At 40.2% G+C, this 144,179-nt stretch overlaps 9 protein-coding genes across 11 annotated transcripts in view; 4 read left to right on the forward strand and 5 right to left on the reverse strand.

Moving 5' to 3' along the window:
- Positions 1 to 1,822, reverse strand: part of nrn1a (neuritin 1a) — a 5,004-nt gene extending 3,182 nt beyond the window's left edge. Inside the window, exon 1 of the mRNA XM_084399228.1 lies at positions 1,436 to 1,822. Within this exon, the coding sequence (XP_084255354.1) occupies positions 1,436 to 1,490 (55 nt within the window). The 5' untranslated portion in view covers positions 1,491 to 1,822. The remainder of the gene's footprint in view (positions 1 to 1,435) is intronic.
- A 5,132-nt stretch (positions 1,823 to 6,954) lies between these two features.
- On the reverse strand, positions 6,955 to 19,922 carry LOC311284300 (coagulation factor XIII A chain-like). The gene is made up of 15 exons (XM_084399284.1): positions 19,874 to 19,922; positions 17,865 to 18,016; positions 16,784 to 16,969; positions 14,924 to 15,175; positions 14,696 to 14,814; positions 14,507 to 14,614; positions 14,004 to 14,181; positions 13,747 to 13,885; positions 10,828 to 10,931; positions 10,156 to 10,244; positions 9,868 to 10,021; positions 9,511 to 9,789; positions 8,943 to 9,103; positions 8,713 to 8,849; positions 6,955 to 7,671 (listed from the first exon to the last, which is right to left on the reverse strand). Exons 2-15 carry the CDS (start codon positions 17,986 to 17,988, stop codon positions 7,533 to 7,535), a joined length of 2,169 nt encoding a protein of 722 aa, XP_084255410.1. The 5' UTR covers positions 17,989 to 18,016; positions 19,874 to 19,922; the 3' UTR covers positions 6,955 to 7,532.
- Positions 19,923 to 32,328: 12,406 nt separating this feature from the next.
- Positions 32,329 to 45,344, reverse strand: LOC311283915 (coagulation factor XIII A chain-like). Its single transcript, XM_084398686.1, has 15 exons — positions 45,294 to 45,344; positions 44,963 to 45,126; positions 44,679 to 44,870; positions 44,289 to 44,540; positions 42,769 to 42,887; positions 41,057 to 41,164; positions 40,770 to 40,947; positions 38,771 to 38,909; positions 38,475 to 38,578; positions 38,306 to 38,394; positions 37,337 to 37,490; positions 34,488 to 34,766; positions 34,239 to 34,399; positions 33,274 to 33,410; positions 32,329 to 32,977 (listed from the first exon to the last, which is right to left on the reverse strand). The coding sequence occupies exons 2-15, from the start codon at positions 45,096 to 45,098 to the stop codon at positions 32,827 to 32,829; spliced, it is 2,199 nt and encodes a 732-aa protein (XP_084254812.1). The 5' UTR covers positions 45,099 to 45,126; positions 45,294 to 45,344; the 3' UTR covers positions 32,329 to 32,826.
- Positions 45,345 to 52,067: 6,723 nt separating this feature from the next.
- On the forward strand, positions 52,068 to 59,445 carry LOC311283918 (lymphocyte antigen 86-like). The gene is made up of 4 exons (XM_084398689.1): positions 52,068 to 52,234; positions 52,885 to 52,971; positions 53,055 to 53,183; positions 59,314 to 59,445. The coding sequence occupies exons 1-4, from the start codon at positions 52,090 to 52,092 to the stop codon at positions 59,337 to 59,339; spliced, it is 387 nt and encodes a 128-aa protein (XP_084254815.1). The 5' UTR covers positions 52,068 to 52,089; the 3' UTR covers positions 59,340 to 59,445.
- LOC311283916 (coagulation factor XIII A chain-like) lies at positions 58,906 to 77,598 on the reverse strand. Its single transcript, XM_084398687.1, has 15 exons — positions 77,550 to 77,598; positions 77,220 to 77,383; positions 76,936 to 77,127; positions 76,549 to 76,800; positions 75,642 to 75,760; positions 74,055 to 74,162; positions 73,768 to 73,945; positions 72,939 to 73,077; positions 64,552 to 64,655; positions 64,383 to 64,471; positions 62,881 to 63,034; positions 60,967 to 61,245; positions 60,718 to 60,878; positions 59,750 to 59,886; positions 58,906 to 59,453 (listed from the first exon to the last, which is right to left on the reverse strand). Exons 2-15 carry the CDS (start codon positions 77,353 to 77,355, stop codon positions 59,303 to 59,305), a joined length of 2,199 nt encoding a protein of 732 aa, XP_084254813.1. The 5' UTR covers positions 77,356 to 77,383; positions 77,550 to 77,598; the 3' UTR covers positions 58,906 to 59,302.
- A 3,158-nt stretch (positions 77,599 to 80,756) lies between these two features.
- LOC311283917 (lymphocyte antigen 86-like) lies at positions 80,757 to 83,072 on the forward strand. Its single transcript, XM_084398688.1, has 5 exons — positions 80,757 to 81,095; positions 81,751 to 81,837; positions 81,921 to 82,049; positions 82,151 to 82,203; positions 82,297 to 83,072. Exons 1-5 carry the CDS (start codon positions 80,951 to 80,953, stop codon positions 82,378 to 82,380), a joined length of 498 nt encoding a protein of 165 aa, XP_084254814.1. The 5' UTR covers positions 80,757 to 80,950; the 3' UTR covers positions 82,381 to 83,072.
- Positions 83,073 to 98,724: 15,652 nt separating this feature from the next.
- LOC311283958 (coagulation factor XIII A chain-like) lies at positions 98,725 to 109,122 on the reverse strand. The gene is made up of 15 exons (XM_084398773.1): positions 109,000 to 109,122; positions 108,703 to 108,857; positions 108,420 to 108,611; positions 108,030 to 108,281; positions 107,280 to 107,398; positions 105,624 to 105,731; positions 105,355 to 105,532; positions 105,076 to 105,214; positions 104,778 to 104,881; positions 104,609 to 104,697; positions 102,099 to 102,252; positions 101,179 to 101,457; positions 100,899 to 101,059; positions 99,915 to 100,051; positions 98,725 to 99,629 (listed from the first exon to the last, which is right to left on the reverse strand). The coding sequence occupies exons 2-15, from the start codon at positions 108,836 to 108,838 to the stop codon at positions 99,482 to 99,484; spliced, it is 2,196 nt and encodes a 731-aa protein (XP_084254899.1). The 5' UTR covers positions 108,839 to 108,857; positions 109,000 to 109,122; the 3' UTR covers positions 98,725 to 99,481.
- Positions 109,123 to 114,852: 5,730 nt separating this feature from the next.
- On the forward strand, positions 114,853 to 117,804 carry LOC311283964 (lymphocyte antigen 86-like). Its single transcript, XM_084398780.1, has 5 exons — positions 114,853 to 115,095; positions 116,896 to 116,982; positions 117,066 to 117,194; positions 117,287 to 117,339; positions 117,433 to 117,804. The coding sequence occupies exons 1-5, from the start codon at positions 114,951 to 114,953 to the stop codon at positions 117,514 to 117,516; spliced, it is 498 nt and encodes a 165-aa protein (XP_084254906.1). The 5' UTR covers positions 114,853 to 114,950; the 3' UTR covers positions 117,517 to 117,804.
- Positions 117,805 to 130,628: 12,824 nt separating this feature from the next.
- rreb1a (ras responsive element binding protein 1a) overlaps positions 130,629 to 144,179 on the forward strand; it is a 56,860-nt gene continuing 43,309 nt past the window's right edge. Inside the window, exons 1-2 of one of the 3 annotated variants that reach the window (XM_084398761.1) lie at positions 130,643 to 130,726; positions 130,849 to 130,921. In XM_084398761.1, the coding sequence (XP_084254887.1) occupies positions 130,882 to 130,921 (40 nt within the window). In that variant the 5' untranslated portion in view covers positions 130,643 to 130,726; positions 130,849 to 130,881. Of the gene's footprint in view, positions 130,922 to 144,179 lie in introns of all 3 variants that reach the window. The other 2 variants (XM_084398760.1, XM_084398762.1) reach the window with 2 other exon arrangements.

Genomic DNA, 144,179 nt, shown 5'->3' on the forward strand with positions numbered 1-144,179 from the left:
TATCTAATTTTTCGTAAACTGTAAATAGTCTCTGGCTGGTGCCATGCAGATGAAGCACAGTCGTTTCGTGCATTCTTTATCGCCCACAGAATAAAAAAACGCATCCAACAATGACACAAAATATTGCACACTTAAGATGATTATATTAAATTAAGGATAATATTGATTTCAGACATAGTGGATTAAATGTGTTACTGAGTAATGCCGCACAGATGAAAGCTTACATAACGAAATATCAAGCTATAACTGTGATATCGCGGACAGATCGCCCTTTTCTTCAACACGAAGCGTGTATATTCAACATTACAACCATATTCCTACAAAATACCATACCGAGAAAAAATAAATGCGCTGCATTGATATATGGTATCGTGCATCCAAATATTTTTTAGCAAAATAATTGAAATATTCAGACCTCAACATGGCGGATATGATGATGCGAAATACAAAGATGCTCATACAGATGGCTATGTAAAACCGTTTATTAATGGGATGCATGATTTCATATTTAAAATCTCGATGTCTTTGTTTGCTTTACTGGAATTAACAGTCACAAAAGACAGCACTGCGAACAAACAGTGAATTATTAAACCATTTCGTTGTAGGCACGATGATCTATATTTAGAAACAACTGAGCATCTAATATAGACTCACCTATCCTACTGTACTAGTGGTCACGAGTCACGACCACTTTACCAGACCCTGTCAGTGTCAAGCATAATCTGTTCAATGAAGTCAGGAGGGGGTTTATGGCAAATTAATGTAGTTCATCTAGGTAACGGAACCAGCTTTTCACAAAAAAATTTACATCGCTACTGATTTCATCCTAATGCACAATATTTTCATCGCAGAGTCCTGCAACAGCACTAACAAGAAATACATTTAAAAACGCACAATATTACAAGAACATGTCCTGCATTCTCATTTAGGCTAAATTATAAAACAACAATTGCACACCAACTAATTTTCGCGAAATTATAATTAAATGATATAATTGTAAATGATATTGTTCGAATTATTTTTCAATATTGGTTTGAATAATTCATCACGGAGAGGATCGGGCGGTCCCATACTTTCACCAACTTGCTCCAATACGATTTACGGGGCTTTATTTCTCGGAACAGTCTCCAACATTGAAAGGAGAGGCAATGCAATATTACCTCAATGTCATGCATTTAAAATACAAGACCCAGAGATCTCTTGCCAGTGGCAAGCCTTTAAATCGCAGTCGGGACAGTAGCACTGCAATTAAAATATCCACCAACATACACTCAACAAATATACAACCAATAGGCATATAACGAAATGCAGGCACCCTTTACTAGCCTTAACTACGAATTGGAAGTGTCAAGTTATCTATGAAAAAAAAAATCAAGATTAAAAAGGAAAAATCAGCCCATCCCAAAATACACTACGACAGAAATAATCTACTTACCTATTTGAACAGCAAGAAACAATGAAATATATCTTCCAGACAAAGTTAATCCCATCCTACGTCCAGAAAAACCATTGGAGTATATACAATTTTAGATTGTTGTGAGGGGAAAAGATTGTGAAATCTGCGCGCTGAACATCGCTGTTTAGTTCATGCAGATCTTCGGAAACTCTGGGTTTTTCCCGCTGTCGGCGAGGCGCAGAGAAGTGAAATGGTGCACGCTGTTAAGAGAAGGTGGTAATGCCTCGTGTGTGTTTTTTTCTCTCTCCCTGCTTCACGCCCACATCTCAAGCTTGACGTAAAATTCACCGTCGGACTCCCCACTTCTCTATTTTCTCATTCGCTAGACCGGGCTGGCCCTCTTCCCTTCTTCTCCCCCTCTCCACTGTACTGGTATTTCAGGGATTGCGGAGATGTCCACATATATCTGCTCTCTGGTGGTCTCACCTATAGCATACACCCTCCTGCATGAAGCTCACACGTGGACCCGTGACCCACATATGAATGCACGTGCAGACTTCATTGCTCCAGGGTGCTTAGACTGATGAATTTTGATAGATGGATATCTCGTAGTCGGGTTGCTTGAGGTTGGTTAGCCTAGGCCATATAGCTACTTCCTTTTAATCGAGATGACTGTGATGCATTGTGTAATATACAGTAATTTATGGATTTGTAGGATCATTTATGGAAATGTGATCCTGCCCCGCGCAGATTTAGCAGGCTATGATTAATGAAGTGCCCACGTTTTTTTTCTCGAGTCTTATTACCTCAGCGCTAATCGTTATTGATGATTTGTTTATGACTTAAACACACCAGCAAGGTTATCAAGGTCTGTCTGAGGTGAAACGAGGTAAACGAAGCAGACTGTAGTATTTTGAGGATTATGGACGGGGTATTTTTGGTGCATCGTGAAAATTATATATCGGCCCAGAAATATTCACACTTTTAACACCTGAGACTTATATCCAGGGCAAAAAACTTTTTGCCACACCTGCCAATGGCCGGTGACTTGAGAAAATATCTATTTTTACTGACTATGAAACTGTTTTTTGCAAAAACAGGCGCTTCCAATGAAATGCACTATTCTCTATTCCAATTTCGATACCACAGCTTACTAGCTATTACATTATTAAAGACAAGTAAACAGTCAGTAGTAGTATAAAAACAAATAATCAAAAAGCAAAGCAAAAGCATAAATAAATGAAAATGAAATAAACAGTGCTTTTCAGGTTTTTCAGGTCTGACAGTAGTTTTCCGGAACAGAAATGTAATAAAGTAAGCAAATGTAAAATAACTGCATAGTCTTCACTGTGTAAATTAAACATCCTTATTAATTCATCCTTATTAAATGTACAGAAGTTATTCAGTCAAGAGCAGTGAGTGATTTTTTTCTTCTTTGTTGTTTGATTAACATTAAAAACAGACAGCAGCAGGAATATTAGGCAGCTGTCACTTATCTAAAATAATGAAACTGTACATAAGCGTTTACTTTCTCAACTCTTTACATTCACTTAAGACATAACTGACTATGTTTACTAGGATACTGCTATTTTTTTTTAGATAATTTTGTGTGAATTTGTAAAAACATGAAAGAGAGCTCAGTTGTCTGAGACTCGGCTTTCTGTGCGCGGGCAAGTAACGAAATGAGTTCCCTTTGGCGTCTTTTTGTGCTTGAGTATAACTTGTCAAGGCTTAAACTTTCATGACAATGCAGCGCTGGCCCATCAACTGTCCCGTTCATGTTCTTAGAATTCATAAAAATGCTGAGTGGCACTGTTTCATATACTTGCAGCGCAGATGTTACTTGCATTTAGCGCTTGGCCTGTGTTACTTTTAGGCCCTGCTATCCCTTTATTTAGATATTTTTGGTGTCAAGGTGGTGAACATTGCCTAATGTTAATGGGTCATTGACAAATAAAGCTTCAAAAAAAGTATTTTCTTTTTTTTATCTTTTAAAAACAGTAATGTTTATTTTTGAGTCATGAACAATGTGTTTAAACAAGTTTCAGTTGTTAAATTACATTTCAAAGTGTTTAAATTCACAATTAATTTGATTTTGTATGTATATAGGCCTAGTTACCAGATGACATGGAAAGTGAACCAACCTACCCATAGTTGAACAGTTTTCAGCAGTATTTGAGAGAAATCTACACACATTTTCACTCCGCTACAAGGATCAGTCGGGCTCCTCTGGATGATGCATTATCATGTTTACTGTTATTACCTCCTCAATTCATAATAAAAGATGAATATCTTGATGAATAAAAGAAAATGATGCCATAGCATTTAGTTTTTTATTAAGACACCATTTTAAATAGTTTTCTGTTCATTTGTTCAGACAGTTGCCCCATCTGACATTTTGGGGGTTTAAATAATATGTATTATTTAAATGTATTCAAACTAAATAGGGTATATAGGCATAGAATAAAGTGATATGTCATTAATTTATCAAATTTTCCTTTAAAAAAGGAAATAATGCACTTGGACACAAAAATATGCACGTCATGTCATTGACCCTATAATACAAAATCCTTTAACATAGATAACCATCTATAATAACACATAAAGAAGTTGATAAAGATGGTCAAAGGGAAAAAATATATATAAAAATCTTGCTTTAGGCTACATTATACATGTTCCGTTTTTTATTTAATTTTATTTTTTAGATATAATTCCAATAAATGACGTATAAATGCTTAAGGTATGTTATAATCTGGAGGTATTACTGAAAATGATATGGAATCTGAAGGATGAGAAATCATTTTGTATGGGCTGAGATGAGTTTCGTTACAACTGAGAGAAAGGTAGTGATGTCGGTATCACTGAAAATAAAAAAAAGTTCTCATCCGCTGACGTCAACGGAATTTGTAGCCAACCAATGAATACTGAGTTTTGATGCGCACCAAATTTTTTTTTTTTTCAGAGACTTCACGACTACAGGAGGAGAATATTAAAAAGTTACATAGGGCATTCTAGCTAGAGGAGAATCCTCGCAGTGAGTAGAGCCCGTGTGCTCCTCGATGCTGAGTAATTAGGTCCCCTGACACTTCATTTAGAGTCCAGACTATACAGAGCCCAGAGACTGATGATGCCCCGAGGACAGTTTACAATCTGATCGGATTTTCGTTGGTCATTGACTATATAGATGATTACTATTCAACATTAGATCAAATGAATGGCGGACTGTATATGACATCGCGTGAAGCTTCAAACTGCATGCATGTCACATAGCATAGAGCATATAGCTAGATGAGCAGTAGCCTATAGTTCGTGCGGATTCGTGCGTTAAACCTTTCGAGAAAAAAAAACGAGCAGTTGCATAACGCAGGCGAAAAAAAAAAGAAAAAAAAACCTGCATAGTGTGTTGCAATGCAGGGAGGGATGCAATATCATGGATTTAATTTATAGAGATTGCAATAACAGTCCAAACAATAGCATTTTTTTATTCATGTTTTGTCTCCATCTTGTGGCGGAGGTGTGCAACAAGAGTAATGGATATAGTGATATCTTTGATAAGAATGGCACATATTTTGCCTGATACCAATGATATTAGACTGCGGGTCTTAATGGGAAACTCAAAAACTCCTGAGTGAATTGGCAGCACCTATGAAAACAGAGTTAAATGAACAGTCATTTCGACAGGATAGGGAATCCCTGTTTAATGTGTTTGTCCCCATCCAATTACTCAGTAGCTTGAGAGGTTTTCCGTGGTGACTCATTCGGTGGTGGGGGCGGGGGGAGAGGGGGGAAGAGAGTTAGAGGGGGTATTCCAGCAGCATTGGTGCAGTTCTAAACGCATGTTTCATTTATGGAGGGAGTGGAGTTGAATGACGTAAGGCACCGAATGCGTCAGAAGAGCTTTCCTTTTGTTCTTGAAAATAGGCTTAGATTTCATCTTTAACTACAATCATCTTGAATGAAAGGTTTGGAAACGTCACAATCTGCAGCGTCTCATACCCTTCCCTTACAAAAAAAGAAAGAAAGTAGGCAATACTTTGAGTTCATTTTCTTAAGTAGGCTATAAGACCTTATGTAGCCCCGCCCCTTTTCAGCGCTGCGCTCTTTGTCTTTTGACTTCCGGTCTGTATTTTCACAGCGATTTTGCGTGTTTATTAATGAACGGTTCGTTTTAAAATCTTCCCGGTCGACTGACATTTGTTAAGTCATCTAGCTGCTTTAAACATTACAGTCCTCATGATAACTTTCGTTAACTTTACATTAAGTAAATCCACTTTAAAAGCTAATTACTCCTGGACAGCAGCGCCATAGAAATATAGAGCGACCGCAAAAACGGAAGTTAAAAGACAATATTCTAAAGATGGCGGCGCCCTCCGCCCTCGTTTCTCTGGCGCTTAAGGTCTATACTCAAGTAAAGTTCAAGTAGCCTATATTTTTAAGTATATCAATGTATTAGAAGTATACTTGTAAGTGTAGCTACTGCTTCAATACTTCTTGGGACTAAATCGGGCAACTTTTACTATATAAAAATATACATTTAAGTATACTTGTCTTTAAGTGTAAAAGTAGTAGAAACTTTGACTACACAACTAGTTCAACTAAGTTTTCGTTTGTACTGCAACTATACTACAAGTGAACTTAGGCCTAGTTATAGGCTACTGATAGTTTACTCGTCAAATACTTACAAAAAGCACATTTGTAGTATACTCTCAGTAAACTACTAGTTTAGTAGTTTTATACTGCAATATACTTGTAAGTCTTCTTTAAGTTAACTTATAGTTTATTATTTATGTATTATTTTTGTATTTTAAGTATACTATATTTATGTAGGCTATTATTTTGTTATCCTTGAAATATAACTTTAACTACTTTAACTCTTCTCATAAAAAAATAAAAAAATTTATTCTAGCTTTATGCATCCTTTTTTATCAACACTTATATGTGCGTAAGTTTAATTAAAAAGCAATATTTTAAAGGGGTGGCATAATGAGTCCATCAACACCCCTAAACCTTCACAGTCGTTAAACTTTCCTGAGTCAGTAACTTTAGGCTTTTGATATACTGTTTGTGTTATTTTACATTTGCGTAAGCAATCTTCTATCACTAGTTTCAGCTAAAGTATATCTTTTCAGGTTAAATTAATCTTGTCAACCCCATCCTCTTCAAACTGGCTCAATTTTGGTGTTACACCCATTTTTATGATCCAATCAATTTATGATGGATGATCTATATGTACATTCTTGTAGCTTGTTGCTCAAGCATGTCGTTAGCAACACCAAGGTCAAGGTTTGATTCCCAGGGAGTGCATGTAAAATGTTTGCTAAATGCTACGTAAATCATTTAGAATAAAAGCGTTTGCCAAACGCATGAATGTAACCGTAAATGAAGTTCCACTCTACCGTTTCACTAGGAAATACATAAAGTAAAATGAGTGATTTTTCCAGAATGTCAATAACATTATGAATACGTCCTTTACAGTGGTCTGAAAGAATGAACATGATATCATGGTGTGAGGAGTTAATGTCTAAATGAAGATTTGCAGTATAAATAACAAATAAATCCAAAGCTTTCATGCTAAAGGTTTATTGTTAGTTTACATGAGTAAAACATAGTCCATGGCATTATAGCAGATTAAATCAGACGTATATTGTTATTAATACACAGTGTGTTAATTAAGTTACACAACCAAAACAAGTCATATTTAACAATTTCAGAGAATCTTTTACATTTTCTTTCGAAATTTGAATGGTCCTTTATTATATTTCATAGCGCTCACTTTCTCACACTCTCAGATTTTGACGTGCACACGAGAAAACTTTCGCACGATTGATTGTCGGTATTTAGCTTCCTAAGATTTGGCTTAAAATGCTTGTATTCCTCGGTATCATTAAGTTTACCACATGACGGTGAACAGTACCCATTAAAAATCTCCCTATTTTTAACAATCCAGTCTTGGCAGGTACAGTTATGATTGATTTGTAAAGAAAAAAAAAAAGAACATTAGTTAGAATTTTTATAATATTAGTGAAGAAAGCAAAGCAACACACCAAAATGGTACTGGGAACCCTTTCCAATCCTTCCTTTCTCTCTTTCTCCTCTGTCTTTTCTCTCTCGTTCCCTCGTGGCAATCAGTAATCCGTTACTGCACGATGATTTCCAGCTGATTGGTGACCTGTCTCAGTGCAGCGCAGTCCAGACTGCCAATCAGCACCTTCCTCCCAGGAGTCTGAGGGGTGATCGCTTCAGTGTATTGCACTGAGCCACCAGGTGGAATCTGGCTGCAAGTGGAAATGGATATAGTGTGTAAATGCATGTAGAAACACACACACACACACACACATGTTGGGTTTTCATGTTTTATGGGGACTTTCCATTGATATACTGATTTTTATACTGTACAAACTGAAAATTCTATCCTCTAACCCTAACCATACCCATCACAGAAAAGTTTCTGCATTTCAAAAAACCTCATCATACATCAAAACCAGAATCATATATTCTCAAATTCAATTATCAATACCGGCAGAAAATGACTGAGGTGCCCTTGAGGCAAGGTAAGCAAACAAACAAACAAACAATCCTAACCACCAATTGCTTCCCGAGCACTCCGGGTGTGTGTGTCCACGGCATGGGCCGGATGTGTGCCGGATCTGGGCCAACACTATGTTGCTGTCTGGGATGCGTCTCATCTCACTTCTCACTACTTCTAATGTGTGTGCACTAACTTGGATGGGTTAAATGCATCAGACAAATTCTGAGTATGGGTTACCATACTTGGCCTTCACATGTCACTAGCGTTAAAATCGGATATTGATATCTTTGTGTTTTATTTGTCCCCATAAAATAGGTTTTACCAGAACCATGAACACTACCATGATTACCTATTTTTACCATGACATACCATGGCATCTAAATATGGTAACGTGTATATTAATTGTTATGGTATTACCATCTGATTACATAACTGCACTGGACCACCAGTACATTTCCATAACGTTCCACATGGAATATTACAAAAGATACGCATTTATAGGTTACACTTTGTTTCAAAAGCATAAGGTCAGAGAAGATATTAATGGAACATAGAATCTCAGACATCCCTTAAATCTCCAAGCAGACGGAGGGGTCTGTATGTAGTCCTTTAAAAGACCACACACACACACACACACACACACACTCACTGTTTGTACATCTCTCTGTAGATCTATAGAGATCTGGCAGCATTACAATATTGTATTTTAATATGTTTAGTCATCTAATAACTTGCTGGTAATGTCTGAATAATGGAAAAATAAATGTGACAGGTTATTCCATCTTACTTGTATGATTTCATTCTGGTCGGTATCAGGCCAGCTGCATCAAGGCGGAGCTGAACGTTTTTCAGGATGAAAGTAAAGGGATTTCGGAATGACACGATGACCATCAGATCCTTGCCAACCCGGGGTATTCCATTCACCTGACGATGAATCATAATGACAGCTGTTAACTAACATTAAGGATCAAATGTATCACACGTGTTCCTCAACAATTGGTTATGAAGGACGCATACCTTTATAGTGAGTTCAGGAGGACGGAGAGTGATAACTCTCATTGCTGAAATGGTCTGTCCGGTCTCCTGAATGCGCCCGTTCACCACAAAGAGCAAGTTGGCCTGTTCCACCAGGTAGGGCATGTATTCCACAGCTTGAACATTGATCTGCAGTTTTGAGGCTGTGAAATGATTTTCAGAAATTACACTGAGAAATTTTTATTTCTACAATGCATGTGCCCTAAAGTCAACCTTTATTTATATAGCACTTTTTACAATACAGATGATTCAAAGCAGCTTTACAGAGATATGTATGTTTCCAGAAGAAAATAGCGTCACAGTCCAGCTTAAGTAAGTTCAGTGATGGTTCATTTTTGTTGTAAAAAAGTTATTAATTTAGTTAATTTATATATATATAGCCGCTCTGGAGAAAACAGTGATGTTATCGTTCAGCTCAGTTCAGTTCTCATATAATGGTGTCAATGCAGGAGATCAATGTTATTGTTGAATATTAAATTAAGTCCCCAACTAAGCAAGCCAAAAGACAAAGGTGAAAAAGGCGACAACAATCTTGAAAAGTCAGACTCACTGTTCTGGGGATTCACAGTTGCAGCTTTGTTTTCAAGCTTAAAGGTCGCGCTGGTGACGCCTGTGTAAAACGACACAGCGCCAGTGATGGTAGCATTGATGGTGCAGGTCCGGCTGGTCTGGTTGTTAATGTTCAGCGTCAGCTTGAAGTTGTCGCCCATTTTTATGGTGTCGGCCTGGATGTCCATGGTCACTCCTGCTTCTGGACGTGGCAAGTAATCTCTGGTAGGAATGCCACGATTCTCTGCATTCTTCATGGTCTGCTTATCCTTGTCACTGCCTGGAGTCATGAAGAAGGTTGAAAGATTTCACTAGTGTAACCCATTGTCCTGGTGTTTTTGGATAAAATGAAACTTACCTTCTGGATATTTATAGTTAGAAGTGACATCCTCATAGGAGTTAGCGTTCACCCTTTTAGTCACAAGGAGCTTTCCCACATACGCGGTGTCCACATTGAGGATATTTGTATTTCCATACTTATCAGATTGACGGTAAATCACATCACTGTTCAGCTGGAGACAGAAGAAAGAGTTTTTCCATTTTGTAAGCGCAATATGCAGCTGAGATTTTAAGATCTTAAAAACCAAAGTGGTTTGTAAATCTAAAGGTAAAAACATCAAACTAAGAGAATTGACATGTTTCTTACCTCTGCAAAGACAAACCTTGCATCGAACGGATAGCTGAGCTCTCCCTCTCTGATGGCACTGACAGACGTCGGGCCACATCGATAAAGACCTGAATGAGAGAAGGAAAACTACTTTTTATTAGTTCCATATAGCATAACAGGTAGGAAATAATATATATTATTACCATGACTACCACATTTTTACCATGACATGCATGACATACACGTCATGTGTATATTAAGTGAAATATATTATATAATCCAAAAACAGCCATGGCTAAGGTGTGTGTGAGTGTGTGAGTTTTTGTTTGAGCTTTTCTATTAGTCATTTATTTAGTTTTTTCATCCCTTTGACCACAATTTATACCTAAATCATAAAAATAACTGAAATGTATAAATATAACATGAACACCTGTACTAAAGGTTCTGATGAAATAATAATAATAAAAAAGAGTAGCTAGGGAAAAAATGTTGGTTTTGAATGATTGATGAAGTTCATATTTGTTGTTCAGTCATTGTTTCTTATAATAACTTGGTTAACAGCGTTGAATGGTTAACCCTAATGGATACACTTAGCATTAAATATTTGTGCCTTTAAAATTGGACCCCAATTTTCTAAACAATTTGTGGATAGTGCCTCCTAACTGCATAAGTTAAGGTTAGAGGAAAGCCTGTGTGTGTAGAGGATCATACCATCACTGGTCTCCTGAGGGGTGGAGTCGATCACCTGCCAGCCAGAGAATTTGTCGGGAAGATCAGGCCTCTTCATGTACACCTCATTCCAGCAGTGGTAGTTCCTGTGAAACACAGTGACATTAGCCGTGTTTTCATTACCCTTCAAATTGTGCACATTGAAATTGTGAATTGAAAATACGGCCAATGGAAACACGTAAATTTAGCAAAAGTTCCCATATAACGCAAAAAAGTTTTTACCCTCGCATGAGGTGTTTTTTAGGCAATTTGTAAAAGGAATTTTTCGCACAACTGCAATGGAAACAGGTCACCTGGTGTACGTAAAAGTCGATCATTCTTTAAAGATGGCGCGGTATGTTTGGACAGAAGATAGGACAGAGTTCTTTATTAAACTCATAAAAGACAAAAGTATTACGAGAATTCTAAACAACAAAGAATTGATCAAGATCTTGAAGCAAATAGGATGGAGAAACACCTCAAGTGGCTTTCCTTGCCATTAATGCTTGGAAAACACGCCTACGTCTCCTTCGATTAAAAACAATGGCTAGTGCGGTGGCTGCAATATACTTAAACCTACCAACATCTGTTGCCATGATTTTTGGAATGACTTTTGGAAAAAATGAGGTTATAGTCGCATAACATCGGTTAATGGAAACGCCGTCATTTCGCAATAGTTTTTTATTGACATTTAGAAAATCTCGCAAAAGTTTTGCACAAATCTGTAATGGACACGCGTCACTAAACAACATTAAACCATCATCAGGGCCATTCCAAGCATAGGGCAGGGCCCAATGAAACACACGATTAACATTCTAGTTACTATTATTAACTAACAAGAAACTCTGATTAACGAACTACTAAGTAATAATGCATAGTCATGTGGTAGTCCACTATTAGCTAATCAGTAACTACTATTTTTTTCATACCTCCCAGATTACTACTTAGAACTACTATATACATGTTCATAATTAATATGAATAATGCAAAATGTATAATTTATAATTCATTCTAAAGTGAAGATCATTAGTAATGACTCAATTATTACCAAATCTTTCAGAAGGAATTACTAATTATTTGGAAGTGAAAAACTCCCAAGTAATAACTGAAGTCACTGTAAGCTTTTGAGGTTTTTGTAAGAGGTTTGATAGTAAGTCCTTTTGATGGATTTGGTTGCGCTCGAGTCATTACTAGTGATTACCATGATCTTCGCTTTAGAATACGCATCCAAATAATTAGTAATTACTTTAGAAGGATATAGTAACACTTGAGTCATTTCTATCCTATACTTTACAAAACCCTCCAAAGTTTACAATGACTTTAGTTAATATTAGAGAGTTATCATGTTTTTTACTTTAGAATACTGATCAAAATTAATAATAGCATTAAAGCGGGGCTCAGTAACTTCGGGATTTCTTCGCTGTATTCTCGCTTTTTGCTCACAGGTTTCTCTCTAGAGCTCCCCCCACAGCTTCGGTAAAGATATTTGACAACACTGTAGTAAAAACTCATTGGCTATTCTCAGACACCAGAGGCTAGCAGATCAACGACATCAAAGCAGATGGGACATTCTTTAAAACGTCTTCTTCATTCGGGTTCGAACAGCGTGAGGGAGCGCAATAATGACGGCATTTTAGCAGATTTATTTTGGCCGTAAAGCAATTGTTTACATCGCGAGACCTGATATCACGCGAGACTTCCTGACCCGGCGGCCGGTGGCCCGCCGCCCCAAAGTTGCAAGTGCGTATTTTCCGCTCACGGGCACCAGGGGGGTGCGAAACGACCACCATTCAACCCGAAATAAGTAATATAACCATTCCAATGACTCCGAAGCTGTTCAGTTAAGGTAAAAAAAGTTACTTAGTTCACCTTTAATAATAGTAATGCTTGGGTCATTACTAGTGGGTTACCATCAGGGCTTGACATTGACACCCGCCAACCCGCCAAATGCGGGTGGATTTTGCTCGTGGCGGGTAATATAGTCACTCCAACTAGCCACTTTGGCGGGTTGAATAATTGTAGTATTTTCAAAAGGCATCTGAAATAAGTGTGACACTAAAACTCCCACGAGTATTAGGGCTGTCAACGAATATTCTAAATTCGAATATATATTCGAATAGTTTTAAAAGACAGAATTTCGAAGGTGAAAATTAATATTAGAATGTGGAAAAACGCCCGCGGTAGCAGAGGCGCGGCTGTCTGCTTTGCGAGTGGGCGCGCTGCCTGAGGGGTCTCAGGGACAGGTCATTTTATTTAACGTTAAACAGAAACATTACTAAAGTGTAGGCTACTGTACTGACTGAATAGATATTGCAGAGCTAATGAATAGATATTGCAGAGCTAATAGATATTGCAGAGCTAATGATAATGACCTGTATTGTTATATATTTATGTAGTCTTGATTTGGGTGTGTACAGTGGTTTTACATTTAAAAGGGTTGTAAATCTAGTTCAAGTAAATTTTAGCACGCCATAGTCAACTTTTATCAGGTAATTTCACAACAACAAAAAATGTGGCTAGTAAAAATGCTGTGTGGCTAGTAACTTTGGAAAGTCACTAGCCACATTGGCTAGTGAGCTAAAAAGTTAATGTCAAGCCCTGGTTACCATGATCTTCACTTTAGAATTAATTATACATTTTGCATTAGTCATATTATTAAGAACCTGTATATATTAGTCTTAGCAGTCCTCTGGGAGGTTTGATGAAATAGTCATTACCTATCAGACTGTGAATGTGTAATGGACGTAGGCCGGTAAGAGCTGTGGGTGCAAACCTCACTCCCCTGGCCTCAAGAAGTACACTAGCGGCTTTGGTCTTTGGCATCCTTGTTAGCGCGCATGCCTCCCATGATAGAGACCAGGGTTCAAATCCTGCTCGGAGCAGGTCGAAAAGGACCGGTTGCATATGCTTTGTGTATCTCACCAGACTGAATCTCTTGTTCGGCTTCGGTCCACTCTCCCGTCTTCGTCCAGCACGATGTCTGTCTTCAGGTTGCCCGTGTTGTCGTGAGCAGAGCAGTAATTGGTGATGACCCGTGTAGGGATCCCGAGACAGCGCATAACTTGGTGGGACCATCACAGTTTCATGATTACACCACAGTCTTTTTTGCAAAGGTCTAAATAGCCTGACTCTCAGAACCAACAAAATGAACACAATAATTGTGCAGTGGCCATACTCACAAGAGTTCAGCACACCGGCATACACCCAGCACTGAGCGAAGCACACAGGCACACCACCATCTCTAGCATATTTGAGCAGGATTTCAGTACTTCCGGTCCAGGCAGTCGGTGCTGTGCCAATGGAGTAATCCTCACTCCAGTTGCCAACCAGGACACCATCATCGTCCTGGGCGTTAATCTGAAAATATACCACCAAAAAGCCTAAATATACACGTCATGTGCATTCATATTAGACCAGCTGCTTAGGAAGTGTGTCGGAAAATGAAAAAATAAATAAAAACAATGCAGAAACAAACCAAAAAATATATACATCCTATAAACGTATAATATTTGTTATATATATATATATATATGAAGAGTTCAGATGCAAAAGCCTCTAAGTGCCATCTGAAATTTTCTTCTAGAATGATCATTTTTATGAAGCTTGTATATTTAAGTAAAGTAATTTCACTTAAATGACAATTAATGTATTGTATGTAATGTAATGTATTTGTCAATCATACCAGAGCTGATCCTTGACGAACTACTTGAGTGGCATTTCCACGGTACATTAGTGGTACTTTCCCAGAATCCAGAACAAAAAGACAGGCATCCAGAACCCCCTGTTCAAACTACGGGAAAACACATAAAATGTTCAATGAAGGTGTCAGTTTGAACAGTCTGTGAACAAACATCTCCAGAAGACTGCCAACCTGTCCAAAGTTCCATGCACGGGAGGAAATGTTGTTGATTTCTCCATTGTAGATGATCCCCACATCATTCATCACATACTCCTGTCTCTGGTTGTCGTTGGGAATGTACACCTGATCCGCTTTGATGCAACATATACAAGATACATGCATTATTATCATCATCATCAAAAATATTAAACTTTGTTGCCATCCAAATCAGAGCGCAGCAAGTGTTGTACTTGTACTCACCGGGGTCCCAAGGATTGAACAGCACATAGAAATCGGTGGCAGTGTTCCTCTCAGTGCGCTGTTTTCCAAAATCACTCACAACTACAACAAAGGTTTGGAAACGGCCAATGATGCAGCTGGCGTCTGGTGTTACGCCCACGGTCACGTAATTCCCTCGTATGTCCACCACACGACTCTTCCAGTGCGCTTCAGGTTTCTCTATACCGATGGGCAAAACGATGTAGGTGCCCTTGTTTTCATCAGGTGAACTGCCTGTGAGGACAGATATATTCTAGTATTAAACAGAACCTGTTATGCATTTTCAGCTTTCTTTAGTGTGTAATGTTGCTGTTTGAAGATGAAAAAGCTCTGCAAAGTCACAAAAGTTCCTCCAGCAGGAGTTATTCTCTATATCAGTGTCACTGTTTCTGAACTCCCTGAAACCCCTCCATTGTAGTCTTGAGTCGGGAACGAACACGCCACAATATTCCTCATTTAAATAATTAATACGCAGAATAAAGGGGCGGGGCCTGGCAGTTATTGTAAGGGGCGGGACATTTCCCAAACACTCTCGACCAATCACAACACACTGCTCCAGAAGACCAATCAGAGCACAGTGTGCTATTCAGAAGGAGGGGCTTCATAGAGACGGGAATTAAACACAGTGTTACTGACAGACTGGGAAGAGAGGAGCTGCAACAATGGAGAATATGGGAAAGATTTATGTTTTTTGAACATTCAAGCATGAAAACCTGTTCTAGTAAAGCCCAAAAACAAAATCAAGACTTACCGCCAAAAATGGCAATTCTGTCATCATGTGGAACAAAAAGGATGTTTTAAAGCAGTTTATGAATTGTTTTTGCTCATACTATAAAAGTCAGCAGGGTCCAAAACAACACTGGATCCCACTGACTTTGATTGTATATATATATATATATAAAAAAAAACTAGTGCTCCGATATGTTTGGCCAAGCAGAGTTAAAATCTGGCTTGGGGAAAAAAACACACACACAAAAAAATGGTGCTCTCCAGTAACAAGGACCCAAATCTCACGAGGACGTCTTCCCACAGGACAGCAACTGAGCCGGCAATAATGAACGCAAAGCTGACATTGAGACTGAATTAAATGGTGCGGCGACAGCCAAGGGAGCATCGCTTCAATCATTCAGCTTGACTTAACTGCAGCATGGCACTACGCTCTGGGTGATGTACGTGTGTGCAAGTCTCTAATGAAGAATGTTTTCTCAGGTATCATTGTTTGTCTGAGAGTTACATCCAGTCCATTAATGGCTCTGTCCTCTGTAAGATCATGTTCCTCTCAAGCATTAAAAACATCACAGATGTAACTCCATCTCAGTATGTCTATTTCTGGTTCACAATTTAAAGCCAAGTCATTCAGACCTATCTATGTCTTGTTGTCATTATTTTCCTCCTCCTCTGCTGTGTGGGCACCTCCACAGCTTTTGTCAGGTTCAATATTAAGTAGACACAATACTATGGGTCACCACGCTCTCTTTTCTTAAAGGGATAGTCCACTCTAAAATGAAAATTGTCATTATTGACTCAGCCTTAGTGTAGTTCCAAACCTGTATGACTTGTATGAACGTAAAAGATGATGATTTCAAGTTTTTTGTCAATGCAAAGGTCTGTGGTCACCAAAATTCAATTGGTTACCAACATTCTTCAAAATATCTCAATGTCATACAGGTTTGGAACGACGTGAGTTTTGGGTGAACTATCCCTTATAGAGGCACAGCGGCTCTCTGCTGTCCTTTTATCCTACCATAGTATCACAGTGGAGAAAATATTTTTTTTCCGTAAGAAGCACATTTAGTTTTCTCATGAGGGTTGGAAATGATATGGTTTAAAATATCTGCTCACCAATCCGGAACTCCATCTGCACATTGTCCCTCTGGTTATTGAAGGGTTGGTCAAACCTGATGGTGATGAAGAATTCTTGATTCCTGCGCACAATAAGGTTGGTGTTCTTGTAGTTGATGGTGTTGTGGGCTCTCTTGTTCTCTGCTGCACGCATATCAACATCCAATACTGAGAGAGCTTGCGTTGCTGCAAAAAAGGCGAAAGAAATTGTACATGATCTTTTGAATACCAATATTATCGCAGCTTTGAACAGAATCTGACCTAATAGTTTCAGAAAAAAAAATCTATATATATAAAATGGTGTGATATTTAAAGGCATCCTTTCTCTAATCTTATTGGTTACTGACAATAGATAAGCATCTACCCAGCTAACAAAAATATGTTGTAAGAACATTTGGCTAACGTTATGAAAACATTATTAGTAAACGTTCCCTGAACGTTCAGTTTATTAAATGTTTTCAAAACGTTCTTGGTTATGCACATGTTAAGGAAAGCTGTTCATTGTTTGTTCATGTTATTTCACAGTGCATTAACTAATATTAACAAGATTTTAATAAAGTATTAGTAAATGTTGAAATGAACATTTACAAAGATTAATAAATCCTGTATGAGTGCTAACTAGTTAACTAATGTTAACTAATGAACCTTATTGTAAAGTGTTACCAATAAGTTAGACAAACATCGAACTGATTTATAATTGTAAAAAAAAATCCATGAATGAAGCATAAATAATGTTTTTGTGTTAAAGTTTTGAGAGTATTATTAAAGACCAGATAACTTTGAATGGACGTTCTGTTAATGATACTGAAAGAACATTTTTCCATAACTTTGAGAGAACCTCGTCGGGAACATTAGCCAAGTTTCTGAGAACGTTCCTTGTTAGCTATAGGCACAGTTCGGCAGTTGTTAAGTTTGTGTAAAGACATGAGCAAAGACAACACAGCGATATTGTCCTCTTAGTGGGGTGATTTAAGGAAAAATTACACCTTGACCTGTAAATGTGTTGGCATCTGAATGCTCGATTCACATAGCAAAAATTTCAATGGAATATGAATGAATAAGAATACAAATAGAACTTTACTGGGTGCTCTTGGTGTCACAAGCTTGGGGTCAAACGCTTCGAACGTCGGTGGTGTATGCTCATCTGAGTTTGACTTGGCAAAGCGAATACGGCCCTTTTCAGATGACTTAATGAGTTTACCCATGATGGACACAAGATGTCTTGATGTTTGCCTGGAGGACAGATCATGTTAATGTCAGATTTTAAAATACAGAGAATTTTGAAGTATACAGATATTTTGTTTGTCTGAGATATACATCTGTGATTCTTGCCAGATGCAGAGGAAAGGACAGATAGTAGGTGTGTGTTTATGTGTCTACTGTACATGTGTGTTGAATGATCAAGACTTTATCTATTTCTTTCTGTCTTCCCCTGTGGGAAGATACTGATGCAATATGGTGTTAGACTATTTTAGGGAAAGCAAACTCTCAGTGAAACTGTGAGAATCATAAAGCACTGATGAAATATCATTCTCAACTCAGCAATGTGGTAGCAGCAGCAAGGGCCTTCCTGTCATATACTCGTCACAAAAACACTTCTCTAAAACATTACCTACCATTCAAAAGTTTGGGGGAAGATTTTTTAAAATGTTTTTGAAAGCTCACCAGTGTGGCATTTATTAGATCCAAAATACAGTAAAAATAGTAATGTTGTGAAATATTATTAAAATTTAAAATAACTGTTTTCTATGTGAATATATAGTAAAATGCAAATTATTCCTGTGATCAAAGCTGAATTTTCAACATCATTACTCCAGTCTTCAGTGTCACATGATCCTTCAGAAATCAAGAAACATATCTGATTATTATCAATGTTGAAAACATTGCTGCTTCCTTTTTATTGCAGGATACTTTGATAAATAGAAAGTTGAAAAGGGCAGCAGTTAGCTTTTGAAACAATGTGAGTTACGTAATCAGCTTACTATTTTTTTCAAGTAACTAGTAAAGTAATGCATAACTTTAAAAATGACAACAAAACATACATTTTTCAAATAAATAATGCAAGTAAACTTATTTTCCCTCTCCCCGTGTTGAGATAAATCCTGAGTAAGCGCAGAGGCGTTGTGTCATTTACTCTTCTCACTTGCACACAAAACAGATTCAGTATCCCTCAAAATGAATAAAAACAGTGATATTCTAACTTTTTATGCAAACCTGCAATCGTTAAATATGTTAACTATACTTTATGTATTTAATCTCACTTTATTAACCAATGTCCTTGTGGCTGACCTTGACCTTGGCAAAATTGACATCACATTTGTGTTTAATTGTCTGAAGTAAGAGTGTTGAACTTTGATTCTTCTGATCCACAATGGCAGCACAACTGAAAGGTTTGTTTGAGCTGCGCTCTTTACTGTACAAGCGTGAATTGCATTTCCTTATTCATTTCACTTTTGGTGTGAAAGGGCCTTTAAATCTGCGAAAATAGATCTTTTGCTTTTTTACTATTTTTCTTTTCTTGAAAACAAACAAGCAAGCCCAGCCCAACTGAGAAAAAGTGATGCAAAAGTAACATAATGCATTACTTTCCATTAAAAGTTTCTGAGTAACACAATTATTTACTTTTTTAGGGAGTAATGCAATATTTTAACACATTACTTTTAAAAATAACTTTCCCCAGCACTGGTAATTTTTTTTTGCTTAATGTTATGTTATGTGCATCTAAAGTGGGAACAATGAGGAAACAAAGTCTACACAAGCTCAATAAGTGAAATAAATCACCCATGAGTTGGATGAATATTACAAAGTGTCCATTTTAATATGCATGTGCTACATAAAACCCTGATACGGTAACAGTGAATAGATGCAAATCAAGATTCCCAGCAGATATCTGGTAAAAACAATGAAACATTTCTTTGTAACAGAATATATATAATGAAATGTTTAGATTAGAATGCATATTTCAAACGTGCTCTTGAATTTGGTAATTCCAGAGAAATATGCAGAAATGAGTTAAAACCTACAGAGTTAAAAACTTAAGGAAAGTTATTCCTAACTGAAAGCTAGAGTCATTAAAAGCGTAGAACTCACAGTGTGTGTAGAAGAGTAGATGTTCTGCTGAGGTGAGGAGGCTCCAGGCTGATGTGCTCATGAAGAGCCTCATGCTGATTAATAAAGGCTCAGGACTTCCTCTTCCACTGGAGAAAAACACATCCATGGAACCAGAGCGTCCGAAGTCGAGATGATCCCAAGATCAGGTCAGTCCGACATACAACTCTGTGACCTTGCTTCTGATTCTTGATGACAGCAGATTATTCCAGACTGTAAATAACATACAGATGACAAACTTTCAGACAATTCAAGTGCTCAAAATAAAATAGTTTTACCAATAAAGCATGTTAGTAATCACTGTGAAAATATTAAGCATGCTATGACAGTAATTTAAAGATTTATGAACCATAACGTTTATTCATTCTTTTTGTTAAAGAAGTCCATATTTCTATTTTATGTCAAAAGAATCCAATAATTAATTGACAATTCTTCAAATTCACCACTTTATTTACTGGTCGAGGTATTCTATTTCCAATTGTCCCTTATTTTATTTTAAGGTTAACCTTTGAGACCTGAAACTAAAATAAATAAATAGCACTAACTAACATGAACTAACTATGAGAAATATATATTTTTACTGCATTTATTAACCTTAATGTTAGTGAACAGAAGTGTGCATGCTCATTTTAGATCACAGTGTGTTAACTAATGTTAACAGATACAACTTTAGATCTTAAACATGTATTAGTTCATGTTGAGACAAACATTAAGAATAAATACGGTAACACTTTACAATGAGGTTCATTAGTTAACATTAGTTAACTACCTTAGTTAACATAAACTAATAATGAACTGCACTTCTTATTAATCTTAGTTACTATTAATTTCAACATTTACAATATTAAAATCAAAGGTTGTATTTGTTAACATTAGTTAACGCACTGTGAACTAACATGAACAAACAATGACCAGCTGCATTTTTATTAACTAACATTAACAAAGATTAATAAATACTGTAACAAATGTATTGATCATTGTTAGATCATATTAGTTAATACATTAACTAATGTTACTAATGAACCTTATTCAAAAGTGTTACCATAAAGGATTGTTAAAGTGTAGAAGTATTGTTCATTGTTAGTTCATGTTAAATGATGTAGTTAACTAACGTTAACAAATTGGTAAAGTGTTACCAATAAAACAAAACAAAAATCATAAAGTTCCCAAAAACCATTTTATCTCTTATAATTCTTAAGGGGTTTTATGTTTCAGTCAGTAAATTAAAGTTCAAGGTGATTAAGTATACACATGCTTTTTGCATTTTCTGAACTCAATAGGGAAGTTGTTAACAAAATATTATACTTCAGATTTGAAGGTTGATTATAATGATGATGATGATGATGATGATTCAGAGGTCAGAGTGTGTGAGATACTGTTCTTAGAAAAGTATTACAATTATAATTTATTATTACAACTTAATTGCATAAATATATCTTGTCCTGTTGGATATCAGGAAGTGTCTCAGAGGGCATTTAAAAAAAGCATAGTTTGAAAATACAGGGAAATGAAACTTGTGACATGATCTGAGATGTTTGACCCGAATGAGAAGTTAAGTTGCCTTGCATGTTTTTGAAAAAATCTGGTTCCAAAGAAACCTAAAGACACATTTGTTGGCCTGCGTCACAAAACAGGTTTACAGAATTAAAGGAAACCAACGTAAAGAACAGTAACTAAAGTCATTTTTTAAAAATACAAAATTATTATACAGAAATCATCCATTCATGTGTGTAAATTTGGTTAGTCCGGTCTAGATACACCTTGATTAAAACTTTAAAACCCAAGTCCACCAAATCAACATTTTTACCAAAGATGGACTATAAACTCCTCTCATCATCCCACTACTCGAGTCACATTTAACATTTTAATAAAATAAAAAATATATTTTCTAAGAATGGAACTGCATATTATGCAATAAACTATGTAGAAGCAAAAGGAAAATCTGTTTTCACAAGAGTCTGGACATCAGACTGAAAACACACAGCTTTAAGTAGGAGCTGCAGTCAGTTAGGTCTGTGTGTGTGTCCAGTTTCAACACACCCCAAAAGTTATGGAAACCATTAGTGATAATGGCCTTACAATAATTACGATGTGTTTTCTTAATTTTGGATTGTGTTGCAAGCTTTGCTCTTTAATATTTGCACATTATATTAACTGTGCCTGAATGCATGTGCAAGAAATGTATTGTATTTAGTCATAATTTATGTGTAGCCTATACTCATCAACCCAAATACTTGTTTTTATAATTACCAAAATGTACCATTTTTCACATTTTAGCATAATAGTGAAGTCATCAAAACTATGAATCAACACAAAGAACAGGAATGTTAACTCACAAATATATTTGTAGTCCTTAAAAATATATATTCTGCGAAAAAACATTATTATGAGAAATTATTATTGAAATGATGACATAAAAAGTCATAACACGACTTAACACGTAGGCTACATGGATTTTAATCGTTTACTTATTGCCTACAGTATATGGTTCCAGAGCAATGTTAGCCTATCTTTTACCAATTCACAACTACATCTCATTATTATGACATTTTATGACTTTTAATGTCTTATTTTGTCCTAATTTCATAATTTGTCATATTTTGCAAGTCTTTAAAAAAAGCAATAATGTTTTTAAAAACTCTGCAGATATCCTGCGTGAGAGAGCGAGCTGGATGGTACTATTGTGGTTGACACAGGACAAAGCATCAGTAGGTCAGTAAAAAAGAAGAACCCCACAAGAGGGCGCACGTAGCCTGGGTGGGTATAAACGCTTGGCAATGCAATACTCGGCCATTGCCTCTGTAAATGTTGCTAAAATGCAAGGGTGGAATATGAGGGTCGATCATCTCGACACAACGTCAGTATGGCAAGTATTCATACTTATTTTGGCACTTACACCTGCTTGGCTTAATCACGGAGACGTACGTCCTGCTCATACATGTTGGACTTACCCCTCTTTAATATTTGACATTTTGTGCTATAACAACTAAATTAGCAAATGTTTCAGTTTATTTCCTATAATAACACATTGGTGGATGCATCATCATCCAATATTTATATCTAAATATGTTACAGTTTAAAAGTAAATCCACATTGTTGTTAAGGGGGGCATCTTCCTCAACAACATTACGATCCAACATCCCTCGCTGCAGCGTTTTCATGGTAAGGTTCTCTCAAAGTCATGAACAAACATTCTTCCAGTAAAGTTAATGGAACGTTATCTAGTCTTTAACCCTCTACTACTGCACACATTTTGATGGCACATGATACAAATTATTCCACATAATTTCTTGGCTCATTTGGGAACATTTATTGATTTATTGATAATTCCTCCTCCCCTCCCCCAACATTACTTTTCAAAAATGTCAAGAAATCATTAAAGGGCCCCTATTATGCTATTTTAAAGTTTCCTAGTGTTGTTGTGGAGTCTCCTATAACATGTAAACATGCATCAAAGGTATAAAAAAATAAATAATAATTTTTAAAAAACTGTTTAATTTCCCTCATAATATACATTTGCACATTACCTCGTTTTCAATGATTCTCTGCGACTCATCAGATGAATCTCTCTCTAACGCCATAAATCGTTCCTTTCCGCGAGCTACTCTGCTCTGATTGGCCAGACAGCTCAGTCTGTTGTGATTGGTCTACCGCGTACAGCGCGTCGAAAACAAAAACGCCCATTGCCATAACAACGTCAGCTATCCTGAGGCTTCCTACACCGTAAACTAAACACTTACAAAAAAAAAAATAACGTCGATTTTACCATATCAATGCGGGCGCGAGTCCGATGGTGAAACACTGGAAGAATTTATGCAGCCCGAACCTCCATCACAAGGACAACTCGAGCAGGACGTTTCTCAGTGATACACAACTCAGTTTGAGGTACATTGTATGAGATGTTGCAACTGTAATTCCTCACCATCAGCATTAACAAACCGATTATTTTACTTGTACTAATTTATTTACTGAGTATTTTTCTAATATATTGCGGTGAATACGTGGAAACTGTATCAATAACAGTGCATGTATGCAATGTATAGCTCTAGAGTGAATGATCTGATGTAACATAAACGTTGGTAAAACAAATGAAGAGTTCAGATGCAAAAGCCTCTAAGTGCCATCTGAAATTTTCTTCTAGAATGATCATTTTTATCAAGCTTGTATATTTAAATTCAGTTTAAATAGTATATCACTTAAATGACAATTCATAGGTAATTTTCATTGTCATTTAAGTGAAATTGCTGAACTTCAATGTACAAGCTTCATAAAAATGATCATTCTAGAAGAATATTTCAGATGGCACTTAGAGGCTTTTGCATCTTAACTCTTCAAATATTTCCTCAAAGTAGTGAGAATGACAGACAATCTGCATTAAACGTACAGTATGGAATTTTTCGCCGCTAGGGGTCGCTAACCTCTTTACAATAACAAAGGCGTAGTTTGATGACGCAACATTTGCTAAGAATTATGGATCTTGTCGTCAACGTCAAGCCGACCGATCTAATAATGTTTATGGATGACTGAATACATCGATGTTTTTATCATGACTGTGATATGAAGCAGTTCGGGATTGCTAAGAGACAGCTAGCAGCTCCACACGCGACGCGAGTCCCGCGGATACAAAAGGAATATGGACATTTCATTCTACCGAACTACACGCAAGTGCAGAATTACAACTCACAGGTCAGATTATTAGACAAATTAAACTTGTGAGGTAACGCAGCGCTGTTTCACTTGGTCTAACATTATACTATCACACTAAACTGCATTTGAATGTGTTGAAATTAATGGGCGGGCGGGCGTACACGGTGCGAGTTCGGACACTCGGGAGGTCATGAGATATTGCACAAGTTGCGAGTCAGTTTAACTGATAATCGCGTCAAAACAGCTGGTACACGGCACGACTGTCCTGCACGAATTTTATCCCGAGCCGGCAGCAATCACGTGAGCTTCCGCGCTAAACACAGAGACCGTCAATGTATTGCATGCAGGCAAAGTTTCAGATAGAAAAATGACAGAAATGTGTGTGCAAATGATTTGTTGAAAAGCAGAGAACAGTAGCCATTCCTTTCAACATAAAAACTTGAGAGAGAGAGAGAGAGAGAGAGAGAGAAAAGTGTGTGTGTGTGTGTGTGTGTGAGACAGTATGCGCACGCTGTATGGTTGCTGCCACTGAGGTATAGCCCCATCGACGTTGTGTATGATTTGGCAATAGGGGACAGCTGGTGAAAATCGGGCCAACTCCCCGAATTTTTTAAACATGTTTAAAAATTATCGGGAGGTCGGGAGGTGCTCGGCTCGGTTTGATAGTTAATGCATTAATTAACGTTTAGGGGTCAACTAAATCAATCAGGCTCTGTAAGAATAAATAAGAAGTAATCTAAATTAAACATATGATGTAATACTGCCATAATTTAAACTGTAATGTCATAATCTGCCATCTGCAGCTTTGTAACAAATAATTTAAATGGTACATGATTATAGCCATTAATTACACAGATCCATCTAACCAAACGTGGAAAATAGACCACCATAATAATAACTACCACTAATAAATGTAATTTGATCTAAACCGCTTTCTTCATTTAGGCCTTTGTTTAGTAATAGCTACTTTTCTTCCTGGAACTACAGTATGTAGGGTTTGTTTCTGGTGGGACACTCATTAGTGGCGCACTTTGCGCTCGCTCGGCACGTTAGTTGTGTACATATGGCAATGCTGTCATTTTCATCTCATAAATGTTGACTGCTTTGATAAACAGAATTAATGATTAAAGACATGTTTGCATGTATCTTGTATCTGGGAGTTTTTAGGAGGCTATGTACTAGGGGTGTGCCATTTCATAACGTCCACGATAACACCGGTATACATTTTTATATGATAAAAAAGTGTCATATCGTGATATCAATGATATAGCGACGCGAATTAGGCTAACGTTCCCTAGCGCGCACAACAACAACACCTGTCTGAGAGTATGAGTGAACACACCTCTGTTCTACCCCGTAGAAGCTAACCAGCATCTACTGGTAGTGTTCATTTTGTTCACAAAATCTATGACGAAAAATGTTTGTTGATGACCTTTTTTTCTCCATGATAAGGCGAGACGAAGACGAGATATCCACCTTATTCCTGACGACCTTACTGCGTTTTGAATTATGGGTGGCACTTCCGGTTTGGGGAACTTCCATTAAAAAGGCTGAAACGAATCATTTCAAATTATAAGGTTGCCCTACAAATAAAGCTGATCCGTCAGTTTGACTGGATGAGCTGTCAATTTTCCTTCATGATTTATTTTCAGACATCATGAGAATAACGTTATACTTGGTATTTTAACGTGACATGTTATAACAAAGAATATCTATGGCAAGAGCTCTTTTCAGTCGCTGCTTTCTTTTCCTCGTGATTATTTTCTTTTGCAATCCGCTGTAAAAGTAAGAAAAAGGACAACATATACTGCACATTTGTGGTCTGTTCCCCCGAATTTAATTTATGATATATTCCATTAATAATTCACTGGAATGCACAAAGAATCTCTCGTTATTCTCCTCAAATCCTCACGTCTCTTTCCAGGTTTGTTTTCACAAGTAAATGCAATTTAGATTAATGAGTACATTAATGTCATCTCATTGTGACACTTTTTTAACGTATTGCGTTCATAGAGCGAGCCTTTTTCACTGATTGTTTACAGCTTAACTTCCATAATTCGCGCAAAGCTTCATGAGGCGTAGGAGTAAGGTGGATAACACCAAAGTCATTAAACGATAACTGTGACTAAATAAACATGCAATATCCTTGATGAAAGACAAGTCTACATGTAGTTAAAAAAAAATTGAACTTGACCAAAATCACCAAAAAAAACCAGACGACAAACAATTACAGATTGTTTTAATTAAAGGTGCTCTAAGTGATGTTGGGTGACGTCACTTCTTGTTGACGTTTAAAGTATTGTCAAACAAAAAGGAGCCTCCTCCTCATCCGCGCACTAACCCCCCAAACCCCACCCCCAAATCCTTCTTGTCGGTTATTGGCTGGAGCAGTTTGTTATGTTTCGTGGTGCGGGTGAGCCCAGTTTGTTTTTCTGGCCGTTTGTGGAGCCTGGGCTGTCTACAGAGACCGCGTTTCTTTACAGTGTGTTCAGGGGACTATATTGGCCACCCCTATTATGTACAGTAATTAACTGTATTTTTTGTTGTTTAAATGTATATGCTTCAATTAGCATTAGCTTATAGCTTATGTCCTATTTTACATGTAAACATGCCTTATGTGTGTCTTTACGGGTATGTTTGGGCTTTCTTTTAAGTCCATAGACCTATATATTTAATTGTATAAATAAATAAAATATGTATATATTTTTTTTTTGTACCATGGGTGTAAAGGAATAAGGATGACACTAGGGCTGGGCGATATGGCCAAAAAAAATGATCACGACAATTTTTTTATACCAGTCGATATCGATAATTATCACGATAAATGTCAAATCTTTATTTCTTTCAAGTTTAAAGGCAGATTTTTGCTCCTAAGTGAAAGTTGTAGAAACCAGAGCATTAATTGTGGTTTTAAACTACTCTTTATTGTCAGAACTTATCATGACAAACACTTGCCAAACAGGTGAACATTTCACAAATCTGAGGTAGAACATTCAAACATTTGTCATTTTTCTTTAACAAAATAAATATCTTAATAGAAAAAATAATTTCTCAGTTTCTGCATGTGCTCATTTTTATTTGGTAAAATGTAATATTCTGACTGTTTGAGTTTTATTAAAATGAACCATTGGTCATCCAGTATCATGCATTTAGATTATGATAACCACAGATAAAACCAGGCATTGCCTACAGCACCTCACTATCATGGCAAAATGTAACTTTATGGTTTCTATGGTATTTGTATGAAAAACAGTAGCCTAAATACATTATTAAATACTGTAATTATATTCCATTAGTCCTTTAATACATTGTCTACATTCATAATATAATACAATTCAATATGTATATCCCACATTTCATGGTGCAGTTAATATTACTAGGCTAACGTTACAGTAAATCCATGGTAAATGATGGGGATTTGTAGACGGAAAAGCCTTCTGACTGTATCGTTGTGCACAGTTTCTCCTGTTTGATGGCGCTGTTTCATCTGCCTTTGAACTGGTTTAAATCACAGAGACATTGTGTTCTTCGCTGAATTCAAGCGCTTCTCACTGGATCTCGTGACCGAGACCGATCAGAGTAAATGCATCTGCTATAGTGAGCTCGTGCATCGCTGCCGTTTGGACTTTGAGCCGAGCGGATAAATGGTCTGTGTGGCGTACGGTTCAAATGAGTTTCGTTCCGCTTTTGCTGCATAAACATTATCGAACATTTATCAAACTCTTAATATCGTTTTATCAAGAAAAATGATATCGTGATAATTATCGTTATCGTTTTATCGCCCAGCCCTAGATGACACTCTTATTGTATATGTTTATTCATATTTTAGTTAATGATTTGTAAGAGCATCGTTGTGTCATGACTTTACTTGAGGAGGCACATCATAGTTAATTCATTATTAACTAACCATACACTAACATTAACTAATGGCTTGTCAATGCATCATTATGTCATGACTTTACTTGAGGGGGCACATCATTACTAACTCATGATTAACTAACCATACCCTAGCGGCAACCTATAGCCGCTGAGAGGCTAAGCAGCAGGAAAAATCCGTGACGCATTTTCATGCATTCAAAATCCAAGAACGTTTATTGGCAAGATAACAGACTATCCACGTAGAAACAATTGATGATGAGAAACGTAGCCTACTGTATCAATGTATAAACGTATAAACGGTCAACAGAAAGTGAGCATTCCTCGCTACTCACCCCCTCTCTACACAATATAAACAAAACAGGAAACACTACCATGTAAATACCCACCGATACCCATGTGACCAAACCACCTGGAAACGTATGCGCAAAAATACAAAATAAAAGACAAACGTTTTCTGCACTTACACATACACTTACATCAACTAATGGCTTGTTAATGCATGATTGTGTCATGACTTTACTTGAGGGGTGACGTTATAATTAATTCACTGTTAACTACTTACCAATTTCAGCTCATGATTTATCATAAACTTACTATCAAATACACATGTACTACAACTCGTATTCAGCCCAGTTAAGTAATGTTGTGTGGCTTTTCAAAAAGTCAGAGAATGGAGGTATAGTATCATCACGGCCTGTGTCTGGATGGAGAGTGACTGTACTGATCCCAGCAAACGTTCCCCTGACTGTAGTTCTATACCAGAAAGACTCGGGAGAATAAATACTGTGACAATTATACATTTATTAACAGCCCAGCAAGCAATAAAGTTCTTTGGCGTAGGCCCCGTCCGTAGCTCGCAATCTGAGGGTCCGGACTCTGCATATCCTGCCTGAAGATGAAGGCAGGGGCGCAGCCGACCCCCTGTGAGGTATATGAAGGGACCATCCTGGTGGTGGTGTTTGGGAGGATGGGGGGAGGATGGAGGTGAATGGAAGCATCAGCATCTGCGAACTTAAACGTGTGCAAGTACCAATCTTTTATACCACGAGTATTAGAATGTGATTGGATAGATGAGAAGGTAAAGTGACGTAACAATTGAGTCTTCCTGGCAGAACTTATGCTAAAGCTTTCATTTCATGTTTCCTGTTTGGCTATTTTTTTGGGAACCAATTCCTCAGGAACTGTTGTAAGTCACAGTAGGTTTAGTTTGATGGGAAAGAGAATATCACAAAACAGATTAGGAGCTTTTAAGTTAATGGATGTTTTCCATGTTTGATAAGGAGGATCTGTGAAATTAATGAAAAACAAAAATTTTGACGACTGGCTGATACTAGCTCAGCCTCAGGAGTGGTTGTGCGAACACAGGGACATGATGCTCAGTCGCCTCAGCCAGTTGGGACTTCGGGTCAACTGGGAAAAGAGCAAACTCGCCCCCGTGCAGCGGCCCCACTAAAACTTTTTCAGATGCTCCTGGGTCATATGGCATCAGCATCCACAGTAATGCCACTGGGACTGCTTCATATGAGGCCGCTTCAGCACTGGCTTCACGGCCGAATCCCGAGATGGGCGTGCCAGAGCAGCCCGTGGTCAGACCCTTCGTTTCTCCGGGCAGGAGTGCCCCTAGAACAAGTGTCCAGGCAGCTGTGGTCACCACAGATGCCACCACCACCAGTTGGGAGGCCACGTACAACAGGCTTGCAGTTGCGGGGAGTTGTTAGCAGTACGCCTTGCGCTGGGCCACCAGAAAGTCGCTACTAGGCAAGCACGAACTGGTCCGTATGGACAGCACTGCGACCATTGCGTACATCAACCATCAAGGTGGTCTACACTCCCGCCACATGTCACAACTCGCCCGCCATCTCCTCCTATGCAGTCAGAAGCATCTGAGGTTGCACCGTGTCACTTATATCCCCGGCCTGCTCAATCGTGCAACCGATGAGCTCTCACGACACCCTGTGGCCCCGGGAGAGTGGCGTCTCCATCCCCAGGCAGTCCAGCTGATATGGGACCTCTTCAGGGCCGCACAGGTAGACCTGTTTGCCTCTCCGGACTCGTCCCACTGCTGGTTGTTCTAATCCCTGACCGAAGGGGACCCTCGGCATGGATGCACTGGCACACAGCTGGCCCCAGGGCCTACGCAAGTATGCGTTTTCCCCAATGAGCCTTCTCGCACAGACACTGTGCAAAGTCAGGGAGGTTGAGGAATAGATCTTGCCTGTTGCCCCTTATTGGCCTAATTTACCCTTCGTAGGGAGTTTGATTGACAGGCGATCTGACCAATCATAATCCACCGAATCCGCCATTTTTGTCCGACAAAGCAGTCAGGATAGTTAGTTGATTAACGTTGGTAGATTTGAACTCGAAAAAATGAGTGTACTGATGTCTCTCCGCGGTTAAAACAACATTCCTTCTTATGTTCATTCATGCTTATTTGATGCTATAAATTAACTAGAAGGAAGAGATGATCGGTTCACCAGCAGCTTTAACTGATGCTCTACAGCGATCTGTCAGACACATTAAAGAGCCACAAAACGGTATTTATTGTTTCAATTTCTTTAAAAAATGGCTAAATTTGAAAGTTGAGACTTTGTTTCATATCAAATTTAACCTGGTCTGTCATGTCTGTCAGCGCATTGTCAATGTCCTCTCTGCTCCGCGATGCATTTTTCACTGCGTGAGAACATGGTGTGGCGTGAGAGCGGCGTGGCTTGTCGGACATAGCAACAGTAACTAAAGGGGGCAGGTTTTTTGCGAACGGTCAATTGGAACTGGTTCTCAGAACTCATGCTCCTCTCGACAGCCCCTCCGTGGCCCATTCTTCTAAGAAAGGACCTCCTTTCTCAGGAAAGGGGCACCATATGGAACCCGCGTCCAGACCTCTGGAAACTCCATGTCTGGTCCCTGGAAGGGAGGACCTCCGCGTGGAGGACTTAGGTGATTTACCACAAGTTGTCGTAGGCACAATCACTTCTGCGAGAGTGCCCTCTATGACACATGTTTACGCTGGGTGCTGGAAGATGGCAGCACTAGGTGGCGTTTTACTTGGGATCCCAATTTCGTCGGTACGTCGATGTACATCGGAAGTAACTGACTGAAAGGGAACATCTCGGTTACATATGTAACCCTCGTTCCTTGAAGGAGGGAACAGAGACGTACGTCCCATCGTCACCATTGCTGGACCACCGCTGACTCCAGGCTTCTGCTCGGCTCCTCAGCGAAAAACAAATGGTGCTTGCATTCGCTTCCTATTTATATCCGTCCTGCGGGGCGGAGCACGAGATGCAAATCTCGTACGCCAATGTGCATTGGCTCCTTCTGTTAACACTCGTAGATGATAGGGCTCCCTGGCACAATCCCAATTTCGTTGGTGTGTTGACGTACGTCTTCGTTCCCTCCTTCAGGGAACAAGGGTTACATACATAACAGAGATGTTCTCTCATTTAGTTTTGGCATAAGTACTCCCTGTTTTAGTCAGTTCTTTGTCCTGTCTCGTCTGTAAAGCAGATGTGTTCCCTGTGTTTATACCCCATCTCCTGTGGATTATTGAATTAAAGACTATTTCTTTGTCCTCTTCATGAGCTACTTTATCCACCCACTCCTGACAATGTCCTCATTTGTCTCATTTTACATTTTTCAAAAAAATATGTAGTATATAAAGTTTTTTTATTGTAAAAATGCAGAAAGTTTTCTGTAGGGTTTGGATAACTATATGGAATGTCTTAATTTAGCAAAGTAAACGTGTGTTTGTGAATAATATAATAAAAGTAGTAACCTTTCCACAGATGGACAAGCAGTTATTAAAACAGAATCCATTCTTTTTTAGTTCATATTATTAACTTCATAAATTTACAAATATGAGGTGGTGGTGTTCAACTGAAAATTTGCAATATAAATAATTCCATTCATCAAAAAAAGCTTAAATGCTAAATGTTTATTGTTATTTTGCTTTAGTACAGCTTATAGTCAATGGCATTATAGCAGAGAAAATGACCAATACATAGTGATTAATACAGTATTAGTATTACCTAACCCAAACAAAACATGTTGAAGAGCGCTACAGATTTCAATGGATGTCACTATTTATTACAGTTCTCACACTGGCTGATTTAAAAGTTTAGTTCACCAAAATCCTCTATGACTAAGTGTATGGACCAAAAGCCCTGTTTTTTTACACACACACACACACACACACACACACACACACACACACACACACACACACACACACACACACACACACAAAAAGAAAGAAACATGACTTTAAATCATTTTTGAGTGACCTATCCCTTTAACTTGTATGAAATGTAACATTTGATCATTTGATTCTCTTTCAAATCAAAATTGGTGAAGCAAAGCAAAGCAGCTGGAAACTCTGCAATTGTGTTTTCTCTTCTTCTTCCTTCTCTTGTTCACTCTTCAACTTTCAATATTTCGATTTCGAGCTGATCGGTGACCTGTCTCAGTAAAGGGCAGTCTAGACACACCATCAGCACCTTCTTTCCAGGAGTTCGAGGGACCATCGACACTTTATATCTCACTGAGCCACCAGGTAATATCTGGCTGCAAGTGGAAGACATAAGAGACAAAACATTTAGAGAATTCAGCCAAAGGTGTATTTAGTTTTGTACTGCCCATTTCTGATCGCAACATAAACAGGATCTTTCACACAAAAAGGTCATTATAAATAAAACAAGATATGGAAAATGTATATGGACATCTACGAAAATAAATTAATTTGTCTTTGTATATGTCTGGGCATGTTTATGGGTGTGTAGTGGAATAGTTAACAAGACAGTTATTAATTAATTTGCATTTGCTTTATTTCAACAGCCAGGTGATATAAATATGAAGTTTACCTGTAAGATTTAATTTTGATTGGTATCAGACCAGGTCCATCAAGGCGGAGTTGAACATTTTTTAGGGTGAAATCATAGGGATTCTGGAAATCCACACTGGTCATGAGATTTTTGCCAACTTGGGCGGTTCCAGTCATCTGTGGATGAATTATATTGTAGAGCACCAACAAATGTTTAGTGCTTTTACATAGCTCTTTGTACAAGTACACAGGTACGTTTGGAAAATCTTAGCTAAAATAAGAACATAAAAATATGTGACCAGAATTACGTAAAATCTGCCAAATCTGCAAAAAGTGTCAAAATCAGTTCAACTTTTGAAAAAACGCGTCTCGAGACCTTGTGTTTTTTTCCTCATTCCACTCCCCGCGTCTCGCGTTTTTGCTTTAGATTTGCTTTAGTTTTGTGTGAACGAGCCCTTATTGTGTTTTTTATCAGTACAAAAGCCAAATGGACTATTTATAATCAGTGATTCTGTCCACGTTGGATGTGGGTGCAGAGTTGTGGATGTGGAACATGACAAATCCATGACAGTAAACTCATGCCACATCCTATTTCTAATGTGCTCTATGCGCTTGAGCTCTTTCTGACATGAAGGACAAATTAACTTACTATGAATTCACTTACAATAACTTACTTCGCTTTGATGTGTCCAAGTCAAAGGTTTGATGATAGTCATGTTATTTTTTTTCTATTAAGGTTCATTTTTGTTTGCTTCTTTCTACCATTTGTTGTCCTTTTCAATGAAAGTCAGCCGATCAAAAAATAAATATAGGTTTGGGACAACACTGAGGGTAAGTAAATTATGACAGAATGCTCATTTTTGGGTTATCCAATTAAGAAAAATGTACACATATACATTATTTCTAAATAAATCAATATCTAATTTGAATCTGAATTTTAATAAAATCTGTATCAAAACCAACTACACATGAGTTCCCTTAAGAATGGTTATTGAGGGTATTTACCGTTAATGTGAGTTTAGGAGGCTGGAGAGTGACTACTTTCATCGTGGAGAGGGACATGTCGGTTTCCTCAATATACCCGTAGACCACAAAGAGCAGTTTTCCCTGCTCCACCAGGTACGGTGTATACTCCTTAGCATTGATATCTACCGTCAGGGACTCAGCTGTAAAGATATTATGATCACACTGTAGCCTAATCCATTAACAGTAAGATCGAGTATGTGCAGTTTTACTGAAACAGTTGTGACTCACTCTTCGAGGCTTCCACAGTTGCAGCTTTATTTTCAAGCTTAAATGTCGTGCTGACGACGCCCGTGTAAAACGCCACACAGCCAGTGATGGTAGCATTGATAGTGCGGGTCTGGCTGGTCTGGTTGTTAATGTTCAGCGTCAGCTTGAAGTCATCGCCCATTTTGACGGTGTCGGCCTGGAGCTCGATGGTCACTCCTGCTTCTGGCTGTGGCAAGTAATCCCCGGGAACCATGCCGGAACGCTCTGCATTCTGCATGACCTCTCTCTCCTTGACGGTATCTAGAGTCAGAAGGGTTGAAGGTAAATTGTTGGGATTTTCCACTGCTTCCCACAACATCAGTCAAACCACTATTGTTTGGTGCACATGTACATATGGTGTTTGGCATCCTTATGGAAGTCTGTTGAATAATTAAATAACTGAAGGTCTCTGCTGAGTCTCCTAAGTGAATCTAGAGAGCTTTTGAGTTATTGAAACCAGCTGTGTTGTTAAACTGTCAATCCAAGAATCCAGAAGGCAACACAATTTATTTGGACTACCCTTGAACATCAAATGACCCAGGATAGATAAACATTCAAGGCTTTTGAGATGTTTTAGACCAAATGAGGTTGCGAGCAAAAGGTCAGTAAACACACCAAATTTGTAAACCAAAGCGCTTGGTTCTGCGTGTCAACCTTAGCAAGGTAAAAGGTTCTTTCTAATCAATTCATAGTCACTAAATCCACGTTTTCACCTCAGGAACGTTCCCCAGGAACTAGGGACTTTGGGGTGGTACTCGGTGTGTTTCCACCCTAGGAACCAGGGGTCTAAAAGAAGTTCCGTGTAAAAATTCCCCCCTCAGAAAGTCCCTTCTCGTGAGGTAGTACTTTTTCAAAGTTCAGTAACTTTAGGGGATGGGACTTGGGCGCTGAACATTTTGATTGATTGACTCCACGCAGCATTTTATTTCAACCACCATTTTTTAAAATCTTTTGCAGTACGTGCAGTAGTGATGTATGTCTCGAGACCACTTTTACGCGGTCTCGGTCTTGTCACAGCCTTGACGGTCTTTGGTCTTGGTCTTGTCTTGGTCTCGGACCTCTCGGTCTTGTCTAGGTCTCGCTGTCTCAGACCGACATAGTGGTCGGGGATTTAGCAATACAATAGGCTACTACAATATCCACGATGACACAACGTTCGATAATGCAACATTATTATCCGCAACGGAACGGATTGAAGCGCGCATCCGAGTGAAGACAGTCCGGCGTGTGCGCCCAATATACGAGAAAACACTTTATCCGCGCCACTGATCGCAGCGGCAATGAGCACTTTGATCACGTGATTTAAAAAACACATATCAGTGATATGATGGGTTTTAACTTCATTCAGGAGATTTTGGGTAACTGCACAACTGACAGATGACTTTGAGCGCACCGCCAACCGCACCGCACCGCACCGCACCGTGTGTGTGTGTGTGTGTGTGTGTGTGTGTGTGTGTAACCATAGCGACAAAACGACCAACTTTCGGATCCTGCACTTAAGCCTATAATTTCGTTTTTAAACATTTTATTATGTATTTAAAAGTTGCAGAATGGATTAATTTGGAGACTCCGAAATCGGCAGAGATAGGCAGGCATTTGCTTAGATGAATTTGTGTCTTTGATATCTCTCTGTGTATGTGTGTGTGTGTTGTTTGATTACAGTATTGTATTTAAGATGGTGTTAGACTAAATAAATGGTCTTTTAAATATCATCTGCATATCTCCGTTGTGTTGACTAAACATTCGGCCTAATCCAAGTTTATAATTGCGTATCTTTAATTTGATGTTACGATTTCATCTACACATCAAGTATAATTTCAATTGGTTACATATTTCTCATTCTTTAGACAGTTGTTGGAGGAGCAAGATGGTGTTGGAGGTGTTTGATGTTTTGTCAGATGAACCAGTCAGTACCAGTCATGTCAGTCCTCAACAGTACACAAAAGTTAAGGGAGTCTCAATCCTCTAATAGTGCAGTAACAGCCGTCATGCAATTGCTACACATAGTTGATCTCACCCTGCAAAAACATTTACAGTGAGCTCACAGTCACACACATGACATGGTCTGTCTCTGTATTGTTCTGCCTGTGTAGTTGAAGTAATACCATCTAATATGTATTGAATGTAAACTGCGGCTGAACCCTAGTATGCTGCTGTTCTTGAATTCATATTGCTTAGCTTCAACACTAGTCTATTTCTTTTCCCTCCGGTCTCGACTTGGTCTCGGTCTTGGTCTCGACTTGGTCTTGGTCTTGACTTGGTCTATCTTGGTCTGTCTTGGTCTTGGTCTTGTCTTGGTTTCGATACCCTCTGGTCTTGGTAGTGTCTTGGTCTCGGTTTAGGCGGTCTTGACTACAAGTCTAACGTGCAGTAAGAGTTGTTTGCTATTTGAATCAACAATGGAGTTGAAAAAATACAACAGATGGACCGACGACGAGGTTCAGGCTTTATTAAGCTTATATGCAGAGGACGAAATTCAGCAGGAACTGGAAAGTTGCGCGCAGTCCTACGTCACCGGACTAGTTTGCCTAATCTTCACGGTAGTTTAGACCAAGATGGAAACGCAAACAGAAGCAGGTCTGAGGGGAAAAAAGTTCCTGGGAAATGGTCAACTATATCTTCTATAAGGCCTGTGTTCAAATTTAGTTTCCAACACTTAAAGGATTAAATTTCTCAGGAAACCACTGTAAGCTACCGTGACATCCCGAAGTTCACATGCGAAGTGTCAGTCGTATCAGAGACAGAGTCGCATTGCTACATTGATTGCAGCTTTCCTGATCTAATGTCACATCGCTTTTTGATTCTGTAGGCTGATGTGAAATTAAACTTACTTTCTGGATATTTATAGGTAGAAGTGATGTCCTCATAGTCGCTACTGTCAGGCTTTTTTGTCACAACGAGCTTTCCAACATATGCAGTGTCCACATTGAGAATCTTCATTTTTCCCTCCTTATCAGACCGATGGTATATCAAATCACTGTTCAGCTGAAGACAGGAGAAAGTCATTTTTAATTTTTAAAAATGTCCATTTGTTTGTACAGTAGCTAAGATTTTATTGTCTTGTAAAATAAATCTAAAGCTAACATCTACGGGACAAGCCGGATTCCTCCATATATTTATGTACACAATAATAATATTTTGCATTGTAATCCTGCCTCAGAACAGAACAGAACACACCTCGTTTTCAGACCAACATGCTCATGGGCGCACAAATGGGCGCAAAATCATTTCCTATTTAAACAACGTGGTGCAGGACGTGAAAATGATAACTGCGACGGACTGAAACTAGCAAAAAACACTTGCGTCACGCTTGCCGCTGCATTGCACCGGGTGTAAGATAGGGCCCTATGTTTGGAAAGGAAATGACATGTTCTAAAATATGAAATGGTAAGAAAAATTATATTGCAACGGTTTAGTGTTCTCTCTGAATTCTATATTTGGGTATTTGTATTGTATATAATTTGGGGGTATCTAGGAGTGTGTGCTTACAAGAATATGCGTGGTATCAATATTGCATTTGAATACACATGCTTTTTACTTTTGCTTTCTAATTTGTGATCATGCGCACTCTGTATAGGGACCACACATTTTACAAGATAAGATCTCTTCTTACAATTCTCTTCTCTTCATCTCTTACAATCTTCACATGAAAAGTGAAATCTGTGAAATGTACTGTAACCGACTACCGCAGTAAGCCTAACCATGTCCCTTTAAGGGCTCCATAGAATGTTATTCATTTTCCGTGCCTTTCCAAATTCGGATTTAGGCTTCAGGCACATCCCTAATTGACATGTTTTTACCTCTGCAAAGACAAACTTTGCATCGAACGGATAGCTGAGCTCTCCCTCTTTGATGGCATTGACAGACATTGGGCCACATCGATAAAAACCTGAATGAGAGAAGAAAAACAATTAATATATAACTTAAGGTATATTTATGATGTGCCAGAAGTCATGGCAAGGATCATACCATCACTGGTCTCCTGAGGGGTGGCGTCGATTACCTGCCAGCCTGAGAATTTTTCTGGCAGATCAGGCCTCTTCGTGTACACCTCATTCCAGCAGTGGTAGTTCCTTTAAGAAAAAACTAAACTGTATTTCTAATCAACCTGTCAGTTATATAACATTGGCTTTATAGTACATTAACTCAATACGGAAAAATCATGCAATGTCTGAGATAAAACTTAATTATATTAACCAAGGCACCCATTTTTTGCAGTATAGGAGTTAGGACCACTTGAATGTAACACTATTTGTGTATCTCACCAAACTGAATCTTTAGTTCGGCTTCGGTCCACTTTCCCGTCTTCGTCCAGCACAATGTCTGTCTTCAGGTTTCCCGTGTTGTCGTGAGCAGAACAAAAGTTGGTGATGACCCGTGCGGGGATCCCGAGACAGCGCATAACTGGGTGGAAGGTTGAACAGATATTGGAAAATATGAGGTAAAATCAAGCGGCAACCTTCGGTCTCTCTCTTAAATCCAACACGAAAGTGACTTAAACAGCAATTCATCGACTGGCCGGTAGAGACAGGCTCCAAAAGATATCAATCCCAATCCCATATACCGCCAAGAGAAAAAGTGTCTACGAATTGTATGACAAGAAGAGAAAGGCCTCTGAAGAAAGAAACAAGACCAGAGTGTTTTTGGGAGAATATTTCACACGCTGGCGTGCGCTAGAAGCACAGGTTGGGCTGAAATGTTCTAAAACCTTGTGTGTTCATTTTTGATAATTCCAATGTGTTCACATAGTATTTATTACACAAATGCAACAAGCTACTTCTCCATTGCAGATCATGTCTTGAGTCCTCACTCAATCGATCAGTATAATAAGTAAATAAAACACGGAAGGGCATTTGACATTTTGTCTTGCATGAATGTTTTTGAGTTAGAGTGTTTTTGGGAGAATATTTCACACGCTGGCGTGCGCTAAAAGCACAGGTTGGGCTTCCCACTGATGCCTCAGTTGCGAAGTTTCTACTCGACAGGTAAAGGAAGTAGGCTTGTATGAGCCATGCCAACAGCAACTTGTAAACAGGGGAACTAGGCTCGTGCATGCTCTCTCGTGCACACGTTTAATAGGTGTTCCCTCTCGGGAGCAGGTAGGGTGTTGCACATGTGCATTTTTTCAAAAAGTGGAGAGGGCGGTTCTTTTCTAAAATTCGGGAAAATCCTCCGCTATACCTTTAAGTGTTAAAGTTCTGAATAAATAAGGGCGTGGCCACCTGAGTGACAGGTGGATTGCCACTGCTGTCACTACTAGCCGTTTTTCTGCTGTTTGTTTGCGCCACGTCACCTCAGCTAATCCATGTCTTTGCCAATTTCTGGTTATCAGGGAGTGACGCGCTGCCAAGATGGCGACGGCCGGTTCCGTCCAATGTGAGTTTCAAAAATGCTCTTCAGAAACCTATGGGGACGTCATGGACACTAAAGCTGTATCTGAAATCGCTCCCTATCCACTATATAGTGCACTATTTAGGGTGTCGGCCATTTTGTAGTGGTGTCCGAATTCTGAGTGAACGACATCATTCCCTACATTCATTCACTACTTTTACCCACAATCCTCTCTGAATTCGAGTGTACATCCGATGTACACTTGCTGAGACACTATTTCCCACAATCCAACACGATAAGGCGATAGAGCGCGAATGAAAAATAAACAAATATGTCACCATGGCAACGGCGCACGCGAGATAGAAAACAATCATTTATAAGACCAGACGCCTGGTTATTTATTTATATATATACCGTTATATCTATATTTGAATGAACGAATGTTTTGTGTAGTGTTTTGTTCTCTTTTATTTTCACATATAAATGTAAGAAGTAAATAAATATGATAAGCAAGTGTTTTTATTATCTTTTTTTATCAAATAACGCAATAAACGTGAAAAATACATACATACAATTGTTACATACAATTCATACAGCCAAGAAAGGCAATATTAAAGATGGGTAGGTAATGTTTATGACGAAATTGTCCGAGCTCTCTGGCGCGTGATAATTATGTCAGCGTCCGAATTCGCGCACTCATTTTCGTTCACTCTTCGCTGATGTAGTGCACTCAACTGCCATTCACTATGTAGGGGTTAGTGAATGAGTGAACGAGTGAGCGGTTTCAGACACAGCCTAAGTTCATATTTTTTTACAGTCTATGAGTAAAATGTGTCACAAGTCTACAAGTACTTCATTCTGAAAATGTTTTAAACTATCATGAAGAAAACGTTCTCAAACGGACCCCAAATAATGCGCAGTGGCCATACTCACGAGTGTTCAGCACGCCAGCAAACACCCAGCACTGAGCGAAGCACACAGGCTCACCACCATCTTTGGCATATTTTAGCAGGATTTCAGGACTTCCGGTCCAGGCAGTCGGTGCTGTGCCTTCGGCGTAATCGCCACTCCAGTTGCCAAACAGGACGCCATCATCGTCCTGGGCGTTCATCTGAAAATGTATACCACAAAAATGCTTAAATAAACAACATGTATTATATGTATGTGTAATCATAGAAAATGGAATTGCCCATACTTTGATTGCTATTATCAAATCATACCAGAGCTGATGCTTGCCGAACAATTTCAGTGGCACTTCCACGGATAAATAGTGGTACTTTCCCAAAATCCAGAACCAAAAGACAGGCATCCAGAACCCCCTGTTCAAACTACAGGAAACCACATAGGAAGTTAATTCATGGATGTCAAATCCTGGTTCTGGAGGGCCAGAGTTTATCCAAAGCCGTTTTAAGGCAAGCCTTCAAGGTCAGCAAAAAATAGTGTAATGCTGTGGAGGAGACCAGAAGATGTTTTTTTTTTTTAATGGGTGTCAATGAAGGAGAGGCTTGACATTTAATGTGAATATTTTGTCAGCTTATCATTTAATGAATGGACAGCCCATCATCAGCTAATCTTCAATATGTTTGCTATTAAACATTTGAATTGGATTGATCTATTTTTAGAGTTTACACCGAATAAATGCTGTTTTATAAGAGAAGTCACGGACAATTCCACTGTAGGTCGGATTCAGTTTACTTCTCATTCATTTCTATGGTATCCGCAAATAGTGATTGACTAATGCACAACTCTGAACGAAATTCAATGACGCCAAGGCTGTAATCTGATTGGTTATCAAGGCACATGTGATCCAAATTAGCCGTCACGCTTTGTCCAATAGTAGAGCCACGGACCCTCGTATCTCCCAATAATTAGACCATGGCTGAATCCAAATTGCCCCCTAAACCCTTAATCACAATTCGCTACGTCAGACCACTAATACAGTTCACTTGAAGGAGTGAATGAAAACGAGTGAGTGAACTCGGACAGCAATTGATTGTACATCGGCGATTTTGGATTCAGCCCATCTTTGGTTTAGCTTCAACACTAATCAAACACACCTGGATTAGCTAATCAAGTTTTGGGGCTGTTGATGGACTCAATCTAGTCCATCTATGGCTCCATCCGAAAACTTAGGGCAGCTGACTTGTTGCCTCGCTGCCTTATAAGCAATGACTCTGCAGGCAGCGTTTGCATGCGAAGGCACCTCACGAAACTGATTTCAGACAGACTTCTCTGAGGCAGCGTAACAGTTTAATGATCTACAGCAAAATAGAGTGAGCTTTGGTGAGAACTAAACAAATATTTAATCAGTACAGTTGTAATTTTTGACTGGAAATGACACCAGAAGTGGAAAAACGCTGGTCAAAAATGTACATTTTGAAAACGTAAGTATTCAAAAAAGTACACACAAATTGACCAGCATCCGTAAACTTTCAGACGTCATCTGTATTTTTTAGCTCATCTGTCACAAAATGGAAAGCTCAGGATTGTGGGATTTCAAAGGTAGTGAAGGATACATCAATGCTGCCAGATGAAGGCATCTCAGGAGAGAGGAAGTGAAGCTAACATTGGATTCGGACGTACCTTGATGCCTTCCTTGTTTTTTTTGTTTTGTTTTTTTTTAAACTAAATTTACACACATTCAAGTGTTGAAAGAATAAAGCTTAAAAAAAAATTATATATATTGTTTTGTTGTTTAAAAGCAGAAGCTCTGTTCTTTCTTTTGAAGTATTCAATGTTTACATATTCATACAACAAAATATTTTGGGGTCCATGTAAGATATGTGAATATGATTAAAAATGCTGGCACTGACTGGCAACTTGAACACAATACTCTGGCAGGGAAAGAGTTTAGTGATGGCATATGGACATGAGCTCAATAGGAGAAAATTTGTTTATTTCTGGGGGGAAAAAACTCTGGATTACTACCAACCTGTCCAAAGTTCCATGAACGGGAGGTAATGTTGTTGAATTCTCCATTGTATATGATCCCCACATCATTCATCACATACTCCTGTCTGTCTTCATCTTTGTCCATGTACACGTGATCCGCTGGGAAGAAAAACATACAATACACATGATGCGTCATAAGCATTTGTTTATGAACTTTGTTTATGTCAGAGCTCAAAATATTAAAGTTTGTTCCCAGTTTATTAAATAGATGGTTCCGGTATTTGTGCCTTATTTATAAAACATGCGTGCGCTAAAATCCACGCTAACATCCATTTTTACAAAAACTGTTTTTACGTGGAAAAGTGCTTAGTGCCATGTCAGGGTCTAAGCAGACATACAGTACGCTCTTTTCTCTGTGCCAGAGAGTATTTGGAAATCAAGTAAAGTAAGTTCTCAAGTAAAGGATTTGGACGTTGACTGGTGCTATATATATATATATATGTAAATGACATTAATTAGGTGCCATTTACAAGGCGGAGATCTGAAACCATTCAGCTGTGCACAATTTCACTATCATAAATTTCACTTCTGGAAGCGAGGCGTACACACGTTTTTTATGCGCACGTTCCTTCTCTGAATCCATAGACTGTAAAAAAAATATGGACGACGCCCTTTCACTCTTCCATTGGTGAGAAGTGAAGCCACCAGTGTCCCGATATGGCGCTGACATCTTGGGGCTTCAGTCTGCGCAGTAGCGATTTCGGGACCAGACCTGCGCAGTAGTGAGCAGGAAGTAAAGCCGCGAAATCAAGGCCCCGCCCTCACTCTCGGTGTGAAATAATTCATTATAGAAATTTAGATATTAAATTTAAAGCTCCGATCTCATCAGTCCTCCGAAGATCCCGAAAAAAAGTCTGTTGGTGCTTCAGTGACTACTTCGCTCAGAGAACCTGTCAATCACAGCTGTCAATCATGACGTCACACCACCGTTTTTATAGCATCAAATAACTAACTAAAAACAAACTTATTTTAAAAACAAACACTTGAATTTACATCAGCGTGATAAAAACTACAGTAAATGACAGAAACCACCTTCGGAAGAAATATATTTGAAGAGTAATTCAATTGTTTAGTTGGTCTCAAGTTCTGTTGAATAACACAGGGAGGCGGGGTTTATGACCTGTACTAGGACCAGTCACCGGGGGGCGATCGAGATGTTTTGGCTTCACTTTTCAGGGCTTGTGCGGCACGCTTGTCTGAATCACACGTATGCACATTTCAGTTTTCTATGCAACATTTTATAAAAGGGGCCTCTTGATTTCTATTGGTTGAGCCACGTTCGAAGCCATTGTAAATTACTCTACAAACATAGACCTGTGACCTCATTACATCAATATTTAAATTATATTTTTATGGACTATCCATTTTATAAAAGCAATCAGCCCTGTGAAGCCATGGTTTATACAGTAGTGAATTTCGACAGCTAAGGAGTTTTTCTAAATTCACTGTAAACCATGGCTTCACAGGGCTTATTGCTTTAAGCGTAACTGTGTTACTCACCAGGGTCCCAAGGATTGAACAGCACATAGACATCGTTTTCAGTGTTCCTCTCAGTGCGCTGTTTTCCCAAATCACTCACTACTACAACAAAGATTCGAAACCGGCCAATGATACAGCTGGCGTCTGGTGTTACGCCAACGGTCACATAATTTCCTTGTGTTTCCACCACACGACTCTTCCAGCGTACTTCAGGTTTCTCTTTACCGATGGGCAAAATGATGTAGGTGCCCCTGTTTTCATCAGGAGAACTGCCTGTGAAATGAGCAGAACAGCAAATATGACCTGTGTTAGACTATGGTGATATTTCATGTACTAATGTAATGTACTGCTTCTTCATTACAGATGTACTTTATCATGCATTGAGATGCATTACTGGATGCAGAATCTCACCAATCAGGAACTCCAACTCCACATTGTCCTGCTGTTTATTGAAGTCCCGGTTAAATTTGATGATGATGGTGAACTCTTTATTCCTGCGCACGATGAGGTTGGAGCTCACGTACTTGTAAGTGTTGTGGTCTTGTTTGTTCTCCGTCGCACGCATGTCAACGCTCAATACTGAGAGACTTGCAGCTTGTGTTTCTAGAAGAAGAAAAAAAAAAGACTTGCTGACAGACTGTGGTAAATTATTTTGGTTAGGGCATGTTTAAATGCAAACACAGGTAAGACTTTACCTTCATCCGGGGGTCCCCTTGGCCTCAAAACATCAAAAGCCACAAACTCAGATGGATTATACTCATCTAAATTTGATTTGGCAAAGGGAATACGGCCGCTTACCGAGGGCAAAGCGAGGTTGGGTTGTAATAACATGATGTATACAAGATGCCTTGATGCTTGTCTGGAGGACAGATCATTTTAATGTTAGAAATCTACTGACATTATAGACTGCCCATTTGGTAAACATATTAGATATATCAGGTGAGGCCTGGCAAGAGGAAAGCACAACTAAAACACAACCAAACTTTTGTATTAATGCTAAAGAGTTATTAAAAGCGTAGAACTCACGTTGTGTGTAGAAGAGTAGATGTTCTGCTGAGGTGAGGAGGCTCCAGGCTGATGTGCTCATGAAGAGCCTCATGCTGATTAATAAAGGCTCAGGACTTCCTCTTCCACTGGAGAAAAACACATCCATGGAACCAGAGTGTCCGAAGTCAAGATGATCCCAAGATCAGGTCAGTCCGACATACAACTCTGTGACCTTGCTTCTGATTCTTGATGACAGCAGCATATTCCAGACTGTAAATAACATATAGATGAGATTGTAACATGAATGTATTATAGTAATTCCTACAATATTTAATTATGAGAAGTAAAGTTATGAAGTGAGTCCTAAACATATTTAAGGTCTTATGTAGATATCACTAAAGCATTAATGATAAAATGTACGCACAGTACGTTGAAATGAGGTGTTTGAATTGAGAATAAAGAAAATAATCTTAATGTGATTTGCAGAAATCATTAACAATTATCAAGAGTTCACAGAAATCATTGACTTCTCTCAATTAGACAAATGATAGTGACATTTCACAGCAAAAAATGCATTGAGATTGTAATCATTAGAGTGTAAATACAAATTAATACATATGACCCTTGTATTTTTAAACCAAATAATGCTTCACAAAAACAGCAATTCCTTCATCAGACAACAAGTGTTGCTCAAGAATTATGAGCTTTATCACACCAGTCTAAAAGCTTGCAAGATCTTAAAGTCCCCCTGTATTCAATAATTGTATCCCCTAAAACTCATCTTTGATCACCAAAATGACATATGTGACCCTGGACCACAAAACCAGTCACAAGTCGCATGGGTACATTTGTGGCAAAAGCCAACAATACATTGTATGTTTCACACTTTGGCTGATGAAGCAGACAGACGAAGCTTGATTCCAAAAATATAACAAAGCTTTAATGTACACAGGCAGGTGAACAGGACGCAACAGCGTGTAATACATAGACACGAACAATAACCGACAAGGGACTAAACGGGGAGAATATATACACAGGGTAAACAAGGGAACTAATGGCACGTTTCCACTGAGCGGTACGGTATGGTACAGTACAGTACGGTTCGGGTCGGTAAACCATGAATCGGCTAGCGTTTCCACTCCCAACAGTACCCTTACTTAATAGGCGTGGTATAGCTTATGCCGGAAAGAAGCGATCAACGTCATTTTCGTGCGAAGAAGAAAGCGACATAAACAACATTGGATGACATACAGCAGATCTTGTTCTTGCTTCTCTGCGTGTTTGTCACCATTTCTCAATAGCAAGTACGCAAAGTCCGGACATGCCAAGTCCGACTCAGAAGAATGACTCCCGAGGACGCGAGTCCGGTAATTCTGCTACTCCGGTTATCTCTGTATGTATATTTTAGGCAACAATAAAATGAAATATGTTATTAAACACCACACACAAATCTTAAACATTATAGCCACACAAATGTGGTTCAGGCAACGCGTATTGATTATATTCACTGCATGTAATGTTCGCCTATTTATAACAAAACGAAATATAAAACACAACCCTACCTACCTGTATTACACGCTGTGGGCTACCATAACTAGACACAGGTGGATGAAGGTTAACTAATAAGGGACTAACAAGAATAGGTGCAGACAAGACGGAACATAATTGTGACATTACAGCCCCCTCGGATAGGTGCGTCCTCGCGCCGTGATGATACAGAAGTTAAAAAAAACAGAAAAAACGGCGGAGGTTTCGTTGCAGCTGGGGATGGACTGGACCCTGGGGAAGTCAGCCACGGGCACCATGGTGGCGCAGACGGGGGGAGGAGCCAGGGTGGAGTCCAGACAGAGGGGGCGGCCGAAACCATGGTGAGAGGTGGAGGAACTGGTGGAACCGAACGGCTGACGGACCATGGCGACACTGTAGACCCGGAAGACGGGAGCTGAGCTGCTGACCTGCAGGACTGAGGTGGTGACGTGTGGACGGATGACCAGGGTGACGATGTGGTGAGGGAGGCTGACGGGGAGGTCAGAGGAAGGGAGGAGTCCAGGGGTGCCGAAGGGGTGCAGGGTGAGGGCGCAGCCCGGAAGTCCGTGGCTGCGGCTGGAGGCCGACCTGGAGTGTCAAGCAAGCTCAGCGGAGCTTCTGGGCAGACGGACCACGGAGGCAATGAAGGAGTGGTGGGTCGAGGTGAGGGCGACGGGCTGACAGGACGAGGTGGTGGTGTGGGCCTGGAGGCCCGAGGTGTAGCCGGGGACCGAGTTAGCCTCTATAGTCCATGAGCCAGGGCCCCAAATTTGGTCCATCGGTATCATCTGGGGGGGCAAATGCTATCATTGTTTTTTGGCAAGGTATACACCCCTAGTATTAGAAAAATCACGATAGCAGTGCAGCGGTGGTAGCGAAATCACTTTTTTCAGCTCATGAAGTTACTAACCCCCTAAAATAAATTCCGTTTTTGAAATCTGGTGTATATCTGGTTTAGGCTCATGCTAGGGATATTATCAATATTCTATAATATGGTGCTTGGTATCGTTGGAAAGGGGACCTTTTAGGCTTTCATTTAAGCCCAGTACTGAATCTGTCTGACAAACACAGAGGTCACAAGACTTCTTTAAACCAGAAATAACACACATTTTTTCACAATTTCCGCCTAAACTGTATGCTTTCTTTTATCCCTGTGGCATGAAAGAACACCATGGACACAAAACTCAACAACTTCAATACTCAAGGCACTCTGATGACTCAGAAAATGTATAATATACCCATACTATTTATTTGTGAGAGCCTTAAATTAGACTTCTGCAGCCAGCACAAGTCTTCAAATTAGAATAGAGCCAATAGAATGGACAAATAGAATACCCTATTAGTCCAGGGCCAAATGGCCTATTTATTCATGTACAGTTGTAATAAAAAAGTAATTGTTTCAATAGTGTTGTCAGCATAACACTTGTAAGTGGTTTAACAAAATGTTTCTATCATGTATTTTGATATTCACCCACTTTCAGTCAGAATATCAGAAAGTAGCTCATGCACGGAATGTTGATGGATTTTGACAATTTGACAAGGTTTTTTAAAAAGTCAGTTTTGTGAAAAGATTGTTTGTTCAGTTGACTGGTTATAACAACACTACCAACTATGCCATCTTCAATCAACTTCCATTGAGTTCCAAGGGTATTAAATGTAAGTACAAAATACCTTTTCTCTTGTGCTTGTGAATTGGTGGGGAATAGTAGCAATGACTAATGTCAGCTTGGCGTTTTTAGCAGGCTAGCTATCTAGCAGGCTAGCTAGCTTGCAGGTTAAACTGGCTGTCATAGTTTTTAAATGGATTTTAAGTGGATGCACTTTTATAATGGATAGATGCACTTTTATAATGGATATATGCACTTTTATTATGGATAGATGCACTTTTATAATGGATAGATGCACTTTTATAATGGATAGACAATAATAGATTTTTACAGCGACTGATTCCTGCCGATTCCATAATGAGACTGGCGCGGCCAGAGACATTTTGGGCGCTGCGGCATATTAAATATATTATAAATAGTTTTCCCGCATGAGAAATACAATGTGTGGCAAAAGGGCGTGACAAAAGACCGAAATGAGTGACTGTCATGTGACACTTGAGAGCCCTGACTGCACTGTAGCAGTTACTGTTACACTGTTTCATAGATTAATCTATGCCAGTCTATGATTAATCTATGACAGCCAGTTTAACCTGCAAGCTAGCTAGCCTGCTAGATAGCTAGCCTGCTAAAAACGCCAAGCTGACATTAGTCATTGCTACTATTCCCCACCAATTCACAAGCACAAGAGAAAAGGTATTTTGTACTTACATTTAATACCCTTGGAACTCAATGGAAGTTGATTGAAGATGGCATAGTTGGTAGTGTTGTTATAACCAGTCAACTGAACAAACAATCTTTTCACAAAACTGACTTTTTAAAAAACCTTGTCAAATTGTCAAAATCCATCAACATTCCGTGCATGAGCTACTTTCTGATATTCTGACTGAAAGTGGGTGAATATCAAAATACATGATAGAAACATTTTGTTAAACCACTTACAAGTGTTATGCTGACAACACTATTGAAACAATTACTTTTTTATTACAACTGTACATGAATAAATAGGCCATTTGGCCCTGGACTAATAGGGTATTCTATTTGTCCATTCTATTGGCTCTATTCTAATTTGAAGACTTGTGCTGGCTGCAGAAGTCTAATTTAAGGCTCTCACAAATAAATAGTATGGGTATATTATACATTTTCTGAGTCATCAGAGTGCCTTGAGTATTGAAGTTGTTGAGTTTTGTGTCCATGGTGTTCTTTCATGCCACAGGGATAAAAGAAAGCATACAGTTTAGGCGGAAATTGTGAAAAAATGTGTGTTATTTCTGGTTTAAAGAAGTCTTGTGACCTCTGTGTATGTCAGACAGATTCAGTACTGGGCTTAAATGAAAGCCTAAAAGGTCCCCTTTCCAACGATACCAAGCACCATATTATAGAATATTGATAATATCCCTAGCATGAGCCTAAACCAGATATACACCAGATTTCAAAAACGGAATTTATTTTAGGGGGTTAGTAACTTCATGAGCTGAAAAAAGTGATTTCGCTACCACCGCTGCACTGCTATCATGATTTTTCTAATACTAGGGGTGTATACCTTGCCAAAAAACAATGATAGCATTTGCCCCCCCGTTGATACCGATCAACCCCCCTGGCTCATGGACTACTAACCGAGCTGGTGGCAGGGAAGCCCGAGGCGCGGAGGATGAGCCGCACGGAGCAAGTGGCGGTGGCAGAGCCGAGGAGCTACAAGACACCAGTGGTGCTGACGGATACGGGGCTGGCCTTAACCAGCGATGGAGACAGGATGAGGACAACAGGCAGGGATACGGGCAGATGACTGACGGACGGGACCGGCGAAGAAGATGATGATGTGTGGGTGGAACTAGGATCCGCAGACCACAGGTCTATCAGGTTATAGTTCGTTCCTGGCTCTGCGATGGACTGAGTTGATCTGCGTCAACTCCGGGGCTGGTTCAGAAACGACCTCGGTGGGCGCCTGGGGCTCGCTGGCTGTGAGGGAGAAGTCGCCATTCCGGATCATCTCGGCCAAGTAACCCAGATAGGGCCTGCTCTCCGGGCGGAGGAGAAGCTGTAGCGTGGGCGAGTCCATCAAGTTCATCTTTGTTTGGTCGGTTATTCTGTAATGCTTTGGCTGATGAAGCAGACAGACGAAGCTTGATTCCAAAAATATAACAAAGCTTTAATGTACACAGGCAGGTAAACAGGACAAAACAGCGTGTAATACATAGACACGAACAATAACCGACAAGGGACTGAACTAAACGAGGAGAATATAGACACAGGGTAAATGAGGGAACTAACTAGAAACAGGTGGATGAAGGTTAACTAATAAGGGACTAACAAGAACAGGTGCAGACAAGACGGAACATAATTGTGACAGTATTGGTCAAAATTATCGATTTTATTTTATGCCAAAAATCAATAGGATTTTAAGTAAAGATCATGTTCCATGAAGATATTTTAGAAACTTCCTACCGTAAATATACAAAAATATATATTTTTGTGAGTGGATGCGGCAAACTTGCAAACATAAATGGACAACTTTAAATTTTAAACTTTAGATTTTTTTGCACCCTCAGATTCCAGATTTGTATAAATCTTTATGATGTATAAATCTCAATTTCAAAAAATTTACCCTTGTGACTGGTTTTGGTGTCTAGGGTCACATATTTAAACGTCTTTACCTTGAAAAAAAAATCTTCATGCCTTAAAATAGCTTGAATATAACTCTAAAACCCTTTCTTCATTTAGTATACGCGGTTCTATGAATTTTCACCTGAGCCCCGCCTCCACTCACTCACAGCAGCTCAGAGATCCACTCGTTGACGATCACACGTTGATCTGATTGGTTACAAGCTAGTTTGTGACGTCAGAAACACCAGCGATTTCAAACCGTGTTTTTGAGACTGTCTTTGGTTCACTGCAGTTTTAAGAAGAAAATACTTCTTAAAAATAATTTGCACATGGTTTGTTTTAAAGCATATTAAAAACACCCCATAGAGATATAAACAACATTAAAAGCTGGATTTTCACCACAGGGGGACTTTAAGAATGTGTTTTGGAACAACAACATGCATTGCTGGAATGTGTGTGACTTTACTTGATTGTGGATTTAATGGATGGATGGGCCTACAGTAATGGCCAAAAGTGATGTCCGGAGAGTATATGTGCACAATATTTGCTTTTAATGGCTCTTCAGGTTCTATTAAACTATTTTTTAGTGTATTCAAATTAGGTATTAAAATGACAAAATGATATGGAAAAAAAGGTTCTATTTAAAACAAAAAGCTCAAGGGAAAAAAGCATACATTGACTACAATGTAATCAGTTATTAATATTTGATTGGTTCTCCCGTGTTTTTGATTACAACAGCCATTCTCCTGCTGGGCTTCATTGGAAGACCTGCATGACTTGCAGACATATACAATCCCCAATACCATTACGTTTCCCATGCCATGCTTTATGGTGCCACGCATGCATTTGGAATTAAAACACTCCAGTTGTCTCAAAATATACAAATAATTACAATAAAAAAAATATTATATCCAGTTGGATTTCAGGAAGTGTCTATGAGATCATGTCAATAAAACCTTGTTAGTGAATACGGGGAAGTGAAACTTGTGACACGCTGACATTATCATTTGACACAAATGAGAAGTTAGGTTGCCTCGTTCCGCGTATTTCACCTAAAATTCATGAGAAGTTAGTCAGATTCTGGGTCTAACTGAAAGGCTATGAAGTTACGTCTGTGTGATAATATGTTGTTGGTTCTGATTCTGAGTATTGTTCAGATGAATTGGGTTTACTCTCAGGATCACCAATGGCCTCTTCACACAGTGTGCAACTCAGACAGACTCACGGTGACCTACAGAAGCTGCGGTGAGATCAGTGTCACACACACTGTCAGTGAGAATTTTTTTACAGAAATTGATATTTTTATTCAGCATGGATGCATTAAATTTATCAAAAGTTACACTAAAGTAATGTTACAAATGATTTAAATTTCAAATAAATGCCCTGCTTTTGAACTATATTGGTCAAAATAACTCTGAAAAAAAGGTATCACGGTTTTCACAGAAATATTAACTGTTTTCGACACTGATAATAATCATAAATGTTTCTTGAGCAGTAAATCATCATATTAGAATGATTAGTGAAGGATCATGTGACACTGAAGACTGGAGTAATGATGCTGAAAATTCAGCTTTGATCACAGGAATAAATTACATTTTGCAGTATAATCACATAGAAAACAGCTAGTTTAAATTGTAATAACATTTCACATTTTTACTGTATTTAATGTATTTTTGATCAATGAAATGCAGCCTTGGTGCTAATAAATCTTACTGACCCCAAACTTTTGAATATGGTGTATACATTCATATGCACATTTCTGAATGTGTTGTTTGATTGAGAGATGTCAATCTTTTACATCAACTAACGATTTCTTATATTCAATTCAAACCGCTCAGTTTATCTTAAAATGTATTTCAAATTGTTTTTTTGTTTTTCTGATTTCATTGTCTCAGACCCTTTACAGGATGTAGGATTCACTTTCCTGCCTTGCCCTAACAGATTGACTGATCCTATAAAAATCAGATTGGCCCTTATTCTGAGTAAGATTTTCATCTTTATTAATATGATCATTTCAGATGAATGAAATCAACCCTTGAAGCAGTAACTGTGTGTTCTCTTACAGGGCAGTCCATCGATGAGCTTTATTCATCAGTTGAGCTGCTGCTAAAACACATCCATGTACTCGGTCGGGACGAACCCATCTGTCTTCCTCATTTCCCACGGTTCACTTTTTGTGGAAGCAGGAGAGGAGGTGAGCACAGGAAGGTTTTGGTTGTGTTTGGTTGGTACATTTTTATACAGTGAGGAAAATAAGTATTTGAACACCCTGCTATTTCGCAAGTTCTCCCACTTAGAAATCATGGAGGGGTCTGAAATTGTCATCGTAGGTGCATGTCCACTGTGAGAGACAATCTAAAAAAAAAAATCCAGAAATCACAATGTATGATTTTTTAACTATTTATTTGTATGATACAGCTGCAAATAAGTATTTGAACACCTGAGAAAATCAATGTTAATATTTGGTACAGTAGCCTTTGTTTGCAATTACAGAGGTCAAACGTTTCCTGTAGTTTTTCACCAGGTTTGCACACACTGCAGGAGGGATTTTGGCCCACTCCTCCACACAGATCTTCTCTAGATCAGTCAGGTTTCTGGGCTGTCGCTGAGAAACACGGAGTTTGAGCTCCCTCCAAAGATTCTCTATTGGGTTTAGGTCTGGAGACTGGCTAGGCCACGCCAGAACCTTGATATGCTTCTTACAGAGCCACTCCTTGGTTATCCTGGCTGTGTGCTTCGGGTCATTGTCATGTTGGAAGACCCAGCCTCGACCCATCTTCAATGCTCTAACTGAGGGAAGGAGGTTGTTCCCCAAAATCTCGCAATACATGGCCCCGGTCATCCTCTCCTTAATACAGTGCAGTCGCCCTGTCCCATGTGCAGAAAAACACCCCCAAAGCATGATGCTACCACCCCCATGCTTCACAGTAGGGATGGTGTTCTTGGGATGGTACTCATCATTCTTCTTCCTCCAAACACGTTTAGTGGAATTATGACCAAAAAGTTCTATTTTGGTCTCATCTGACCACATGACTTTCTCCCATGACTCCTCTGGATCATCCAAATGGTCATTGGCAAACTTAAGACAGGCTTTGACATGTGCTGGTTTAAGCAAGGGAACCTTCCGTGCCATGCATGATTTCAAACGTCTTAGTGTATTACCAACAGTAACCTTGGAAACGGTGGTCCCAGCTCTTTTCAGGTCATTGACCAGCTCCTCCCGTGTAGTTCTGGGCTGATTTCTCACCTTTCTTAGGATCATTGAGACCCCACGAGGTGAGATCTTGCATGGAGCCCCAGTCCGAGGGAGATTGACAGTCATGTTTAGCTTCTTCCATTTTCTAATGATTGCTCCAACAGTGGACCTTTTTTCACCAAGCTGCTTGGCAATTTCCCCGTAGCCCTTTCCAGCCTTGTGGAGGTGTACAATTTTGTCTCTAGTGTCTTTGGACAGCTCTTTGGTCTTGGCCATGTTAGTAGTTGGATTCTTACTGATTGTATGGGGTGGACAGGTGTCTTTATGCAGCTAACGACCTCAAACAGGTGCATCTAATTTAGGATAATAAATGGAGTGGAGGTGGACATTTTAAAGGCAGACTAACAGGTCTTTGAGGGTCAGAATTCTAGCTGATAGACAGGTGTTCAAATACTTATTTGCAGCTGTATCATACAAATAAATAGTTAAAAAATCATATATTGTGATTTCTGGATTATTTGTTTTAGATTATGTCTCTCACAGTGGACATGCACCTACGATGACAATTTCAGACCCCTCCATGATTTCCAAGTGGGAGAACTTGCAAAATAGCAGGGTGTTCAAATACTTATTTTCCTCACTGTATTAATGTCATGTGACTAGTGTGAAAGGTCACATGACCAGATCAGTTTATTTCCTGCTTGCACATCTAGAAGAAGATGTCTTCCTCAGACTACTAGAAAAAGTAGTATGTAAAACATCTTAAATAACAGATAGAACTATAATATTTTTTACATATATTCTTTAAAGGGTCTACTACTGATATATTTTGAGAATTATACTCCTGCATATATATTTTGCTCGTAAGATGTGTAAATGTGTTAACGGTCACAAATGTGGCCGGTAGTATAACACAGTGCTTCAATTGAAAACACAGGTTTTGCCTGTGAATCCTACACTGAACAAAATTATAAACACAACACTTTTGTTTTTGCCCCCATTTTTCATGAGCTGAACTCAAAGATCTAAGACTTTTTCTATGTACACAAAAGGCATATTTCTCTCAAATATTGTTCACAAATCTGTCTAAATCTGTGTTAGTGAGCACTTCTCCTTTGCCGAGATAATCCATCCACCTCAAAGCATATCAAGATGCTGATTAGACAGCATGATTATTGCACAGGTGTGCCTTAGGCTGGCCACAATAAAAGGCCACTCTAAAATGTGTAGTTTTATCACACAGCACAGTACCACAGATGTCTCAAGTTTTGAGGGAGCGTGCAATTGGCATGCTGACTGCAGGAATGTCCACCAGAGCTGTTGCCCGTGAATTAAATGTTAATTTCTCTATCATAAGCCGTCTCCAAAGGCGTTTCAGAGAATTTGGCAGTACATCCAACCGGCCTCACAACCGCAGACCACGTGTAACCACACCAGCCCAGGACCTCCACATCCAGCATCTTCACCAGCCACCCGGACAGCTGCTGCAACAATCAGTTTGCATAACCAAAGAATTTCTGCACAAACTGTCAGAAACCGTCTCAGGGAAGCTCATCTGCATGCTCGTCGTCCTCATCGGGGTCTCGACCTGACTGCAGTTCATCGTCCTAACCGACTTGAGTGGGCAAATGCTCACATTCGATGGCATCTGGCACTTTGGAGAGGTGTTCTTTTCACAGATGAATCCCGGTTTTCACTGTGCAGGGCAGATGGCAGACAGCGTGTATGGCGTTGTGTGGGTGAGCAGTTTGCTGATGTCAACGTTGTGGATCGAGTGGCCCATGGTGGCGGTAGGGTTATTGTATGGGCCGGCGTATGTTATGGACAATGAACACGGGTGCATTTTATTGATGGCATTTTGAATGCACAGAGATACTGTGACGAGATCCTGAGGCCCATTGTTGTGCCATTCATCCACGACCATCACCTCATGTTGCAGCATGATAATGAACGGCCCCATGTTGCAAGGATCTGTACACAATTCATGGAAGCTGAAAACATCCCAGTTCTTGCATGGCCTGCATACTCACCGGACATGTCACCCATTGAGCATGTTTGGGATGCTCTGGATCGGCGTATACGACAGCGTGTTCCAAGTCCTGCCAATGTCCAGCAACTTCGCACAGCCATTGAAGAGGAGTGTACCAACATTCCACAGGCCACAATCATCAACCTGAATAACTCTATGTGAAGGAGATGTGTTGCACTGCGTGAGGCAAATGGTGGTAAAGTGTTACCTTAATGTTCTCAAAAGGTTAGCACAAAAACGTTGTGTCGTGTCTTTACAAAGGTCACTGAGGCGGTCATTGCTCCCATGAGAGAGCGTGGTGTTCGCATCCTCAACTACTGTATTTTGATGACTGGCTGATACTAGCTCAGCCTCAGGAGCAGTTGTGCGAACACAGGGACATGATGCTCAGTCACTTCAGCCATTTGGGACTTTGGGTCAACTGGGAAAAGAGCAAACTCGCCCCCATGCAGAGGATCTCTTTTCTCGGTATGGAACTGGACTCAGTACACCAGACGGCACGCCTCACAGAAGAACGTGTCCAGTCAGTGCTGAACTGCTTGAATACACTCAAGAGCAGAACAGCGGCCCCACTAAAACTTTTTCAGATGCTCCTGGGGCATATGGCATCAGCATCCGCAGTAATGCCACTGGGACTGCTTCATAAGAGGACGCTTCAGCACTGGCTTCATGGCCGAATACCAAGATGGGCATGGCAGAGCAGCCCGTGGTCAGACCCTTCGTTTCTCCGGGCAGAAGTGCCCCTAGAACAAGTGTCCAGGCATGCTGTGGTCACCACGGATGCCACCACCAACAGTTGAGGGGCCACGTACAACAGGCTTGCAGTTGTGGGGAGTTGTTAGCTGTAATAATAATAATACGCCATCCGCTGAATCCACCATTTTGACTGACGAAGCAGTCAGTAGAGTTAGTGGATTAACGTTGGAGGATTTGAACTTGAAAGATGGAGTGTACTGACGTCTTTCCGCGGTTAACACAACATTCCTTCTTATGTTCATTCATGTTTATTTGATGCTATAAATTAACTAGAAGGAAGAGATGATCGGTTCACGAGCAGCTTTAACTGATGCTCTACAGCGATCTGTCAGACACATTAAAGAGCCACAAAACGGTATTTATTGTTAAAATTGGCTAAATTTCAAAGTTGAGACTTTGTTTCATATCAAATTTAACCTGGTCTGTCATGTCTGTCAACGCATTGTCAATGTCCTCTCTGCTCCGCAATGCATTTTTCACTGCGTGAGAACATGGTGTGGTGTGAGAGCGGCGTGGCTTATCGGACATAGCAACAGTAACTAAAGGGGGCGGGTCTTTGCGAACGGTCAATTGGAACTGGTTCTCAGAACTCATGCTCCTCTCGACAGCCCCTCTGTGGCCCATTCTTCTAAGAAAGGACCTCCTTTCTCAGGAACGGGGCACCATATGGAACCCGCGTCCAGACCTCTGGAAACTCCATGTCTGGTCCCTGGAAGGGAGGACCTCCGCGTGGAGGACTTAGGTGATTTACCACAAGTTGTCGTAGGCACAATCACTTCTGCGAAAGTGCCCTCTATGAGGCACGCTTACGCTGGGTGCTGGAAGATGGCAGCACTAGGTGGCGTTTTACTTGGGATCCCAATTTCGTCGGTACGTCGATGTACATCGGAAGTAACTGACTGAAAGGGAACATCTCGGTTACATATGTACGTACAGAGATGTACGTCCCATCGCCACCATTGCTGGACCACTGCTGACTCCGGGCTCCTGCTCGGCTCCTCAGCGAAAAATGTGCTTGTATTCGCTTCCTATTTATATCCGTGCTGCGGGGTGGAGCACGAGATGCAAATCATGCACGCCATGGTGCATTGGCTCCTTCTGTTAACACTCGTAGATGATAGGGCTCCCTGGCACAATCTCAATTTCTTTGGTGCGTTGACGTACGTCTTCGTTCCCTCCTTCAGGGAACAAGGGTTACATACATAACAGAGATGTTCTCTCATTTAGTTTTGGCATGAGTACTCCCTGTTTTAGTCAGTTCTTTGTCCTGTCTCGTCTGTAAAGCAGATGTGTTCCCTGTGTTTATACCCCATCTCCTGTGGATTATTGAATTAAAGACTATTTCTTTGTCCTCTTCATGAGCTACTTTATCCAGCTACTCATGACAATGTCCTCATTTGTCTCATTTGACATTTTTCAACAACAACAAAAAAATATTTTGTGTTCCACACAAGAAAGAAAGTCATACAGGTTTGGAACGACATGAAGGTAGATGACAGTATTCTCAATTTTGGCTGAACTATCCCTTTAATTATACCTTGGGGAGTGTTGGTCCTCAGAATTGAGCTTAATCTGTTAGAAACTTTATTTGTAAAGCTTTGGGTGAATCTCACATTAAATTAAATGTGACAACCTCCTTTTTGGTGATGCCCTCATTTGTAAAAATATTATAAATATGTAGTATATAAAGTTTTTTTGTTGTAAAAATGCAGAAAGTTTTCTGTAGGGTTTGGATAAGTATATGGAAAGTAAACGTGTGTTTGTGAATAATAAAATAAAAGTAGTAACCTTTCCACAGATGGACAAGCAGTTATTAAAACAGAATCCATTCTTTTTCAGTTCATATTATTAACTTCATAAATTTGCAAATATGAGGTGGTGGTGTTCAATCTGAAAATTTGCAATATAAATAATTCCATTCATCAAAAAAAGCTTTAATGCTAAATGTTTATTGTTATTTTGCTTTAGTACAGCTTATAGTCAATGGCAAAACACAACACACGTTGAAGAGCGCTACAGATTTCAATGGATGTCACTATTTATTACAGTTCTCACACTTGCTGATTTAAAAGTTTAGTTCACCAAAATCCTCTATGACTAAGTGTATGGACCAAAAACCCTGTTTTTTTACACACACACACACACACACAAAAAAAAAAAAAAAGAAAAGAAACATGAGTTGAAATAATTTGAGTGACCTATCCCTTTAAATTGTATGAAATGTAACATTTGATCATTTGATTCTCTTTCAAATCAAAATTGGTGAAGCAAAGCAAAGCAGCTGGAAACTCTGCAATTGTGTTTTCTCTTCTTTTCTTCTTCCTTCTCTTGTTCACTCTTCAGCTTTCAATATTTCGATTTCGAGCTGATTGGTGACCTGTCTCAGTAAAGGGCAGTCTAGACACGCCATCAGCACCTTCTTTCCAGGAGTTTGAGGGACCATCGACACTTTATAACTCACTGAGCCACCAGGTAATATCTGGCTGCAAGTGGAAGACATAAGAGACAAAACATTTAGAGAATTCAGCCAAAGGTGTATTTAGTTTTGTACTGCCCATTTCTGACCGCAACATAAACAGGATCTTTCACACAAAAATATAATTATAAATAAAACAAGATATGGAAAATGTATATAGACATCTACAAAAATAAATAAATTTGTCTTTGTATATGTCTGGGCATGTTTATGGGTGTGTGGTGGAATAGTTGACAAGACAGTTATTAATTAATTTGCATTTGCTTTATTTCAACAGCCAGGTGATATAAATATGTAGTTTACCTGTAAGTTTTAATTTTGATTGGTATCAGACCAGGTCCATCAAGGCGGAGCTGAACATTTTCTAGGATGAAATTATAGGGATTCTGGAAATCCACACTGGTCATGAGATCTTTGCCAACTTGGGCGGTTCCAGTCATCTGTGGATGAATTATATTGTAGAGCACCAACAAATGTTTAGTGCTTTTACATAGCTCTTTGTACAAGTACACAGGTAAGTTTGGAAAATCTTATCTAAAATAAGAACATAAAAATATGTGACCAGGATTACATAAAATCTGCCAAATCTGCAAAAAGTGTCAAAATCAGTTCAACTTTTGAAAAAACACGTCTCGAGACCTTGTGTTTTTTTCCTCATTCCACTCCCCGCGTCTCGCGTTTTTGCTTTAGATTTGCTTTAGTTTTGTGTGAACGAGCCCTTATTGTGTTTTTTATCAGTACAAAAGCCAAATGGGCCATTTATAATCAGTGATTCTGTCCACGTTGGATGTGGGTGCAGATTTGTGGATGTGGACAAATCCATGACAGTAAACTCATGCCACATCCTATTTCTAATGTGCTCTATGCGCTTGAGCTCTTTCTGACATGAAGGACAAATTAACTTACTATGAATTCACTTACAATAACTTACTTCGCTTTGATGTGTCCAAGTCAAAGGTTTGATGATAGTCATGTTATTTTTTTCTATTAAGGTTCATTTTTGTTTGCTTTTTTCTACCATTTTTTGTCCTTTTCAATGAAAGTCAGCCGATCAAAAAATAAATATAGGTTTGGGACAACACTGAGGGTATGTAAATTATGACAGAAGGCTTATTTTTGGGTTATCCAATTAAGAAAAATGTACACATATACATTATTTCTAAATAAATCAATATCAAATTTGAATCTGAATTTTAATAAAATTAGAAATCTGTATCAATACCAAGCCCTACACACGAGTTCCCTTAAGAATGGTTATTGAGGGTATTTACCGTTATTGGGAGTTTAGGAGGCTGGAGAGTGACTACTTTCATCGTGGAGAGGGACATGTCGGTTTCCTCAATATGCCCGTAGACCACAAAGAGCAGGTTGCTCTTTTCCACCAGGTACGGTGTATACTCCTTAGCATTGATATCTACCGTCAGGGACTCAGCTGTAAAGATATTATGATCACACTGTAGCCTAATCCATTAACAGTGAGATCGAGTATGTGCAGTTTTACTGAAACAGTTGTGACTCACTCTTCGAGGCTTCCACAGTTGCAGCTTTATTTTCAAGCTTGAAGGTCGTGCTGACGACGCCCGTGTAAAACGCCACACAGCCAGTGATGGTAGCATTGATAGTGCGGGTCTGGCTGGTCTGGTTGTTAATGTTCAGCGTCAGCTTGAAGTCATCGCCCATTTTGACGGTGTCGGCCTGGAGCTCGATGGTCACTCCTGTTTCTGGCTGTGGCAAGTGATCTCTGGTAACCATGCCGGAACGCTCTGCATTCTGCCAGGTCTCTCTCTCCTTGACGGTTTCTAGAGTCAGAAGGGTTGAAGGTAAATTGTTGGGATTTTCCACTGCTTCCCACAACATCAGTCAAATCACTATTGTTTGGTGCACATGTACATATGGTGTTTGGCATCCTTATGGAAGTCTATTGAATAATTAAATAACTGAAGGTCTCTGCTGAGTCTCATAAGTGAATCTAGAGAGCTTTTGAGTTATGCCAGCATGCCAGCAGCCATATCACCCTGTAGCCCAAGACTGGTTGCCCACTGAAGCTAAGCAGGGCTGAGCCTGGTTAGTACCTGGATGGGAGACCTCCTGGGAAAACTAGGTTGCTGCTGGAAGAGGTGTTAGCGAGGCCAGTAGGGGGTGCTCACCCTGTGGTCTGTGTGGGTCCTAATGCCCCAGTATAGTGACGGGGACACTATACTGCCAAAAGAGCACCGTCCTTCGGATGAGACGTAAAACCGAGGTCCTGACTCTCTGTGGTCATTAAAAATCCCAGGATGTCCTTCGAAAAAGAGTAGGGGCGTAACCCCGGCATCCTGGCCAAAATCTGCCCCATGGCCTCCTAATCATCCCCATACACTGATTGGCTTCATCACTGTCTCCTCTCCACCAGTAAGCTGGTGTGTGGTGGGCGTTCTGGCGCAATATGGCTGCCGTCGCATCATCCAAGTGGATGCTGCACATTGGTGGTGGTTGAGGAGATTCCCCCCTTCCATATGTAAAGCGCTTTGAGGTCTCAGAAAAAGCGCTATATAAATGTAACGAATTATTATTATTATTATTGAAACCAGCTGTGTTGTTAAACTGTCAATCCAAGAATCCAGAAGGCAACACAATTTATTTGGACTACCCTTGAACATCAAATGACCCAGGATAGATAAACGTTCAAGGCTTTTGAGATGTTTTAGACCAAATGAGGTTGCGAGCAAAAGGTCAGTAAACACACCAAATTTGTAAACCAAGGCCCTTGAATTGAATTCTGCGTGTCAACCTTAGCAAGGTAAAAGGTTCTTTCTAATCAATTCATAGTAACTAAATCCACGTTTTCACCTCAGGAACGTTCCCCAGGAACTAGGGACTTTGGGGTGGTACTCGGTGTGTTTCCACCCTAGGAACCAGGGGTCTAAATGAAGTTCTGGGTAAAACTCCACGCAGCATTTTATTTCAACCACCATTTTTTTTTTATCTTTTGCGGTACGTGCAATAAGAGTTGTTTGCTATTCGAATCAACAATGGAGTTAAAAAAATACGACAGATGGACCGACGATGAGGTTCAGGCTTTATTAAGCTTATATGCAGAGGACGAAATTCAGCAGGAACTGGAAAGTTGCGCGCAGTCCTACGTCACCAGACTAATTTGCCTAATCTTCACGGTAGTTTAGACCACGATGGAAACGCAGACAGCAACAGGTCTGGGGGGAAAAAAGTTCCTGGGAAATGGTCAACTATATCTTCTATAAGGCCTGTGTTCAAATTTAGTTTCCAACACTTAAAGGATAAAATTTCTCAGGAAACCACTGTAAGCTACCGTGACATCCCGAAGTTCACATGCAGAGTGTCAGAGACAGAGTCGCATTGCTACATTGATTGCAGCTTTCCTGATCTAATGTCACATCGCTTTTTGATTCTGTTGACTGATGTGAAATGAAACTTACTTTCTGGATATTTATAGGTAGAAGTGATGTCCTCATAGTCGCTACTGTCAGGCTTTTTTGTCACAACGAGCTTTCCAACATATGCAGTGTCCACATGGAGAATCTTCATTTTTCCCTCCTTATCAGACCGATGGTATATCACATCACTGTTCAGCTGAAGACAGGAGAAAGTAATTTTTTTATGTCCATTTGTTTGTATAGTAGCTAAGATTTTAATGTCTTGTAAATTAAATCTAAAGGTATAAACATCAACGAGAAATGACATTAGGAATGTGCCCGAAGCTGAATACTATGGGCCCTATTTTAACGATCTAAGCGCATGGTCTAAAGCGCATGGCGCAAGTTCACTTAGCGCATGTCCGAATCCACTTTTGCTAGTTTAACGACGGGAAAAATGGTCGGTGGACATGGTCTAAAAGGGTTGTCCCTATTCTCATAATGAGTAATGGGTGTGTTTTGGGATTTACGTGCATTAAACCAGTCAGAGTCTCATCTCCCATTCCCTTTGAATCCCTCGTCTCCAGAGCGCAAACGGAACTGCTCGTGCGCGAGGTAAAAGTGTGCAAGCAGATCATCTACGGGACAAGCCGGATTCCATCATATCTTTTTGTACACAATAATAATATTTTGCATTGTAATCCTTTTATTTTAAATATTTGGCATGTTTGTGTGCTGCTGTGCGTCCCTTTGTGTGTAATAAGCAGAGTGTACGCACGTTGTGGACCCGCCTATCGGCGCACATTGCTAACGCACTTCCTAAATAAAAAAAAGATTGGACTTTCGAACACAGGTTTCAGTTGGTCAATGGCACAGTCTATTTCTGTTGCCTCAAAATAGCAACCCGCCAACAATGCGCCAGAACACACCTCGTTTTCAGACCAACACGCCCATGGGCGCACAAATGGGCGCAAATGCATTTGCTATTTAAACAACGTGGTGCAGGACGTGAAAATGATGACTGCGTCGGACTGAAACTAGCAAAAAACACTTGCGTCACGCATGCTGCTGCATTGCACCGGGTGTAAGATAGGGCCCTATGTTCGGAAAGGAAATGACGTGTTCTAAAATATGAAATGGTAAGAAAAATTATATTTCAACGGTTTAGTGTTCTCTCTGAATTCTATATTTGGGTATTTGAATTGTATATAACTTTGGGGTATTTAGGAGTGTGTGCTTACAAGAATATGCAAGGTATCGATATTGCTTTTGAATACACATGCTTTTTACTTCTGCTTTCTAATTTGTGATCATGCGCACTCTGTATAGGGAGCGGCGGTACTGACCACACATTTTACAAGATAAGATCTCTTCTTACAATTCTCTTCTCTTCATCTCTTACAATCTTCACATGAAAAGTGAAATCTGTGAAATGTACTGTAACCGACTACCGCAGTAAGCCTAACCATGTCCCTTTAAGGGCTCCATAGAATGTTATTCATTTTCCATGCCTTTCCAAATTCGGATTTAGGCCTCAGGCACATCCCTAATTGACATGTTTTTACCTCTGCAAAGACAAACTTTGCATTGAACGGATAGCTGAGCTCTCCCTCTTTGATGGCATTGACAGACGTCGGGCCACATCGATAAAGACCTGAATGAGAGAAGAAAAATAATTCATATATAACTTAAGGTATATTTATGATGTGCCAGAAGTCATGGCAAGGATCATACCATCACTGGTCTCCTGAGGGGTGGCGTCGATCACCTGCCAGCCTGAGAATTTTTCTGGCAGATCAGGCCTCTTCGTGTACACCTCATTCCAGCAGTGGTAGTTCCTTTAAGAAAAAACTAAACTGTATTTATAATCAACCTGTCAGTTATATAACATTGCCTTTATAGTACATTAACTTGTTGAGGCAAAAACAAGTAACTAACAAAATAGCATCAGGCATAAGAGACATCAGGATTCAAATTGTCCTTAAAAGATATTTATTCTTGCAAGAATGTTCCCAGTCCATCCACAGTCCAGCTGCAGGTGGAGTGAGACTCAGAGCAGAGGTTGACCAGCTGCTTTATAGTGTTCTATTCAAAAGCTATCTCCTACAGCCCCCACTAAACAAAATAACAAAAGGGACCCCCCCCCTTGAACCCTTCACAGCACAAGGAACAAAAGGGACCCCCCTTGACCCCTCCCCAGCACGGGAATCTCCTTACCTCTGAAATCTCACACACACACACCCTGCAGCTGTATCAATATCATAAAAGAAACTCAAAATACAGCCAAAGAACGCATGGCATTCGTTTGTTAAATCGTTGAAAATAAAATACAAAGAAAAGATGAATTTTTCCACAACATTTCCTCCTCTTTATCATTCTCTGATAAACAACATAGAAAAATTCACTCTTGTTTTCTAATCAAACCCATTATACTATTAAATCTTTAAGAATAGAATTAATTCAAGTCTTAATTCAAGAACAGTTATACCCTTCATGTATATCAATACTAAGCCCTAATTTGATTCAATCAAATAAAATCGCAAAACTTTTCTTCAACCATTAATTGGTCAACATTTTCTCCAGATATGTTGATCATCTCGTTGCCTCATGGACGTTCCATCTTCACCAATATGATACTTTGTGTGCTGTTGAAATGGTCTTTTTCCAACGTTGGCAGGAGAGGTATGTTCTAGCGCATATCCTTGAGTCATTTACTGTCTACTGTCACCTGCGAATGGAGGCCTTAAGTGATTTTGTTAGTGACCGCTTGTCTTGTCGTCCCTTTGGTGTGACCTGTGGATTCAACAGCCTGAAACACTATTGTCACCAGATAATTTTTGCTCATTGAATAGCACTCAGGGTCCTTGTTCCCCTGAAAAAAACATTCAACCCATGTTGTTCATGTTAACAAAACAATACAGAATCAGTTCTGTTTGGTTCAATCCATCCTGACATCCTGCAAAATGAAAATTTTAAGTTAGGCATTACACAGGGTGAGGCACTGTTTCTTCACTTTGCTCATGCCATGCGCAAAAGTCTGCATCTTCTGTAAAGAAAAACAAATGTTGAGGTTATTGTCACATAGTTTTCTTTTGTCTGCTGTGCTGCCACTTCTGCTCCGGCGTTTCCTGTCAAAACAATTCTTGTTATTAGCACACTTAAAATACAAACAATACACACAATTAAACCCAATGTCCTCCCAACATTTATCTTCCCACCTGTGCGATGGCTTTCAGCAAATGTGAACCCCTTAGTAAACCAGATCTAGCTGGTTAATACAAATAAAGTTCTTCAAATAAACCCCTCCTGGACTTTTACTGTCCTCATATACCGATGAGGTCAAAGCTAGATAACCTCTCAGCCTGCTGTGAAGACAATGGGTTTAGCCCTCCCCCCCTGGATTTACTGTTTTTCCCACCTGTGAGGCCGAAATGTCTTTGTTTGTGGCCTGAATACAAATTATCCATACTAAAAGTTCAAGGACTCATCTGACCACTTGTTTTACTGTGCGTTCTCTTGTTCCCGCCATGAGCATATTCATCCTCCTCTTGATGCCCAACACCCATCTCGTGCATAAATCTAACATAATAAAATTCTCTTACTTTTATCAGACGCTTTTATCCAAAGCGACTTACATTTCAAGGTACACATTTACATTCTTATCAATTCTTGCTTTCCCTCGGAAATTGAACCCATGACTTTGGCGTTACAAGCGCTAACGCTCTACTGTTTGAGCTATAGAAAACTGCAATATTTGTTAATATTTATTTGGTGACATTTGTTTGGATAAAGTTTGCTAACCCAAACGTTGTCCTTAAGCCAAATTTCTTTTAGACATCTTTCTCTGCCTCTGAAATAAAAATATTACTTAAAACCACAATTTCATCTTCTTATCAAATTGTTTTTTAAGGCAATGGCCCCTAAACCCTATTGTTTGGTCTCTTAATCAGCTGTCATCTACGAACATTCTCCAGGTCATCAATTGGTCAGGTCAGGTCGTGTACACTTTGTCAACGTCAGTACACTTCGTCAACGTCAGTCGAATAACAATCTTCCCCTTTTTACAATACATAACTGTTAAGGGCTCTCTGGATAATCTGATATTTACTTAGCCTACTGTACGTGTTTGTTGCTGTCAAATTTATAACTTTTTCTCAACACATGACTGACGGCTATCTACGACTTCACAATTCTAATTTATCAATACTTAAACCTGTCCAGAAAGTAATTCAAATCTACTGCACATCATGAATGACCAAAATAATAATTAATAGACAGAGCTCGATGATCAATCAACTTAAAGCTCATCCTGTTCTGTGTTGCCTTCTCATCAGATTGACTCACAATCCTCAGCTTTGTGAAATTTCAATTTCAAAATTTCAAATTTGTCATTCGCCTTAACCCATCTATAATGCTAAAACACTTTTTCCAGAGGTTAATGACAAATTTATACACACTATTCAGACAGAACAGTTGTCCTAAACTAACACATACTGTACAAAACATGAATTCACACTCACACTCTTCCCTGACTATGAACCGCTCATATTTCTTATTAATATCTTTTATCTAAAAGGATTCAAATTTTAAATGACATTTTAACCTTACATTTTCCTGTATCTTTTATCTAATGTTTTTATGGCCTCTTAACCAGTTTCAAAGCATGTCTGTTCATTATCCATCTGATTTTAGAAAAGTCAGCTGGATTGTTTTGGTTCATTATCTTATTTTGCTCCAGCTTTCTTTGGCTGACTGATAACAGAAGAACAGACAGAGTACCATCCCAAGCAGTCTCTTTCTCTCTCACTATAAGCAAATAATCTTTTCAACAGCCTCCTAGGACTGTAACTAAAATAATCATAGTCATATTCAATCGTTCTATGATCTTTTCTAAGGTTATCTTTAGTTTAAATACTCAATTTACCTAACCTTTGTTTTCCAGAAAATTCTCTTGAGTCATCTTTAGCCACCACCATGTCTTATAGTGGTCCTTTGTCATGTCTAAATGATCTACAGGAGTCAGAACTGACACATTAGTTCAGCATCAACACAAATCTCTGTGTTTTCCTTGCTCATCAGGCAACTAACATTACAACTTTTTTTTTTTTTTTTTTTTTTTTTTTAAACTGTCTCCACAACAGATAACCACTAGTTCAATGGTCTCTGCTGGCTCCTGAATGCCCATTCAGATCAGCTCTTAACCTATAATTGTCTTTTCTTCGGGGTGTTGTCCCCTGGCATAGTTGCAGACACTTGTCAGAAAAACAAGCCATTCAATCAACGCGGTTTCTGGTGAGTGGTATATAGAGGAACTCACATTTTCTGGGTCAGACGGCCGTAACTTCTTACAGCTCATCTCGCCTCTCAATGGTTTGCTGATGCTGCTGGCCTCACAGTCACCGCTCAACTCTAATACCTTTCTCACATAAAAACACCTCCATCAGGAAATGCCCAGTGTTTTTGCGTGACCCTTCTGTCTTAGGTTGTCCTTTTGGCCTAAAAGATCGTACCCGTCGTTGAAGTAATCACTCGTACACACTGGTAACCGCTTTTTCCCATCACAGAATCTGTGACCGTTTTCTTCAACATAATCTGTTGTTTTCTGGAGCTTAGGAAAAGGCGCATTCAAGAGTCATCAGAGCCATTCTGACCTAATAGTGTTCACAGGGAGACAGGTTAATAACAACAGTATTTAATCACTTAAATTCATTAATCATCTTAAAGGTAGCAACCTGCTTAGATTATAGTCAGTGAATTTAGATCACAATCGTACATTCAGTGTACTGTTACTTCTGTAGCCGGAGCCATCAGCCCTGTTTTATGGTGGAGGCTAAAATCAGACAAAGAAGCGGTCCTAAAATAAACTAGTCAAAAATGTCACTTCTATCATTTAAGGTCTGCATTATTATTTTAAAGACTTCTTTAAAATCATTCAGTTTTACTTTTAAAACATTTACAAATTGTCCTCTAAATTTGTCAAATCTGAACTGCCTGTAGCATGATTTGTTTTAGCTCTTCCGCATCTATGAATCTGTTCAACTGAAACACTGTGCTTTACACAGCCTCAGACAACAGGTTTCAGCTGACATTGAATGAGAGAGAGAGTCTTGAGGCATCAGGACTGGTACACTGCATTCTCATAAACCTTTAACTTCAGACTTTATCTGCCATCTTTTCTTTAACTGTAGCCCATCTTAAGGCATCTTTTCCATAAATTACATGTATTGTAATTTAGACATTACAAATATCCACTCCGAATGAGTCTCTGTTGCACTGAAACTGTGGCAGTTTCAGTTACAGCACATGCCAGATTCAGATAAGCAAACCTGTTTTGGCCAAATCACAATCTTATCTTTTAAAATCAACATTAACAAGCCTTTGTTTAATCAAATGCCTTTTACACATTTTACATTTAGCAACTGTTAATCCTGTAACACTGCTTCTGTTTATTTTATCTTAAAGAAATAATACGAATTATTCTAGTTCTTAATAACAATTTCATTTCAATTTTACTTCAATGTTTTCTCTAGGAGTTTATCAATCTGCTTCTATGATTCACTTTTGAGGCTGCTCCCTGCTTGTGATACATTTTTTGATTATCATTATAAATCATTCATTAGATTTGTCTCTCCATATCATCTAAAACCTTATCAAAGCATTTCATTCAAAACACAATCATCCTTTTAGTGACCGGTACTTTTAAAATATTTTGCAACTCATTTAGCTCATCTGTAATTTTACGTCCACCGGTACTTTTTATAGTTCTTTTCCTTTCAAAAGGAATTCCTTACACTTAATATCTTTCAATCTTCTTAACAACTTTCAAAAGTTTATCTATCAACTTTCTTTTCTCCCTCATCTACTTTTACAGTCATACAGTGCGCATACAGTCACTGAATGACCCAGCTGACTGCAATAAAACACTCTCTGTTATTCTGCCTTTTATCTTTCTAACAGCTTCACCCTATTTTGCACTTCTGAAACATTGTGTTGTATTCAGGAAATGCAAACAGAGCCACTGATAAGTTCTCTGCATTCTCCCCCACTGTCCCAGCTGCAAATTCAATTACAATAGCCGAATCACAATCTTCATCATATTAACACTGATCTACTTTCTAACTCATATTAACACAGACTTTTCTTTAAATTTGTGTCATTTTGGCACTTTCTTTCTTTGGAGCCAGTTAAGTTATTGTTTATCTTTCTAATTACAATCAAAACTTTTACTAAACATCATCTGCAAATCTCTTCAGAGCGTGAGCAGAACTGCTTACAGCATTTGCTCTCTTTTATCTCACTATTTATCAGGACTGTTCAGTTACTCTTCATACAGTATTAAAACTTCAACGTGTCATTAATTTCATCAACACTGGTTTTTAAAAGCTTATTCTTCTATCAAATGGTTAGTTTGCAGATTCAACTTAAATCACAAAATTGTATTATAATTATTCAGTCCCACTTATCTCTACTGTTTCACAGAAACCACAAGATTCTCTAAATCTTGTTCTCGGTCTCTAAATTACACACAGCTATCCTAGATGCTTGCACCTTCAACTCTTGTTACAAAAATATGGCAATCTATTCTTCAATACTCTGTTCTCTTTTCATAACATTAATACAATAAAGCACATTCACATCACTATTATTGGCAGAACATTAATTTTCATAAGCGACACGGAAAATCTAAATATTCTAAATGGGTTTCACAAAGTTTCTGATTAACTTTAGTCACACGTTTCTGGGGAAATTATCTCCAACCCATAATTTCCTTTATAAAACAATATATTTCCTTAAATGGCTTAATATCAACAAAATATCCAATCTCTGGACATTTTCTAATTTGATATTATCATCAACAACACATACAAAACAAGTATACATTTAACATTCAGAAGCTGGTTTGAACAAGCAAGCGCTGTTGCTGTACTCCCAGCATAGCTGGACCCTTTAGGTTCAAAAGACAATCGTTTTACTTAATGAAACATTCCTTATCCTTATATCATGCCAATCCCTGTTAATCATACTCAACGCCCCATTTCCATCTAAAACTCACCTTTCGTACCATTTCAACTTAATTTGACTTAATCAGGCGTTCATAAATAGTTCCATGAACTCTATCGTTCCCTACATGTCAGTTCCTTCTGCATGTGCTCAATCCAACAATTCACTGTTTCCATCAGGAAAAAAAAACATCCTATCTTCCCCTACATGTCAGTTCCTTCTGCATCGACTCTGTTCTCTTTTATCTGCTTCTTTCCCATCCAACAATTCACTGTCCGTTCACAGTTTTACACTCATGAACAAACTTCAACAACCCTTTCTGACTAGTAACGGATAAGTTAGCATTTCAGAAAACCCTGTAGACTACTTTGTACAATCTCATATGCTCATCATTCACAACACTGCTCAAATTATCAGTCATTGCTTTGCTCAAAGTTTCATCAGCCACACATAAAGATCCTTTACACACGTTTAACACACACACAACAACCATTCTGTTTTCCCTCGTTCTTTTCTATTGATTCTTTTACAACATTGAGTCTTATCTTACTCAAGGTTCCCGCCTCGGGGAAATACATTTACATTTACCACCATCATTAGGCCTATTTCTCTTTTAACAGAAAATTGGTGTATAAAAATGATCTACTTTACTGTTAGATGACCCCATTTTTGGCTGAGTTCCTCTTTTCTGGATTTCACAATTCGACACGTGTCTTACAGAATCTGTCAAACGTCTTCGACAGACCCGATCTTTTACTCCGAGATCGGACGGACCTCTGCTTGTTTACGTTCCACTCAAAGTTTTCTCACGTGCGCTTATTCGCTCGCTCAATTCTTTTTACTTGATTAATTCAACCTGGTCTTGTAATTACGTTCCACTCAAAGTTCCCCCACGTGCGCTTATTCGCTTGACTCAATTCAATGTGGTAAAACTTCGAGTAGAGCACAATCACCCAGAAACTTCTTTTTTACTTGATTAATTCAACCTGGTCTTGTAATTACGTTCCACTCAAAGTTCCCCCACGTGCGCTTATTCGCTTGACTCAATTCAATGTGGTAAAACTTCGAGTAGAGCACAATCACCCAGAAACTTCTTAATCCTGTAACTTTCTCTAAGGTTTACATAAATTTCGAGTAGAACGTAATCATCTCAGCAGCTGTGATTTCTCTGAATCACCAGTGGATCCCCTGTCCACTAACGAGCTAAGTGAGGCAGAAACTGGTCTGCTTTGTCAGATCGATTTCTCCCCATAAAATTTGTGATTAACTCACCTTTCGCTCGTACCAAAAAGCAAAACTCAGCCAATATGGTTCACGTTCACTCACAATTATCAAAATAATTTAACTGTCTCTTACCCGAGATGCTTTTACTGCCTCCGAGTTCTTTCTGAATCCAGTGGGTTCCTCCTGGCCCTGATAGCAGTTTTGGCTCTTCTCTCTCAATTCGGCGAGGTAAGACTAAAGCCTTTTGTGCTTTAGGGTGATCAGTCCGTCAATACGCTTTCTCAGGGCCAGAAGAAACCTCATGGTTCGCACTTCTGACACCAACTTGTTGAGGCAAAAACAAGTAACTAACAAAATAGCATCAGGCATAAGAGACATCAGGATTCAAATTGTCCTTAAAAGATATTTATTCTTGCAAGAATGTTCCCAGTCCATCCACAGTCCAGCTGCAGGTGGAGTGAGACTCAGAGCAGAGGTTGACCAGCTGCTTTATAGTGTTCTATTCAAAAGCTATCTCCTACAGCCCCCACTAAACAAAATAACAAAAGGGACCCCCCCCCTTGAACCCTTCACAGCACAAGGAACAAAAGGGACCCCCCTTGACCCCTCCCCAGCACGGGAATCTCCTTACCTCTGAAATCTCACACACACACACCCTGCAGCTGTATCAATATCATAAAAGAAACTCAAAATACAGCCAAAGAACGCATGGCATTCGTTTGTTAAATCGTTGAAAATAAAATACAAAGAAAAGATGAATTTTTCCACAACAAACTCAATACGGAAAAATCATGCAATGTCTGAGATAAAACTGCTAATTAAATTAACCAAGGCACCCATTTTTTGCAGTATAGGAGTTAGGACCACTTGAATGTAACACTATTTTTGTATCTCACCAAACTGAATCTTTAGTTCGGCTTCGGTCCACTTTCCCGTCTTCGTCCAGCACAATGTCTGTCTTCAGGTTTCCCGTGTTGTCGTGAGCAGAGCAGAAGTTGGAGATGACCCGTGCAGGGATCCCGAGACAGCGCATAACTGGGTGGAAGGTTGAACAGATATTGGAAAATATGAGGTAAAATCAAGCGGCAACCTTCGGTCTCTCTCTTAAATCCAACACGAAAGTGACTTAAACAGCAATTCATCGACTGGCCGGTAGAGACAGGCTCCAAAAGAGAGTCAACCCCATATAACGCCCATGTTAATATGCCCAACTTTACAGCAGGAAAAAATGTGTATACAGCCTGGTGCAAAAAGTGGTTTTGATCTATATAGCTAATTTTGCCCTTCATGACAACTGTGAGGGGGGTGAATATTTTTATAACTCATCCGTTTAAATTATATTAAGTGTTAAAGTTCTGAATAAATAAGGGTGTGGCCACTTGAGTGACAGGTGGATTGCCGCTGCTGTCACTACTAGCCGTTTGTTAGCGTCACGTCATGTCACCTCAGCTAATCCACGTCTTTGCCAATTTCTGGTTATCAGGGAGTGACGCGCTGCCAAGATGGCGACGGCCGGTTCCGTCCAATGTGAGTTTCAAAAATGCTCTTCAGAAACCTATGAGTGACGTCACGGACACTACGTCCATATTTTTTTTACAGTCTATGAGTAAAATGTGTTGTTAAATGTCACAAGTCTACAAGTACTTCATTCTGAAAATGTTTTAAACTATCATGAAGAAAACGTTCTCAAACGGACCCCAAATAATGCGCAGTGGCCATACTCACGAGTGTTCAGCACGCCAGCAAACACCCAGCACTGAGCGAAGCACACAGGCTCACCACCATCTTTGGCATATTTTAGCAGGATTTCAGGACTTCCGGTCCAGGCAGTCGGTGCTGTGCCTTCGGAGTAATCGCCATCCCAGTTGCCAACCAGGACGCCATCATCGTCCTGGGCGTTCATCTGAAAATATATACCACAAAAATGCTTAAATAAACAACATGTATTATATTTATGTGTATTCATATAAAATGGAATTGCCCATACTTTGATTACTATTATCAAATCATACCAGAGCTGATGCTTGCCGAACAATTTCAGTGGCACTTCCACGGAAAACTAGTGGTACTTTCCCAGAATCCAGAACCAAAAGACAGGCATCCAGAACCCCCTGTTCAAACTACAGGAAAAATACATAGTAAGTTAATTCATGGATGTCAAATCCTGCTCCTGGAGGGCCAGAGTTTATCCAAAGCCGTTTTAAGGCAAGCCTTCAAGGTCAGCAAAAAATAGTGTAATGCTGTGGAGGAGACCAGAAAATGTTTTTTTTATTGGGTGTCAATGAAGGAGAGGCTTGACATTTAATGTGAATATTTTGTCAGCTTATCATTTAATGAATGGACAGCCCATCATCAGCTAATCTTCAATATGTTTGCTATTAAACATTTGAATTGGATTGATCTATTTTTAGAGTTTACACCGAATAAATGCTGTTTCATAAGAGAAGTCACGGACAATTCCACTGTAGGTCGGATTCAGTTTACTTCTCATTCATTTCAATGGTATCCGCAAATAGTGATTGACTAATGCACAACTCTGAGCGAAATTCAATGACGCCAAGGCTGTAATCTGATTGGTTATCAAGGCACATGTGATCCAAATTAGCCGTCACGCTTTGTCCAATAGTAGAGCCACGGACCCTCGTATCTCCCAATAATTAGACCATGGCTGAATCCAAATTGCCCCCTAAACCCTTAATCACAATTCGCTACGTCAGACCACTAATACAGTTCACTTGAAGGAGTGAATGAAAACGAGTGAGTGAACTCGGACAGCAATTGATTGTACATCGGCGATTTTGGATTCAGCCCATCTTTGGTTTAGCTTCAACACTAATCAAACACACCTGGATTAGCTAATCAAGTTTTGGGGCTGTTGATGGACTCGATCTAGTCCATCTATGGCTCCATCCGAAAACTTAGGCAGCTGACTTGTTGTCTCGCTGCCTTATAAGCAATGACTCTGCAGGCAGCGTTTGCACACGAAGGCACCTCACAAAACTGATTTCAGACAGACTCCTGAGGCAGCGTAACAGTTTAATGATCTACAGCAAAATAGAGTGACCTTTGGTGAGAACTAAACAAATATTTAATCAGTACAGTTGTAATTTCTGACTGGAAATGACATCAGAAGTGGAAAACGCTGGTCAAAAACGTACATTTTGAAAACGTAAGTTAGGACCAAATAGGACCAGCATCCCCAAACTTTCAGACGCCATCTGTATTTTTTAGCTCAGCTGTCACAAAATGGAATGCACAGGATTGTGGGATATCAAAGGTAGCGAAGGATACATCAATGCTTCCTTCAAAAATCTATCAGATGAAGGCATCTCAGGAGAGAAGAAGTGAAGCTACCATTGGATTCCGACGTACCTTGATGCCTTCCTTGTTTTTAAGTATTCAGTGTTTACATATTCATACAACAAAATATTTCTGGGTCCATGAAAGATTTGTGAATAAGATTAAAAATGCTGGCACTGACTGGCAACTTGAACACAATACTCTGGCAGGGAAAGAGTTTAGTGATGGCATATGGACATGAACTCAGTAGGAGAAATTTTGTTTATTTCTGGGGGGAAAAACTCTGGATTACTACCAACCTGTCCAAAGTTCCATGAACGGGAGGTAATGTTGTTGAATTCTCCATTGTATATGATCCCCACATCATTCATCACATACTCCTGTCTGTCTTCATCTTTGTCCATGTACACGTGATCCGCTGGGAAGAAAAACATACAATATACATGATGCGTCATAAGAATTTGTTTATGAACTTTGTTTATGTCAGTGCTCAAAATATCAAAGTTTGTTCCCAGTTTATTAAACAGATGGTTCCGGTCTTTGTGCCTCATTTATAAAACAGGCATGCGCTAAAATCCACGCTAACATCCATATTTACAAAAACAGTTTTTTACGTGGAGAAGTGCTTAGTGCCATGTCAGGGTCTGAGCAGACATACGCTCTTTTCTCTTTGCCAGAGAGTATTTGGAAATCAAGTAAAGTAAGTTCTCAAGTAAAGGATTTGGACGTTGACTGGTGCTATTTATATATGTAAATGACATTAATTAGGTGCAGTTTACAAGGCGGAGATCTGAAACCATTCAGCTGCGCACAATTTCACCATCATAAATTTCACTTCTGGAAGCGAGGCGTACACACGTTTTTTATGCGCACGTTCCTTCTCTGAATCACACGTATGCACATTTCAGAAATGACCGGAATATCAAATGTAGGACGGTTTTCTATGCAACATTTTATAAAAGGGGCCTATTGGTTGAGCCACGTTCGAAGCCGTTATAAATTACTCCACAAACATAGACCTATGAACTCATTACATCAATATTTAAATTATATTTTTATGGACTGTCCATTTTATAAAAGCAATCAGCCCTGTGAAGCCATGGTTTATACAGTAGTGCATTTAGAACAGCTAAGGTTTTTTTCTAAATTCACTGTAAACCATGGCTTCACAGGGCTTATTGCTTTAAGCGTAACTGTTTTACTCACCAGGGTCCCAAGGATTGAACAGCATATAGACATCGGTTTCAGTGTTCCTCTCAGTGCGCTGTTTTCCCAAATCACTCACTACTACAACAAAGATTCGAAACCGGCCAATGATGCAGCTGGCGTCTGGTGTTACGCCAACGGTCACATAATTTCCTTGTGTTTCCACCACACGACTCTTCCAGCGCACTTCAGGTTGATCTTTTCCAATGGGCAAAATGATGTAGGTGCCCCTGTTTTCATCAGGTGAACTGCCTGTGAAATGAGAACAGCAGATATGACCTGTGTTAGACTATGGTGATATTTCATGTACTAATGTAATGTACTGCTTCTTCATTACAGATGTACTTTATCATGCATTGAGATGCATTACTGGATGCAGAATCTCACCAATCAGGAACTCCAACTCCACATTGTCCTGCTGTTTATTGAAGTCCCGGTTAAATTTGATGATGATGGTGAACTCTTTATTCCTGCGCACGATGAGGTTGGAGCTCACGTACTTGTGAGTGTTGTGGTCTTTTTTGTTCTCCGTCGCACGCATGTCAACGCTCAATACTGAGATACTTGCAGCTTGTGTTTCTAGAAGAAGAAAAAAAAAAGACTTGCTGACAGACTGTGGTAAATTATTTTGGTTAGGGCATGTTTAAATGCAAACACAGGTAAGACTTTACCTTCATCCGGGGGTCCCCTTGGCCTCAAAACATCAAAAGCCACAAACTCAGATGGATTATACTCATCTAAATTTGATTTGGCAAAGGGAATACGGCCGCTTACCGAGGGCAAAGCGAGGTTGGGTTGTAATAACATGATGTATACAAGATGCCTTGATGCTTGTCTGGAGGACAGATCATTTTAATGTTAGAAATCTACTGACATTATAGACTGCCCATTTGGTAAACATATTAGATATATCAGGTGAGGCATGGCAAGAGAAAGCACAACTAAAACACAACCAAACTTTTGTATTAATGCTAAAGAGTTATTAAAAGCGTAGAACTCACGTTGTGTGTAGAAGAGTAGATGTTCTGCTGAGGTGAGGAGGCTCCAGGCTGATGTGCTCATGAAGAGCCTCATGCTGATTAATAAAGGCTCAGGACTTCCTCTTCCACTGGAGAAAAACACATCCATGGAACCAGAGCGTCCGAAGTCGAGATGATCCCAAGATCAGGTCAGTCCGACATACAACTCTGTGACCTTGCTTCTGATTCTTGATGACAGCAGCATATTCCAGACTGTAAATAACTTATAGATGAGATTATAACATTAATGTATTATAGCAATTCCTACAATATTTAATTATGAGAAGTAAAGTTATGAAGTAAGCCCTAAACGTATTTAAGGTCTTTTGTAGATATCACTAAAGCGTTAATGATAAAATGTACGTACAGTACGTTGAAATGAGGTGTTTGAATTGAGAATAAAGAAAATAATCTTAATGTGATTTGCAGAAATCATTAACAATCATCAAGAGTTCACAGAAATCATTGACTTCTCTCAATTAGTCAAATGATAGTGACATTTCACAGCAAAAATGCACTGAGATTGTAATCATTAGAGTGTAAATACAAATTAATACATATGACCCTTGTATTTTTAAACCAAATAATGCTTCACAAATACAGCAATTCCTTCATCAGACAACAAGTGTTGCTCAAGAATTATGAGCTTTATCACACCAGTCTAAAAGCTTGCAAGATCTTAAAGTCCCCCTGTATTCAATAATTGTATCCCCTAAAACTCATCTTTGATCACCAAAATGACATATGTGACCCTGGACCAAAAAAACAGTCACAAGTCGCATGGGTATATTTGTGGCAATAGCCGACAATACATTGTATGTTTCACACTTTGGCTGATGAAGCAGACAGACGAAGCTTGATTCCAAAAATATAACAAAGCTTTAATGTACACAGGCAGGTGAACAGGACGCAACAGCGTGTTATACATAGACACAAACAATAACTGACAAGGGACTGAATGGGGAGAATATATACACAGGGTAAACAAGGGCACTAACTAGACACAGGTGGATGAAGGTTAACTAATAAGGGAGTAAGGCCCAATCCCAATTCTATTTTATACCCCTTCGCCTACCCCTTACCGTTGCCCCTTGAAACAGAGTGGCAAGACGTAGGGGTGAAAATATTCCCCTAAGAAATGGGACACCACTACTACACCGTTACACATTATACGTCGTCGCTAGCGCCTACGTCACAGGAGATGCGGCAATGTTTATCACAAACTTCCAAGATGCCGTCGTCAGCTGTAGTCATCTCAATTGCGTGGGTTACAGCTATTTTTTTGCATTTTTCTTCTGAAGTTCGCAGAAAACAATGGAGATGACGATATCTTCGACGCCTAAGTATTTTTGGACTTCAGGAAACGTTGCTTGTTGTCAGCGCGAAAACGAATGAGCCTCCAGGTTTCCTCAGGTGTCCCTGTTTGATAAAGAACATACAAGACTGGTTGATCATGTTGCAAAAAGCACGAAACTGTGTTAGCACTGTTCGTTTATATCGTGTTCACATATAACCACAAGAAAACAATGCGTTCATAGCAGACGTACGGTAAAAGATAAGCCAATTCCCTGCCGCAATTACATTCACCAGTTGTCAGACATGAAAATATGTTGCGGGACGTTAACGAACTTCAATGATTTTTTTGCAGATGTTTCTTTGAAGAACATGACCGTAAATATGAACACAAGATTTGAATGTGACATAAAGAAAATGATTATTGGCAGCCATGTTGCCTCTGTAGCCGGTGTATGCAGGTACATTTCTCATACCCCTTCGTTTGAAGTGTGGTCCCGAAAAATATTCGTTTCAAGGGCTATCTGGTCCTTTCCCCTACACCTACCCCTACCCCTACCCCTACCCCTACCCCTCCAACCAAAAGAGAATCGAGTGAATCCCTCTCCACGGGAACGCACAAAACAGAGGGGTAGGGGAAAGTGAAGGGGTAAGGGGTAGAATTAGGATTGGGCCTAACAAGAATAGGTGCAGACAAGACAAGACAGAACATAAATAGGATTTTAAGTAAAGATCATGTTCCATGAAGATATTTTAGAAACTTCCTACCGTAAATATATAAAAAATATATTTCTGTGAGTGGATGTGGCAAACTTGCAAACATAAATGGACAACTTTAAATTTTAAACTTTAGATTTTTTTGCACCCTCAGATTCCAGATTTTCAAATAGTTGTATCTCGGAAAAATATTGTCCTATCCTAACAAACCATACATCAATGAAAAGCTTGAGTATAAATCTTTATGATGTATAAATCTCAATTTAAAAAAATTTACCCTTGTGACTGGTTTTGTGGTCTAGGGTCACATATTTAAACGTCTTTACCTTGAAAAAAAAAAATGAAAAAATAGCTTGAATGTATTTCTAAAACCCTTTTTTCATTTAGTATACGCGGTTCTATGAATATGCAACTGAGCCCCGTCTCCACTCACTCACAGCAGCTCAGAGATCCACTCGTTGACGATCACACGTTGATCTGATTGGTTACAAGGTAGTTTGTGACATCAGAAACACCAGCGATTTCAAACCACGTTTTTGAGACTTTGGTTCACTGCAGTTTTAAGAAGAAAATAAAGCGTATTAAAAACCCCACATAGAGATATAAACATTAAAAGCTGGATTTTCTCCACAGGGGGACTTTAAGAATGTGTTTTGGAACAACAACATGCATTGCTGGAATGTGTGTGACTTTACTTGATTGTGGATTTAATGGATGGATGGGCCTACAGTAATGGCCAAAATGTCCGGACAGTATATTTGCACAATATTTGCTTTTAATGGCTCTTCAGGTTCTATTAAACAATCAAAATATGAGGAGTATGTTTTAGTGTGTTAAGGTATTAAAATGACAACATGATATGGTAAAAAAAGGTTATATTTTATTATGTAAAAAAGGCATAGAAAACAAAAAGCTCAAGGGAAAAAAAACATACATTGACTACAATGTAATCAGTTATTAATATTTGATTGGTTCTCCCGTGTTTTTGATTACAACAGCCATTCTCCTGCTGGGCTTCATTGGAAGACCTGCATGACTTGCAGACATATACAATCCCCAATACCTTTACGTTTCCCATGCCATGCTTTATGGTGCCACGCATGCATTTGGAATTAAAACACTCCAGTTGTCTCAAAATATACAAATAATTCCCCAAAAATTACAATAAAAAAAAATATTATATCCAATTGGATTTCAGGAAGTGTCTATGAGATCATGTCAATAAAACCTTGTTAGTGAATACAGGGGAAGTGAAACTTGTGACACGCTGACATTATCATTTGACACAAATGAGAAGTTAAGTTGCCTCGTTCCGCTTATTTCACCTAAAATTCATGAGAAGTTAGTCAGATTCTGGGTCTAACTGAAAGGCTATGAAGTTACGTCTGTGTGATAATATGTTGTTGGTTCTGATTCTGAGTATTGTTCAGATGAATTGGGTTTACTCTCAGGATCACCAATGGCCTCTTCACACAGTGTGCAACTCAGACAAACTCACGGTGACCTACAGAAGCTGCGGTGAGATCAGTGTCACACACACTGTCAGTGAGAATTTTTTAACAGAAATAATTGATACTTTTATTCAGCATGGATGCATTAAATTTATCAAAAGTTACACTAATGTAATGTTACAAATGATTTCTATTTCAAATAAATGCCCTGCTTTTGAACTATATTGGTCAAAATAACTCTGAAAAAAGGTATCACGGTTTTCACAGAAATATTAACTGTTTTCGACATTGATAATAATCATAAATGTTTCTTGAGCAGTAAATCATCATATTAGAATGATTTGTGAAGGATCATGTGACACTGAAGACTGGAGTAATGATGCTGAAAATCCAGCTTTGATCACAGGAATAAATTACATTTTACAGTATAATCACATAGAAAAGAGCTAGTTTAAATTGTAATAACATTTCACATTTTTACTGTATTTAATGTATTTTTGATCAATGAAATGCAGCCTTGGTGATAATAAATCTTACTTTTGAAATCAAACTTTTGAATTTGGTGTATACATTCATATGCACATTTCTGAATGTGTTGTTTGATTGAGAGATGTCAATCTTTTACATCAGCTAATGATTTATTATATTCAATTCAAACCACTCAGTTTATCTTAAAATGTATTTCAAATTGTTTTTGTTTTTTTCTGATTTCATTGTCTCAGACCCTTTACAGGATGTAGGATTCACTTTCCTGCCTTGCCCTAACAGTTTGACTGATCCTATAAAAATCAGATTGTCCCTTATTCTGAGTAAGATTTTCATCTTTATTAATATGATCAAATCAGATGAATGAAATCAAGCCTTGAAGCAGTAACTGTGTGTTCTCTTACAGGGCAGTCCATCGATGAGCTTTATTCATCAGTTGAGCTGCTGCTAAAACACATCCATGTAATCAGTCGGGACAAACCCCTCTGTCTTCCTCATTTCCCACGGTTCACTTTTTGTGGAAGCAAGAGAGGAGGTGAGCACAGGAAGGTTTTGGTTGTGTTTGTCATTTTTATATGTATGTTGAATGTAATGTGAAATTATTAGGAAAAATGTATTTCATTTTAATTTCTCCAGAACTCATCACCATAGAATCCTCATTTAAGTCAAAAGTAGACCTTCCTCTAAAGGTTTGGCTTTTACATTCCATTTAAACATCTATGCTTTTATTTATTGTGAGCATGGAGCTGAAATGTCTTTATTGCATTTTGTTTCTTCCACAGGGTGATTTTCATCTTAACCTACATGCAATAAATCAAGATGGCTTCCAGATTGCCTGCGTTAATGCAACTATTTTCATCCAGTAGTGATCCTTCAAAACTAGAGGACCTGTTCTTCAGAGTGTCTGTAGTGTATTCTCACATTATGTGGAACTTAGACGTTATATTGCATTTTAGCAAAGGTGTTTAATCAAAGTTAATTGTGTTGTTCCTCTTTGGGACATTCATCATGCATTCAGGATTTTTGCTGCTTTCAGCAGATTTCATAATTTTGTTTCGCCCTCGTTAGACCTTTAATCTTAAATAAAACTTTGAAAAACCATTAGTCACCATTGAATCAAAATCAACAAATCTTTTTTTTTTTTTTTTGAATATTGCAGTATTTATTATAAATGCTTTATCCATGCACATCATTATAATTCATGTTCCATGAATTCAGAATAACTTCCCCTCCCTCTTGCAGCATCTCTTCTCTTCTCTTCCGTGATGACGAGGGCGGGGCAACCTGTCACTCACATGAGATCAGCCAATAGCAAACCACAACCATCCAATCAATTCCCCACAGACAAAGTCATTTGTTTCTGTTCCAGTAGCGTTTCACTCAAATGCACGTCAGGGTAGACAAGGAAATACTATCGCATTTTTTTATGCCAACAAAAAAAGAAAAAGAAAAAACGGTTTAGACTTAGAACAAAGAGTAAAAAAAAAAATGTAGTGCAAATATTTGTCATTAATTGTGACTGTGCCAGTTTTGCCTTGAATAAAACGTATTAATTGCCTATGTGTGTAACGTGCTTGGTTGTAGCAATGACTCGTGCGACGAAGGAAAGTACACACACTTTAATGGAAATCTTCACAGGAAACACGTAGAAAACAACCAAACATCTCTGAACACTAAGGCCACATTTACACATAGCCGGGGATTTAGATAAACAAATATTTTCCCTCCTCCGTTTTCAATAATAACATCGTGCACACAACATCGTTTTCAAAAAAGTTGTCATTTACATCAACCCGCATAAATAGGCCTACGCCATCATAACTATGCCAAACTTATGGGCGGCAGTGTAGGGAGAAGGATAAAGCCATGCAAGCCAATCAGAATCCTCAGAATCGACAACAACGAATAACACGAGCGACTTCCTAGGGCGCATACACATGGGCGGATCTACAGGGGGGCAAGGGGGGGCAGGTGCCCCCCCACTCTAGAGCCTTGCCCCCCCAGCTGCCCCCCTAACTTTGATGATCCAAAAACTGTACTTGTAAAAACAACCCGCCACTATGTCCACAAGCTTCTCAAAATAGTGAACTAAACAATACATTTACCAAAAGTGAACAATTTAATTAAAAATTTTAAATGTATTATTAGCCCCTCCCCCCTGCGTGCAGAGCGGCATTCGCTCAGTCTGGCTCACACACAGCGAGTCTGCTGCGGTGCGGTGGCCCAGCAACACGACTAGAGAGACTGAGCTGCCCCAGAGCCTCTGAAGGTGAAGTGAGTTTCCCCAGGTGTAGTTTAAACACACGTTTAAGTTACATTTGTAATGAATGTATTGTGTGCTAAAGATGATTCAGCATCAGCAAAAACAGCGAGTCTATTACATTAGCCTAAATCAGCGGTCAAATCGCTCCCTCGTGATTTGTAAGAGCACTCTACCCTTTGATTAGCCTAATTTTGATTTTAGTAAAGACAAGAACAGCTTATATAAAAAAAAAAAAAAAAAAAATTGTATCCATAACGTTTACTGATGGTCGCCGTTACGCCGACGTACGTTATGTTACAACACACAATACAGTGCCAGTTAGGAGATCGATCATTTGATTAGCTAAGCAGTCCTATTAAATCCAATTCCTCTCAGATATCACAGCAATGAAACCAGGTTACAACTGGGGAAATAACAAATACAATAGTGGTCGTTAATAGTTGGGAGAAAATATGATGCGTAATAATGATTAGATCTGCATTTGGTCTTAAAGAGGCAGCAGTCTAATAAACCTGCTGACGATTGCTCCATTAATGTGAATCAAACCACAAAAGGCAAAGAGAAAATCAGTCGCAGCTCTTGAATGATATAAGCTTTAATCTATCTATGATCAACTATGCAGTGTTATTTTAAATCTGACTTTATTAGATGTCTTTTTAGCCCATATTACTCCTGAACAGTAACGCCAGTAGACATTACCAGAGCCCGTCTACGGAGAGCCTGTCCACTCCCTATTAAGCCCTATTGTACCGAATTTTGGTTGTAGTACCACCAGAGTTCCACTGGGGGCGCTCGCCATGAGTGCAAAATGAATGGGAGTCAATGGGGCTAGACGGCTAAATTAGTCTCTTTCACCCGATTGCCGTTGAGAAATCTCAGATGTGATTGTAGATTTTGCAAGTTCAACATGGGTTTTAGGTCGAAAGTTGAATGAATGAGTACTTATGTCGTTTTGATTTCTTACAGGTTGAGTTGTTGTTGCCCATAACACGCTAGCATTCTGCTAATGACGTCAGCATTCTGACGTCATTGATATTTTGAAAGACTTTTTTAAAGCAAATAAGTGACTCTAAAAAATCTAACACCCAGCAATGTGTAATTTCTTTGCATCTCCTTTCGAATACAACATTCAAATTACTAGACAAAAAATTATATCCTGAGAAAAGTGGATTTTGAGGGGTATACCGCCATTGACCTCCATTCATTCTGCACTCGTCCTGTGAGCGCCCTCATATGGAATCAGAGTGGAACTGCAACCAGTTCAGAAGCCGGAAGTGTAGTGAGAGTGAAACTTCTCGCCATATTAGACATTCTCTGACATTACTAAAATTAAAGCAATGGATATATAATTGTAATATTTGTTTAATTGTATACTTTTTTTGTTTGACCGTGTGTTTGTACTTTGTTTTTGGTGTCCTATGTCTTATGAATATAAAACACAAAAGCCTGCACCCCTCTGCATAACATACATGTTTTATTTGTTTTGTTAAAGCATTGCTTTTTCTTTTGCTATAGATATTTATTTTACATTTTACAAAATATAAAGCAATATTAATTGTGTTCTAAATAATTTTCCCCCTTTTTTTATATATATAACAAAACAAAAAGAACCGATAATAATACCGTTAAAGTATCGGATCGATAAGGAGTATTGGTAAGAGTAGTAATACAGTCTAGCAATATACGTCTGCCATATGTTGCCACCCCTCAAAAATTCCTGCCCCCCTCTCGCCACCCCATAAATATTTTTCTAGATCCGCCCCTGCGCATACATGACGTTAAGCATTTTCTGGCGCATAATGTTACGTTTGAGAACCTAAAACCCCCTTTCTCCCAGTTGACACGGCAAGACATAACCGGCGTTATCAGAAATCTCCACTTTGGCCAGAGTTTTTAGAAATAATCGTTTTCTGTGATAAAAAAAAAGGGGGTTTTCGTGTAAATGAGAGGCCAAACCGCAGGGAAATATCTGTCTTCCCTTCATGTAAATGGAGCCTAAGGGTAGGCCTATTTAAACACGGGGACTAATGGAATAATTAACGAGACAACAGGTGGAAATAATGAACTAATCAGAACACAGCAAAACTAGGGGCATGTTCAAGTTCAAAACGGTGCGCAATGTTTTGCTACGGTTTCCGGGTTGAACGTCATGTTTCCTGGAAACGGCGTGCACCGGTGTGCAACGGGGTTTGAGATACCTTTTCTCTTGTTTGGTGGGTGTGTCAGAACTGCAGTCCAATCAGCAGCAACATGTATATAAAGCATGCAGTATTAAAGTGAACTCGCACAATGGGTTCAAGGAAAGTAATTTACAAATGTGTTCGATGCAGCTCGGTAGGTTATACGCAACAACTGAGGATATTAGAAGACATGTTTGTCGTAAGTTTTATTGTAAAAATATAGGATATCAACATAATGATGTAGTTGATTATATTTTTAGCTTCATTGCAAGTGTATGACATTTGGTATAGAAATAAACAATGGTAATTAAGTGCTTTTCCTAAAAATGAGAAAGAAAATACAGGGTATTAAAACAGTATGAACTACAAATAAAGTCAGTATGTGAGGCTAAATAGATGTGTTTTAGTCTGAATTAGGTAAGATGTGTGCTTCCATTTCAGTTTCAGCAATTCCTTCACTCGATTGGGATGTTCTCTTTTGTTCTGGGCGGCAAGTGCAGTAACTGTAACATCGGGCATATTTTGTAGTATTAAACACATATTTATACCGACTTCATCAGGCTCCGAAAATTCTTCACAAAGAACACAAAGAATGGCCTTCTCAGCTGCCATAGTTGCAACTCTTGCGTCATCAGAACAGTGTGTTCAACGCATCACCGTTTCTGTTTAAAAAACGTTGTGCAACGTTTTGTCAGGGCTGAAAGCAGCCTAGGTCACAGGGGAAACGTTTCACAAATGAACTCAAGATGACCAAACATAGTCTGGCTATCACCAGGCCAATCTCAATCTTTTAAGAATGAACATTAGTCTGGGGAGTCTGCTCTGTATTTTCTGCTGCACAAGAGGCGTGATCAACGGGCATAGTTCAAATTAGTGATGGTGAAATGAAGCTTTGTGAAGCATTGGGGCTTTCCCCCTCGACTGTATTGTAAAATGGTTCATTACTCTAAGCTTTTCAATACGTTGCACATTAACGACATCTTGTGGTCAAAAGGTGGAAAAGCTGCCTTTCTGTCCCAGAAGACCGTTTTTTTATATATATATATATACTTTTTTTAATTAATAAATCACTTTGTGCTCTGTAAACCACAAAGCAATACAATTAATCTTCATAATTAATGTGTTAGTGTTTATGTAGTTCTTATACAATGTATGAACAAACAACTGTATGAATTAATTTATGGAAAAAAATAATAATAAATGGGACTAATTCACTTGTACAGAAACAGTTCTTATGAATCTACTTTGATCTACAAATGCAGCCTTATTCACATAAACTTTAGCCTCAGTCCTAATCCTACGAGTTCATAGGCAAGGCTCATGTATATATAATCAAAAGAAAAGAAAATTGTTGTGGAATGGTGAAGTGCTTGTGAACTGGGGAGCTGACATTTTATTTTGTGGGTAATTTAATAAAAAAAAAAAATGTTTTATTAAGGACCAGGACTTGTTCAACAGTATGAGGGCTAAGTCTATTTCTTTTTTTATTTTCTACTACCGAAGGGCATGACACTCAAACCTGCTCGAGGGGTTTCGCGCTATTTTTTAATCTGAATACGAAGCAGTCACGTGACTGTGTGTGGAAACGAAGCTTCGGACATCACAGATCACGTGCTTATGGCAAAACGAATCAAGCTCCGATACACTAGGCTTGTTTGACTTCATCAGAGCCCGTCTACGGAGAGCCTGCCCACTCCCTATTAAGTCCTATTGTACCGAATTTTAGTTGTAGTTCCACCAGAGTTCCACTGGGGGCGATCGCCATGAGTGCAAAATGAATGGGAGTCTATGGGGCTAGATGGCTAAATGTGTCTCTTTCACCCGATTGCCGTTGAGAAATCTCAGATTTGAGTGTAGGTTTTGTAAGTTCAACATGGGTTATAGGTCGAGTACTTATGTCCTTTCGATTTCTTACAGGTTGAGTTGTTGTTGCCCATAACACGCTAGCATTCTGCTAATGAATGCTGATTGGTCAGTGAAGGACTGATTACGACCAGAGATACCGCTTGATGGCGTCGTGGCATCCGAAGCGGGACCAGAAACAAACAAAACAAAAACTCGTCTAGCACGTGTATTTACCTGTGTCAGCTGTGTTGTCGATGCCTCGAGAGAAAAGAGAGTGCAGAGCGCGAAAGCACCAAAGTGACTGAAGGATTGTCATAAAGAAGTATCTCTGGTCGTACGATGTGTATGACGTCATTGACACTTTAAAAAAAAATGTTAAGCAAATAAGGGCCCGTCCACACGGAGACGCGTTTCGCTGTATACGTTTACATTTTTTATCGTATTGGCGTTTCGTCCACACGGATCCGGCGTTTTGGGAGACTGAAACCGCTATTTTTTTAAACCGGGTCCCAAAGTGGATAAATCTGAAACCGACACCCTTCCGGTTTCGTGTGTACAGCCAATCCGTATATTTTGTGAAACGATGATGTCATCACATCACGTGTTGTCTGTGTCACGAGTAACAGCAACAACAATAATGGCGGACTTATATGATTGTATTCGTGCTGCAGAAGCTACTAAGCCTACTAGCTTTATTACAGCAAAATCTATTGCTTCTCTGCAACTGTGGTGAGCAAAAAGCGATAATCTTTGTCTTCTTCTTCTTGGTTCGTATACAGCGCGCAAGGTTATGCGCATGCTCAAAGTCTTCTTCTCCGTGTATAGTGTATCTCTGTGGCAGAATTACAGCGCCCCATACTGGTCTGGCATATATACTACACCGTTTTCAGTCGGTTTCAGTGGTTTCGTGTGTACGCAGATATTTCTTGAGACGACGCCGTGTTTACGGAATTTTTTTTTAGAACGAGGGAAAAAAAAAATCGGATCGGGAACGCACCGGCTTCATGTGGACGTGGCCTAAGTGACTCTAAAAAATCTAACACCCAGCAATGTGTAATTTCTTTGCATCTCCTTTCGAATACAACATTCAAATTACTAGACAAAAAATTATACCCTGAGAAAAGTGGCTTTTGATGGGTATACTGCCATAGACCTCCATTCATTCTGCACTCGTCCTGTGAGCGCCCTCATATGGAATCAGAGTGGAACTGCAACCAGTTCAGAAGCCGGAAGTGTACTGAGAGTGAAACTTCTCGCCTTATTAGACATTCTCTGACTTCATGCAGCTCTGCGCAGACCGATCGGCGGCTGACTTGAAGCAGTGCATGCGGGTTAGAAATTTTGTCCGACTTGATACAGCGGCGACGCCACGTGACTGTGACGTATGCCATCAAAGTACCGCGAGAGCGATTCGAGAGTAGCCGGGGAACTCAGCCAGCGCAGCTTCTCAAGAGCGGCTGCACTGGGCTGCACGAGGGCTGATGACGACACAGCTGTTCCACGATTGGCCGGCATGACAACGATCACGTGTGTTTCGAATACATGAATACATGAAATGGTATTTAACAGTTACTCCAGTAAACATTTTTCTGGGGGAGGACCCACCCACTTTTTTTCTTTCTTCCGATGCCCATGCACCAGCATATCTAAAAGACTTTGTGACATAAGAAATAGTGTCATCAAAAAATAACATTAGAACCTATTGAATTATGAATGTTCTGAATTGTATGATGTAAAAAAAATCATCACTGTAAAATTGTCCTAGAAGATTTTGTTTCCTGGGGAAGGATTGCCTCTGAGTCAAGTGGAGGGGAAATGTTGTATGTTAAGGGTGGTATTGTGTTTGTCCAGTAGGGGGTGGTGGTGCACTGTGTTTGTGGGCTGTAGCACTGTTAAAAGCAGAGAAGAACACGCAGTGTGGGTGTGCTTGTGTGTGTATTGCTGGCTACAGAGATGAGTCCTAAAAAAAAAAAAAGACCATCCATAAGTTTCCATTTTCTCTGAGTTTTTCCTTGGTATCTACGATACAACATATATAGTCTTGCCCAGTTTTGTCCTTTAATGTTAGCCTACTATCTTAATGCATCAGTGTTAAAGGTGGGATCAGTAGTTTTTGAAATATGCTGTTTGGAAGTTAGTTGGACCGACACAACAACAAACGTGTAGCCAATCAGCATTAGGGGCGTATGATGGTGGTGCCTGACGGTACCTTGGGAGGAAAGGATCGAGGAGGCACATGAATGCAAGCTAGGGAAGTATCAGTCCCTCATCTCTGATGGCCAGCAGAGGGGTTGGAGAGCCTGGAATCTACCGGTGGAGGTGGGTTGCAGGGGGTTCCCGGGACAGTCACTTTGGAGAGCATTGGGGACGCTTGGGGTTAGAGGGTCAACCCACAAGAACCTGGTGAACAACATATCGAAGCAGGCAGAGACAGCATCCAGATGGCTGTGGTTAAAGAGGAGCGAGCGGTGGCTAAACCAGGCTGGCTGGGGTCAGAGCTGAGTGGTGAAGTCCTGAATGGCCGAGGTAGCAGTTCCAGGACGCTGGTTCTGCTGTCAAGCCCCATGCAGGTGTCGTGGGCTAGTTGACGAAACACTGGTGAAGTGGGGTACCCACTTGAAAACCCAGTGAAGTCAACAGGTCTGAATCATACAGCTCTGCCCTCAGTTGAAGACGTCTGAGGGGAGCGACTTCTATGCTAGCCACCCATATAAGGAGCAGGATGTAACTCCTGCCAAGTGCGGTGGCTGCGATATACCCTATCGTTTAAAAACAGACAAAAACGACTTACCCCACCTTTAAGTGTTTTCTTTATAAACATCAGATGTGAAACTTTGCACGTTTTAAAGGGGTCATGGACTGGATTATTTTATTATTTTATAATGTTTCCTGGGGTGCCCTTATAATGTTAGTATGATTTTAACAAAAGGCATTTTTACTAGCCTGATTTTAGCCTTTGATTTGAACGCTCTGTTTTAAGGGGCGTGTCTGCTGTGAGACTTCAGTGTAAACGCCCACTGCTGTGATTGGCTGACATGTTTGCATATGAAATAGCTAGGATTACATGTAGAACTCTCTCTAAAACTTTTACTACATTTTTACTGTTACAGCTATCGAGATTAAGGAATCATGAAAAGCAGTGTTCCCCAACTCTGCTCCTGAAGGACCCCCAACACTGCACGTTTTCTTTGTCTCCCTAATCAACCCCACCTGATTCAACTTATCAGCTCATTAGAAGAAATTCTAGGACCTGAAATGGTTGTGTCAGAAAGAGGAGACTTAAAAGTCCTTCAGGAGCAGGGTTGGGAAACACTGGTGAAAAGTATTGATCATGATGATCTATTCCCATCACATGAAAGGTTGCAGTGATGAGCATTGAGCAGATGACTGCTGATCGCGTATGAAAATATCTTATAAATATCTTATATATATAGATCTTATATATCTTATCGGCACTCTCACAAATGCTTTCACCAGAGGTGTAAAGTCCAGGGGTCAGAAAGTAAAAGTCCTACCATATATTTATTCCACCCATGAACTCAGCCAGCTGATTTCACTAATTAGTTCTATCTCCTGGCTGAAAAACGGTGCTAATTATCAAATCCAGGTGATTGGAACAATAGCTACTGAGGAGGACTTTTACTTTCTGAACCTGGACTTTACACCTCTGGCTTTCACCAAATAACAATGCAAATACAGTAAGAGCTTCGTTGTACTGTACATTGTAACGGCGTCATGATTTTGTGATGATTTATTTCAGCAAGTTTTGGCAAGTGTCCAAATAAAGTCGCGCTGTTTGATTGACAGCTTGGGCAATTGGAATGGGAGCGTTCTTTGATCGCTTGCTTTATATAATTTAATCACAGTTTAAGATTATTTTCATCCTACTAAGAGAAATGACGTGAAGTTGATTGTTTAGTCACTTAATTTACTGATGCATAAACAGTATTGAACGATATTTTGAGAGATAATCTGTCTGAATTTGAATAATTACATCAGAAATCACTGATTACAGATTAGGCATTAGAATAAACATGACTACTTACATGTTTGTGGCGTTGCTGGCAGATTCATCGTAAAAGTCTGTTTGCAAAGCCTGTGCCGAAATTTCCAAATAATTCACAGTGAAATACACCGAATACAAACAAATAATGCACTGCTGAGACATTCACATTGTTGAAAAAAAAAAAAAAAACACTATCCTAGCATTAGGATCGTTTGGAAGGTAACGGTATTGATCCTGTATCGATCTTTTCTCATTCTCATGTCACTGTTCACTAACGCTCCAGTGGGCGGGGCCAAAGCTGCCCTGTGACATCACAAGTCTCCACTTTTTAGATCCTGTCGTTTCCTGGCCTTGGTTTCAATAAAAGCAGTTTTTGGAATTACAAGAAAGTTTTGAGTTTTGAAACTTACAGGGTATTTTTACTGTCAAAGGATCCCTTAACTGTCAAAGGATCAAGGAACATTTTAATTCTCAGTCTATGACCCTTTTTAAGTTAATATTTTTCTGCTTGTCTGTACAAGGTAAGCTATGTTTTATTACGTTGTGTGCTAAATTTGGTGCTTCAATATCACTTTCTTAAGCCACATTAAGCATCTTATATGGGGAAGAATGCTTGATTGCGGTGCCATTGTCTGTTTTAGTAGACTACTGCCATCTAGTGGTAGAAGGTTTTCTTAGACAGACGTGTGTGGATCGTGCAAGGCTAAACCAGTGAAATGAAAGTCTCAAAATCCAAATAAATCAAATAGGATCGACTCAGAAAGAGTCAATGAATACACGCGTGTCACCTGATCCACAAAAGCACAACTTACTTGTTGCATGCACATATTCTGACCTACATTAATACAAAATCGAGGTTTTGTATTTACAACTTTATTTGTACAAAATGCTGCAAATTCTTGTAATTCTGGATTTTGCTCACACAAGTTGTAAAGTATTAGTTTAAATGTAGTAAGGCACATTTGTGAATTTGTCAAATAGATGGGTAGTTGTGCACACATTAATAACTAGCACCAGGCCTACTCATGTGTAGTTGTTTGTGTGTGGGTTGTGAAATGCTTGAAAACCGTGAAAAGAAAGTCTCAAAATTCAAATGGGGTCGACTCAGAAAAGACGTCAATGAACGCGTGTCATCTGATCCACAAATGCACATCTTTTTTGTTGCATGTACAAATTATGATACACTAATACAAAAGAAAACATTTGTATTCACAGAAATGTCTCTATTTGTACAAATTGCTGCACATTCATTTAATTCTCAATTTTGTACGCAATTTAAAAGGTATTTGGTTGAGGATAGTAAAACATACCTGCAACATTTATCAAGTTCATGAATAATTGTGCATGCATTTATTAATCAATTTGAGACTAAATTCATCCCATAAATAAGAGGTCTATTTTTCTCACATTCCTAGATTTAGACTGTTTTGGTCACATGTGCCCCTCCTTGAACTGCCACCTTACCATGGTGGGGGGGTTTGAGTACCCGAACGACCCTAGGAGCTATGTTGTCCAGGGCTATATGCCCCTGGTAGGGTCTCCCAAGGCAAACAGGTCCTATGTGACTAGTCAGACTAAGAGCGGTTCAAAAACCCTTTATGATCAATTTAAAAACGAGGACCGTGACGTCGCCCAGCATGGCACAGCCGGGGCCCCACCCTGAAGCCAGGCCCGGGGTTGGGGCTAGTATGCGAGCACCTGGTGGCCGGGCCTCCCCCCATGGGGTCCAGCCAGGCTCAGCCCGAAGGAGCGACGTTGAGAGGTACCGACTAGAGATAGTCGGGATCACCTCCACGCACTGCTTGGGCTCTGGAACCATACTCCTTGAGAGAGGATGGACTCTTTACCACTCTGGAGTTGCCCATGGTGAGAGGCGGCGGGCTGGTGTGGGTTTGCTTATAGTCCCCCAGCTCAGCCGCCATGTGTTGGAGTTTACCCCAATGAATGAGAGGGTCGCTTCCCTGCGCCTTCGGGTCAGGTCTCCGGTGCCTATCGAGGCGGCAATCCCCGAACCCGGTGGTGGACACCAGAAGTAAGGGATGCCGTCAAGCTGAAGAAGGAGTCCTATCGGGCCTGGCTGGCTTGTGGGACTCCTTAGGCAGCTGACGGGTACCGGCAGGCCAAGCGGACTGCAGCCCCGGGTGGTTGTGGAGGCAAAAAATCGGGCTTGGGAGGAGTTCAGTGAGGCCATGGAGAAGGATTACCGGTTGGCCTCGAAGAGATTCTGGCGCCTCAGGGGAGGGAAGCAGTGCCCTACCAACACTGTTTACAGTGGAGGTGGGCAGCTGTTGACCTCAACTGGGGATGTCGTCGGACGGTGGAAGGAATACTTTGAGGATCTCCTCAATCCCACTGACATATCTTCCGTTGAGGAAGTAGAGGCTGAGGGCTCGGAGGTGGACTCGTCCATCACCCAAGCTGAAGTCACAGAGGTAGTCAAGAAGCTCCTCGGTGGCAAGCTACCGGGGGTGGATGAGATCCGCCCTGAGTACCTCAAGTCTCTGGATGTTGTGGGGCTGTCTTGGCTGACACGCCTCTGCAGCATCGCGTGGCGGTCGGGGACAGTACCTTTGGGCTGGCAGACCGGGGTGGTGGTCCCTCTATTTAAGAAGGGGGATCGGAGGGTGTGTTCCAACTACAGGGGGATCACACTTCTCAGCCTCCCCGGTAAAGTCTATGCCAGGGTACTGGAGAGGATAATACAGCTGATAGTAGAACCTAGGATTCAGAAGGAACAGTGCGGTTTTCGTCCCGGTCGTGGAACACTGGACCAGCTCTATACCCTCTCCAGGGTTCATGGGAGTTTGCCCAACCAATCCACATGTGCTTTGTGGATTTGGAGAAGGCATTCGACTGTGTTCCTCGCAGCATCCTGTGGAGGGTGCTCTGGGAGTATGGGTCCGGGGCCCTTTGCTAAAGGCTGTCCGATCCCTATACGACCGGAGCAGTAAGTCAGACTTGTTCCCGGTGCATGTTGGACTCCGGCAGGGCTGCCCTTTGTCGCCGGTTCTGTTAATAATTTTTATGGACAGAATTTCTAGGCGCCGCCAGGGGCCGGAGGGTGTCAGGTTTGGGAACCACACGATTTCGTCTCTGCTTTTTACGGATGATGTTGTCGTGCTGGCCCCATCAGACCAGGGCCTTCAGCATGCACTGGGATGGTTTGCAGCCGAGTGTGAAGCGGCTGGGATGCGAATCAGCGCCTCCAAATTCGAGGCCATGGTTCTCAGTCGGAAAAGGGTGGCTAGCCCACTTCAGGTTGGTGGAGAGTTCCTGCCTCAAGTGGAGGAGTTCAAGTATCTTGGGGTCTTGTTCACGAGTGAGGGAAGGATGGAACGGGAGATTGACAGACGGATCGGTGCAGCTTCTGCAGTAATGCGGTCGATGTACCGGTCTGTTGTGGTGAAGAAAGAGCTGAGCCGCAAGGCGAAGCTCTCGATTTACCGGTCAATCTACGTTCCTACTCTCACCTATGGTCATGAGCTGTGGGTCATGACCGAAAGGACAAGATCCTGGATACAGGTGGCCGAAATGAGCTTTCTCCGCAGGGTGGCTGGGCGATCCCTTAGAGATAGGGTGAGAAGCTCGGTCATTCGGGAGGAGCCCAGAGTAGAGCCGCTGCTCCTCCACATCGGGAGGGGCCAGCTGAGGTGGCTCGGGCATCTGTTCCGGATGCCTCCTGGACGCCTTCCCGGGAAGGTGTTCCGGGCGTGTCCCACCGGGAGGAGACCCCGGGGAAGACCTAGGACACGCTGGAGGGACTATGTCTCCCGGCTGGCCTGGGAACGCCTCGGTGTCCCCCCGGAAGAGCTGGAGGAAGAATCTAGGGAGAGGGAAGTCTGGGCATCTCTGCTTAGACTGCTGCCCCCGCGACCCGGCCCCGGATAAGCGGAAGAAGATGGATGGGAGACTAGCTGATTGCACAGACTTTCAGCTAATGGGATCCTTAAAATAAACAAATAAACAAATAAACAAGACTTTCTATAATCCAAATCCAATCAATTCCTGATGCATACATTAGGTCCAGCTCTACAAATTATTATTTATTTTATTTTTATTTTATTTTATTTTTTGAAGCCGTTTCACTCGGATATACATCACAATAGGGAAGAAAAGTCTCCATGCCGAATTTAACAGGACGCATCTCAAATTTGTTGCTTAATTACAGCTTTTAATAGTCTTGGAAACTCACCATTCGTGTGGATCAGGTTACAGGATTTGCCTGATTGCTGTAATTTTCATAGTGGATGGCCACACAATATACCCTGATAAGGAGAAATTTTTGCTTCAGGATATTTCTTTTTACTTTGGACAGGGTTTATAAAGTCCCATTGTGTTTTGCCTCGAGCACAAAGCTAGTTCAGTAGGCCATTACGTTAAGATAAGAGGCTTATTCCCATCTCAGAGAGGGAGGCTACCTTCAAACTGTCAGTTTCTGGGATTGACAATTGCATTTACTTATAGGTGTGTGAGTCTCGAAATGTCCCGTTCAAACAGCATCTTACAGTAGCATTTTAAATTCAGTCTGTATGAACGTTCAAACGGAAGTCAAGCCTGTATTCGCTTGCCAGTAACCACACTGACCAAAGTAATATCAAAGATGGTAGGGGGTGAATTAAAATAAGAAATACCTTGTTTTTTTGTTTAATTTAGCTTATTTTTGTCACTCATTAGGTTGCAGCAGAGACTAGTGATGTGTCATTCGAGGAGAGCCGAATCTTCAGCTGCAGGCATGGGCAGGACTATTTTGTGGATGGGCACACTAGACTAGGATCATACCATTATGTGAAAGGAAGGGGGACACATGCTCCGAAGATAGTGAGTGTAGTGGTACAGGCCAGGTACATAGAGCGGCAGAGAGAGGCGGGGGAGCCAGATTTAAATGCAAGCGCGTTGGGAGAGAGTGAAGAAATGAGCGAAAACCGAAAAAGCAGCAGTATCTGGCTGCATTTCAAAGATATTAGAGACTTCCCAAAAACAGGACAAATAATCACAGAGAGGAGAAATCACATCAGCCCATCCAAGCTGAGGCATCTGATATTTAAGTTTTATTGAAATGTGAAATAATAGTAACTGTGTATTTTTTGTAACGGAAAAATGCATAAAAATAAGGCTTCATTTATTAAAATACAAATCATTAACAATTGCTAAATTAGGTTAAAATAGAAGTCAGAGTGATACTAAATGAAGAGCCATTTGGGAGCCATAAGAGCTGGCTCTTGTAAGGGAGCCGAACCAAAAGAGCAGAAAGAGCCAGACTTCCCGTCACTAGCAGAGACGAGGTGAAACAAGATCCAAATGCAGCAATCTTTATTTTCAATTAACTTTATCTTTACAGAAAAAACAAATAGCAGGAACAGAACAACCTAGAATCAAGACATCAACAGACTGAAACACAGGGCTTAAATACACAGAGCAAAAGAGAATCAGAGAAACTAGACACAGCTGGGACAAATTAACTAATTACGACAATAATTAACAAGACAATAGGCGACGGGGATTAAATCAAAGAAACGCATGGGCAAACTGGGTGTCACAGGCAAACATAACATGAACAAACACTAAACGTGACAATTTTAAAGCGTTCATGTTGAGGCCTCCTAGTTGGCGATGAGAACCACTGGTTTTGACTGATTTTAACTTTCTAGTGTCAAAATATACAAGACGATGATATTTTTGCCACTAGAATCATCTCTGCTTTCCCAGAGTTTGACTTGTTTTTACAAGAATGTGCAAGAACCTCTTTCTGTCTTGTGTGTGTGTGTGTGTGTGTGTGTGTGTGTGTGTGTGTGTGTGTGTGTGTGTGTGTGTGTGTAGATAGTGGTACTGTTGGACTGTTTTGACCCTAAAGTGTTACTGTACCAGGAGTAAATCTCGCGAGAGGGGCGGGTGAAAAAGAACGTGAATGAACTGAATGACTCTGTTATTGTGGACGTTAATAAAGAAGAATCAAACTTTCATTCTTATACTTTATTGATCAAACAACAGATAGTAAGAGTGATGGGGGGGAACAGATCTAGTAACAGCAGCCTCCCAAGTCCATGGCATTATAGCAGACAAAAATTAACAATATAAAGCGATTAGGGCTGAAACGATTAGTCGACATTGTCGACAACGTCGACAATAAAAAATTGTCGACAAATATCTTTGTTGTCGAGTAGTCGTTTGATCCCACGTGACCTAATGTTATGGCCTGCAATATCGCGATTTGACCGCTACGGCGCTGTAGCGCTAGAGTGTAATGCAGCCGTTACAAATGCTATTGCGGTAGAAGAAAACACAGCGCGAATTATGACGGAGTGCAAACGAATCCGAACTAGCAAGGTGTGTAAAGTTTCACAAAACTGCAAACCAAGAATATTGTCGTATGCAATACATGCAAGGCGGAACTAGCTTTTCACGGGAGCACAACATGCATGTTAAAACACTTAAAAAGGAAAAACCCGGCACGAGACGAGCCGGTGAGAGGTGAATATTCTCCAGCTGAAGCTAAATAACTAGCAGTAAATCTTTTTTTAGAGAATGCAATACTACTAATAATAGCAATAATATTAACAATAATAATATAATTACAGTAATGTGATGATTTATTTTTGCATAGAATAAAGCTTGACCGAGCTTAGGAGTCGGGGCTGTTTTTATTATTGTAGCTCTATTAGGTAACGTTATTACAGTCTTATCCCTTGCCTGTATTTTGTTACATATTCATGAAGACTTACAAAAGGAGATGTTATGAAGAATATCATGTCAGTTAATTTTTTATACTGTAAATTAAAAGGTGAATGAGAATGTCTCTGTCAGCTCAGCTCAATTGTCATATCAATTTAAAAAAAAAAAATGATTCTTGTAATAATTGTTTGCAGTTTAAGTGTGTCTGACTGTAATGCAGCTGATAATTTTTTTTGTTTATTTTTTTCTATTGAAAGAGAACAGAATATTTAAACAATGCTTAGAGAGCATTTGTGTGTGATTTGAGTTGGACAGAAATCTGAAAACTTAAAGAGAATGACCTGTTTAGTTGCTCAAAGTTCATTAAAACAACCATTTCAAAAGCTGAAGTGATTTTCTTTTTTTATATTATAGTTAGAATATGTATAACTCCGTGTTTTAACTAATTGAAAAGGCTGAATAATCGTTCCAAACGTACTGATTAGTCGGCGAAATAATCGATGAATAGTCGATTAATCGTTCTAATAATCGTTAGATTAATCGATTATCAAAATAATCGTTTGTTGCAGCCCTAAAAGCGATTAATACAGGTAGTATTATGTATCCCAAACAAAACACATTTTAATGATTGCTACAGATTTCAATGGATGTCACTATTTATTATAGTTTTCACACTTGCTGATATAAAAGTTTTTAAAAGTCACCAAAAACCTCTATGACTAATTATATGGACCAAAAACCCTGCTTTTTTCCACACACACACACACACACACACACACACACAAAAATCATGTTCCACAGAAGAAAGACACCTGGGTTTGAGAAGACATGAGTTGAAATCATTTTTGAGTGAACTTCTGTATGGTGAGGAGGAGGAATTAGCTCTAAATGAAATGTAACATTTGATTAATTGAATCTCTTTCAAAAGAACATTGATAAAGCAAAGAAGCTGGAAACTCTGTTTTCTCTTTATTTTGCCCTTCCTTCTTGTTCACTCTTGGTGGTCATTTAGCTTTCAATATTTCAATTTCGAGCTGATTGGTGACCTGTCTCAGTAAAGGGCAGTCTAGACTCGCCATCAGCACCTTCTTTCCAGGAGTTCGAGGGACCATCGACACTTTATATTTCACTGAGCCACCAGGTAATATCTGGCTGCAAGTGGAAGACATAAGAGACAAAACATTTTGAGAATTCAGCCAAAGGTGTATTTAGTTTTGTTCTGCCCATTTCTGACCGCAACATAAACAGGATCTTTCACACAAAAAGATAATTATAAATAAAACAAGATATGGAAAATGTATATGGACAAATAAATTTGTCTTTGTATATGTCTGGGCATGTTTATGGGTGTGTGGTGGAATAGTTGACAAGACAGTTATTTATTAATTTGCATTTGCTTTATTTCACTAGGCAGTGTGATATAAATATGAAGTTTACCTGTAAGATTTCATTTGGATTGGTATCAGACCAGGTCCATCAAGGCGGAGCTGAACATTTTGCAGGATGAAATTAAAGGGATTCTGGAAATCCACACTGATCATGAGAACTTTACCAACTTGGGGGGTTCCAGTCATCTGTGGATGAATTATATTGTAGAGCACCAACAAATGTTTAGTGCTTTTACGTAGCTCTTTGTACATGTACACAGGTAAGTTTGGAAAATCTTATATAAAATAACATAATAAATATGTGACCAGGATTACATAAAATAAGCCAAGTGTCAATATCAGTTTTGAAGAAAAAAACTTTTGAAAAAAGCATTTGGAGACCTTGCGTTTTTTCCCCATTCCACTGCCCGCGTCTCGCGTTTTTTAAAGCAAAAACGTATTTTGTGTGAACAAGCCCTTATTGTGTTTTTATCAGTACTCTTTTCAGTTGATGCGCTAAAAAAATGTTTTATTCACGCAACTCCCATCAAGCAGATGGCAGCTGACAAATGTCTACAACAGATGCGAATGAAGCAACCATTTATAATTAGTGATTCTTTCCACATTGGATGCGGCGCAACATGACAAATCCATGACAGTAAACTCATGCCACATCCTATTTCTAATGTGCTCTATGCGCTTGAGCTCTTTCTGACATGTAGGGCAAATTAACTTGCAATGTTCGCTTTTTAAAGGGTAGTTTGATTTCTAACATTATTCTCTCAACAGACATTTACATCGATAGTCTGGCGTTATAATTTATTTGCTTTTGGTGTACTGTGGAGTGGGTAAAACTGTTTTTAATGGCAGGCTAACGCGTGCACCGTTGACTCGCGCTAGCCTAGCACCGGCGAACTATCCAAAAGTAAGGACTGGATTAATTTATTTGAAAACTGTCTCCACTGATGAATAACAACCAGGCTCACTTGAAAATGAGGTCCGATGTCGAAAATCCTGAACCACCCCTTTAAGAATGGTTATTGAGGGTATTTACCGTTATTGGGAGTTTAGGAGGCTGGAGAGTGACTACTTTCATCGTGGAGAGGGACATGTCGGTTTCCTCAATATGCCCGTAGACCACAAAGAGCAGGTTGCTCTTTTCCATCAGGTATGGTGTATACTCCTTAGCATTGATATCTACCGTCAGGGACTCAGCTGTAAAGATATTATGATCACACTGTAGTCACACACTAATCCATTAACAGTATTCCTTAGAGCTGTTATAACTCGATCTCAAAGTAATGTGCAGTTTTACTGAAACAGCTGTGACTCACTCTTCGAGGCTTTCACAGTTGCAAATTTGTTTTCAATCTTAAAGGTCGCGCTGGTGACGCCCGTGTAAAACGCCACACAGCCAGTGATGGTAGCATTGATAGTGCAGGTCTGGCTGGTCTGGTTGTTAATGTTCAGCGTCAGCTTGAAGTTGTCGCCCATTTTGACGGTGTCGGCCTGGAGCTTGATGGTCACTCCTTTTTCTGGCTGTGGCAAGTGATCTCTGGTAACCATGCCGGAACGCTCTGCATTCTGCCAGGCCTCTCTCTCCTTGACGGTTTCTAGAGTCAGAAGGTAAATTGTTGGGATTTTCCACTGCTTCCCACAACATCAGTCAAACTACTTTTGTTTGGCATCCTTATGGAAGTCTGTTGAATAATTAAATAACTGAAGGACTCTGCTGAGTCTCCTAAGTGACTCTAGAGAGCTTTTGAGTTGTTGAAACCAGCTGTGATGTTAAACTGTCAATCCAAGAATCCAGAAGGCAACACAATTTATTTGGACTGCCCTTGAATATCAAATGACCCAGGATAGATAAACATTCAAGGCTTTTGAGATGTTTTAGACCAAATGAGGTTGCGAACAAAAAGTCGGTAAACCCACCAAATTAATAAACCAAGACCCTTGAACTGAATTCTGCCTGTCAAGCAGGGTAAAAGATTATTTCTAATCACTTTCTAGTCACTAATACAATGGTAAACTGTATCTTCTCCAAGGCTTGTGTTCAAATTTATCTTCCAACACTTAAAGGATTCATTTTTCTCAGGAAACCCCTGTAAGATGTACCGTGACATCCGGAGTTCACATGTGTAGTGTCAGTCGTATCAGAGTCTCAATCACATAGCTGCAATGATCTAATGACTCCTGATCTTAATGTCACATCACTTTTGAATTCTGTAGACTGATATGGAATGAAACTTACTTTCTGGGTATTTATAGGTAGAAGTGATGTTCTCATAGTCGCTACTGCCTGTTTTTTTTGTCAAAATGAGCTTTCCGACATACGAGGTGTCCACATTGATAACCTTCATTTTTCCCTGCATATCAGGCTGATGGTATATCACATCACCGTTCACCTGAAGACAAGAGAAAGTAATGTTTTCATGTCCATTTGCTTGTACAGTAGCTAAGATTTTAATGTCTTGTAAATTAAATCTAAAGGTATAAATATCAACGAGAATTGACATTAGGGATGTGCCCGAAGCTGAATACTATGTTTGGTAAGGAAATGATGTGTTCTACATGGTGATGGAAAAAAATATGAGATGGGAGGAAAAACATTTTTTTTCAACGTTTGGTAACATTTTAAAATACTGTTCCTTCATTAAGGAATAACTACACAGGAGCACATGAGTAACACACTATTAACATTCAAGTACCTACTATTAACTAACAAGAAACTCTGATTAACAAATTAGTAAGTAATAGTGCTCAGTTGAATGTGGTAGTTCACTATTAGCTAATCAATAACTATATTTTTTCATACCTCCCAGATAACTACTATGTACAAGTTCAGCATTAACATGAATAAGGCATAATTTATAATAAAAGGTAACGGCAACCCACTAGTAATGACTCAAGTGTTACTACATATTTGGATCAGTATTCTAAAGTGAAAAACATGATAACTACCTAATATTGACTGAAGTCATCGTAAGCTGCTTTTGAGTTTTTTGTAAGATTTTGAATAGTAATTCCTTCCGATGAATTGGTAACACTTTAGTCAGTACTAGTGTGTTCCCATGATCTTCACTTTGGAATACTGATCCAAATAAATGTAAGCTTAGCGTTAAGTTCTGCCAGGAAGACTCAATCAGCGCGTTATGAATTAACTCACTTCTAACCAATCATGTGTTAACACTCTCAGTATAAAAGAATGGTACTTACATCCGTCTGAGTTCGCAGATACTGACGGCGCCAATTACCTCCATCCTCCCCAACCACCTCCAAGATGGTCCTTTCCCTCCATCCTCCCCACCACCACCAGGATGGTCCCTTCCTTTACCTCCAGGGGGTCGGCTGCGCCCCTGCCTTCATCTTCAGGCGGGATTTGCAGATTCCGTTACCCTCGCATTGCTTGCTAAGGACGGGGCCTACGCCAAAGACTATGCTTGCTGAGCTATTAATAAATTTACTCTTGTTATATCATTTTATCTCCCGAGTCTTTCTGGTAGAACTAGTAGTTCCTTTAGAAAGATGTAGTAACCCTTGAGTCATTACTATCCAAAACCTTACAAAAGCCTCAAAAGCTTACAATGACTTCAGTCAATATTAGGTAGTTATCAAGCTTTTCACTTTAGAATACTGATCAAAATAGTTCCTTTAGAAAGATGTAGTAACCCTTGAGTCATTACTAATGGGTTACCATTACCTTATATTATACATTATGCATTATTAATTATGAACCTGTATATAGTAGTTCTTAGTCTTCAGTGAGGTATGAAAAATAGTCGTTACTGATTAGCTAATAGTGGACTACCACATTCGACTATGCACTACTACTCACTAATTCATTATTCAGAGTTTCTTGTTAGTTACTAGAATGTTAATAGTGTGTTACTCATTTGTTCCTGAGTAGTTATTCATTAATGAAGGAACAGTATTATAAAGTGTTACCCAACGTTTTTATGTTCTCTCTGAATTATATATTTGGGTAATTATATTGTATATAATTTGAGTGGCAGTACTGACCACACGTTTTACAAGATAAGATCTGTTGTGCTAGCCTGGCAAGCCAGATCTACATCAAGATGTTAGGTCTGGCAACTCACCAAAGACACGGCTCAATCCGAGGGGCGGGATAAACGGCTGTCTTTCAAATTCCCTCTGCACGCAATAGGACAGCGCTTCAACCAACCAGAGCGTTTTCCCAACAGCGGAGCTAGTTGATAGATTCAACTTTTGCCATATCTGGCCGGCAAAACTACGAACACATCTTCCCTTTTTTTAAGAATGACTTAAGTGCTGTTCTATGCTCTTTTCTCAAAGAAAAACTTAACTCCAAGTCCTCCGGAGTCGCGGACAAAGCCGATTTGAAAGATGTTCGCCAGCAGCCGCCATTCTTTGTTTTCAAGTACCAGGTAACCGTCGCAACTCTGTCGTCATTATGTTAAGCCCGCCCCGTCTACTCTATACACGATGTGATTGGCCTGACCCAATTTAGGTTTTTGCAGCTCGAAAGTCAATGGAGAGTTTCTAGACTACCCTGGCTGCAAAATACATTTTGCTGCCGCTAGGGTGCGTCTAGATTTCTAGACTACTATTGTGCACCAAATCCTTCGACAACGTCCTGTCAGTCATCTCTTCCTACAATCTTCATGTGATAAGTGAAATCAACTTATAAGCCATGTCCCTTTGGGGGCTCCATAGAATACGCAATTCATTTTCCGTGCCTTTCCGAATTTGGATTTAGGCATCAGGCATCTTTCTTACCTCTGAAAAGACAAACTTTGCATCAAACGGATAGCTGAGCTCTCCCTCTTTGATGGCATTGACAGACGTCGGGCCACATCGATAAAGACCTGAATGAGAGAAGGAAAATGACTCGTGTATAACTTAAGGTATATTTCTGATGTGTCAGAAGTCATGGCACGGATCATACCATCACTGGTCTCCTGAGGGGTGGAGTCGATTACCTGCCAGCCAGAGAATTTTTCCGGCAGATCAGGCCTCTTCATGTACACTTCATTCCAGCAGTGGAAATTCCTTTAAGAAAAACTAAACTGTATTACTAATCAACCTGTCAGTTTTATAACATTGGATTTATAGTACATTAACTCCATACTGAAAAATCATGCAATGTCTGAGATAAAACTGCGAATTATATTAACCAAGGAACCAATTTTTTGCAGTACAGGAGTTAGGACCACTTGAATGTAACACTATTTGTTGTATCACACCAGATTGAATCTTTAGTTAGGCTTCGGTCTAATCTCCCCACTTTGTCCAGCACAATGTCTGTATTCAGTTTGCCCATGTTGTCGTGAGCAGAGCTGAAGTTGGTGATGAAGCGTGTAGGGATCCCAAGACAGCGCATAACTGGGTGGAAAATATGAGGTAAAATGTGTTGGTAAATGTCACAAGCCTACAATTACTTCATTCTGAAAATGTTTTAAACTATCATGAAGAAAAACGTTCTCAAACGGACGCCCCAAATAATGCGCAGTGGCCATACTCACAAGTGTTCAGCACACCGGCAAACACCCAGCACTGAGCGAAGCGCACAGGCTCACCACCCTCTTTGGCATATTTTAGCAGGATTTCAGGACTTCCGGTCCAGGCAGTCGGTGCTGTGCCTCCGGAGTAATCGTCACTCCAGTTGCCAATCAGGACGCCATTATCATCATTGGCGTTCATCTGAAATATAACACCAAAAAGCCTAAATAAACAACATGTATTATACTGTATGTATGTGTATTCATGTAAAATACTAATTATAAAATCATACCAGAGCTGATGCTTGCCGAACAATTTCAAGGGCTCCTCCACGGAAAACTAGTGGTACTTTCCCAGAATCCAGAACAAAAATACAGGCATCCAGAACCCCCTGTTCAAACTACAGGAAAACACATAAGAAGTTAATTCATGGATGTCAAATCCTGGTCCTGGAGGCCAGAGTTTATCCAAAGCCGCTTCAAGGCAAGCCTTCAAGGTCAGCAAAAAATAGTGTAATGCTGTGAAGGAGACCAGAGGCTTTTTTTTTTTATTGGATGTCAATGGAGGAGAGGCTTCATTCATTTAATGTGAAGATTTTGTCAGCTTATCGTTTAATGCAGGGTTTCTCAAACTCGGTCCTGGAGGGCCACTGTCCTGCACAGTTTAGCTCCAACCCTGATCAAACACACCTAGCTGTGAGTTTCTAGTGATACTGAAGACATTGATTAGCTTGCTCAGGTGTGTTTGATCAGGGTTGGAGCTAAACTGTGCAGGACAGTGGCCCTCCAGGACCAAGTTTGAGAAACCCTGGTTTAATGAATGGACAGTCCCAATTGCCCCCTATAAACCTTGATCGCTATTTCCTACGTCAGTCCACGAATACGGTTCACTTGAAGGAATGAATGAATACGAGTGAGCGAACTCGGACAGCCGTTGAGTGCACATCGACTGTACACTCGTTATGGCGGTGCAATGTGGGATAGAATGAGTGCACTCGATAACGTCCACTATGGTTTCTGACACCACTACAAATGATGAAAAGCGGGAGATTTTGGATTGAACACACCTGGATTAGCTAATCAAGCTTTGGGGCTGTTGATGGACTCGATCTATGTCTGCATCCGAAAACTTAGGCAGCAGACTTGTTGCTTCGCTGCCTTATTAGCAATGACTCTGCAGGCAGCGTTTGCACACGAAGGCACCTCACGAAACTGATTTCAGACAAGCTTCTGAGGCAGCGTAACAGTTTAATGAGCTTTGGTGAGAACTAAAGAATTATTTAATTACTACAGTAGTAATTTCTCGCTGAAAATGACATCAGAAGTGGAAAACGTTGGTGAAAAATGTACATTTACACATATTGACCAGCATTCACAACTTTCAGACGCCATCTGTATTTTTTAGCTCAGCTGTCACAAAATGGAAAGCACAGGATTGTGGGATATCAAAGGTAGCGAAGGATACATCAATGCTGCCTTCAAAAATCTATCAGATGAAGGCATCTCAGGAGAGAGGAAGTGAAGCTAACATTGGATTCGGACGTACCTTGATGCCTTCATACCCTGGAATGTGTCCTCTGAAGGCAGCATTTTTAAGTTTTCGAACGCAGCCTATGTTTTGTTTATTGTTCTGAATCCAATCCAAATGAAGTCTTTGATGAAAATGTGATTGTCTTAGCTTTTTGTTCAAATTGGTGTTGTTTTATTAAATTTACACACATTCAAGTGTTGAAATAAAGAAGATTAGAATTAAATGTTTTTTGTTGTTGTTTAAAAGCATTCTGGGGTCCATAAAAAAATTGTGAATATGACCAAAAAGGCTGGCAATGACTGGGAACTTAAACACAATACTCTGGCAGGGAAAGAGTTTAGTGATGCATATGGACATGAGCTCAACAGGAGAAAATTTGTTTATTTCCTTGAAAAAAAAAAATTGGATTACTGCCAACCTGTCCAAAGTTCCATGAACGCGAGGTGAAGTAATTGAATTCTCCACTGTAGATGGTCCCCACATCATTCATCACATACTCCTGTCTGTCGGTTTTACTGGGAATGTACACCTCATCCGCTGGGTAGAAAAACATACAATATACATCCTTCCTCCAAAAATGTAAGTTTGCTGGATGTGTGCACTAAAATCCACACTAACATCCATATTTACAAAAACTTCTTTGACATGGAAAAGTGCTTAGTGCCATGTCAGGGTCTAAGCAAACGTACATACTTTTCCTTGTGGCAGAGAGTATTTGGAAATCTAAGCACTTCTTGCCGCTCACCGTTCTCAAGTAAAGGTTTTGGACGTTGACTGGTGCTGTTTTATATGTTAATGACATTAATCAGGTGCCGTTTACAAGGCGGAGTTCTGACACCATTCAGTTGCTCACAATTTCAACAATGATTGTAAGATCAAATCTAGGACGGTTTTCTGTGCAACATTTTATAAAAGGGGCCTCTTGGTTTCTATTGGTTGAGACACATTCTAAGCCGTTGTAAATTACTCTACAAACATAGACCTGTGACCTCATTACATCAATATTTAAATTATATTTTTATGGACTATCCATTTTATAAAAGCAATCAGCCCTGTGAAGCCATGGTTTATACAGTAGTGAATTTCGACAGCTAAGGTTTTTTTCTAAATTCACTGTAAACCATGGCTTCACAGGGCTTATTGCTTTAAGCGTAACTGTTTTACTCACCAGGGTCCCAAGGATTGAACAGCACATAGACATCGGTTTCAGTGTTCCTCTTAGTTCGCCGTTTTCCCAAATCACTCACTACTACAACAAAGACTTGAAACCGGCCAATGATGCAGCTGGCATCTGGTGTTACGCCAACGGTCACATAATTTCCTTGTGTTTCCACCACACGACTCTTCCAGCGTACTTCAGGTTTATCTTTACCGATGGGCAAAATGATGTAGGTGCCCCTGTTTTCATCAGGTAAACTGCCTGTGAAATGAGCAGAACAGCAGATATGACCTGTGTTAGACTATGGTGATATTTCATGCACTAATGTAATGTACTGCTTCTTCATTACAGATGTACTTTATCATGCATTGAGATGCATTACTGGATGCAGAATCTCACCAATCATGAACTCCAACTCCACATTGTCCTGCTGTTTATTGAAGTCCCGGTTAAATTTGATGATGATGGTGAACTCTTTATTCCTGCGCACGATGAGGTTGGAGCTCACGTACTTGTGAGTGTTGTGGTCTTTTTTGTTCTCTGTCGCACGCATGTCAACGCTCAATACTGAGATACTTGCAGCTTGTGTTTCTAGAAGAAGAAAAAAAAAGACTTGCTGACAGACTGTGGTAAATTATTTTGGTTAGGGCATGTTTAAATGCAAACACAGGTAAGACTTTACCTTCATCCGGGGGTCCCCTTGGCCTCAAAACATCAAAAGCCACAAACTCAGATGGATTATACTCATCTAAATTTGATTTGGCAAAGGGAATACGGCCGCTTACCGGGGGCAAAGCGAGGTTGGGTTGTAATAACATGATGTATACAAGATGCCGTCTGGAGGACAGATCATTTTAATGTTAGAAATCTACTGACATTATAGACTTCCCATTTGGTAAACATATTAGATATATCAGGTGAGGCATGGCAAGAGGCTTTTGTATTAATGCTAAAGAGTTATTAAAAGCGTAGAACTCACGGTGTGTGTAGAAGAGTAGATGTTCTGCTGAGGTGAGGAGGCTCCAGGCTGATGTGCTCATGAAGAGCCTCATGCTGATTAATAAAGGCTCAGGACTTCCTCTTCCACTGGAGAAAAACACATCCATGGAACCAGAGCGTCCGAAGTCGAGATGATCCCAAGATCAGGTCAGTCCGACATACAACTCTGTGACCTTGCTTCTGATTCTTGATGACAGCAGCATATTCCAGACTGTAAATAACATATAGATGAGATTTTAACATTAATGAATTATAGCAATTCCTACAATATTTAATTATGAGAAGTAAAGTTATGAAGTGAGTCGGAGTCCTAAACATATTTAAGGTCTTTTGTAGATATCACTAAAGTGTTAATGATAAGATTTACGCACAGTACGTTGAAATGAGGTGTTTGAATTGAGAATAAAGAAAATAATCTTAATGTGATTTGCAGAAATCATTAACAATCATCAAGAGTTCACAGAAATCATTGACTTCTCTCAATTAGTCAAATGATAGTGACATTTCACAGCAAAAAAATGCACTGAGATTGTAATCATTAGAGTGTAAATACAAATTAATACATATGACCCTTGTATTTTTAAACCAAATAATGCTTCACAAATACAGCAATTCCTTCATCAGACAACAAGTGTTGCTCAAGAATTATGAGCTTTATCACACCGGTCTAAAAGCTTGCAAGATCTTAAAGTCCCCCTGTATTCAATAATTGTATCCCCTAAAACTCATCTTTGATCACCAAAATGACATATGTGACCCTGGACCACAAAACCAGTCACAAGTCGCATGGGTATATTTGTGGCAAAAGCCAACAATACATTGTATGTTTCACACTTTGGCTGATGAAGCAGACAGACGAAGCTTGATTTCAAAAATATAACAAAGCTTTAATGTACACAGGCAGGTGAACAGGACGCAACCGACTAGGGACTGAACGGGGAGAATATAGACAGGGTAAACGAGGGCACTAACTAGAAACAGGTGAATGAAGGTTAACTAATAAGGGACTAACAAGAACAGGTGCATAATTGTGACAAACCCCCCTCGGAAAGGCGCCGTGATGATAACAGAAGTAAAAAAAAAAACAGAAAAAGGGGTGGAGGGTGTGGAGCTGGGGACGGACTGGACCCTGGGGGCATCGGCCAAGGGCACCATGGTGGCACAGACGGGGGGAGGAGCCAGGGTGGAGTCCAGGCAGAGGGGGCAGATGAAACACTGGGGCTGATCAGCAGAGGCAAAACCATGGTGAGAGGTGGAGGAACTGGTGGAACCGAGCGGCTGACGGACCATGGCAACACCGTAGACCCGGAAGACTCCAGAAGACTTGATTCCAAAAATATAACAAAGCTTTAATGTACACAGGCAGGTAAACAGGACGCAACAGCATGTAATACATAGACGCAAGCAATAACCGACAAGGGACTGAATTGAACGGGGAGAATATATACACAGGGTAAATGAGGGAACTAACTAGACACAGGTGGATGAAGGTTAACTAATAAGGGACTAACAAGAACAGGTGCAGACAAGACAAGACAAGACGGAACATAATTGTGACAGTATTGGTCAAAATTATCGATTTTCTTTTATGCCAAAAATCAATAGGATTTTAAGTAAAGATCATGTTTCATGAAGATATTTTAGAATCTTTCTACCGTAAATATATAAAAAATAGATTTCTGTGAGTGGACGCTGTAACGATCACCAGCTGGAGTTGCCCTTGAGAGCCACCAGAGAGCACTCCACATAAGACTATTATCACTCTCAAACTACATTTCCCAGAACTCACTGCCTGGACTCATTATCACTTATCACATTCACCTGTACCTCATTCACTGATTGCATTCACCTTGTCTTATCCTGTTAGTCTCAGTCTATATATACCTTGTTCATTCATTCACTCACCGCGAAGTCTTGTTAAGTGTTTCACTGCATTTCTGAGCGTTTCCCTGGTTTTCTTGTTTCTTGGTTTTTGATATCTTGCCCTGTTCCCTGGATTACTCTCTTGCCTCTGGTCCCTGCCTGTTTCTTTGTTTTGACTGCCTGCCTGTGTATGACCCTAGCCTGTACATTGGATTACGCCTCTGGATTGCCCCAGCCAATAAAGCTGCATTTGGATCTAACCTTCGTGTCTTGGAGCAGTTCGTAACAGAAGACTTCGCCGCACCAAGATCCAGCAGCGATGCAAACCATGGACCCAGTAATCCGTCTCTTCCGTCTCAGCCAAGGTGACCGCCCGATTGAGAACTATGTGGAGGAGTTTTGTGAGCTCTGCCATGGGGTGGACCTCAACGATGCGGTCTTAAAAGACATGTTCCGCTATGGGCTTGAGGACATGTTAGAGTACCTCATGCCTGACAACACCCCTCAATGGACTTTTATACAATATGTCGACCTCGCGCTTCGGATAAGCGGCTCGTCGTTTACTGTGGGCTTTGTGGATGAGGGGTCCCACAATCTCACAGCATCCCCCGAGCCTGCACTTCACGCCAGTCCAGCCGAGCCTGCACTTCACGCCAGTCCAGCCGAGCCCGCACTTCACGCCAGATCTGCCGAAGCCAAGGCAGTATGTGTCATGCCCGCCGCCCCTGAGACTGAGAGCGTCATACCTGCCGCGCCTGAGACAGCAAGCGACATGCCCGCCAAGCTAGAGCCTTCACCGCTGGTCCCGTCCAGCACAGAGCCCTCTTCACCGCTGGTCCCGTCCAGCACAGAGCCCTCTTCACCACTGGTCTCGTCCAGCACAGAGCCTTCTTCATTGCCGCTGGTCCTGTCCAGCCCAGAGCCCTCTTCATCGCTGGTCCTGTCCAGCCCAGAGCCCTCTTCGCCGCTGGTCCTGCCCAGCTCAGAGCCCTCTTCACCGCTGGTTCCGTCCAGTTCAGAGCCCTCTTCATCGCTGGTCCTAACCAGCTCAGAGTCCTCTTCGCCGCTGGTCCTACCCAGCTCAAAGCCCTCGCTGCCGCTGGTCCCGTCAAACTCAGAGCGCGCTGATCCTGATCCAGAGACTGAGCTTCACGTCACTTCTGCCGATCCAGAGACTGAGCTTCACGTCACTTCTGCTGACCCAGAGACTGAGCTTCACGTCACTTCTGCCGACCCAGAGACTGAGCTTCACGTCACTTCTGCCGACCCAGAGACTGAGCTTCACGTCACTTCTGCCGACCCAGAGACTGAGCTTCACGTCACTTCTGCCGACCCAGAGACTGAGCTTCACGTCACTTCTGCCGACCCAGAGACTGAGCTTCACGTCACTTCTGCCGACCCAGAGACTGAGCTTCACGTCACTTCTGCCGATCCAGAGACTGAGCTTCACGTCACTTCTGCCGATCCAGAGACTGAGCTTCACGTCACGTCCGCCCATCAAGAGTCTCGTCCCGCCGAGACTGAATCTGTTCCTGAATCTGATCCTGATACTGAGCCTGAATCTGTTCCTCTTCCTCTTTCTGCACCTGTGTCTTCGGACAAGATGGCCGACTCCACGCCTGTGTCTTCGGACAAGATGGCCGACTCCACGCCTGTGTCTTCGGACAAGATGGCCGACTCCGCGCCTGTGTCTTCGGACAAGATGGCCGAAACCACGCCTGTGTCTCCGGACAAGATGACCACCGCCGAGCCAGTGTCTCAGGACAAGATGGTCTTCGCCGAGCCAGTGTCTTCGGACAAGATGGCTGCCGCCGAGCCAGTGTCTCCGGACAAGATGGCCACTGCCACATCGCCTGAGCCCCCAGCAGAGATGGCCGCCGACACGCCTGAACCTGAGCCATCAGCAGAGAAGGCCGCCGACACGCCTGAACCTGAGCCCTCAGCAGAGATAGCCGCTGCCACGGTGTCTGTGCCTGAGCCGGCGTCTGTTCCTGTGCCTGAGCCGGCGTCTGTTCCTGTGCCTGAGCCGGCGTCTGTTCCTGTGTTATCTCCGCCCTGGCCGCCTGAAGGGTCGTCTCCGCCCTGGCCGCCTGAAGGGTCGTCTCCTCCCTGGCCGCCCTGGTCGCCTGCACAGCCTGCTCCGCCCTGGCCTTCCGCCCTGCCGGAGTCTTCAGGTCCACTTCCGCTGCACGGGCCTGGCCCTCCGTCCCGCCCCCGGGTCCGCCTCCGCTCCACCTCCCTCCTGGACAGTTTTAGGAGCGTCTGGAATCCGCTCCTTAAAGGGGGGGCTATGTAACGATCACCAGCTGGAGTTGCCCTTGAGAGCCACCAGAGAGCACTCCACATAAGACTATTATCACTCTCAAACTACATTTCCCAGAACTCACTGCCTGGACTCATTATCACTTATCACATTCACCTGTACCTCATTCACTGATTGCATTCACCTTGTCTTATCCTGTAAGTCTCAGTCTATATATACCTTGTTCATTCATTCACTCACCGCGAAGTCTTGTTAAGTGTTTCACTGCATTTCTGAGCGTTTCCCTGGTTTTCTTGTTTCTTGGTTTTTGATATCTTGCCCTGTTCCCTGGATTACTCTCTTGCCTCTGGTCCCTGCCTGTTTCTTTGTTTTGACTGCCTGCCTGTGTATGACCCTAGCCTGTACATTGGATTACGCCTCTGGATTGCCCCAGCCAATAAAGCTGCATTTGGATCTAACCTTCGTGTCTTGGAGCAGTTCGTAACAGACGCGGCAAACTTGCAAACATAAATGGACTACTTTAAATTTTAAACTTTTGATTGTTTTGCACCCTCAGATTCCAGATTTTCAAATAGTTGTATCTCGGAAAAACATTGTCCTATCCTAACAAACCATACATCAATGAAAAGCTTGAGTATAAATCTTTATAATGTATAAATCTCAATTTCAAAAAATTGCCCCTTATGACTGGTTTTGTGGTCTAGGGTCACATATTTAAACGTCTTTACTTTGAAAAAAAAAAAATCTTCATGCCTTAAAATAGCTTGAATGTATTTCTAAAACCCTTTCTTCATTTAGTATACGCGGTTATATGAATATGCACCTGAGCCCCGCTACTCACTCACAGCAGCTCAGATATCCACTCGTTGACGACCACACGTTGATCTGATTGGTTACAAGGTAGTTTGTGACGTCAGAAACACCAGCGATTTCAAACCACGTTTTTGAGACTATCTTTGGTTCACTGCAGTTTTAAGGAGAAAATACTCAGCAATGCTGTTGACTTGTAAATTTGCACATGGTTTGTTTTAAAGCATATTAAAAACACCACATAGACAAATAAGCAACATTAAAAGCTGGATTTTCTCCAGAGGGGGACTTTAAGAATGTGTTTTGGAACAACAACATGCATTGCTGGAATGTGTGTGACTTTACTTGATTGTGGATTTAATGGATGGATGGGCCTACAGTAATGGCCAAAAGTGATGTCCGGAGAGTATATGTGCACAATATTTGCTTTTAATGGCTCTTCAGGTTCTATTAAACAATCAAAATATGAGGAGTATGTTTTAGTGTGTTAAGGTATTAAAATGACAAAATGATATGGTAAAAAAAGGTTCTATTTTATTATGTAAAAAAGGCATAGAAAACAAAAAGCTCAAGGGAAAAAAACATACACTGACTACAATGTAATCAGTTATTAATATTTTATTGGTTCTCCCGTGTTTTTGATTACAACAGCCATTCTCCTGCTGGGCTTCATTGGAAGACCTGCATGACTTGCAGACATATACAATCCCCAATACCATTACGTTTCCCATGCCATGCTTTGGTGCCACGCATGCATTTGGAATTAAAACAGTCCAGTTGTCTCAAAATATACAAATAATTCCCCAAAAATTATATCCAGTTGGATTTCAGGAAGTAAAATAAAATAAAACCTTGTTAGTGAATACGGGGAAGTGAAACTTGTGACACGCTGACATTATCATTTGACACAAATGAGAAGTTAAGTTGCCTCGTTCCGCGTATTTCACCTAAAATTCATGAGAAGTTAGTCAGATTCTGCGTCTAACTGAAAGGCTATGAAGTTACGTCTCTGTGATAGTATGTTGTTGGTTCTGATTCTGAGTATTGTTCAGATGAATTGGGTTTACTCTCAGGATCACCAATGGCCTCTTCACACAGTGTGCAACTCAGACAAACTCACGGCGACCTACAGAAGCTGTGGTGAGATCAGTGTCACACACACTGTCAGTGAGATATTTTTAACAGAAATTTATACTTTTATTCAGCATGGATGCATTAAATTGATCAAAAGTTACACTAAAGTAATGTTACAAATGATTTCTATTTCAAATAAATGCCCTGCTTTTAAACTAAATTGGTCAAAATAAATTTGAAAAAAACGATCACGGTTTTCACAGAAATATTAACTGTTTTCGACATTGATGATAACCATAAATGTTTCTTGAGCATCAAATCATCATATTAGAATGATTTCTAAAGGATCATGTGACACTGAAGACTGGAGTAATGATGCTGAAAATTCAGCCTTGATCACAATAATAAATTACACTTTACTATATTCACATAGAAAACAGCTATATTTTAAATGTACTATATTTAATGTATTTTTGATCAATGAAATGCAGCCTTGACTGTAAAAACTTATCGTGATTTTAACGGTCAAAGACTGTAAAAATGCTACAGTGAAAAACTGTTAGTTGGTTGACAGAAAGTTTCCTTACTATATACGGTAAACAACTGTGAAAGATGTAACGGTACATTTAATGTAATTTTACTGTAAAATACCGTTAAATTTACAGTTTTGGGAAGTGAAAAAGTCATTGTATAATTTGCAGTGAAAAAACATAAATTGACATTCCCACAATTCCCTGCATGACACTGCACATTTGATGTATTTTTGTTGAAATAACTATGTTTCTTCATAGTTTCCTTAGTTTTTTCTAATCAGTTATGACATTAGTGTTTTATGTTATTTTTAATGTTGTTAAATTAATATTTATTGCTTTTTTTTTTATTTCATGCGAGTTACCTGTCATGATTCTGCCTTCGTGTCCCAGATCTTCTCTTGTCTTGAGGCATCATGACAGACTCATGTTTTATGTGTAAGCACATGGCCATTTGTTTGGGCTGTGTGCTTGCATTGTCTTGTCACCTTACCCCGCCCCCTTGTTATCTCATCTTGTAATTATTATATCATCGCTTATACCTGTGTTCCTGATTAGTTTGCTCCCTATTTAATCCCCTCATGTTTTATGTCTTGTGGTGGTACATTGTCAAACATTGCGTGTTAAACTCTGTGACAATCCTGTGAGTACTTCGTCTGAATCCTGTTTAATGAGAATTGTGAGTTTGTGTTGCTGTTAGTTTCCTGTCAAGTCAGAATCTAGTCTGTTTAGTATCTTGTCTTAGTCACGGTGAACTCTCCTCCAGTCCTGTTTTGTTTTCTGTTTTGTGTCGTAATAAACCTTGAGTGTCTGCGGTTGGGTTCTCCCCTTCAACCTCATGACATTACAATGATGGTGTTTAGTGTTTGTGTGAATGACACTGTGCAGCTTCTATACAGGTATATTAGTATTAACTTTCTTGTGAAAGAGCTGCTTGTGATGAGCATTAATTCATCATGTGATTTTCATCACCACTGAGATTGTTGGTTTTCAGTGTGTAACTATGGTACAAAACCGATATTAGTTTCAATAGGTCAATAAATTAACATTATATCGGAGTTTATTACTGTAAATTTAAGCAAAGTCTGTAAAATCTAAAATGTTGCTACTGTATTTTTTTACGGTAAATTTCTGGCAACCACAGCTGCCATTTTTTTTACTGTAATGGTGTATACATTTATATGCATATTTCTGAATGTTTGTTATCTTTGTGATGTTTGATTGAGAGATATCAATCATTTACATCAACTAATGATTTCTTATATTCATTTCAAACTGCTCAGTTTATCTTAAAATTGATTTCATATTGCCTTTTTTTCTGATTTCATTGTCTCAGACCCTTTACAGGATGTAGGATTCACTTTCCTGCCTTGCCCTAACAGTTTGACTGATCCTATAAAAATCAGATTGGCCCTTATTCTGAGTAAGATTTTCATCTTTATTAATATGATCATTTCAGATGAATGAAGTCAACCCTTGAAGCAGTAACTGTGTGTTCTCTTACAGGGCAGTCCATCGATGAGCTTTATTCATCATATGAGCTGCTGCTAAAACACATCCATGTAATCAGTCGGGACGAACCCCTCTGTCTTCCTCATTTCCCACGGTTCACTTTTTGTGGAAGCAAGAGAGGAGGTAAGCACAGGAAGGTTTTGGTTGTGTTTGTCATTTTTATGATATGTATGTTGAATGTAATGTGAAATTATTAGGAAAAATTTATTTTTCAGAACTCATCACCATAGAATCATCATTTAAGTCTAAAGTAGACCTTCCTCTAAAGGTTTGGCTTTTACATTCCATTTAAACATCTATGCTTTTATTTATTGTGAGCATGGAACTGAAATGTCTTTATTGCATTATGTTTCTTCCACAGGGTGATTTTCATCTTAACCTACATGCAATAAATCAAGATGGCTTCCAGATTGCCTGCGTTAATGCAACTATTTACATCCAGTAGTGATCCTTCAAAACTAGAGGACCTGTTCTTCAGAGTGTCTGTAGTGTATTCTCACATTATGTGGAACGTTATACTGCATTTAGGGAAAGGTGTTTAAACAACGTTAATTGTGTTGTTCCTCTTTGGGACATTATTTTTGTTTCTTCAAATGGGAATTGAGTGAATGTCAGCATGCTTTCAGGATTTTTGCTGCTTTCAGATGATTTCATAATTTTGTTGTTTCGCCCTTGTCCCAGACCTTTAATATAAAAAAAAAAAAAAAATTGAATTAAAATCAACAATTCTTGCAATATTTATTGTAAATGCTTTATCTGTGCACATCATTATAATTCATGTTCCTGGTAATCTTGAATCAGTGTGATAGAGTGGGACACTCTGAAGGGGGCAATACTGGTCTGACAGTTTCCTTTGACAGGGCTCCGGTTAGAGAGAAGGGCACGGAAAAATTATTCCAGAAAACTTTATTATTGAAGTTTGGGTACAGGCATTGGTGTACAAATAGGTATATGTGTGTGTGTGTGGTTTTTGCTTAGGTTACGCACACGAGAGCCACCATCCCACAGAATGCGGAGCCGGGAATGAGGATGTGATGCGCTCGGAAAGGAAATGACATCACTACAGTTTCAAAATAAAACGACAGGTAATAAAAGACTTTCCGACATAGCCGCCCCCAAATTTAGCAATAAATTTGAATCCCAAAGGGAAGTCTACTTAGTTGGCGTCGTCTTCATCCTCCCAGGCTGGCAGCCGCACGACTGGCCGTAGGTAGGTCTGTCCCTTGATCTTAACTTCAGCTGCCCTGTCTCGTCCATCCGAGCCGGAACAGGTCTTCACCACTCTCCGGATGGGCCACTGGGCTCTGGGTAGCTGTGAATCAACCATCACCACCTGGCCAGCAGTCAGATTTTCTGTGTCCTTGTGCCACTTTGACCGCTTCTGAAGGTCCGGGAGGTGGCGTCAGTATCTATGCTCTCCAGTAGGTCAAGATGCACACAGCTCGTTGTCATACACTTGAAAATCAGACCCAACCGCTTCTCTGTGCGCCGGCCCACCTTGACGTTGTAGGGGCCGAAACAATCGACTCCAGTCAACCAGAAAGGTGGCTTGTATAAGCGGAGTCTCACAAGGGGTAGGTCTGCCATCTGAGGGACCACTAAAGTAGCGCGCCATTTCTGACATTCAACACAGCCGTGCTGATGACGCTTGATGGACTCTTTTCCCCGGAGGATCCAATATCTTCTCCTCATCTCGGCGGAATCCCGCTCGGGACCAGGGACCAAATTCTTAATGAGCAGCTTCGTGACATGAGATTTGGGATCGAGGATGATAGGATGTATCGCATCTGGGTCAAGATCTTCTGCTCTGCGTAGTCTACCTCCCACTCTCAACAGGCCAACATCTTCATCATACTCTGAAGCAAGCATGAGCAGGCGACTCAGTCTCGAGATGGACTTACCAGCAGCAAGAGTTTCCACCGCTTCAGGGAAGGACTCACTCTGGGCTTGTCTGAGGACATGTAGCTCTGCTGTTTGGACGTCAGCTGCTGTCATGGTGGGGCTGCTCTGGTCATCAGCCGCCCCGTGAAGACTCTCATGGGTAGCCTTGAGAAGACTGTACCAGTTGTCTATATCAGACCTGAGTGTCGTGGTCGGAGAGCAAGTGGTGGCTCCACAGAACAATGTCTTCCGAAGTTCATCCTCGTCAGCTTCTTGGGCTTCTATTAACTGAAGCACTGGCCAGGAGTCTGGATGTTGTCGGAGGAATGGTGGACCTTGGCTCCACCGGTTCGGCTGGCTGAGCTCGAGCAAGGGTTTGCCGCGAGTAAGGTCATCGGCTGGATTGTCAGTGGTGCTGATGTACCGCCAGGTCAAATTTTCAGTGAGCTCTTGAATTTCTGCGACTCTAGTTCCTACAAAGACCTTGTAGCGACACGAGTCGGAATTGAGCCACGTCAAAACTGTCATCGCGTCAGTCCAGAGAGTGACTTGCTGGGAAGGGAGTGACAGTTCTGTCATAATGGCCCTCATTTATCAAAAGTGCGTACACCAAATTTCCAGCGTACACCTGGCGTACACCCAAAACCACGGTGACTTTGAGATTTATCAATATGGACGTTGGCGTACGGCACGCTCAAATCCTACGCCAGCTCAGGAGGTGGTGTACGCACGTTTTGAATGCGGGAATGCGCAGAAAAACAATTCCTAACACCACAAAACGCACTGACAAACTAAAAGATATAATATATTATGACCCACTGTAAAAAAAAAAACAACATAGTAATTATAAACTTCAGTGTTTATTTTTGTGCAACATGGACTTCAATGTTTAATTTGTGTGAATTTACCAAAGCATTTGAATTGTAGGCATATGTATTCCTTAAGTTGCGAGCCTGTGCGCTTTACCTGACGTTTCAAGCCTTGTTTATACTTTCGCCTGGCTCCGCAGCGCGAGTCTCCGCAGACTGCGCGCGCACCTCCCCAAACGGACGAGGCGTTACTCGACGCGCTCGCCGTTGTACTATTCTTTGAAACGATGGTTAGGCCAGGGTTAGGCCCGGCAGGTGTGCACGGACTGGGTTTAGTAATGAAAGGCTTTCAATGACCAAAAAAATAATTAAGACTGACAAAATAATAAAAATGCCATTCTTCTTATTTAAAATAATAATAATAATACAAATAATAATAATAACGACATTCTTCTTCTAAATAACAATAAGCGTCATCATTAATAATAAAAATCTAGAAATCAATTTTGTTTCTTTCCACTTCCCTGGTTTCGCTTTCTCTTTCTCAAAAAAGTTTCTCTTCTTTGCCGTCTTCCGTGTGTCCATGGCGTAAAATGAGGGCGTGGGGGGAGCGGAGACTTGAATATATAGGGGCGTGTTATTCTAATGACGATCGATTTCAGCCGCGGCATTTATCAAGGGCAGGTATTGCGTACACCAGAATTTCAAAGGTACGCACAGCTTCATAAATCAGGCGATGAGAAGAGTGTAAGCATAATCTTACGCCAATATATACGCCCGTTTCTACGCAAGATTGATAAATGAGGGCCAATGACTTTAGCCAGCTGGGCTCCGACTAAAGCAGCACACAGTTCGAGGCGTGGCATGGATAGTTGTTTGCGAGGGCTCACTCGTGACCGAGCCATCACAAATGCAATATGGACTTCACCTTGATTGTCTTGGGTGCGGAGGTAAGCGACGGCCCCGTAGGCTCTTTCAGAGGCGTCGCAGAAGATGTGTGCCTCTCGTCTGGGTGGCCCAGTGTCTGCTACTGATGGGACATAGCATCGGGGGATTTTCACTTGTGGAAGATGGACTTGTTCACTCTCCCATTGTGTCCAGATATCCAGCAGAGCCTCTGGTCTGATCGGTTCATCCCAACCAACTCCCACTCTCCACTTTGAGACTTTGACCGTTGTGCTGGTAGGAACAGTTGTAGACAATCCTCGCCTTACCGCTGTGATGGACAACGTGGTGCGGCAGATACCAGGACTCTGTGGAGCTGTCTACTGTGTCAGGAGGTAGAGGTTTGGCGTAGCCCAACTGTTCAAGCTTCTGTATTTCTTGACAGTAGGTGTTGGCTAGAGCAGTGTCTTTGGCTAGACGGCGTTCTGTGCTCCGTAGCTGTGGGAGCAATGTGTGCTTTGGAGCCCAAAGCGTGAGGCTAGCTTTGCGCCTCCGTAGTGGAGTAGCATACCTTGTTACTCCATCCACTTCTACCTTGACTGTGGTGAGTTCTAGGGCCTGCTGATCTTCTTTGGAGCGGATCACAGTCTTGGCGTTGGCATACGGGGTTATGTCAACTTCCCATAGTCGTTCAACGTGCCGCTGCAGCTCTGAGTTAGGAGACATGGTGAAGTAGCAGTGAGAGTGATCACCAGTAAGGTTGAGGTTGGTGGGGCCTTGCAATGTCCAACCAAGAGCAGTACGCACAGCTACAGGACTCCCAGGAGGACCTGCTCAGACCGGTTGTTTGGGAAACAGCAGATGTGGAAAGTCAGAGCCTATCAGCAGAAGTGGCTGGACCTTGTCAACCTTCGGCAGAGGAAGACCTTGCAGGTGGGGGTATCTGCGTATGAGTGACTTGACAGGATAGCTATGTTCAGACAGGCTCAGCTCACCAGCAGTGAAGGCATGAAAGATGTTGTACCTTTGTTTGGGAGAATGAGCTGGGGAGATGTCGAACGAGACAGTGGCTCCTAGTAGATGGATCACCTCATGGCGGACAGTACGCAAAGGCAAACTTTCAGGCTCTTTGGCTAAATGGAGATGCCAGACTGCTGAGGGAAGAATAAGGGTTCTCTCTGATCCGTCATCCAGAATAGCGAAACCTTCCAGAGAGTGCTCGGCATTGTACAGGCGCACCTTAACTAGCTTCAACATGACTCTCTGCGGACGACTAGGACGGTCAACGTATATGGTGTCGGGAGCAGCACTGACCATCAACACTTTCTTAGCCTCTTGGGAACATACTTCGTGGAGCACGGTCAGGTGTTGCTGTTTGCACACTTGGCAAGGCTTCTTGAGAGTACATGCCTCAGGTTTATGGTTCCTGCCACACCTCCAACAGCCTCTGTCTTTAATCCAGGTGGAAATCTCTGATGGAGTGAGCGTTTTGAATGTGGGGCACAAGCTGAGGTAATGCTCACGGGCGTCGCAGTACGGGCAGTAAGGCTTCACACTGGGTTTACCTTTGGATGACTTTGTGCTGCGAGCAGGATCTGGAGGGGCTACCTTAGCTTGACTCTCAGTGTTGTAAAATACATTGGATGAAGGACCCTGAGATTTCCTTTGGCCCTTAACTGGCTTAGGCTGGTCTTGGAACATCAGAGATGCTCGAGATGAAATGCGCTTTGCTTGTGACTTTAACTGAAGCCAAACAGAAGTCTTCAAGCGTGTAGGTCTGATCAGTGCCGGTCCTCAGGATGCCTCGGTTTATGCTGTACTCCACAAACGCGTCTCGATAGTTAGTAGGCAGTTTGCTGAGCAGCCTGTCGACGTGGGAGCTGCATCGCAGTTCGTAGCCATTCTCACCCTCGAGGGAGCGGAGCATGCCAACTAGACCTTGTACTGATAGGGCAAAGTTGTCAAATGCCTCTGGATCTCCAGATCTTACGTGAGGTGAGTTTAGAATGCAACCAGCTCGCTCTGCACGAGCTGACGCGGTTGCCCATATTTATCTTAGAGGGCCTGGAGGGTTGAGGTGTACGGCTTTGGATGGTACATGTAGGCTTGGGCTAGCTTGTAGGCGCTTGGCAGTTTCAAGTGATCGAGGAGGACTTGATATTTGAACTGCTCTGTGAGGTGAGCATGTGTATTGAGCAGATTGTCCAAAGCCATCTTGAGCAGGGCAAAGTCTGACTCTTTACCTGAGGTGAAGTGAGGTAGAGTAGGTCTAGGAAGGCCATAAGATGTGGTAACTAGGAGCTCCATGAGGTCTGTACCCGGCGCTGCCCTGTAATCTAGAGGCGCTGTGCCCTGTCGTGACAAAGGTGGCATGACGGGGTAAGGATAGGACAGCGTGTTAGCAGCTGATAGCACTGGCTGTAGAGGTGTAACAGGTGGAGACACATATTGGACCTGGGCTTGGCTATAGACCATCTGTGGCTGGCGAAGTGGGGCCATATACTGTTCTACTGACAGTGGCGGAGCACATGAAGTAACGGCACTCACGGCTGGTCTGGGAGCCGACTGCGAAGCTGGGTTGATGATTGCAAGAGGAGGAAGCATGGTAATATATGTAGGCTGCGGCTGGGCGAGTATACTAGTAGTAGTATAAGCACTCACTTGTGGAGCGGGCTCGACTGATGGAAGACTGGTTGAGACAGGTGGACTAATGACTGCGCTGGAGACTGGTGTCGGAACATGAATAGATGGAGTAGAATGGAGCAGTCCATGTGCACCTTGTGAGTGGAGAGGCTGAGCTTCTGATGAGGACCTTAGGTTGTACTCACATTCACTGAGGGGCCTGGAGGAACGGGGACTCTTAATTCCTTCTTCCTTCAGGAAAGACGTGATAAGAGCTGCTTGCGCCAATTCCATCTCTTTCTCTTTCAGTCGCCGTCGCAACATCTGATGCCTGGTGATAGCCTCTTTACTCTTGTATGCCATCTCTGCTTTCTCCTCCAGTCGACGTCTCTGTTGTTCTTGTTCTCTGAGAAGTTCCTCCTTCTCATCGAGGGCGTCTCTGGCTTCTTTGTCTAGAAGAGTACACTGCTCGTCCACTAGCGTCTGCTCCATAATCTGCCGCTGCACTTCTGCTAATTCCATCTGCTTGACCTGTTCCTCCAACATGGCACTCTGTAGCTCGGATAGCTCGTCTGCAACGGACCTCTTGGTTGATGAGGCAGCACTGGCTCGAGATCTCGGCCTGCTATGATGAGAAGATACCAAGGATCGACATGACTCTGCTCTCACAAATGGCAGTGAAAGTGGATCAGAGACTGGGATGTCGTGAGCTGGGGCTGCTGCTCTGAGTTCCTCAGCTTCGGTGGAAGGAAGTACTGTGACTCTCGGTGTGTACCCAACTTCAAAGTTTGCAAGGGATGCTGGTAACTGTATCTCCCGCTGGGGTCGAGAACGAACTGCTGGATCTGCAGATGGTTGTCCTGGCTCCATATTGTCTCCAGAAAGCTGTCAGATCCGGCTCGAATGACCATGTGATAAAGTGGGACACTCTGAAGGGGGTAATACTGGTCTGACAGTTTCCTTTGACAGGGCTCCGGTTAGAGAGAAGGGCACGGAGAAATTATTCCAGCAAACTTTATTATTGAAGTTTGGGTACAGGCATTGGTGTACAAATAGGTGTGTGTGTGTGTGTGTGTGTGTGTGTGTGTGTGTGTGTGTGTGTGTGTGTGTGTGTGTGTGTGTGTGTGTGTGTGTGTGTGTGTGTGTGTGTGTGTGTGTGTGTGTGTGTGTGTGTGTGTGTGTGTGTGTGTGTGTGTGTGTGTGTGTGTGTGTGTGTGTGTGTGTGTGTGTGTGTGTGTGTGTGTGTGGTTTTCGCTTAGGTTACGCACACGTGGTTTTCGCTTAGGTTACGCACACGAGAGCCACCATCCCACAGAATGCGGAGTCGGGAATGAGGATGTGATGCGCTCGGAAAGGAAATGACATCACTACAGTTTCAAAATAAAACAACAGGGAATAAAAGACTTTCCAACAATCAGAATAAGTTCCTCTTGCAGCATCTCCTCTCTTCTCTGATGACGAGGGTGGGGCTTTAACCTGTCACTCACATGAGAACAGCCAATAGCAAACCACAAACATCATAATCAAGTCTTGAACAAGTCATTTGTTCTTGTTCCAGAAGTGTTTCATTCAGATGCTAGTCCGAGTAAGCAAACAAATACTATGGCATTTTTTGTTTCATGCCAAAAAATAAAAAAATATTTAACCTATATTACGTGTTCATCAGAACAAAGAGTGAAAAAAAAAAAAAAAAAAAAAAAAACATTTGAATTTTTTTTTTTTTTTTAAATATTTGTCCTTAATTGTGACTGTGCCAGTTTTATGCAAGTAAAATAATGACAAATGTTTTTAAAATAAAAAAGCTAGTTGAATTGCCCTACTTCAAAAAAATATGCATTGCATTAACCCTGCTTGCATTTTAATGCATAGTATTTTTAGGGCTTGCATTTGTATCGGCTGACATTTAACATGGTTGTATATTTAAACTGTGAATATTTCAATTCAAAACATTTCAAACACATTTTCATTATTAAAAATTAAATAATCCATATTCACTTTACTGAGTTCACTTCCAAAATATTCGTCCTGTATAAAAATACAACCTATAATATTCGACTGACAATTTTCAGTCCATTTTATTTCGCTTCCACAAATTCAGTGGTTAAAATTCGACAGAAATTTCAACATTCCGGGAACGGCAGGAATATCAGTAGATTGATGATCTCCAGCTGTTAGTCGGCTCACCAGCAGGAGGCGCAAGCGGCTGTTGATAAAGAGAACTATAGAGCAACGGGTGAGAGACTCATTCATTCATAAAAACGGATTAAAAACAAATGAAAGCAAGCTTTTTTATTTCAAAAACATTTGTCATTATTTTACTTCCATACAGTTTTGCCAAGAATAAAGCTGTGTGAAGTGAATATAATTATGTTTTATTTTCAATAAAGCTTTACTTTCTTCAAAATATGGAAACATTGAGAATTCTGTATTTTTAGGATGCTTAAAACGCTATAGCTATGAAGTTATTTTATTATTTGTATTATTATTTTATTTTTGCTATGAAATTATCCATTAGCTAGACAGGAAAAAAAAGCCATTTTATTACAAATATGATTTCCATCATAGAATTTACAATCCACAGTTTGAGATGGGGTGGAAATGACACTGCATTGGAAATGTTTCCTGACCCTCTCCTGCTATGCATGTATGCGCCATATATCATCAAAATCTGTACGTTTTGAATGCATATATTTTCTAAATGTGAATTTTGTAATTGTTTTGGAGCACACTACCTTATAGATAACAGTAAGGCTAACATATACTAAAAATAACTAAAAACATATACCAAAAATTGGGAATGCATGGGTTATTTTTTTACTTTTTTTTATGCATCACACACTAAATATAATTTCCACACAGAAGTTTCACGCGCAATTCTGACTGTCACCAAGAGATGGAGACATTAACTCTTCTGATCGCTCCGCTGAGCAACATCTCATTTCTGCTGCTTCAGTCACATCTTCTCACATCACTGCTGAGGATTAAACTATTCATCTGGATTTCCCTTTAAAAACAAACATACAAATTATGTGTTATATTGTTTATGTGTTGTAACATTTTTTTCCGTGAACGCATGTAAGCAAAGTTGATGCAATCAACTGATGCGATTAACTAAAGTGAAAAGTGGAAAGTTTTTTTAAGCTTCACAAAATATTAGACACCATATTTAACTGCAAATAACACAAACCACAAAGTTTCTGCTCTTTCATGATGATAACACACAAATTCATCACATGCCGACTACTCATGAGGAGTGATGTGACCTGATAATGACATACAGACCTAATGTATATGCATGAAATATTAAACAGGCAGATCTGGTTGTGTGAAGTGTCTTCTGCCGTCCTCAGAGATTAGATCGGCCTCCTTCCTCATTTCACATACATTTACTTGCTTATTGTCTCGTCATACAGACCAGAACTTCCATCATGAAAGAAACACTGCATGATCATTGCGGCGCATCGCATGCATTTAGAAAGTAAACTTCACTTTTTGAAATGAGAAAATGTAAGGCCAGCTTGGGAATTTCATTTACTTCAGTCAGTGCTTGAAAACACAAGCTAATTTTCATCACACAGCTGTTTTAATTCGTAAAGCAAGTGAGGCCATTATTGCATGTGGTCAAACTAGCATTAGCAGACAACTTTAGAAGGATCAAACTTAAAAGGTTTTGGGCCATTTAAAGAGACTAGGCCTGGAAACTCACGAAAAAGAAGTTTAGTCGAGTGCACTTATACTGAGAAAAGTCTAAGTATATTTGGCCTATAATCTTTTGTTCGAGATATACTTAAAAGTAGTTTAAATGGCTGTTTACTCTTTTGATTGCGTAGCATATTAAATACTTTTTCACAAGAAACATAGAACATTGCTTATGCAAATGTAAAATAACGTGATCATCAAACATAAACACCTAAATAGGAAAATAGTAGTACAAACATAAAGTATTATCAAACCTGTAAGTGTGACGCTATGTTCACTTAAAGAAAACTACTACATTAGTAGTGTACTGAGAGTATACTACAAAGTGTACTTTCATAAACTTAAAAATGTGCTGCAAGTATTTGACTACAGTAAACTATCAGTAGGCTTTACAAACGCTTTGCAGTACGAACAAAAAACTTAGTTGTAAACTATATACTCAAAGTTTAAAGTATATGTAAAAGCATGCCTTATACACTAAAAAGTGGGCCAATTCAGTCCCAAGTTGCATTGAAACAGTACATTTACACTTCTAGTACACTGATATTATTATACTTACTACATAAAGTATACTTAAAAATATACTTTAACTTTATTTAAGATATGTTCATATCATTTTTTTTTTTTTTTTTTTTTGCAATGCATTACAATAGTTTCCTTGATTAACAGGTTGAAAAATCAACAACAGTTTAACTTTGTAAAGCATCAAACAGTTGTCCTATATAAGACAAGTATTGTTCAAAATTCATGCATAACTTTGATGAAAGGTTTTGATCCACTTCAAATGTTGACTAGGCTACTGTATATTACAATGAGGACGAATCACAGACGTTTCAGCGGCTGATAAATACACAAATGTCAATACATCTAGTCAGTACACTCAAATAAAGGTTATTGGCATTCGTGGTTCAATAAAGAACATTGAACATCCATGGACCCTGAAAAAAGGGTTAATTATTCACTGCAATATTACTTTGGGAATCCAAGACATTTTTGAATCAATATTGGCGTTTATTAATAAACAGATTACTGGACGAATTGTTTGCGCCCACAGTAACCGAATCCAGCAACATGAAGGGAGCAGCACAACAAACGACTGTTAGCCGAGAGGCATCCTTCACCATAGGAAACCTGTTTTTTCACTTCTTCTCCAACCACCCGTGTCTTTGAAGAAGCTGAAACCTGCAAATGCACTAGCATGTGCTTATTGAAGAACTGCCTTAAATTTGACATGCAAATTGGCCGTTTTATAGATATGCTGCAAATTGCTCCAAATCGGAGTGCAATGGTGCAAAAAGCATGAGAGTTCAGTGTTGTTCACTGCTGTTTCTCGTCCATAAAGAGCATCACAAAGCCGTCGCCGTCACTCATCCGGCTCAGGCCTTCCGTTATAACCTGATCATGAGGTTTTCATCTGTAAATCGTGCCCGTTATGTGCCGGGATGGCTCTGAGCTGCTGTCCTCAGACTGCACTGCTGAGGTATTCTCTCAGGCTCGTTCACTGAGGATAAAGGAAACCTTTTGTTGCTGTGAAAGGTTGTTCCCTAGCAACAGGGTTGCATTTGGAAGCCTAGGTAACGGTCAATAAATAACATCATTCTCAAGTTTCGGCTAGTTTGGAGATGGAGGTCTCGCTGCATCTTGTCTTACTTTGTGTGCCGTGTAGATTTGTAGGCCTTTCGGCACAGCCTGCCGTCCAGTGTAGGTGTAGTTTACATGATAATGAAAGAAATGGACCATAGCTTTAATCGCTTATTAACATATCTGACCAGTGAAACTGAAGTATTGTTCTTTTTGGAGGCGGTCCGCAAAGATGCATTGAAACAACCAATGATAAACTTCTCAAACGAGTTATTCATTGGCCCATGAACCGGGCACCAAAACTCTGGACACATTCAGAACTGTTCTGCTGGAGGGCAAATGCAGAAATATATATTTGTTTTGTCTTGTTCAATATGTGCAGTTAAACACAGCTGACACAAAACGTCGTCGCGTTACTAATCGATCAGAATTACAGAATGATAGTCGGTCGATTATAATATCCAGTCTCAGAGGTTGCGGGTTCGGCCGGTCGAACACCCTGAGCTCTGAGTTTTAGAGGGGTTTTGGACACTTATTTTAGCTGACCAGCAGGGAGACAAGCTAAAAGACCAGTTAAAACCAGTTTAACACCAGCTTAGCCAAGCTGGAAGACCGTCTTAAACCAGCCTAGACTGGTTTTAGCTGGGTTTTTTTCAGCTGGGTGGAGTTGATACTGTATTTCCTTAATATCCTGCTATCAGAGTCAGGAGGAATTTGCAGCTTTAACCACTTTAACAGACACAACCTTATGATTGATAAAACCATCATGTGGGGCATTTCTCGAACCTTTTTAAGTTTTATTTCTCATTACAGAGCCAGACTAAATTATGGCTAACTTATAACTCTTATTCTTTAAAGTGATTCCTTCTTTGTCATTTAATCTGTGTATTTTTTGTTTACGTTGTTTTCCATTATGTTATTTGTGGTGCCAATAAAACACTATAAAATATCAATATAGACTAGTGCAACTAATAATAATAATAATAATAATGTGTATTCTTTATATTTTATTAATTTACAAATATTTGTTTTATTATTGATGTTGAATTAATGAGTCTTCCAAACCAGATGGTATACTGTTAATGTTTATAATTTGCAAAGATTTACAATAATAATAATAATATTTTTGTTTATGTATATATATATATATATATATATATATATATATATACAGATAATTTGCAAATTTGTACTACTATACTACTTTATTTCTTAAATCTTTGTTTTAACTTTCTTTGCTAATTAGTTTGTATATTTGTATGTATGTACTGTAAAAAAATATGATCAATAAGTTGACAACATGTTTTTACATTGCTTTAACTCATCAAAATTACAAAATGTAAAAAATCTAAATTTGACAAATAATTACAAAGAAATGGCAAGTCACACAATTAATAAAAGTTGCAATTTTGAGTAAAAAGACTGAAATATTGTACATTTTTGCAGTGTTCTGACATGAAATGTTGATACAGCACTTATAATTTATATTGTGTATATTTTATTTATTTGCAATATTTAAATGTTTGACGGTTAATCAATTGATTATTTTTGTAACTACATGGGATCATGCTAATAGAGATAATTTGCAAAGATTTACTACTATTATTATATGTGTTGCCTATGTGATGCTCTTTTCTCTTTTGTGTTCTGTGTGACATTGTAAAGCACATTGGTCAACTTGTGTTATTTTAATTGTGCTATATAAATAAAGTTGCTATTGCTATACTACTATTATTATAATTGAATATAATACATATATAATATATATTATTTTATTTGATCTTTATGTCTAACATAATTTTGCACCTTTCTATGTCAATTTTATTTTTTGGAAAGAAACTTTCATGTGTCTTCCAATATCCACATTCAGTTTAAGTGTGCTTTTATGATAGTTTTGAAAGTATTTGTGAAAAGAACAGGGTGACTTTAGTTTAGTGTGTGTGTGTGTGTGTGTGTGTGTGTGTGTGTGTGTGTGTGTGTGAGATGCTTGTGTGTGTCGGCAGCTTCAGTAACGCGCGTCCCCTAGGAGACTAGAGCAGGAGCAACACGTGACACTCCGCCTTACTGATCAGCTTTAGAGGAGAGAGAGAGAGAGAGAGAGAGAGAGAGAGAGACGCAGTAATAAGCGTTTTCCTCTCTCCTCCCTAAAGCATCTCGGCGTGGGGGGGATTTGGGAGAGTGAGTGGGGAACTCAAACGCAAAGTTGACGAACTTTGCACATCTTTTACGAACGCCATTTTGATTCCTCTCCGGAACAACTTTTGCAGCTTCTTTTTTTTTCTTCTTCTCTCTCTCCTCAGCTCATCACCACCACCATCATCATCATCATCATCATGTCTCGGCGAAAGCAACCCAACCCCAACAAAGTCAAACGTAAGTTAACTCGGCTCTCCTTAAAACTCTGCTGTATTGCTGTTGTGTGTTTATTTGATGTGTTTTAGCTTGGAGTCAGAGACAGAGTTAAAGTTAATGTGGAGTTAGAGGACACTTTTTTTCCCCAACTTCAGCTTCCTCGTTGCGCGAGACCTGATGCTCACGCGCACAGCCCAAACCTGCCCCAAACAACTCCGTTTCTCTAAGACATCGGCTTGTTTCGGTGCACTCAACTTTCTGTTGGTCTTTAACAACTTTTTAACGCTGTATGGAAGTTGTTGCATGCGGTGATGGGGTTGAAAGTCTGTTGCTGTTAGCTAGCGTTAAGCTAACGCGCTGCTGTCGCGCGGAGCATCACATCTCGCGTGCACTTTGATCGCTTCGGCTCGAGCTGCTTCTGCCATGATAGTTGTCGACCATCGAAAATGTCGTTTTTAATGCATATCACTTGTTTTTGTTTGTTTGTTTGTTCGTTCTACTTCGACAACAACCTGTTGCGTCACAAAGTTTGTTCATCTGTTTAAGGATGGCCTGTATTTGATCACGAAACCGTTCAGGTAACTTGGTTGCAGTTTGAGTAACGTAAAAAAAAAAAAGTCGGTTCGTTTTATCGTCGAAAGCGTGTCGTTTGTCACATTATTATGATTGGTTAAGGTGTGCATTATCAAAGTAAGCATCTTAGGTGTTTAAATGTTGTTTTAAAGCGTTTCTGCAAGTTTTATTGAAAGTTTGTGGAGAACTGAAGGAATGGATGAGCCCGCTCGGTCTCTCGGGAGACGGGCAGCAGAGCTCGCGCTGGTTAGATAATGGTTGCTAGGCATTTGTGTTCCGTCTCTTTTCCGCCCCTCCTCGGTGAGGCAGAAACTTCAGGAGAGCCCGAGGTAAACGTGGCAAATTCACTCGCCACTTTTTGTGCATCCTTCTCCTTCTCCTTATATGCTTTTTTTGCAGAGTTATGCATTAAAAAAGTAACTTAGTTATTAGTATTTAAAGGGAATGGTTTTCCCCAGAAATGAAAATTCTGTCATCATTTGCTCACCCTCAAGTTGTTCCAATCCTGTATGCATTTCATTGTTCTGCTAAACGATATACGAAGATATTTTGAAGAATGTTTGTGAATGGGCCACCATTGACTTGGAAAATAAAGGATGACAGAATTTTTATTTTTGGGTGTACTATCCCTTTAAGCAATGGTAGGCACGAGGCCTCTGGTAACCAGAGTTATGGTAAAATACACTACATCAGCAACATTTGTGAGTGACATATTGCTCGATCACTATGAAGTTATGGTTAAAATTGGCTAGTTATTTGTTGTACATTAATGAACATGTGGAGTTCTGAGCACATTAATGATTTAGCGAAGTCGTATTTACAAGTGGGAAACTCTTGTAATGCTGATTTGTGAGGTTGAAAGGGGCTGGTTATACATTACAGAAATTATAATATAGATAATCTGATTTGTAATTTATATAGAGAGTATCAGTGAGCTGAAGCAAATAATGTCTGTCACTCAACTTTCTTGGTTTGCTTCACATTTAGTTGCATTTAGATGCCATAGATAAATAAGAAATATAAATTAATATTTTCCATTATTTTGAACTTAGGTGTAGGCCTAATTAAATAATGAACAATAAACCAATAAAAAAAAAATTACACTGTAAAAAAAAAGTTCCAACTTGGATGTTTAAGTCATTTCAACTTAAATTACATTAAACTGACTTAAATTATTTGAATCTTGTATAACTAAATAAAAGATGAGTTTTTGATGAGTTAAAGCAATGTAAAAACATTTCATAACTTCATATAATTTTTTTACAGTATAACAAACACGCATGACTTTTGAGTGTCACCGTTCACTAAAACAGAAAAGACAATCTGGAACAAATATATACGAGTGACACGGAGCAACTGAGATTTCTATAATCACTTGGCTCCAGCTCCACTCCAGGTTTTCCATTCTGCGCTCCCGCACACAAGAGAAGCTGCTCCGACTTTCAAAACACCCGTTCCCTGCTCCGCTTCCACTTCACGTCACTTATATTCCCTGGTCTGGAGTGGATTGGTACTACAAATAATCAAAAGTCCAATTACTGCTCAACCAATCACATTAGGCGACCAAAACTAGTTTTGGGGAAATAAAGATGTTTCCCTTTGCCTCTTTGGCCTTCTTTTAAAGGAAGGGAGGAGAGGACAGATCCGGATGAGAGGTTCACATTCCATTACGAAATTCAACACTGTAGACGAGCAGCGAGTCGAGACAGTCGATCACTTCACAGACATCATGCCTTCTCTCCATCTCTAAATATAAGATCTTATGCGACCCTTTAAAATAAAAGCCCCATCTGATGTATTTAGCTGGACCATTAAGATGACAGAACGCACATTTTCTGTGCCTTTTCCTCAAATTAAGGATGTGAGAGTTTGGCAGAGAATAGCCACGTTACGACAGGGCCATACGGAGGCCTTGCAGCCAGTATTAAAGGATCAGCTTGATGATGTTGTGGCTAAAAAAGGAGGATGTTTCCATGTAGTTTTGTTTGTGTCCTCTTTGGCTGAGGCTAATAGGAAAGTTTGCACTGATATTTGATCTTTTTTTATTTTTGAGATGCATTCTAGAGTTTCTGAAGTATGCTGTTGGTCTTGTTTTGTTTTTTTGTTTTGTTCTCTGGGCTATGCTAATGGAGTTTGTGAAGTTTTCTTACAGTTTTTTCGCATGCAAGCTCTAGTGAATGAGATCCCAGAGGAAACGGAGAACTATATGGGAAGTTTTCAGATTCCATTTTAGTTCCCAGTGAAGAGAATCCCATGCATAACGTCCCAGTGTGAATTTCTTTTCAGCCTTTACTCAATTGTTTCGTTGTTTATGCGTTCTCAAACACCTGAGAATCTTAGTGTCCAGTCCCTCTTGGGATTTCTCTAGGGATAATTAAAAGTATATCACCCTCCCTCGGGTCTCGAGTGAGTGTCCTGGGTATTGACATTATCTAAATTCATTATAGTAATTCCCAAGATACCCACACAGCAGGCCTCGGGTTGTGGCTGCCAAACGATAAACACTTTACAGCACTGCTTTGCATCAATGACCTCCTCAGATTTACATTTCGTTTTATTTGATTGTCCAGTTTAGATTGTCGGACCATTGTGCCTCGAATGCTTTGTAAATAATTGATCTCAGATTCAATTAGCGTTTTAAACATCACATCTAGGGCTGGGCGATATGGCCAAAATTTCATATCCCGATATAGCTCATTTGATATCCCGATAACGATATACATAACGATATAGCAATTTTTCTGTTAATTCAGTTCATGAATAGTCTACAGTAGCCTAAATCCTCTAATATTGGCCTGTATTCCATTACCGGCCGGGTCTCTAACATTGGCCGGTCTCGCTGTTGGCGGAGGTAAATAATTATTAGAACCAATGTTTTTCTGGGCAGGCCACAACATTATGCTTGTGATAGTAACATGCAAATACCACAGGGGGGCAATGTTTGCTAACGAATCCAAGCCATAGCTACGGTAGCCTGGTCATGTCAATCACTTCGCTCTTGACTCGCACGTGACGTGAGACTTCAGTCACCGGTAGGCTAACGTTGTTTACCATGGCAGCCGCGGAGCCAAAGAGGATTTTTGGCGAAAATCTATTTTTTAACCCCCTGGGTTCGACAATCGCGCCGGCGCGATAGGTTTTTTTTTCTTATAAGTGCAAAAGAGATTCAAAATATTCTGTTGACTTTGATCTTAATTACGGAGAGCGCGCGCTATTCAAAAGCAAATAATCTGAGGCAATCCACGCAAACCTGTGACAGTGAACACCCACAATCAGTTGGGTATGTTCACTTTCAGGTTCACCTCGTTTTCATTTCGAGGAGCAACGGATCCGGTTGAGGAATAGGTCAGTTCTATATTTGCTTTGTTCTAATCGCAATCTGTACACGCAAAAAGACTGTTTAAATATGAATCGCGTTTCTCTCTCTCTCTGTGTGTGTGTGTGTGTGTGTGTGTGTGTGTGTGTGTGTGTGTGTGTGTGAATGAATGAACAGATGCGCGCTGTTGTGGAGCTAACGGTTTGGGTTGGCTGGTCATCTAGTTGAGAATGAACTTACCCTGGTCTGAACCGCGTCTACTACCGTCTTCCTCCATGTTTGTTTATGTATTGCAGCGTGCATGGGCATGCCGTGAGGTTAATTCTGCCGTAAAACGCCTTATCGTGGCGTAAACGATAGAGCCTTATATAAAACGATAGACATTTTCTATCGTCCAGACGATATATTTCGTCATATCGCCCAGCCCTAATCACATCATCTTATACCTTTTATAGCTAGTAATGTTAGACAGCTGCACCTGGTTAATTCCTATACATCCATTCAATCAAGATGTTTTGATGTGCATCTTAGTGGTTTTATCAGTTACTAACACTATTGAAATCTAAATGAGACCTTACACATGTGCATTTAGGGACCTGTATAGTGGAGGTCCTGTTATCCTGATGGAGAGAGACCTGCTTTTGGCCTTCGGGCAGAATTGGTTGCCCCTTTGGCTCCCAGGCTATATTTATCCTGCCTTTTTTAGATAAGATTATATTCCATCTCTCTGTGTGGCGTGTAGCGGAGGGACACCGCAGGAGAACCACTTGGGTGGAGTGAGAGATGAGCCCTGAGGTGTATTTGTAGTTTTTCCCCCCACAAATTGGGTGTTTATCCATAAATATTAGGATGCTGTTGTATAAGTATACACACTTAACATCACACAAAAGAACTAGATAATCAATTAGAAAAGCACAGTCTAGAACGGCGGGAGTTGCAGAGTTGTGTATCTGATTGTTTTAAGGGTTTATTGATGGTATTGGATCACAGAGAGATTAACTTGTGTTTTATTAAAACGAGTGGCTTATTTTAGAGCGACACGGGCATGCTTCTGTCGGGACGGCCCTAGAATAGTGTTGGGTGCTGATATTTTAGCCCCGGCTATATTTGTGGTTGTCCAGGACTGCAAGTTGATCGTAGAACAATTGCCACCAATGTAGGGCTGCACGATATTGGAAAAAAAATTACAGTGCGATATTTTTCCCCCAACGATATATATCGCGATATTGCGAGCCATCAATCCAGGCTAAAGTCAATAATTACCATTCCATGTTATTAATAATTTCACTAATAAGCAAGCTTCATTACAAGTAACAAAAAGGCCACTTAATATTTTATTCCAGAAACATATTTCTCTCAGAATTCGGTGAACGTTCTTCACAGGACCTAACGTTCTTCGGGTTCTAGGACCTGAAAAATTATGTTTTCTGTGCTGATTCAGTGACGCTTTCATGTAAACGCCACCTAGACCCAGCAAAAGTAATGATTCATAATATGTAAAATACAATGAGACATTTTAATTGTTTATTAATAAACAAGTGTTTTCTGTAAAGCTGAAGTTGACAATATACTGACTCGCGATCTTCGCAGCAGTGATCGGGAGAAATGCACTTTTCATACAGATTAAATATAGCTATATATATTTTTTTAATGGTTCTGTTTAAAAGTAGAGATTTCTGTAGATAATAGATATATTTCTTTTTTTTTTCTTTTTTTTTTTAGGTGTGTGAGGCGAGTATGCTACCTTTTACGCTGAGTTTCGGTTCATGGATGATAGCTTAATCTCCGGTTAAGGCGCTGGCTGCTATTTTTAATTATTATTAATCATTATTAAATCCAGGAAATTGGATAATGAAATACTGATTAAAATTAAGATACAATTAATACAAAACGAAATTCGTTTTAAAGAAAGGCTTTGTGCTTTCTGTTTGAGGTTTCTGTGAAAGTTTTAAAGCAGTCTTTTAGTGCCGCTTTCATAACGGTCGCGTCCGTAATGTCACGTAACATTGTTTTTTCCTCATAAATGCGAACACGAAAAATAAACGAATGTTTAAAAAAGACAACCATCCACAACTTTATAACACTCCAGCAAAGTAGCCTACCTCTTTTTGGTCAACATCCTCCTTTTTGTAGACGAAATAGGCTAGTCCCAAATAGCTGATTTTGACTTTTTTTTGCGGCAGATCCTCTTCGTCGCGCATTTTTGAATGTTGGCTGTGAGCGCGGTGAGCTGCGGCACAGCGAACCAATCACTGTGCAGGCACGCAGAACGCGTATGTCACCCCAGCAAAAAGCCATACAACAAACTCGTGTTTACTGTGTGCTACCGTTCTCTTATGGGTACTACTAACGTTACCCTTCACATCGCATGTTCCGGCGATGTGACTATCGCTCATTCGCACATCGCGATGTCGATGTTAAAACAGAATATCGTTCAGCCCTACACCAATGGTCTCTACGATCAACTTCGGTTTACGATGCTTTTGGGTAATGCGGTCCTAGATTGAAGTCCCTGCCTATTGTTTAACGCAGTCGTAAAAATGCATATATTTCATGAATGCTGCTCTGCCGCCTCCTCACCGTGGCTCATTATCGTTAGATGTGTCAAATATGGGATTGAAAGCTTAACCTCAAAAATTCAACCAATCCTCTCTGTGATTGCAGGAGATTGCTGTCATGGCCCACACAGGCAGCACTTATCTTTGGCTGTGAAAACATGAAAAACATGTTTGGTTCAGTAACAGCGAAGCTGCTGAAAAACTAGCAGCTGCAATTGATATAGTTCAAAACAACAATTCAGATTGATTACATTTGAGCAACGATTTCCATTTAAATTGTAAAAAAAAAAAAAACACAATTCAAAATGACTTGAACTGCTTTTGCTAAGACAAGCATGTCTGTTATTCTTTTCTTCCCTATTGTGACGTACAGGGAACTTGATTTGTCTGTGGGGAATTGATTGGATGGTTGTGGTTTGCTATTGGCTGATCTCATGTGAGTGACAGGTTGCCCCGCCCTCGTCATCAGAGAAGAGAAGAGGTGCTGCAAAAGTGAGGGGAAATTATTTTGATGAAAGATTACGAGGCACAAGAATAAAAAAAAAACAGATGTGCACGGATAAATCATGTATTATAAATACTGCAAAATTCTGTTAAAGAACAAGAATTACCAAGTTTTACCAACTTTAAAACCCTAACCGTAAGTATCGAACGTGGGTAGTTTTGTATGATGCCTCAAAACATGTGGCTTGTAGAGGAGAGATGTTCTGTTACACCTTTTCAGATGATTGTTCTCTGACTGAAAAATCCCAGACTGGAATTGTCTAAAAACCAGAAAGAAACCAATCGAAACTCTAGCAACTGCATAGCAGCGTAATAAAAAACACTTAGCAACCACGTAACAATGCCATGGCAACCACCCACAACATCCTACCATTGTGGGCCACGGATATACACCGCGACAACACCCTAGCAACCATCTAAAATCCACTCACAACATCTTTAGCAACCACAAAGGAACATGTTGAAAAACCATTAAATAAAGAAGCAACCACAAAGCAATCAAAACCCGTTAGAAAAAAAGACAGAACACCTGCATAACAATGTGTTTTTTAATCTAGTATTAATTGGCTCTTGGTTTTACTGAAAAGTTTCATTCAAGTGACTGATTGCCATGCTTTATAGTCTGTAGCTATAGGATTGTGGAGAGTCTTTCATCAGAGCACTGACCCAATCATTCGCCGTGTTTAGCAGTCATCAGGCTAATGGGCCATGAGGCTGAATGCATCTTTTTGGCTTTTGACGATGCATCAGAAACTCCCTGTTATTGCAGCCAGTCTTATCACCTTCCCCGGCTTCTCCCCCGAGCCGTTCCAACCAGCAAATAAAGTTAGTATTTGCTAAGAGTTCAAAGTCTAACCCAACGGCTATCACCGATGTGAAAGAATGCCACAATGGAGGACAGGAGGGAGAAAGGGAGGCAGGGAAAATGGAGGTCCAGCAAAGCTGAACAGAGGAGATGAGAGGAAAGACGGGAAGTGAAACTTGCCTCTTCTCTGAGGTGGAGGGGAAAGAGATGAAGGAAGTGTTCGAACAATAGCGAGTTTAGCAGCACGACTGTTTTCCCTCTCTGAGATCCAGGCAGAACTAGTGATTTTAACACCACCGTCCCTGTATTTACTGGCATTTTATCCTCCACCACGTAACTTCCCCCCCCAACTCTCCTGTCTTGTTTCCTACAGTGTTTAAACTGAAGTCATAATGGACAATTCTTGTTTTTAATTGAACATTGCAGTATTTATTATAAATTATTTATTCGTGCACATCATTATTTGGGTAACACTTCACAATAAGGTTCATTAGTTAACTACCTTAGTTAACATGAACTGAGAAGGAACAATTCTACAGCATTTATTAATCTTAGTTAAGATTCATTTCAACATTTACTAATACATTATTAAAATCAAAGGTTGTATTTTGTTAGCATTAATTAATGCACGGTGAACTAACATGAACAGCTGTATTTTTTTGTCAACTAACATTAACAAAGATGAATAAATACTGTAACAAATGTATTGATCATCGTTAGGTCATGTTAGTTGATACATTAACTAAAGGTTTACCATTATTTTTTTATTCATAATTGAACTCCCCCTCCCTTTTGCAGCAACATCTCTACTAATCTCTGATGATGTGTGCACTGGCGTGAGGGCGGGGCAACCTGTCACTCACATTAGATCCACCAATAGCAAACCACAACCATCCAATCAATACTCAATGGAAAAAAAATCAAGTCCCACCCTGCAATTTTTGGGTTTCACTGTTTAACTTGGTTATACGTCACAGTAAGGGGAAAAAAAATATCGCAACTTGTGTTTCATGCCGAATTTAAGTGCTGTCGTAGAGTGGGCCGACTGATGTACAGCCTCTTTTTCTGTCTCAGCTCTCGTTTGCTCTCTCAAGCCTGAAGCTCGCGCTCTCCCTCCCTCTTGCTGACTAAACAGTTTTGTCAGCTGGCAGTTGCTCGCAGGATTTGCGATAGCTTCTGGAGGCTGGGACGAGGGGGAGGGTGGTACTCACAGGCAGCACTTGTTGCTTAGTGGAGCTGGCCGAGAGAGAAAGAAAAGAAGGGAGGGAAGAAAGGGTGGAACAGACAAGACGAGGGTGGTTGCAGAAAGGAAAAAAAGAGGCTAGCAGCATCGCACAACCAGTTTCTGTCCCGACTACGTGTAGAACGCAAATTAGGGGTGTAACAATATATCGTGTCGCAATATCTCGCAATACAAAAATGCAACAATATGTATCGTGGATGGATAGTTCACCCATGAATAAAAATTACTGTGTGAGAAAAGGTTTTAGTTTTCAGAGTTATAGTGTCAGTACTACATTAAACTATAATGTTGAATATAATGCATAATAATGCAGTGGGGGAATATTTATGGTTCGTGATAATGGCAAATGTTGTTACCAGTAAAAAGTGGCCTACATTATTTTAAATATATCTAGTCAGTGACCGAGTGCAGCATATTCGTCAGATTCAGCTTCAGGATCATGTATATTTTTATTTTGGTGTCACCATTGTCCTGTGCATTGGGTTTCCAGCACCAAGTCCAAGCCTATTCATTTTACACCCACAATTTAATACCAAATTTAGCATTTTAATCAACTGTACATCTTTTGTTAACCTTTTACCATCACTCTTGGAGTATCGCAATAATATCGTATCGTGAGTTCAGTATCGTGATACTGTATGTATCGAATCTTGACATGAGGGTATCGTTACACCCCTAACGCAAATGATACACTGCATTAATGTGTCGTCTCTCGAGTTGGGACTCCTTGTGACCCAAAAAGGGTATTTTGTTGCTGCTTAACAATGTGTGGCGCAACGCATATTCTGCATCTGACACGTTTGAGGACATGCAGACAGGCCTTTGTGTAAACAGCGCAAATCTGGCCTGGCGCTAATCGAAAGCCAAGAGGTGGCTGTTTGCTCCCGTCTGCCACCTTGCCACTCGACAGACAACAAATATAGCCTTCAAGGATGAGCTGCCCTAATGACATCTTACCTGGCAGCCACAGTGCATGCTGGGAAAAGATGTAATCCTGAGATGCAGCTCGGCAAACATGACGTTGACCGCAGATCTGTTGGTGACGTTTATGGTCTTTGTTGTCATTTTTGTGTTGCTCATACTGTCCAAGCTTAATATTGGGGTGTGATTATCTTTAAGACATTTTGTTTACCAAATTAAATAATCCTGGCACCGTGACGGCAAATTTTGCGTGTGCCTCACTCCCATTTCCTTTTAGTTTCTTTTAGCATAGTTACTAAAGTGCAGTGCCATGGAAATGTGTGTTAAAAAGGTTTTTTTTTTTGTGTCCAATCCTGGTTCTTATTTGAAGTCGCTCCATGTTGAATACAATAATTAACCTTTCCAGTAGCTCTTTATAGAGTGATGGATTAGAAACAGATAATTCAAGTGCATAACCACTCACCCCCTTTTTCAAAACCGAACCATACACATACCCATCCACACCCACACATACACACACACAATGTCCTGCCATCTCCTCTCATGAACTGAAAAGGTACTATTGTTTGTTCTGCAAACACAGGACACACCTCGTATCCACAGAGACCGGCGCTCATGCCCCTAGTCCTACTGCACCTCAGGCTTGTAAAGAAGTCAACCACACACCTTCTTGCAACCTCTTGTGCAAACACACAGGCCTCCACCTGAGAGCATCCCTTTGCACAGCTGCTAAGAGCGTAGGGGGGAAGGGAGGACGAGATTACTGGACTGGCCTTGGGACGAAGGCGGAGACACCCGGGAGTAAATGAAGACTCGGACGGGAGGAAGGAACTCATATGGCTTTAAAACTCCACCAGCATTCCTGTCTCCCACTTTCTTTTGTAAAAATGATCTTGCAAGTTTAGACAAAGCAGTCGGTCACGTTCGACTTTTCGCGTCTTTGTGATGTCTCGAATTTGACGCACGTCCAGAATCAACAGACATTTCCGGTCAGGGAGCAGTGTGAGTAAGGGCAAGCTCACACCACAGGACTGTGGACTAGCTTACTTGCTGTGGTGCTCGTACTACACAACGAGGTTTCTTGTCATGTGTTGTCGGTATGTCACAGTAGCGCACATATTACACAACACAATGCTGACGAGGTGCACAAAGTTCAAGACGTTCGGTAGGGGCAGTTCCAACCAACAGCGGAAAATAAACAAGTTTTCACTTAAATTTGCGTGAGAAATTCACGCAAGTGATTACGAGATTTTTCACTTTATACCATCTGCACTGTGATTGGCTGGATTAGTTCCACCTTGTTGTTGCATTGCACACATTACATGATTATGTGGCAATAATATCAAACGGGTTCGAAAATATTGCAGCGTCTGTGACTGGTCGAGACAGGCTTAGATCATGTTGCCGATCTGTTCATACTTAACGAGCATCGGCGACCACCAATTTAGCCGCGGGGGGTTTGTTACAGACCATGGAAATCTGTGCGACAACAAAATCCAACCAAAAGTCGTGTAGTATGAGCTTGCAGTTTTCTTTTAAAAGTTTCTCATCCAAACTGAAACATTGTAAAAAGCTTACATTTATTGTATTGTGCATGTTTAAAACATAATATTTTATTAGCAAAATATCCGTCCAGGTCGCACTCAATCGCTATTCCATTTATGTTCTAAAAAGCAATCGTCCTCATGTTTTGTTGCTGGACATCAATTGCGAGTTACAGTCATCTTTGAAGTAATGTAATATGAAGATTGTACAAAGTAACGTTTATCTTTAGTAACACTGTGAAAGTAGCACATAGTTGGTACGTGTCAAATGTCTGGACATGGCGTTGTTACTGTGAACTAAAGACCAAAACGTACAGAAATCATGCATTTTCAAATATATATGGATTAGTGTAGACGTAGCCTAAGATGCGTGACTGTTATGCCATGCAAAACTCTTCCTGAAAACCACTCCCGGTCCACTTAGAAAAATGCAGCCTCCCAGAATCCACCGCAAAACCCTAACAGAGTCATCACACCAGGAGAATAACACTCCTCGATGACAGGTCAGCCATTTCCATATAACACCAGGCCACGCTGATTCTGTTTAGGGACATCAGCATTAGAATAGATAGCAAATGCTGATATGCCGGCTACTGTTTCCAAAATAAATGCGTCTTTGTGATGGAGCCGGCTGATGTGATGGGGGTTGGGTTAGAGAGGTCTGGGGCTCTAAAGTGGACGCTCAAGCCCAATTTTGAGCTGCAAATTCAAATGGCCAGGTGAAAAGGTAGAGGTGTGTCTGCCTCACTGGTCTGGGGTTAATGGTACACCGTCTGGCTCCCATGGGAAACGAGGAGTCAATGGGGCAGGCTCTGCTGACGTGCCCCTGAGGAGACGGCACAAAAGACAGCGAGCTGGGTTCTTTCTTCTCCTGAAACCTGGCCTTTCCCATCAGGGGCTTTGTACACAATGAGCAGACAGAAACGCTGCCCTCCTTCAACACCTACTTCACAGCAAGCCAACACGCTCGGATATTTCTGAGGGACCCACCCAGATGACATGTGGAAAACCATGAAGTCAAATAAATAATGTAAACATCTGAGTCTACTTCTAAAAATCTACGTGGATGAATCTCATCCAGTAGCAATTATATTACACAATTATATGAAATGTGACATTTTCACCCACTAAGTGAAAAAGCCTGACACTAAACCTGAACCAGACCTGCTCTCCCATGCCTCACTTTAAACAAACAAACACTAATGGCATTTAACTTTTTCCTGTACAACAGCTGTGTGGTTGAAAACAACTGCTTGTTCAAATGCAGTATCATCCAACCTGTCTGTGCCTGTCAATGAGTTTATACGAGGGAATGAGCGGTAACATTTCAAGACATCTCCATCAGAGTTAGTCATCAGTAAATGCTTTGGATACCTCTAGTTCCCATCCATCCACAGCATCCCACAAAACATGTCTGTCCAAGGAGTGTTATCATTAACCAGGGAGTTAGAACTCCACTCATGAACTTTGTTACCAAGTGCTGGGGGGAAAGTAGAGCAGAGGCAATAATAAACTTAATCAAAGAGCAGAGAAGATAACCAGGCTGTTGATTGCCTCACGAGAAGACCAGATCAAGGGTCTGTCTGAAAGTACAGCCTTTACAAAATACATGTTGCATGTCAGAGATCCGATAAAATGGCTGCTTAGCTCATCCTTGTGGGTTACTGTACTACTAACTTGAATTTTTTGGTCGTGCAAGTTGAAATTGAATTGAAACTTTTGATACTCGTGCATCCATTTACAGACATGTGAAGAGTCGTAATTGTCAGCACATACAGTTTAAAAACTTACAACATCCTCATTGGGGTGAAGCAC

The sequence above is a fragment of the Rutilus rutilus genome (assembly GCF_951802725.1).
Source record: "Rutilus rutilus genome assembly, chromosome: 24".
Classification (NCBI taxonomy): domain Eukaryota; kingdom Metazoa; phylum Chordata; class Actinopteri; order Cypriniformes; family Leuciscidae; genus Rutilus; species Rutilus rutilus.

What these genes read in the sequence shown, in the direction of transcription:
- LOC311283916 (XM_084398687.1), bottom strand. Translation starts at nt 77,355, where the DNA reads ATGTTATTACAACCCAACCTCGCTTTGCCCTCGGTAAGCGGCCGTATT. An exon ending in TGCTGGCGTGCTGAACACTC is followed by an intron (nt 73,078 to 73,767) that starts GTGAGTATGGCC and finishes CCTTCCACCCAG; the next exon opens with TTATGCGCTGTCTCGGGATC. An exon ending in CCCTCAGGAGACCAGTGATG is followed by an intron (nt 64,472 to 64,551) that starts GTATGATCCTTG and finishes TCTCTCATTCAG; the next exon opens with GTCTTTATCGATGTGGCCCG.
- LOC311283917 (XM_084398688.1), top strand. Translation starts at nt 80,951, where the DNA reads ATGAAGTTACGTCTGTGTGATAATATGTTGTTGGTTCTGATTCTGAGT. An exon ending in GGTGACCTACAGAAGCTGCG is followed by an intron (nt 81,096 to 81,750) that starts GTGAGATCAGTG and finishes TCATTGTCTCAG; the next exon opens with ACCCTTTACAGGATGTAGGA. An exon ending in AAGTAGACCTTCCTCTAAAG is followed by an intron (nt 82,204 to 82,296) that starts GTTTGGCTTTTA and finishes TTTCTTCCACAG; the next exon opens with GGTGATTTTCATCTTAACCT.
- LOC311284300 (XM_084399284.1), bottom strand. Translation starts at nt 17,988, where the DNA reads ATGGGTAAACTCATTAAGTCATCTGAAAAGGGCCGTATTCGCTTTGCC. An exon ending in TGCCGGTGTGCTGAACTCTT is followed by an intron (nt 13,886 to 14,003) that starts GTGAGTATGGCC and finishes GGTCCCACCAAG; the next exon opens with TTATGCGCTGTCTCGGGATC. An exon ending in ACCAGAATGAAATCATACAA is followed by an intron (nt 7,672 to 8,712) that starts GTAAGATGGAAT and finishes TTCCACTTGCAG; the next exon opens with CCAGATTCCACCTGGTGGCT.
- LOC311283918 (XM_084398689.1), top strand. Translation starts at nt 52,090, where the DNA reads ATGAAGTTACGTCTGTGTGATAATATGTTGTTGGTTCTGATTCTGAGT. An exon ending in CAGATTGGCCCTTATTCTGA is followed by an intron (nt 52,972 to 53,054) that starts GTAAGATTTTCA and finishes GTTCTCTTACAG; the next exon opens with GGCAGTCCATCGATGAGCTT. An exon ending in TTGTGGAAGCAGGAGAGGAG is followed by an intron (nt 53,184 to 59,313) that starts GTGAGCACAGGA and finishes TTCACTCTTCAG; the next exon opens with CTTTCAATATTTCGATTTCG.
- LOC311283964 (XM_084398780.1), top strand. Translation starts at nt 114,951, where the DNA reads ATGAAGTTACGTCTCTGTGATAGTATGTTGTTGGTTCTGATTCTGAGT. An exon ending in GGCGACCTACAGAAGCTGTG is followed by an intron (nt 115,096 to 116,895) that starts GTGAGATCAGTG and finishes TCATTGTCTCAG; the next exon opens with ACCCTTTACAGGATGTAGGA. An exon ending in AAGTAGACCTTCCTCTAAAG is followed by an intron (nt 117,340 to 117,432) that starts GTTTGGCTTTTA and finishes TTTCTTCCACAG; the next exon opens with GGTGATTTTCATCTTAACCT.
- LOC311283958 (XM_084398773.1), bottom strand. Translation starts at nt 108,838, where the DNA reads ATGTTATTACAACCCAACCTCGCTTTGCCCCCGGTAAGCGGCCGTATT. An exon ending in GGAGTTGGAGTTCATGATTG is followed by an intron (nt 108,282 to 108,419) that starts GTGAGATTCTGC and finishes CTCATTTCACAG; the next exon opens with GCAGTTTACCTGATGAAAAC. An exon ending in AACTGTGAAAGCCTCGAAGA is followed by an intron (nt 101,060 to 101,178) that starts GTGAGTCACAGC and finishes ATATCTTTACAG; the next exon opens with CTGAGTCCCTGACGGTAGAT.
- LOC311283915 (XM_084398686.1), bottom strand. Translation starts at nt 45,098, where the DNA reads ATGTTATTACAACCCAACCTCGCTTTGCCCTCGGTAAGCGGCCGTATT. An exon ending in AAGGGGACCCCCGGATGAAG is followed by an intron (nt 44,871 to 44,962) that starts GTAAAGTCTTAC and finishes TTCTTCTTCTAG; the next exon opens with AAACACAAGCTGCAAGTCTC. An exon ending in CCCTCAGGAGACCAGTGATG is followed by an intron (nt 38,395 to 38,474) that starts GTATGATCCTTG and finishes TCTCTCATTCAG; the next exon opens with GTTTTTATCGATGTGGCCCA.